At 39.5% G+C, this 121845-nt stretch overlaps 5 protein-coding genes across 8 annotated transcripts; 3 read left to right on the forward strand and 2 right to left on the reverse strand.

The window, feature by feature from the left end:
- The first annotated feature begins 13592 nt into the window (after window positions 1-13592).
- On the forward strand, window positions 13593-18769 carry LOC137284141 (ependymin-related protein 1-like). Its single transcript, XM_067815828.1, has 6 exons — window positions 13593-13763; window positions 15712-15822; window positions 16029-16110; window positions 17114-17281; window positions 18045-18145; window positions 18638-18769. Exons 1-6 carry the CDS (start codon window positions 13623-13625, stop codon window positions 18674-18676), a joined length of 642 nt encoding a protein of 213 aa, XP_067671929.1. The 5' UTR covers window positions 13593-13622; the 3' UTR covers window positions 18677-18769.
- Window positions 18770-27718: 8949 nt separating this feature from the next.
- LOC137284472 (ependymin-related protein 1-like) lies at window positions 27719-30468 on the forward strand. Its single transcript, XM_067816290.1, has 6 exons — window positions 27719-27887; window positions 28368-28478; window positions 28679-28760; window positions 29495-29662; window positions 29798-29898; window positions 30343-30468. Exons 1-6 carry the CDS (start codon window positions 27747-27749, stop codon window positions 30379-30381), a joined length of 642 nt encoding a protein of 213 aa, XP_067672391.1. The 5' UTR covers window positions 27719-27746; the 3' UTR covers window positions 30382-30468.
- Window positions 30469-34558: 4090 nt separating this feature from the next.
- LOC137285160 (peroxisomal membrane protein PMP34-like) lies at window positions 34559-50448 on the reverse strand. Of its 2 annotated transcripts, XM_067817399.1 has the most exons (10): window positions 50215-50448; window positions 49960-50096; window positions 47994-48054; window positions 47401-47467; window positions 43964-44118; window positions 42451-42576; window positions 41872-42020; window positions 40264-40362; window positions 39183-39244; window positions 34559-37412 (listed from the first exon to the last, which is right to left on the reverse strand). In XM_067817399.1, exons 2-10 carry the CDS (start codon window positions 50029-50031, stop codon window positions 37262-37264), a joined length of 942 nt encoding a protein of 313 aa, XP_067673500.1. In that variant the 5' UTR covers window positions 50032-50096; window positions 50215-50448; the 3' UTR covers window positions 34559-37261. The 2 variants fall into 2 exon arrangements, with proteins under 2 accessions (XP_067673500.1, XP_067673499.1); XM_067817398.1 differs by lacking the exon at window positions 50215-50448 and having other exon boundaries at window positions 49960-50212.
- On the forward strand, window positions 50296-55322 carry LOC137285163 (uncharacterized protein C16orf52 homolog A-like). Its single transcript, XM_067817402.1, has 3 exons — window positions 50296-50902; window positions 52059-52271; window positions 53032-55322. Exons 1-3 carry the CDS (start codon window positions 50800-50802, stop codon window positions 53217-53219), a joined length of 504 nt encoding a protein of 167 aa, XP_067673503.1. The 5' UTR covers window positions 50296-50799; the 3' UTR covers window positions 53220-55322.
- Window positions 55323-62981: 7659 nt separating this feature from the next.
- LOC137285155 (multidrug resistance-associated protein 1-like) lies at window positions 62982-118504 on the reverse strand. Of its 3 annotated transcripts, none has more exons than XM_067817380.1 (31): window positions 118447-118504; window positions 97870-98046; window positions 95452-95577; window positions 94749-94886; window positions 94292-94414; window positions 94081-94142; window positions 93754-93885; window positions 92858-93088; window positions 92072-92249; window positions 91392-91646; window positions 90478-90543; window positions 89386-89523; window positions 88648-88794; window positions 87737-87821; window positions 87010-87076; window positions 86295-86421; window positions 84930-85106; window positions 84383-84550; window positions 83756-83957; window positions 83506-83575; window positions 83004-83211; window positions 82553-82766; window positions 72955-73265; window positions 68439-68638; window positions 68108-68234; window positions 67506-67607; window positions 65989-66135; window positions 65359-65517; window positions 64857-65023; window positions 63682-63876; window positions 62982-63195 (listed from the first exon to the last, which is right to left on the reverse strand). In XM_067817380.1, the coding sequence occupies exons 1-31, from the start codon at window positions 118495-118497 to the stop codon at window positions 63084-63086; spliced, it is 4662 nt and encodes a 1553-aa protein (XP_067673481.1). In that variant the 5' UTR covers window positions 118498-118504; the 3' UTR covers window positions 62982-63083. The 3 variants fall into 3 exon arrangements, with proteins under 3 accessions (XP_067673481.1, XP_067673483.1, XP_067673482.1); XM_067817382.1 differs by lacking the exon at window positions 72955-73265 and adding an exon at window positions 76246-76556; XM_067817381.1 differs by lacking the exon at window positions 72955-73265 and adding an exon at window positions 81159-81469.
- Between the last annotated feature and the right edge of the window lie 3341 nt (window positions 118505-121845).

Raw genomic sequence — 121845 nt, forward strand, 5'->3', positions numbered from 1 at the left:
ATAACACAGGGGCCCAGGTGGAAGTGGTGTCCGGATAACACCAACACAGGGGTTCAGGTGGAAGTGGTGTCCAGATAACACAGGGGTCCAGGTGGAAGTGGTGTCCGGAAAACACAGGGGTCCAGGTGGAAGTGGTGTCCGGATAACACAGGGCCTGGGTGGAAGTGGTGTTCGGATAACACCGGGGTCCGAGTGGAAGTGGTGGCAGTGACACTGGGGCCCAGGTGGAAGTGGTGTCCGGATAACACAGGAGTCATGTGGAAGTGAGTGTCCGGATAACAGAGGGGTCCGAGTGGAAGTGACCTTAGGACTCCTCCTATTTAATCTACAACTCCGTTACCTCAAACATAATGAACCGACGTGAGAAGTCACAAAACAATTCATTTACATTCGAAGTTTCAGGGAAGATTAAGGACATTGTTCAGATGTTGACACACAGCAAACGGGCCATTTATTTCAAGAAGTATTATTGCAACGTTGTGCTGACTAAAAACGTTTCTTGAAAAGATCGGTACAGTTTGAGATTTGGTCATTCGCAATCAGTCATTGCTAAATTGAGTTGAAAATGTCCACAAATGGGTTAGGCATTATATTGACATGCCTTGTTAGTATATACCCTATATGATCCACATTCCCGTTACAACCCAAACATTTACAAACCTCAGCGGAAACAGAGCTCTGATACCTTCTAATCTGGAAAATGACTAGCTACAAACACACATCGAGACACTGTACAGGACGGGCGGCAGGCCAGAGAAGCCCTGACATCTCCACACTACAGAGCTATTCACAGAAATCTTTCCACATATCAGAAATTGTCAAGACAAGCAAGGAAATAGGCCCGTCTCTAAAAGGGCTAATAGGTCTGCATGGATTAGTTACATCCAGTAGACTATTACACATTTATGGAGTGATAAGCACTCCGTAAGATAGCACAGTCACACTGAAACCCCTGAGATATGGCACTGAATGAGAATGAAATTTAAAAGGGTGATATGGGTCTTGAACCAACGACGTTCGAATATGTATCAGTTTAAGGGTTACTTACATTAAGGAGCCTACTACTGTGCAACCGTAGGACCGACCTAGTAAAGAGCATTAGCCAAATCAGCAGGACTTAGAAAACAAAGGTTTTCAAAGAGACAGGAAACGAGGTGCTTGACTAGACTTGATTTTACGTCGCTTTTAACACTTTCCTAAACATACGATCGGTTGTTGAATTTGCGTTCCGAGTGAAGTTGGGGATGGTTTGCTGATTATTTTCAATATCATCCCCTTCGATGTGCGCACATTTATATGTATATATGAACAAAAAAAGTCATACATTTATATACTTACATAGCAATTCTGTCCTTCCTTGAAACTACAGGTGTAGCAGACGTTTTCTGGTGGTGTACTAAGTCTCTCGCAGTAGAAATGACGTATTTCCGTGCACAATGCTTGTTAGACGGCTGCAAAGAGGTCATATTCAAATTTGGTAAAAGACGTCCACCACACTCAAAACCAGTCAGGTATCGCAACTATGGCAACGACCGAAATGTCGAGTTGTCGAGTGGAACAGCATACCTTTTGCGAGTTTTTCACACTAATGCCTAGCAGATTACGATACTATACTCTTAAAAATTAAGGGAACTTCATTTTTAATTCATGATTGAAAACAGTGGAAGATATCGGAGTCAATCCATGCTGACATAGTAATAATGAAAGTTTGGAGAGTACATTACAACATGCACTTCCTTATGAGTACAGTAGTTTGTACAGTCATCAGATGATTGGTGTTTGACCTGAAATTTGCAAATATACGGTTTTCAGTATCAAACAGAACAAACGGATTTTCATAATTAATGGTCGACAGTGATTTATCGACCTTGAAACCGTCAAAATCAAAAATGACACCCCATGCATGTACATAGGGCTACTGAGTTGTGCTTAAGGATGATGATAAAGAACAATGATGGTGCGTCCATAAGATGTGTCTTTGAAAGGTTTGTCAACGCTTTTACTTCTTTCAAGATTGGAAGTTCACACCCACCACCCACCACCCACCACCCACCACCCACCACCCACCCCCACAGCGTCATCCTTCCCACAGCGTCATCCCTCCGACAGCGTCATCCCTCCCACTGCGTCATCCCTCCTACAGCGTCATCGATTCTACAGGTAGCACCACATCCGCTTGGACTGCCGTTCGAGTTTTAGCTGGTGATACTTGTTGGCAAAACAACAACCATGGTTGGTTATTTTCATCAACAGTGAGTAGTTGGCTTTAGCTATTGATACATGTCGGCAATAATAGCAATATGTGTTCGTTTTCATCAACAGAGAATACCTGGTCACTTTAATGCCTTCAGGAATATGATGATGGCTGGTCTTATTTGCTGGAAATGCAATGAGTTGAATAAGGCATATATACGCTAACCGTTATGGATTTCATCTAACGTTCTAGCCGTTCTCATTTCACGGAGTGTCAGCCGAAATTCCTGATCGAGCTGGTCGGGATCAGGATCGGGTGGAATAGGTCCTACTAACCTACCAACAACCCTATTCTGACACGGCCAAGGGAGGCAACTCGTCACAGTGGCTCACCACTGTCTCCCTCCCTGAAGATAAAAGCGTTACTTCAGCAGACAAGACGTCAAAAGGCTTTTAGAGAACACTAGTGGGAAATAGAATTAAGATAGCAAGACACTAAGGCAACGAATGATCCCGAGAAATAGACTGTGCCTAGTCAGCCGCTATATATCAGACGTCGAACAAGATCGCTTGTTGTTACTCAGGCAACGATAGGTCAAGGCGGGGTTTATTTTGATACAAAGTACACAGACCTCAGATTAAACAGATTACCATGACGTCAGACAAGTGATACATATAACCGAAATTACATAAGTAGACGCTTTAATTTCATGGCGGTAGGAAACTGAACAATTTGAACTGTTGTGTAAGCATCAGCTACGTCTTTGTTCTACAGTGTCACTTGATTGTCATCTGCACAATATGGATTACTCCCTGACCGATGTCCTGCTGAACTGAGGCAAGTTACAACTGGTCTTCAGTAACCCATTCTTGTCGTAAGAGGCGACCAACGCTGATGTGGTGGACACATGTAATCATATCGCCACTGCGAAGATCGATGCTCATGCTGCTGATCACTGGAATGTCTGCTCCAGACTCGATTATTTACAAACTGCCGCCATATATATGAAATATATAAACAACAAACCAACTAATGTAGAGTAAAGTGACAATTTGGAACTGTCCAGCCATCATATATATATATGAGGTTGACTGGGGAGGCGGAGCTCACGCAGGGTAAACTGGCCCAGAAAGAATAGGGTATGTTACCGATATGGCGACCACGACAGCAACTCAAGCTTCCTCTCAGTAATGTGTATGTTCACACGCTGACCCTGCTAATACACTTACCAAGCCGACGGGTGAGTGATCACTAGCTTGTTTATTGCATAATGTATTCGAAACAAATCAATATTGAAGTTATGCAAACATGTACTGGTGTTCGGTGTCAATATGCATTGCTGCATGTTAAATGCGAGACGGACAACAGAACTAAGTAGGTGTTTATGGGGAGTCGTATTTCTGCAGCTTCCGAGTGGTTCCCACAGTAGAAGATGCATCACATCCTGACAACATCCAACAAATGTTCATCCCAATTCATATCAGACTGCGGGTTAACACCCAGAGCCTAGACTGGACGCGAGGTTCACCTCTCACCGTCTAAATGTAGATGCTTAAGTTTGTTGGATCAGGGCCAATTGGGATCACATCACTGTCAATATAACATGTTTGACTTCGATATATGATTAATAAGTGAGTGAGTGAGTTTAGTCTCACCTTTAGCCATAGTTCACAATATACACCGCCAATTACGGTGCCTCAGCCCACCGTGAAGCCGTACCATCCACGTAGTTGTGTGACTAGCATGTATGTTCAATGTATTCACAGAAGACGGCCTATTGCATAATCATAATAATAATATTGATCTGACCTCAGTTATTCCTGATTACTTATTATCATATATTTCAAGATTTACAGCTGACCGTTTTGGACTTCAGAATCGAAAGATGTAACAAACGGACCATGTCCATTGTGTGTCGAGATTTCATTTGTTAATGGTTTCGGAACACCATCCCAACAAAAAATACCAAATTACCAAAAATGTTCAACAATTATCACTGCATTCTTTTAAAACATATATGTAATGTGCGCAAACTAAGAAATGATCAGTGTTCTTACAATACCTTTGTATGATGACTGTATTTTTGTCAGTGGTAACAGGGAAACGTCTGTCTGCTTGTTTATATATGATCTCTGTTGGAATCTAAGCTGCAAGACGTGTTATATTCAGAATATGGGACTCGTACATCATTAAAGCTTCGGATCGCTAGAAGGATGTATAGAATACTGTTATATTTGCACGCATTAAGTACGGTGAATGTCAGCCAGGCAGTATCATTCTGCATCAAGTATTCTCTGTTGATGAAGACTGACCAAACTGACCAGCGCGCTGGTATCACTATTATGCGACTGCCAACTCGAACAGCCACTCTTTGCTCTGGAGGTCATGGACAAAATTATGCTATTTAGGTAAATGAGCCGGAAAAGTCATTACAGGTGTACTGTTCCACTAAGACAATTAGTTCCCTCAGATTTCGGCATCTTCCAAAACATGAAGAGTGATTAAGTAAGTGAGCGAGTTTAGTTTTACGCGGCACTTGGTAATATTCCAACTATATGGCAGCGGTCTGTAAATAATCGAGTCTGGATCAGACAATCCAGTGATCAACAGCATGATCATCGATCTGCGCAGTTGGGAACCGATGACATGCGTTAACCAAGTCAGCGAGCCTGACCACCCGATTTCGTTAGTCGCCTCTTACGACAAGCATAGTTGTCTTTTATTGCAAGTATGGGTTGCTGAAGGCATCTTCTACCCCGGACCTTCACGGGTCCCAAAACATGAAGAAGGTACAAGAAGTACACTGATGATGATGATGATGATGATGATGATGATGATAACCGGATGAACATGTGCTACTCACTCAGGTCTAGAGATCGTTGTCCCCGAAACCCAAAGGGAGGGTCGGTCTTGACAGTTTCATGGTATTTACATGTCATTAACTATACTAAACAGCAAAAGAAACGCAACTCTGTTTTTTTTGTTAACTTTTTAAAAAGGACATAGACATGAACGCTTACTTTATGAACTTTTGATCATGATCAGTTCGTTTTATTTTTTCATACAAATTTTTCATTTATCGTAACTTGCGTTTCTTTTGCTGTTCAGTATGTGTCTAGCCGTGTATTGAATACAATATATCTTCTCACATCGATATTCTGAGTACTGACAACCATTCCGTTATGGCAAGGTTTACATGCAAATATACTTTGATGATATTACCATAGCGCCTTGTGACATTTCTTTCATGAGTCTAAAATATTACCATGCATACATAGCATGTTTACGTGCATGCAACGCGCCTGGAAAACACAACAAATTATGACTACAATGGTAATCCCGAGATGAGCGTGCTTCTTGGTAATCGTTGTCTCATTTGTACCGTGCGTCAACTCTCAGTGATCCTACAAGAACTAATTATTGCTACATGTATTGTACACGTAAGCATGAAATGTAGCCCAATTCACGTGTCGTGTGGTTGAACAACTCATGATCCGGAGACGGCAGGAGGAACGCGCCCAGATAACGAGTGGCTAGATAATGTGTGGTTAGATAACGAGTGACTAGATAATGTGTGGTTAGATAACGCGTGGCTAAAGTGTGGTTAGATAAGGTGTGGCTAGATAATGTGTGTTTAGATAACGCGTGGCTAGATATGTGTGGTTAGATAACGTGTGGCTAGATAATGTGTGCCTAGATAACGCGTGGCTAGATAAGGTGTAGCTAGAGTGCGACAGGTGCTTCAAAGCAACTCTCTGTTATCGCTGCTATTGTGACAAGATGTCATCCACAACCAGTTCTCAGAACAAAGATGGTCGCAAGAACATAGCGCCAAGATCGCTTCGTATAACGTCTACAGGTCGTTGCATATAATAGGCACACCCATAAACGATGCATACGCAAACATATAAACATGGCCTTCTTCATTCATTAACCCGACTTTTTAAATAATTAAAGAGTTTATGCATCGACGGTTTGCTCAATACAACCATTGCATCTACATTGTTGTCAAATACCTCTCGGAACGGCATTGTAAGTTGAATCTAATTGCCTAGGCTTGGGTGAACACGACAGAATAGACTGTTTCACTTACTGAAAACAATAGGATTTCTATAGTACGTAGCCACATCCAGCAGGGGGGATATCAATATTTAAAATGTTGTTACCACTCCATGGCATTGGAGCAGAGTTTACGAGTGATCAATCAAACCTAACGTTCACACGTCGTTGTGGTATTATCCTTTCGTAATCACGTAAAACGAATGAGGATCTTCTTTGTTATTGAAAGGACCTCTTAAAAGGAAACATTGTACCCACGGGGTATGAGGCACGGAGCATTATTAACACGTTACGTGATTTGTTTCTGGCGGTAATGTGCTTGTGTGGAGTTGTTGCCTTTCAAATGCACAGAATTGTATACACTGGACTAATTGAAACCTTTAACATTTGAGAAGGTGTTTGGTGACACAGCATAATGATGTATCAAGATACACGATCAGCGTTCATTTCGCTGTACTGTGGGCGTTACACCCCACACTGTAACGCATTTGCATATCAATCTGAAATGAAATTAAACTCCGATACCGACACCATATCATGGTTAGTTGGTGTGGAAGCGCTGATACCAGTGGGTACTACAGCACTGAGAGAAAGAGAGAGAGAGGGACAGACAGAGAGAGAGCAAGAGCGGGACAGAGGCGAAAAGGAGGAGAGAGCGACTCTCATAGATCGAGAGCAATGAGAGAGAGGGAAGGAGAAGAGGAACTATCATGAATGCTTGTGAAATCGACTGTTGTGTGCGAATGTTTATGAGTCGAATGCTTTTTTCTGCCGTGTGTAATTACACCCTTTGTGGAGAACAAATCATGTTTGACATTTGAATCATGTATCCGACATCACAATGGTTTCAGTTCATAATGTGATCCTTCATTATGATAAATATTGTATTCTAAATATCACCCCTCGGTGCTCGTGAATAAGTAAAATTATTTTCAGATTTACACACTGACCAATCTTAGAGCTATTGCCTTCATCTTTTGCTGACCCCAACGAACTATCGGTGTATGAATCCATTCTACCGAATAATTGAAGATGATCTCATCCATTGTCCATGAAGTTGTGACGATTTACGTGACGTCATTCTAACAATGGAGCACCGGGCTGATGACGATCCTCAGATAATCAATCCTACTTTTTTCATACACTTTTAAATACTGAATTTGGTAATGCAAAAAAACATATCATACTCTCAAATTACGGGTTACCGCCATCGGGAATTTACGTATTTAATTCACTTTGGACATAATCCATATTTCACATTTGCGATCACAAATATCAAGTGATAGTCACAGTTTAGAGGGTCGGTTGACATTCGCGTTTGTGCGGCAAACACCTGGTGTTCATAACAATGTATGGTCTGTCGTGTCTGTTTTCGATGCTGTTCTCGTGTGACGGCGATGTATGTGTACCCGGAAGACTCGGGTGTTTTAATCAAGCCTTGACTGGAAGCGCCATACATCAAGATAGTTTATGAGACTACACCGCCATCATGGCTGCGATGTTGCTGATTGATCTCCATTGTTCCCTATGTTGTCAGCTTTGCATCAAACCATATTGATTTCCAGGACACTAGTGTATAATGGTGATCACTGTTCTATGACGAAATACGAGGCATAACTGCTCCCCACTGTAACCCTGCGCGGACAAGCCATGAATAAGCCATGCGACGTCACTGCGGTATGTTTTGAGCGATCGGCGGCCTGCATGCTGAGGTTCCCAGTACAGTGTGAGACACGGTACAGGAGTGAGAGACACGGTACAGGAGTGTGAGACACGCTTATCATTGATGTCCTCGACTTCTCGCACATGGATAATTGCTCTCACCACCGTCTAACTAGGGCTGAAACGGGTATCTGGGTACTCGAGTATGAGGCGGGTGCACTACTCGAGTTGTAACATTCCACTCGAGTACTCGCCCAAGGAGAGTTATCTCCCATCTCACTCGACCAGTAGTTGTATCCTAACATGGCATAACAATCACGCTCCAACGTTTTGATCTTATTTTGAAGACAGACTGAAAACAGAATGTGTGTTTGAGCCATACAACTCTCATTCAAGGGTGGCACGACCTCAACTATGATGAACCATCTTAAGATGAAGCACAAATCTACATTTGCTAAGCACGCCTCGACATCAACTCAAAAGCAGACTACCTTCGGTAGTTTCGCTAAAAAGGTACAGCATAATATTTCCGAATTTTATATACATTCATATCGACAGCATAAAGCTCTCAGAATTTGCAAACATTATGAAATAAACGAAGGTCGAAAACGTACGACAAAATTATGGTTTATATTCAAGCTACTTGCTTGCCATCCATACATTAAAGTTTGGAATTGTATTGACACTTTTCTCATTAATTCATACCAGTAGATCATGCAATCACTAATCAGTTTGTAAATATATCACAACATATACGATGGTGCTGATTTCGTAAGGACAGGCCCATTGTCTGTTTATAGGTTTCAAACAAAATATTACGGTTAATAATTTGCCGTGACAAAAGGTATCAGAAATCTCCCATGAACCAGCAAGATATTACACAGACAAGTCTAAAATATATTGAGCAAACAATTAGCAAGTTACAATGATTCACAATAGAGGTTTCTAGTACAATGCAACTGAGTCAAATCCTAAGTAATGGGTCATAAATATATAAAGTCATGGTTTTCCGTGAACCAGTTATACTGCTAAATGTTATGCAGCAAGCGGTCATGAATGTAGGTTGAACGTTGACGAAGAGGCAGTCAGATGTAGGCAGGTCGATTGATGAACTCCTGTGTAATTCCGAATGTACGTCAACACAACAACCAGCCTTTACTCACGAGTACTGCAATGTGAGGACTCGAATATTTTCAATCATTTCCCGTTTCCACTCTGCGCCTAACGCGTTGCCACATGTCGCACGTCACTTTCACCTCACCCTACATCTTGTGTGTTTACTTCACCTCACCCTACATCTTGTGTGTTTACTTCACCTCACCCTACATCTTGTGTGTTTACTTCACCTCACCCTACATCTTGTGTGTTTACTTCACCTCACCCTACATCTTGTGTGTTTACTTCACCTCACCCTACATCTTGTGTGTTTACTTCATCTCACCCGATATCTTGTCATGCATTACTCTTCCCTCACCCCACTTCTTGTCATGTATTTTTATCACTATACATCTTGTCATGCATCACTCTCACCTCACCCGATATCTGGTCATGCATTACTTTTCCTTATCCCGATGTCTTGTCATGCATTGTACTCTCCCCTCACCCGATATCTTGTCAAACGTTACTCTCAACTCACCCTACATGTGGTCATGCATTACTCTCACCTCACCCTATATTCCGACATGCATTACTCTCGACTCACCACGCATCTTGTCTTGTATTACTCTACCCCAACTCTACATACTGCCATGCGTCAACCTAACCTCGCCCTACGTCTTGTCTTGTATTAATATCACCTCATCCGGTATCCTGTCATGCATTACTCTCACCGCACAATGCATCTTGTAGTGTATTACTCTAACCTCATCCCAATCTTGTCATATAGTAGTCAAACCTCACCTTACATCTCGTCAAGTATTGGTCTAACTTTACCCTACTTTTTGTCGTGTTTCTGTTTGCTAGGAGTATAATAATAAAAAAATTATTGTGATGGGTTTAAGTCAGTTTGGGTTTAAGATATACAAGCCTATTTAGAGTATCAGTCTTACGGCCGTTAATGGAAAGTTCCTCGCATTCTTAGGTGAGAACGTGGTGTGCTTATGCCGTCACGAGTTGCCTCCCTTGGAATAGTTCATCACAAACATACTGCATATCTGTTGTATAAAGTTTGATGGAATGACAATCACTCAATTATTATGTAGATGAAGACACTGCAAACAAAAGGAAATGGCAGACGGTCAGCCATTGTGACGTCGACGTCACTAAGCCTGCCGAGGCTCGGATTACAGTATACATACGCGCAGGGATAAGAGCAGTTGTTTGACGCTTTTAAGATAACAAGATAAGATAATCAATCATGACCTTTTCGTAAGTATACTCTCTTTTCATTTTAAGATCTAAGAAGTTCAGATTCAATATATCTCCTTTAAGTTAAGAGTTAGTACTAGCAGTATAAAAGCATCGTTGGGGTAATCGGCTATAAAGGTCTTATAATGGATCAGTACAGTAGAAGCACTTACACAAGACGTTCTGTTCATTCAGCATAGTTGTAATAAGTTCAACAGTAATAAAAACTAAATAGTAAACAATAGCTATGGTACTATGATGATCATACCCGTTGCATTTCCACAAAATGTCCCTAAAATATAACTTTTGTATCTTTAAATCAGCATTTATCGAGAATATAAAATGTAGGATTACACGGTACTACTGGTATAGCGGTATCTCGCAATACGCTTTTTTGAGCGATACGTATTGCAATATCGTTTCTGTGAGAACAGGTATATTGGGTTAAGAACATATAAAATTTTGTGATTATCTTTATGGTTTAAATCAAAATCTACACAGACTTCAACTCACAACAAATGTTTCCTTCATTATCAATGACAAAACGGCATACTGTACTCGTTATGCTATAAATTGTTTAAAAATGGAATATAATCCTTAATTATGCAAAATCATTTTGAGATTGCTGTTATCAGAATCCTGACATATATGTTCAGGGACTTATACTGTAGTAAAAAGAATTGCCACGCACAATTAGTGTCACTCACTGTCAAACACCCAAGTTCCCAATATATCGCAATGCGTATCGAAATACGGGTATCTGAATCGCAATATATTGCAATATAATTCATTTGCTGATACACAGCCCTAATAACATGTAATAGTCATTACCATCATCACTGATCCTGTACATTCTTGGTACATTAAGCACTACATTTATCTGTAGGCCTGCTTAGCTCTGATAATTACGATGAACCGGGAGATGTTGAATGTTGGTGCTGCCTTGAGTCACATTGGTTCTCCATAGGACAAGAGGCAATCGTGCATCGAGGACGATCCAGGGGCTTACCATGTAGTCCTTGAAGCCCTCGAGTCAGGAGAAGAGTTCATCACATCCAGTCACATATGCTGGGTATCCGCCTTAGGTGGTCTGGTGTAGGTGGTGTCTTTTCGACTGGGCGGAGAGCGTTCTCCAAGGAGTGGGCAGTACAACCGGATCTGGCGTGGATGACTCCAGAGGCAAGGACAGGTAGTGAAGGTACCATCCATGTAGATGATCTCAGCAGTCTGTAGGGCTTCCAGCTCATCTGGAAAGTACCACAATCCGGAGAAGGTGTAATCCAAAATACAGGATATAGTTTCCTTCTGATATTGGTACTGAGAGCTTGGATTCTTGTCACATGGAATGCCGTCATTGGTGTTTTTAGCGGATATCATCTGACAAAGCCTCTTTTCCAGACTCTGGTCTTCATAGATAAGGAAGTTGGCGGGTCGCCAACAGAGTTTTCCAAAATATTCCATAGACTTCCATAGTTAAAATATCTAAGCCGTCAAAATTTCATATCTGTTCTTGTCTAGCTTCACAGCAGTAATCCCAACAACTTGAATGACAAGCTTAACCATTTCTTCTTTCGGGGACAGGAAGCCACACTCAACTCGCACCAAATGTCACCCACTGGAAACTCTCATACTGCCTTATTGTTAAAATGGCAGCACATATGTAGTCTTAATTACAAAATTATATTTAATGTTCATTTAAAAAGTAATAAGATTTTATCTCTACTGTCTCCTGGATTCTGACTCCACTCGACATTGTACGATTGTAGCAACCATATTGAAGACTATCTGCCAAGGTGGGAACCTAGTTCATAATACTGAAGTCGCTGCGTGTGGACGTGAAGCTTGACTGTGACAGATGAGTCAGTGCCATGTTCACTGGGTTTAACAGAGCGGTCAACAAGTGCAGACTGGGAACTGGAACTGAACTGCTTTCCGTTTACTCAATGTATCCTCAAAGAACCAGTACACAGAGAGTGAGTGACTGAGTGATTTGGGTCTTAGCACTATTCCAGCAATATCATGGTGGCAAACACCAGAAAGGGTTTCACATATTCAACCTATGTAGGGAGTCAAACCTGGGTATATAATGGGCGTTACTGTGCCCAGAAAGAGGACAGAAATAAGTGCTGTCTCTTAAGCTTTAGTGTTTTAATTTAAACCATATGTGTTGTATATATTTATTCCAGGAGCATTTAAAACAGTTCCTGTCACATTTGGCAACTCTTGCAGATACGCGGCTTATCTGTACAAGTGGTGAAACTCAGTATATGTTTTAATGATGCATGTTTTTTGTCCTGTAACTACTACCTGTACTTTTTATTAAAATTTCTCACGCGAAATTCATGCTGTACAGAGAGCAATCTACAATAGTCAAATCTGATAATAATGATAAAAGTGTATCTATAATGCGCTAAATTCCATTCAGTAGGCCAATGGTCATAGCAATGAAGACGGTGGGTGATGACCCCGGATAACACAAGCTGCGTATGATGGGCTTGAAGGACCTATCCCACCGGGTATCCAAATTGTGCTGACTCAAGTGAGTCAAGCCATCAAGGTCACCCATCCAATGACTCTCAGTGCCCAGTGTGGCGCAAATGGTTTGTGTCTTTGAGTTCTGTGCACAGGACCACACGCCACACCACCAGCCTTGTGGTAACTGTTCTCTAAAACCCGACCTCAACATTGACGATGATTGAGTACTATGGCTTTTTCACCATCCATTACATATCATGTCTCTCATTTACTCGCAAACTCCCAGTAAAGAATGACCCGTACAGCTCTGTGCACATGACTACCCGTGCCCAACGTTGCTTAACTTCTACTGGTTTGTATTCTGAGCTCTGTGCTAAGGACCACACGCTACACCATCACCTTTTGCGTACCTGTTCCCTTAAGGACCACACGCCACTCCACCACCTTTGAGTAACCGTTCCCTGTCCTTTGTTGACCTCAACACTGATGATGACAGTAATAAGATTTCGTCACCATTCATGACATATCATATCTCTCATTTACTCTAAACATCACAGTATAGAATGACCTGATGAGCAACGCACCCGTGTCCCTGAGTTCATGGATTTCGCAATGTTTATGATATCCCAGGTTCTTGAACTGAGAGCCAGTTAAAACAAATGACCAGGGCCCAGATTTTCGAAGGTCTCTTATCGCTAAGATTGTCGTAAGTGCCATACATTAACAATAACTATCTAAGCGCTAAGAAAGCTTCGAAAATCTAGGCCCTGGCCAACAAGACTACGAGTTCAAATATTTCGCAATTCTTATCGCTGACTGTGAGCGTCAGGTAGGGTATATATAAACCAAGCCAAAGACACTTGCTTCAAAGTAAGTTATCGCCAACATGTTGTTTCTCAGTCTTGCCGTACTGCTCGTTCCTGCTGTCCTGGGGGGTAATATCTGCTGCACACCCCGCCAGTGGGAGGGTGTGGAGGCTCAGGTGATTGGCACTTTGAAAAATGGAGGAACTCCACTATTGTCAGAGGTATGTACGTTTTTCATTTTTTCATTTATCCATGTAATGTGCCCAACGGACAGTCATTCACTTCACCGAGTCCTAAAGCCTGCACTAGTCATTTGCAGAGGATAACAAATGGCGTTTTTGTTTTCATTATATATATACTGAACATCATTGAAAACGCACCACCCCTAAAATTGTGGATTTCTAAGAGCAGAAGTGAGCAATCTATGTAAATTTTACATATTTGTGTAGACCAATGTTTGATAAAGAAAAGAAGCAAAAAACAATCAAGCAAAACAGTGAAGATTTAATGCAGCTGACAATGAAATAAAGATGGGGTCAAAATGGAAAGTCAGTAGCGTGTATGACCCCCGTTAGCAGCAACACAAGCTGTGCAACGTCTCCTCATTGAACGGATAAGTCTCTGAATAAAGTCCTGAGGCACTGCATTCCACTCTTGCTGCAAGGCATTGTCGAGTTCCCCAAGGTTGTTGATCTGCGGACGACGTGCGAGGCGTTGGCCGATGTAATCCCACAAGTGTTCGATGGGTGACAAATCTGGTGACAATGCAGGCCAATGAAGTAGAGGAATGTTGTTGTTAGCCAGATACTGTATCGAAACACGTGCAGTGTGGGCTCGTGCATTGTCATGTTGAAATGTGTGCAGATCTTGATGCTGGTGAAAGAAGGGAACGACGTTGTTCTGAAGAATGTTGTCACGGTAGTAAACGGCATTCACTCTGCCACGACAAACAATCAGAGCGGTTCTGTGGTGATAACTTATCCCTCCCCACACCATAATGCTGCCTCCACCCCACCGATCGGTTTGCACAACACAATCCTGATGATAACGTTCACCCCGTCGACGCCATACCCGTAGACGCCCGTCAGCATTTCGCAAGTGAAAACGCGACTCGTCGGAGAACACCACACCATGCCAACGTCGTAACAACCACACACGATGCTGTTCAGCCCATTGTCGGCATTCACGGCGATGCCTGTCAGTCAGGATGGGTCCAACGTAAGGGCGTCGACAACGTAACCCTGCCGCACGGAGACGGCGTCGGACGGTGGAAGCGCTGATCAAACCACGTCGACCCTGGACAGCGTTGGCGGTTCTGGCAGCGGGCAAGGTTCGATCCCGAATATGGCGCCGTACAATGTCTCGATCTTGACGAGGGGTGGTAACTCGTGCCTGACCTGGGCGTTGCCGGTCCCTGCTGGTTCCTGTTTGTTGGTATCTGTTAGCAAGCCTCAGAATGGTCGAATGATGACACCCAAATCGTCGTGCAATGTTTCTGCTTGAAGCGCCGACCTGCAACATACCCAAGGCCTGTTCTCGTTCCTCTGGTGACAATCTTGGCATGGCGAAAAAACTTTACTTACGAAAGTACTGCGAAAATGAGAACGGTTTTGTGACGAAGGTCATTTATACCCCTGAACAGCATGCTTTCTGCATGCAATTTGTGCCCTTCGTGTGTGATGTGCATGATCCGTTTTTTACTGTAGAGCGTTATTTACGATCTAGTGTGTTATTATCAAAATTCCCACCATTAATTTTCCATTTCCAAAAGATTCTATTGCCTTATTTCAAAATTTACAGGTGGTGCGTTTTCAATGATGTTCAGTATATATGTATAATGAAATATATATAATTTTCATCTCTAAAGGTGGTCAAAAATATTCGAGTTTTACCACCTAACATTGTTTTAACTGAAGTATTCTGCATGCAGAATTATTTTAATGTATTAGATTCTACTTGTAACTGAAATCACAATCACTTGATATCGGTACATCTACACAATTTTGATATCAATTCATGATCAATTTCCATCAGGCCATGGTGTTAAGAGGCATTCAGTGAGAAATAAAAACAGTAAACTTGATTATGAAAGAGAATTAGTGACTCGGGAATGACTCAGAAGCAACAATTAATTCCCTCTTCATATCTGTGATAAATGTTTTCTTTCAGACTGAAATAAAAGTTTCCGTTGATGCCACGAACAACAGGATGGCCTTTGACGAAAAGGTCACGGCAAACGGATACACTGTCAATGTCAAGGTCATCCAGCTCTGGGATAAAGTAGGCTGTTTTTCCACATTTTCACATAATAGTTAAATATATCTTTACAGGAAATGTCACTATGTAATGAAGCAACAACGTTTCTGACACATATAAGTAAGTGATGCCGTAACGTGTAAATGTGTCGATGGATATCTTCTGTTGCATCCACAGCCTGCGTTGCACTGAACTTTAGTTGTGATGTCATACATGTTTATACTTTGAAGAAGACGGAGTACACCATCCAGCAGACCGGCACGTGCACTCGCAAACAGCTGATCGGTGACTTCCCAAGTGGATGTATACCAGGTGAGTATAGACAATGACCTTCTGTTGGTCCTCATATTACACATTGATATATCTAAAAGACCAACCGGTGCCTTTCTCAGTGGATGTATACCAGGTCCGTATTTACAGAGACCTCCTGTTTATCATCGTATTACATAGTGACATATCTACACGTAGCCTAATAGTTAAATCACTTCATGCTAAGAACCAATGTTCGATTCCTTATATGGGAACATTGTGTGAGGCCCATTTCTGGTGTTTCTGGTGGCCGTGACATTGCTGAAATATTGCTAAAAACGGCGTAAAACCATACTCACACATTCTTTCTCAGACTATTGGTCGGCAGAAAAGATCAGATTAATAGTGGATATTAAACGACCTTCCGTGTAATACCATTTTTATTAAACGAGTGAATGATTTGGTATCAAACGAGCGAGAACGAGTTTGATACCAAATCTTTTACGAGTTTAATGAAAATGGTATTTCACGGAAGCGAGTTTATTATTCTGTTTATTACTCGCAAACATAAATTGACAGAAACTGCGGCGAAATTGCCTACAGTGTGAGGACACTCAGCTTTCAAGTGAAACAAGTAAAATCCCGACATCAACATTAGCATTGTGACGTCACAACTTTGAACCATTTTGACGTCATACGTCAAGCGGTATTACACTAGTGTAATATTGAAGTGAAAATATTACACTGCAGTATCTTCAACGGGCGAGTAATAATATATGATATGTCTACAAGGCAGACTTTTAGTCGTCAGTAAACATCAGATATTACACAGTCAAACGTGAACAGCCTCAATTGTGACGTCACAATTAAAGAGAGAACGGACGTCAAAAGCCAACTTGTGGTGACGGTGACGGGATGACGTCACATGTTTGGAACATTACTATAAGCGGCGTAAAACCATATCCACTCACATAGTAATAGCACATCATTATGTCCAACGCCATAGTCTAACTTAGCACAAAGTGTTATGGTAGATCGTCAACAATAAGGTTACTTGTATTCACAGACACTGCTACGTTGACCGGGAAACATTTCGAGGGTTCTCCCCAAAACAAGGTCACCTACAACTCCTACCGCATCGCCGACGCTGCCAAAGGCGTTACCATCATTGCGGACATGACAACAGACACATGCGAACCCATCAGACAGGAGACATTCGGATACTCTGGAACTGGTAACAAATGATTATACATCAAGCTAATCCTCAAATTAATATCTCTACAACAAACTGGTTGAACTTCTCATTTAAAGGTTGGTCAGTAGGTGGAATTGTGGTCGGAACTGGTTGTAGAAGTATTATGTTTTGACTTATATATCATTTGTCGGCTACATTTGATTTCTGTTGTAGTATTGGAATGTACTGTACAGTGTCAAATAATTATCAAATTTACCTGTAACCCAAGAATGAAAAACGGGTGGATGTGGGAAATGGCTGAAGCGGTAGGGTACCCTGATAGGCTGGTGCTGTGGCGGTACTCAAACAGTGACCTGTTGTGGCGGAGCGGAGGGGTATCCCAGTTGTTAAAGCTTTGACTCGGAGACCATGGTTCGATTCGCTACATGGGTATAATGTGTGACACTGACTAAAATGTTGGAATTGAAGTTGCTGGAATGTTGCAAAAAGCTGCGTTAAACCACCCTCGCTCAGTCCTCCTGTAGGCTGGTAGCCTGGTAAGATAGCGGAGGAATGATCGATACCTTAAGAGTTTCGTATCGAATAAAATCTAGCAAAGCAGCTCAACAAACATACAGCTCTCCGTATCTTTCACTACCTGCTGCAGGACAGAACACGAAGGGATAAGCAAGGTAGATAAGAAGGTAGCTAAGAAGGTAGCTTCCCACATTAACCAAACTTAGCATGAATTGTACTGTGGAATGGATGTAGAGAATGTTACGAATAACAGATACACCTCGTAACAATTCCTCCTCTTTTCCAGAATACTACCTTATTTCAAACCGTTACTACGACATCAGCGGAGGTATCAAAAACGCCACAGTCTTCGACGTTCCCCCCGCCTGCAACAACGCACCCTTCGTGGTAAGAAAACGTAAAGATGTTTTTCGGTAAACATCGGTTCCAATCCCTCCGTGTGCCCTGATGCTGATGTTCAGCGTATTCTATAGAATGAGTGTGATATGAATTGAGTGTACTTTGAATAGCCTTCAGGTATGTAGCGTTGTTAAAACATGCCCTGCGACATAAATAATAATGCCGATTTGGGGATTCGAACCTATGACCGCACGTAGGGGCTGAGAGCTAATTCCATGTCACGTATAAGTGTCCATCCACGTGGAAAGTCTGTGGCTTCTACAAGTTGTCAGTTATCCAATACGTAGATCGAAATAACTTCATCGTAATTAAATTGTATGCAATCTGTATCTAGCCGTATTAAATATTATATTTGTAAATGTTGGGGAATCGTAATAGTGTATCACTTAATATCGACGTTTATCTGACATGACCCTTCAAGTGTAGTTTTCTTATTTCATTCGATTGGGCATCAAGTACATGTACTTTAATTCATTTCAGGGATCCTTTGGGAAACAAAGAGGAATCTTGGTCGGATGAGGAATGACTTCAGGTTTTACATGTTCACCTGGAAACCAAGGCGCATTTTCAAACGTAAATGTTCTGCAGACCAAATAAAGTGCATCGTATTGATTTGGGTGAGGGGTTGATTCATTTGAGCTCACCTGCACTGGACGTCGTCGAAAAGATAGTATTTATTGTTCTCAATAAATAAGCACTTACGCAGATGTAAATATGGAAAGGACACCCAAACACTTTAATGGGCAAAAACATGATTGGGTCATTAACCCTTCTAAATATGCAAATATATATGCTTCTCAACAGACGTAAAATTTTCGTAATTCTTATCTTGTATTTCCCAATAGTTAGCAGCCATTTTGTAACAGGCAACATGGGAGTCACCTGACTACTACAGTCAACTCCTGACAGAGGCTACGGCTATAATATTATATGTATATACAGTATGGTTCAAAATTATTGAGAATAGCTAAAGCATTTCATATTATTAAACGAGAACAAATCAGATAAAATTGAATGTATTGTGAAAGTGAACTGACCTTTTCATGTTGTGTAGGTAACAATTTAATATTTTATCAAGTCTCCTTGAGCTTCACGACACAGTCTAAGACGGGTAGGCATACTTCCTATCAGAGAGGTTAGTGTCTCGTGAGTTATGCTGTCCCAGTATCGGACCACTTCTCTCTTCATGTCTTCAATTTTTGTCAACCCCTTTTGATTCACACATTCCTTCATCATCCCCCAAATGTTCTCAATGGGATTTAAGTCAGGACTATATGCAGGAAATGGTAATGCAGTCACATTTTTCTCCTGAAACCACTGCTTGGCATGTTTTGCGGTGTGTTTAGGATCATTATCTTGCTGCAAAATCCAGTCATTTCCATAAAACACATGTGCACTTGGAAGGAGAAAATTATATAATATGTTAGTGTAGCGTTGACTTGTCAGATTTCCCTCAAACACACACAGCGGGGACGTTCCTAATGAGGATATCCCTCCCCATACATGAAACTTTGGGCTGTATTTAGGTCGTCGATACAACGGTGCTGACGCAGACTTTGTCCATATTTTCACATTTTTGGGATATACCCATATTGAGCTTTCATCAGTAAAAATCACATTTTCCCAGTCAAAGTTTTCATGTGCCAAACACCACTCAACACGCCTGTCTTTATGTTCTTGTTTCATGAGAGGAGAAGGAATTCCAGTCTTTTTCTCCCATCCAAGATCAATCAAATTTCTTCTAACTGTAGATTTTGATACAACTGTTGATCCCCTTTCTATCATTTCATACCTGATGTTGGAGATGCTTGCCCTTTGCTTTTTAGACGCTAAAATTCCCAGCCGGACGCGATCTGAAAAGTCCAATTTTCTGGGTCTCCCTGCTCCTTTCTGGTGCCCCAAATCCTTTCCCTCTTTAAAATTCTTCCTAATCCTATACACAGTAGAAAGAGGAGTTCCTGTTCTCTCTGCCAATGTATTTACATCATCAATTCCTTGATTACACAACTCAAAAATCAACCTTCTTTTATTTTCAGCAGACATTGTTGACAGTGCTGAGGAAAATGACGTCTGGTACAAATTCAGGGGAGGTAACTCTAATTGTACTATACTCAGTAGGCCAAGATGAGTTACCTCCCTTATACCATTACTTAGTTTTAAGTCTCAGTGAATCAGTTGAGGTGTTAGGATAGCTCAAAGTAAGAAGAAACATTCTCAATAATTATGAACCAGACTATATAGGCATGACTTAACATTTGCTAACGCTGTTGTAGAGTTCGGGCTCCACGTCACAAGCCAATTTAGTTCTTTGAGTAATGTGCGCAAGGTATTATAGACCTACTGGGTTTTATTCGACCATACCACAGGACCACATAACATCAACTCCCTGCATGTTCTAATATGAAATATGTTATAATACCATTTATGTAAGATAATATCCAAATCTGTTTCACTATAAATGGTTCGAACAAGTCCTTCGGATTGCTCTGGGATATGAACCCTACTATCAAGCAAACTGGACTGTCTTGATTTCAACTGGATCCTCTTGAAGAACTAACTCATATACTAAGTCAAATATTTATTGAGAAGCCTCGTCCATGAAAACTAGAGAAAAAAAGTCGCCTACAGTTTGTGATTTAAATATATGGCTACGTTACAGAATGAGGACAGTAGGTCAAAATAAGGTCACACTTGATGACCTGAATGGCAATAAGCTTATCATGTTGCTATCACTGAGAAACATGAACAGGGAAACAACCAAAGAGAAATTAACATACATGAAGAATTTCTTTGACCGACTGCGAGGTTTGAGTACAAGGTACTAAGTAAACAATACAGGTGAACAACTTCTTTAATACGATTTGGAACGACGTTTCAATGAAGGTTTCAAAACTAATTTCAAGCAAAGCAGAGTAAGGTATGAGAAACGACTTCTTAAAATATTTCGTCGTCACAAAAATGATGTTCACTTAAGTAATTATATTAAAGCCCGGAATGCCTACACATCTCTTCTTAGAAATGGAAAGAAAACATATTATGACAAAGCAAGTGATAAAATCTCAGCAAGCCTCCATCACAGTAAATCATTCTGGTCTACATTAAAAGGACTGTCCCATACTGTTTACACTCGTGTTCCTAATATAACCATTGCTGAATGGCCTGATCATTTCAAAAACCTGTTTTTATCCGAGGATGTGACTGACGAAGAAGTCAGCGTTAACGATGAAACTGACTCTGATAACTGTGATGATATGTCACGCTTCATTTAAGATTCATCTACAACACAGGAGGAGGTTTTAACCGCCATTGAAGGACTGAAGTATGGCAAATCCTCAGGTGCTGGTGTAGTAATTCCATTTTTCAATTATACACCAGACATTCTGGTACCATATCTTTCAGTGCTTTTCGGTGTCATGTTTGAACATGCTTACTTTCCAGAATCATGGTCGGAGGCTATCATTGTTCCTTTATATAAGAAAGGTGATACACATTCCCCATCTTCCTATCCAGGTATTTCTCTTCTTAGTGCATTGAGCAAAGCTTATGTGTCTATGCTAAACAGGAGGTTAACATACTGGTGTGAAGCATATGGTACAATTGCAGAGTCACAGGCGGGTTTCAGTCACAATTACTCCACCACTGATAACATTTATCCTCCAGTCTGGTATCCAGAGGTACCTGAGTAAGCACAGGCTTAAACTTTATTGCGTTTTCGTCGATTTTGTTAAAGCATTCGACGGTGTAAGTCGTTTGGTCAGTTTTGAAATCTAGAGGTTTCCCCGAAAATGGTTAAGTATGTACAGTCCATTTATTCTTCCGTTAAGGCTACATTTGATCATGTGCTGTCAAGATTCTTCACTTCTTCACGTGGTGTTCGTCAGGGCTGTGTCTTAAGCCCTCTGTGTCTTAAGCCCTCTGTGTCTTAAGCCCTCTGTGTCTTGAGCCCTCTGTGTCTTAAGCCCTCTGTGTCTTAAGTCCGAGTTGGCTGTTGAGATTGAACGGAATTCAGGATCAGGAAACCAATTACATCCTGATGTTATTCAGGTATTTATTCTTCTTTCCGCGGATGACATCGCACTTATATCTGATAATATTGGAGGACTACAGAAGTGCTTCTAAACAGTTGTTCTTACATATTTCGAAAGGGGTTTGTTGAAGTGTTTGGGTGTTTGTAAAGAGTCTCTCGCATGTAGAAAGTGATGCGATCATATTGCGTACAATTTGTGATAAGGTATAGAGCAACAGTTGAATCTTGTCGGAATCATTTCAAAGCCAGGGTCCTTGGCAGTCAACTGTGTCAGTATCATTGTACAAACTTGTACAAATCATTGATAACATTCTCTACGTCCCCTGTTTTAACGACCTCAGTACATCCCTGTGTCCGACCTCACTACATCTATTCAATGACCTGCCTCATCAGATCCCCTCCATGACCGACCTCATTACATCTCTTCCAGTAGAGGGTGAGGGGTGGGGGTGGATAAGCCTCGTCCATGAAAAGTAGAGAAAAAAGGTCGCCTACAGTTTCTGATTTAAATATATGGCTACGTTACAGAAACGTAGAAACCAGTTGCATCCTGAATGTTATTCAGATATTTATTCTTCTTTTCGCGGATGACATCGCAGTTATATCTGATAATATTCGAGGAGACAAGTTTTGTATAGAATATGGTCTTGAGGTCAATTTGGATAAGACAAAAGTTGAGTTTCGGAAAGGTGGTATTTTATCAAAAAGAGAAGGTTGTTTTTACAACAGTAGAAAGATGGAAGCTGAACTTCACATAGGTTTAACATTAGGTATAACATTAATTCACATGGGGCTTGTTTTGGTCTATTCATTGTTCCATTGCAGCTTTGCAAGGTAAAAATGCCTTATTTGGTATTCTTAAAACAATAGGTAAGCTAGACAATATATCTCATGAATTGTACTTTAAGATATTTGATATGAAAATTGCTCCCATTCTGCTCTATGGCGCCGAGGTCTGAGGATTCTGTCAGAATGATTATACTGATTCTGTACACACATTGGCTTGCAAACGGGTTTTCGGCGTTAAATTCTCTACAACTAATAACATAGTTCGTGGTGAATGTGGGCGGTTTCCCGTATATATCCTAGCACGTAAAGGGTAATAAAATATTGGTTAAAACTATTAACTGAGTCTGAATCTCGTCATCCCCCAAAATGTTATCATATGTTGTCAATGGCTTTAGATCCTAGCAGAGTTGATTAGGCGTCGAAAAGTCGAGATCTGTTGTACAGTTTGGGTTTTCTTTTGTTTGGGAATAGCAAAATGTTTATTCTCCTACCTCGTTTTTAACTGAATTTGGCTTAAATGTATTCATGAACAAATCTGTAACAGTTCACTTCAAAATGGCAGCAAATCTATGTTTTATTCTTATTTAAAAATATCTCTGTCCAGTTTAGACGTTTTTCACATCATTTAGGTACTGAAACTGGAAGATAGTATAATATAGGTAGAAATGATAGGTTATGTTTACAGTGCGATGAAGGTTATATTGAAGATAAGTACCACTTTCTCCTCGTGTGTTCCAAATTAAAACAGTTCCGCTTGAAACATTTACCAAATGCCTTTTGTATCAACCCAAGCCAAGCCAAATTCAAAATCATCATCAGATTGTAACCTTATAAATAACTTAGCTAGCTTTATTTATCATTCAATATATCTAAGATGTTAATATGATCAATCTATCTGTGTACGATACACACCATGTTTAGCCATACACAATGCAACTTTTGTAGCTGTGGGCCGATGGCCTACACTTCTTTAATAAAAGAATTGAACATACAAATGCATGAGAAACGTCTTCAGGGATATGTGCTTACCGCGGGGTTGTCTGTTTTGTTCACAAAGTGGGTGAAATGTGGTTTTTAAAAGTTCTAAGAAACCTTTCTACATCCGTACAGACATGTCAACAGTTTTGTCTCTTCATACCAACAGCTTCTTGGGTTGCTTCTAAACTACCAATTTTCCATGTTTCAAAGTACTACAATCCGCACTAAACTGAGAAGGTGTAATCCCAAATATAACACATGGTTTATTTCTGATGTTAGTGATGAGACCTTTGGATTCTTGTCACACTGGATGCCGGCCACACTGGATGCCGGCACTGGTGTTTTGTACGGACAAAGTTTTCCGAGCCTCTAATGTTCATAAATTAGGAAGATGGTGTTTCTCCATTCGAGGTCGCCCAAAGCCATTTTTCTATAGACGTCCCTTGTTAAAATATCTAAGCCTCAAAACATATTATTTTGTGGGATCAATCTAGCTTCACAGCAGTAATCACAACAACTTAAATGACAAGCCTAACCAGTTCCTCTTCCTATGACAGAAAGTCACACTCAACCCAATCCGGCACAAAATGTAACCCGCTGGAAAACGTGTCAGACTGCCATACTGTTACAATGACAGCGCTATCCAGTTTTAATTACAAGATGCGTGTCCATGCATGTTTCAGAAAAGCTTTCAATCACAGATGCCAGATCTTGATTTCACCTGTACTGTCTCCTAGTACTTACTCCATTTGTAATATTGTACTATTGTCGCTACCTTATTGAAGACTATCTGCCAAGGTGGGAACCTAGTTCATAATACTGAAGTCGCTGTGTGTGGACGTGAGGCTTGATTGTGACAGTTCAGTCAATGCCATGTTCACTGGGTTTAACAGAACGGTCAACAAGTGCAGTCTGGGACTTTTCCTTCTGTCTGCTCAGAGCAGAATGTCGAAACAACCAATACATACAGAGAGAATGAGTGAGTTGAGTTTTACGCTGCATTTAGCAATATTCCACCAATATCACGGCCGGGGACACCAGAAATGGGCTTCTCACATTGTTCCCATATGGGGAATCGAACCCGAGTCCTCAGCGTGACGAACGAACGAACGAACGAACGAACGAACGAACGAACGAACGAACCACCAGGCTACCCCACCTCCCTACACGCAGAGACATTGACGGGAAGGACAACAGTAAGTCGAAGAGTGTCCAGAACTGACGTCAGTGTTGGCAGAGAGAGGACTAAAATAAGTACTGTTTCTTATGCCTTAGTGGTGTAATTTAGTGGTGTAATTTAGTGGTGTAATTTAGTGGTGTAATTTAGTGGTGTAATTTAGTGGTGTAACAACAATCAATATACTTCGGTCATTTCATGAAATATCATGTCAAACAAAAAGGTGTAAATACTTCAAAGTCAAGCCGAAGTGCTACAGTAGCTACCACAATACTTTTAATTGTTGGTGACAACAAGTGATGTTGAAATTGTGATCCACTTTTGCAGATTAAGTTATTAAGTGAAATTTCATAAAATGTCTGAAGTGTTTTCATTGTTGTTACACGAAATGACCCGAAATGGCTGACCCATATTCCACGTATCTTTGGCAAATTTTGCAAATACGTTGCTTATCTTCCAAGTGATGTGATACAGCATATGCTTTTTCTATACACGTTGATTGCCCATTAACCACTGTATATATTTTCAATTAAATCTAACATTTAAAAGTTCAGGCTGTACACAGAACAATCTACAGTCCTCAAATCTGACTCATTATAATGCGCTCAACTCCATTCATACGGTAAATGCTCATAGCTCTAGCAACCCAAGGATAACTGGATAACCAAAGCGTTTGTGGAGCTTTTTTACGACCTATCGCACCGGATACCCATTTTCTGTTGGGTCTGAGATAATTTTGAACAAATCTCCTGATGGGACTGCAGTTTGGGTTAAATAGTTTGAGATAAATAGCCCCGTCCATGTAACACATGTGCTTAGTATTTGGGCAGGACTGTAGTCCAAGAAACTCTCAGGAATCAAACCATAAAGGTCACCCGTGCCCAACGTCGTTTAACTTCTACTGTTTTTACCTCAGCTGTGAGCACCGAACCACACACCACCTATGGGGTAATTGTTCCCAAAAGCCTGACTTCATCTGATCTGATTCAGTAATAAGGTTTTTTCACCCTTCGCTGATATTAGTATCACCACTGCTGATCACTGAGTAATACGTTTTTTCACTATTCATTATATACTCTTCAAAAAAGGTAGGAGAATCTGAACTTTGAGTCTTGCTTCTCACTAAACAAACAGCCTTTCGCAACCGAAAAATATGGAATATTACCAGATCAAAAGAATGTTTTTAGAATATCCTGCCCGTACTATTATGTCTCAAAATGTATCGCTTTTACAACTGATTCATATGATAAGTTTACAAAATTTTGGTCATCATTACATATTTTATTTGCTTAACACTACCTGCTTTTGATATAGTCTATATCTAACACTGAACATAAGCAAAGACTGCAGAGCAATATACATATATGTGTATTACATTAACACCATCAGTTACCGGTGAATACATATCAGGGCTTGATTTAATTCTTTGTTACTTGCACTGGGGCAGCCTAATTTTACCAAATGAACCTACTTATGAGTCTAACCTGCTCAAGGTGCAAGTCGATCTTTGAGAAAGACTTCAACAATAAGTCTAACATTATAAGCATACATATGTCAGGGCTTCTTTCTAGTGCACTTTGAATAGCTATGGCACCGAAACAGTGCTGTACATAGACGCTTCTCGGCCATGACAATTCATGTAAACAGGGATCGGCTTTGTCTTAGTATTGTTATAGTTTCATGGTAACTACATCAAGTTTATATACACGGAAACCACCGATGTTGTACACACTACTCTACAAGTGCAGGTTTGGAATTTGGCTGGTGCAGCTGGGTCCTTGTCATAGGCTGCACCTGTTGCAAATTGGACAGCAGTCTTTGAATTCAGCCCTGCATACTCTCTTGGAAATATTTAGACCATGCAATTGTTACCTACCGTTTTGTCGATTACAACATGTAACATGTGACTTGTACCTTTGAAAAAAAATGTGCAAATAAAAACTTTGAAGTCTGGCAGAAAGAAAACCCATTGAGGAACGTTACAATGACATTCATCTTGTGTATGCAGCATCATCACCACACGCAAACACAATGCATGGGAGGCACGTACACAAGGTGGGGTGTCATTATGAAACTTGTTGTTTTTCAGGCAGGTTGACAAATCACTGTAGACTATTTTTTACGATAATTTTCTTGCATCTGTGCATGGTCAGGGTTTTCAGGGTCAATTCACACACTACTTACTAAAAATTGTAAACTTGAAATTTTCATGTCATACTCCAGTCACCAAACAAGGGTGCTAATGCATTCTCAAAACATCCATTATTATTGTATCAACATTGATTCAATCCCATATATCTCTCAAATTGGACAATCGTGCATTGAAAGTACCGCTCCTCTACTTTTTCTGAAGAGTATATATCATATCTCTCATTTTCTCTAAAAATCACAGTATAGAATGACCTGATGAGCAATGCAACCGTGTCGCTGGGTTCATGGATTTCGCAATGTTTATGATGTCACATGTTCTTGAACTAAGAGCCAGTTAAAGCAAATGGCCTGGTCAGTAAGACCCCGAGTTCAAACATTTCGCAATTCTTATCGCTGACTGTGAGCGTCAGGTAGGGTATATATAAACCAAGCCAAAGACACTTGCTTCAAAGTAAGTTATCGCCAACATGTTGTTTCTCAGTCTTGCCGTTGTGCTCGTTCCTGCTGTCCTGGGGGGTAATATTTGCTGCACACCCCGCCAGTGGGAGGGTGTGGAGGCTCAGGTGATTGGCACTTTGAAAAATGGAGGAACTCCACTATTGTCAGAGGTATGTACGTTTTTCATTTTTTCATTTATCCATGATCCATGAAATGTGCCCAACGGACAGTCATTCACTTTACCTAGTCCTAAAGCCTGCACCAGTCATTTGCAGAGGATAACAAATAGCGGGTTTTTTTTCATTATATAGATATATATGTATATATATATAATTTTCATCTCTAAAGGTGGTCAAAAATATTCGAGTTTTACCACCTAACATTGTTTTAACTGAAGTATTCTGTATGCAGAATTATTTTAATGTATTAGATTCTACTTGTAACTGAAATTACAATCACTTGATATCGGTACATCTATACAATTTTGATATCAATTCATGATCAATTTCCATCATGCCATAGTGTTAAGAAGCATTCAATGAGAAATAAAAACAGTAAACTTGATTATGAAAGAGAATTAATTACTCGGGAATGACTCAGAAGCAACAATTAATTCCCTCTTCATATCTGTGATAAATGTTTTCTTTCAGACTGAAATAAAGGTTTCCGTTGATGCCACAAACAACAGGATGGCCTTTGACGAAAAGGTCACGGCAAACGGATACACTGTCAATGTCAAGGTCATCCAGCTCTGGGATAGAGTAGGCTGTTTTTCCACATTTTCACATAATAGTTACATATATCTTTACAGGAAATGTCACTGTGTAATGAAGCAACAACGTTTCTGACACATATAAGTAAGTGATACGTGTAAATGTGTCGATGGATATCTTCTGTTGCATCCACAGCCTGCGTTGCACTGAACTTTAGTTGTGATGTCATACATGTTTATACTTTGAAGAAGACGGAGTACATCATCCAGCAGACCGGCACGTGCACTCGCAAACAGCTGACCGGTGACTTCCCAAGTGGATGTATACCAGGTGAGTATATACAAGGACATGATGTTGGTCCTCATATTACATAGTGACATGTCTACAAGGCTGACCGGTGACTTCATCAATGGTTGTATACCAGGTGAATATATACAAGGATCTTATGTTGGTCCTCATATTACGTATTGATACATCCATAAGGCTGACCGGTGACCTCCCCAGTGGTTGTATACCAGGTTAGTATACACAAAGACCTTATACTGATATATCTACAGACAAACCTATCGGTGGAGCGATGGGTAGAGTAATGATTAAAACTTCTCGTTGAAAACCAAGGTTTGATCCCTTACATGAGCACACTGAGTGAAGCCCATTTCTGGAGTTTCTGGTACCCCTGATATTGCTGGAATATTCCTAAAAGCGGCGTAAAACCATACTCACCCATCCTTCAAAGTATTGGTCGATACAAAAGATCAGTTATTTGTGGCATGTCTAGAAGGCAGACCATTAGTCGTCAGTAAACATCAGATGTTACACGGTCAAAAGTAAACAGCATCAATTGTGACGTCACAAATAAAGACAGAACTTCAGAGAGACGGACGCCAAGAGCTCACTCGAGGCAAGGGATGACGTCACATGTTTGGAACATTGCTAAAAGTAGCGTAAAACCATATTCACTCACACAGTAATAACACGTTTCAACGCATCATTATGTCCAAGGCCATAGTCTAACTTAGCACAATGTGTTGTGGTAGATCTTCAGATCTTACTTGTATTCACAGACACTGCTACGTTGACCGGGAAACATTTCGAGGGCTCTCCCCAAAACAAGGTCACCTACAACTCCTACCGCATCGCCGACGCTGCCAAAGGCGTTACCATCATTGCGGACATGACAACAGACACATGCGAACCTATCAGACAGGAGACATTCGGATACTCTGGAACTGGTAACAAATGATTATATATTGCAAATCTCAAGTTAAAATTCCCCGACAACAAATTGGTCAAACTGCACTGGGAAATGATGTAGGAAATGTTACGAATAACAGATACACCTCTTAACAATTCCTCCTCTTTTCCAGAATACTACTTCATTTCAAACCGTTACTACGACATCAGCGGAGGCATCAAAAACGCCACAGTCTTCGACGTTCCCCCCGCCTGCAACAACGCACCCTTCGTGGTAAGAATATGCAAACATTTATTTCTTTAGCCGTCGGTTCCAATCCCTCCGTGTGCCCTTTTAGTGAGGTTCAGTGTATTCAAAAGAATGAATGTGATATGGATTGGGCATAGTAGTCTTCAGGTTTGTAGCGTTTTTAAAAATAACCTGCGACATAAATAATAGTGCCGATTTAGGGATTCGAACCTATTACCGGAGCTATGGAGTGTTGGAGATTTGGTAGCAAATTCCACGTCACGTATAACGTTGTCTACAATCAAAGACTTAAGTAGAAAGAACGACATGGTGATTAAATTGTATTCGGCCTGTATTTGATATTATATTTATAAATTTGGGGGCACCATAATAGCGTATCACTCTTCGTCGCTTATACATGACCATTCAAGTATAGTTTTCCTATTTCATTCGACTGAGCATCAAGCACAAATGACTAATTCATTTCAGGGAACTTCTGGGATCAAAGGAGGAGTCTTGTTCGTATGAGGAGTCCCTTTTCACATGTTCACCTGGAAAGCAAGACACATGCTCAAACGGACCAAATAAAGTGCATTGTATATGCTTTCACGGATATATTATTCTCTTGAGATTTGGTTGACATTCTGTACGATCTACCGATAAAGAAATCATCACTTTGGTGAGATCTCCATTTGAGCTGATATCAGTGGACGCTTCTGTATAGTGTGTTTTTCATTTTATTTTGTGGGCGTTGTTGCTTTAAGGGATGGGCGTGGGGGATTTAGTGTGATGGTTTGTCGTGTTTTACGGTTTTTATGCGGGGTTGGGTGAGGGGGATGGGGGGTCATTTCGGGGGAGGGCAGGTTCATATTAGAACTCACCTGACCTGGACGTCAGGGTATATACTTTACTGTTCTTAGGTCCGGAACATTCGCGCAGATGTAAGGGAATATGATTTCGTTCATCGCGTCAAAAATACTACTAGAAATGAAATTGTCGACTCCGATCTTTGCTCTCTGAGGGTATGAAGGCGTAAATATTAACCATGTGCATATACAATGTCCATGCGTCAAATCCTTCTGGTAGCCATTTAAAAAATATACTTATTTGATATTTGGCGAACATGTTAAAATAACAAACATTGACATTCTTTTACCTGTTTGTGCTGACAGTTTATTAACTCATGTGATCATACTAGGCAAACAACACATATTTGCAATGAATATCAAAGAACATAAAGCATGTATTAGTTCATTTAAACTACCTGTATGTCTTCTCAGTAAAAGATAGAATGCATTTCAAAACATTCTTTAACTATTTTGCCCATGTCTTAGATCAGCTGTTACTGCCATTGTCAATGTTTATCTTGGTACAAGTGTCAGTTCATCAGCTATATCTCAAGGACAGTGCTTTGTTTTTCATGGTCCTTCTATGGATTTCGTCGCGCAAAGCGCATTGAAAATCTCCAAATCAGCATCCTCATCGTGGTGTGACTGTTGCCTTTACAGTTTTATCTTGGTATCTCTGTACAGTTTCGTTATTGTGTGTCTGTTGCTGGTACATTTTCATCGTGCTATGTAACCTCTCTATACAGCTTCATCATGGTATGTTATTGTCTCTACTGTTTCATCCAGGTGTGCCTTCTGTCTGCACAGTTTCATCATGGTATGCTTGTTTTCTGTACAGTTTCATCATGGTACGCTTGTTTTCTGTACAGTTTCATCATGGTATGCCTGCTACCTTCATTTGTTAGGATAAACAAACATTTGTTAGGACTACCTGTCAAGCTCAAGCAAATTGTTTTTGCCCTGTTCCAGCCTAACGACCTCCGTTTTGTTTGACATTTATCTTGTTACCTACCAAAAACGCAAAATCGGCAATAAATGCATCACTAACGTCTATAAAACAAAATATGAATGACACGTTTTGTGTGTTTGAGATAAGCAGAGGTCCTAGAATCAAACGTAGATATTACAGTGCATAAAAACGCAGTTTGAAACTAGAATTGCTTGTTTAAGTGACTCCCCGATGATGTTTATTGGCAAACCTTGTTTTGAAGACACTACCCATCCCCACTTTCAGAGGACAAAATCAAAAGAACATAACTTATTCTAATGTTTTCACTTATTCATGCACGATACCAAGGGTTCAAACGAAATACTGAATGGTCGCACAAGTGTCAGCTCTAAAAATATTATAAACAGTGCCAACGGAAACACAGTCTCCTCTAAATATAAATCAAGCAATGCATATCTTGGAATGGTGATAATGGCGTGAAGCCGTTAACACTATACTGAACACATTTTATATCATGTTATCTGAGCGCAAGCCATCATCCAAGAGGTACCAAATGACAGATTGTTTCTGTAATGTTGATAGAAATATTACACCCCAATGCGTTGTGATGACAATTTTCTCATTAACCACATATGTGAAATTCTGGATATGCCTGATGATTCCTCAAAAAAAAATGGACATCGAGAATATAGTGAGGCCGACCACTTTTGGGACACCCCCCGTAGATATAAAATAAAAACATGATATGAGGACATCGTGTGTTGTCCAGCCCATTCCAACAACAGCATACGATCTTACGTACACCTCCAGAATCTCAACCATAAAGCACACACCTATGATTGTGCCCCTTCCACGGAGTTTGATTAGTCCAGCTCTTCTAATCCAACCCCAGATCACTATTGTCCATATAGCTGGGGTGTTGATCCATGCACGAATCCCTGCTCTGCTAATACCACGTTAACGAACCCCAAATACATTTACAAGCAATGGTCTTGACCCAGCTACAAACATGCCCATTTATCTTCCAAACACTGCATTTACGTGTTATCCTCAAAAGCAAATGTGTTTTCTTTATGTTTTAACGCTACATTCCACTGTATACAAACAGTACTATGGTGATCTGCAAACAATCGAATCTGGACTGGACAATCCAGAGATCAACAGCATGAACACTGATCCGGATACTATGACGTGTGAACCTGATCAGTGAACCTGCCCACCCGATCCTGATAGTCGCCTTTCACCAGTCTGGGTTGTGTTGTGCCCTTCAGTATTGCTGAGCAATGATATGATATATCCAAACACTGGTTCTCAGGAACATTGTGTCCAAGGCTCCGTCCGTTCCATGAAACTGAGATCCTGTATGAGTTACGCAATAACCGAGAGATATTTTAATCAGTTTTAGCTGGGTGTTTTTCTCATACCCATGCTTTATCCTCCACAATACGTGAATGGCATATTGTCGTCGCACATCCCACTGAACACTGAGTCCATTAAATCTATGCATTGCACCACGGTGTCGATATTCACAAAGGAACCCACTTCCGATAACGAATGGCATTACCATCATCACTTCAACCTATAAACCTAAATAAATATTCAAATGTTCTTTAGAATACCGCACTTATATCCGCATGTTTTGTGTTTTGTGTTTTGTGAAATGGTGGTAAACGTTGAGCTTCTCTCTATGAACGGAATTTTCGAAATACGATAATTAATTGAAGTTTCAACAATGACCAAAACATATAACTCATTTCAGCTCACCTTTGGTCGTAGCAATTTCTTGTCGTCTGCCATGGTCCGATGAACACAGCTCAGATTTTGCGTGGATGCTTCTTGCCATAGAAGTGAATTAAATACCATTCAAGATGTGATAACTATTTATCAGTATGACCCCCAGATATTTCATAAACTTGACACTTGAGGAGGGTTTCAAAGGCCTGACAGAAAAGATTGTGACCTCATGTAGGACCAGGTTTGTTGGAGGCATCCTCATCAGAACAAGATGTCTGCCTGTGACCATATTGAGAATAGAAGAACTAAAGTCAGTCTTCAGGAGGTGTGTGAGACCAACTGATAACTAACCTAAAAAGCAGGACTGGAATGTGGTATGTGTAGAACTAAAATTTTATTGATGAAGGTTATAAATATATATAGTACACTGGTCACAGACTGGTCAGATCCAGATAACATGTAGTAGGTATTCATCAGAATGGTACTGGTTCCACTATTTCTCTGGTTATCACATTTTCTAAATATAGCTACCCTGGAACCATTCCACCCAATGGCCGGGGTTACTGGTAGGACTGGATAGGATTACACATTTCACAAACATATAACTTTCAGTTATTTTGCCTTTTACCCCAAACTGAATATTGTTCAATGGACAAGAATTGGTATTCTTCAGCCAACATTATATACAATAGTATTCTAACCATATATATCAAAAGAAATGACTCCATAAATACTCCTAAATTCATGTCTAAGACTGGTACTCTAGAGAAAGCTGGTTTGAAAAAAACACTGGCCATATATCATAAACATGTCTTAAGAACAACATATGTCATATTTGGGATTTCACTTTAGTAAAGAACAAATTCTAGTTCTTTTTTGGCTGAGTCCCATCCGGGATTGGACCTGCAGCCTAAGGTCAGGCTCCTTATCGCCAGCACATAAAGTCAGCCGCCTAGCCCACTCAGCCATCACGACTTCCGGTCTTAAGAATCCATGATGGTGAATAGGTCATAGGCAGCTGTTAACATTAAGTGAGGACACAATTACACAAAAGATAATTTGTGAAGTCAACAATGATGAACCCCAAAGTAGTTTTAGCACACAAGACCATAAAACAATCTTCTAAAGGATACAGGAGTTGATGAAATGTGGACAATGTGAATGTGATGGTGTGTTATTTTGCAGGAGAATCATTAGAGGTACAGCATTCCTCTACAAGACTGCTGGACATCTATGAACCTTGTGCAAGAAGTTGAATTGGTGTCTATTTAGTATAATGTTGACCCAGTAGCAAGTGAATACCTAACAAAATGTGGATTGTACATTTGTACATCAGCAGAAAGCACTATCATTCAAACTGCATCTAACTGAGGTCAGGCTCTAAAATGCATTTTCACAGCGTATTTCCTGGCATCAGTAACAGGCTGCCCTTTATTTGATACCAAATGTCTAACAGAGAAACTACATTACCCACATACAGCAGTGACACTGACCAAGATGAATACTTCTCAGCACAAAAGTTTCTGATTCACACAGTCAAAGCAGTACCAGCTCCATGATATAATTCTGAAAAATGTTTTGCTGTAATCTGATTTAGCACAAAGTATGTTTACATCAATCACTGATATTCAAGCTATGTGAATCCTACATGGAGACAGCACGCCTGTTACACGACACCGCAAATATTATCCAGGGATGAGAATGGGTATGAGTGGAAAAAAAAAAGAAAAATGAGCCAGAGGTATGGTGTCAAGACAGGTGATTCACAAGAATGACACCCTGCCTGGCCAAATCCTCAGAAAATTCTCATCCATGAATACCTTTTCTGTTGCAGAAACTAGTTTCCTTGGTACATTAGAACTATTACATATTCTTCACTATGTTGTTCTGTACAGATAATAATCCCATGTTTTCAGCTTGGTCTGCACATGGAACTAAAGACATTAATATTAAATTTTTGTAAAATAAACATTTCATTTCACATTTCATGGCAATACTGTCAGCAAAACATTTACAGGATTTGGAGGGTTCTTTACAGCCTACACGCATCACTCAAGGAGTTATTCTTCTCCTCAGATCAATAACATGTTGTGTACATACAATGGCAAGAAACAGTAACTAGGGCACTGTAAATAATGGGACAATGTTAACACAAGTCTGTTTACATGATATGTTCAACACTTCAAAATCTGAGCAAGTTATCTTAGAAAAAAGTCTCTAAATAATTAACAATCTCAAATCAATGACCTTTCCCCATACACTAGAACCCATAGGGTATCTATCTATTCTTGTATCACAAACCATATCAAGTGCTCTATATGTCCATATCAGGACTGTATGTCCATAAATGGGCATGATTAGAAACAGCACGTTCTTCATACATATGGCACTCTCATGCAGGCATAGATTACAATGTGACATCCTGATTTTGCAGTACATGTTAGCATGTTTGGTTGAGTATGGGAAATTGTTTCAGAGTAACAAAGAAGGTAAATGTACAGTACAGTACAGTAAAAGAATGTGAAATAATGGCCAGGTACTGTAAAGAGAATGATCAAGAATACTTGTGGACATCATTGCAGAAGACACATATGTACCACAGAATGATTAATAGTCCCAGTGGCACAAGCATGCATGTTTGGTTCAGGAACAATGATCAGTCACATGCAGGAACAATGGAACAATGGAACAATGATCAGAGCTTGTCAATACCATGGCTCAGCCTTCCTCTCCCTCCACAGGAACAGTTCATATACAGGACAAAATAAGTTAGGGATATTGGTAATTTTATGATTGATATTTCATCAGTGTGTAAGTGAATAAATAAATCATTATTCACAATTTCAAAATTTACTCATATTCCTAATTATTTTTGTCCAGTATATATAACAAGTACATGTGATAATCACATATGTAATTAGTTCTCAGGGAAGCTTGACGATGAATCATCTCCACACTGACAGATGACCTTAGCACTACATCTACTGTCAATGTTACAGTACAGGAGCAGTTACAATGCTAAAGTCTCTTAAGATGTTGGTTCTTCTCCAGTGCCCAGTCCATCCATCTGACCTCCACAAATGACGGATCTTTAGAGTCAGTGGTCCTCAAATATTAAAGTGTAAGGTGTCCTGCTCCACTGGTATCACTGGTCTCACTCACATCAAGTACTGGCAAACAAGGATTTGTTGGACTGGGGCAAACATGTTTACGAGAAGCAGATAATGCACAGCAATGAGCAAACCCATATGGTGTGTGAAAGGGAGGGTTGATACAGGCTAGTGCACCTGCAGAACATGATGATGAAATTGATTCAGTGTGTTGCTAAACACTGTTGCTCCGAAGACTCTCATATGGTTGGTGGAGCAGGTCGGTAATATCATGCCCTGCGGCCCTTTGCTCACAATGGCAAACGCCAGTGGGCACCACTCATACATGTTAATATGGGTCAACTGACAGGTCGCACACGTGCACACATACACTCATAATGATGTGTTTGTCTGAAATGTGCCATCCTTTTTGTTCGTATCTATATTAAAACCTTGGAAATTTTTCAAAGAAAATTTACCATAAAACGATGAATAAAACTGGTTAGGTCTTCATTGCCAGTATATCTGTATCCAAGCAATGGCCCAGAACAAGTAAACGGTCATTCCTTTGGAGGTAGAAGTGGAAATAGACAAACATGAACTGAACTTTCTCCTTACAACACTTGACAAGTCCATAGATATCAGGTAAAAGCTTACTAAATGTTAGTTTATCTAAATGTACAGATTTTGTAAAATGGAAGAAATATATAATTAAAACTGTATAATGAGAAGAGCAAAATGCCAGATATAACAACGCAACGATTGTTGTTGACTAAGATTCTGTGTCATCATCTCTTGGGCATGGTTGGAGTCACACCCATCAAGCGGAATATAAATGCTGCTATTTTCTCATATGTGAGGAACATGAGAGCTGCAGTGAGCACCGTCTGTAACAGCTTTGTCTCCATCCCCTTGTACAACGCTTGTACACCCTGAGTTCTGGAACACAAGAAGCATGTCAAAGTTATATCAGCTTTCCTAAATGAGTGAGTCAGTTGAATGAGAGTAAATTTAGTTTTACGCCATAATATTCCGGCTGTATGGCCACGGTCCGTTAATACTTGAGTTTCAGAAATGAGAATGGGTAGGTGTGAAAAAAAATGAAAATGATCTAGGCCTCTTTGGAGTCGTGTTAATTGAAACAACATAACATATATCATGAACAACACCAGTACCATCAAGTACACGGAATTCAGCGGATTTGTAGAAAATTCTCATCCCTGGAGTTTGGATGAGAAAATCAAGTGATCAACAGCATCAGCATTGATCAGCGCAATTGGGAACTGATGACATGTGTCAACCAAGTCAGCGGGTATGACCACCCGATCCCGTTAGCCGCCTCTTAGGAAAAGCATAGTCACCTTTTGTGGCAAGCATGAGTTGCAGTAGACATATTCTACACCGGATCTTCACAGGTCAGATACAGCATGACATGTCAACCTGACTGGAAAGTACGTCTACTTACTGCCACTAAACACAATCAGGGCAAATGGAGATTCCAGTCAGTGAGCATACATTTATGCCAACCCAATGCTTGTAACTCCGAACCCAAAATTACAGCAACATAGATAAGTGGAGCAAACATTTGCTGATAGTTTTTTTACAATATGTCAACATCGTGGATCAATGTTCATAACATCAATCATAGGATCATCAGATTGATGTTCTATTACCTACATTCTTCGGTAACACTGTAAGGGTATGTGACACGCATGTTGTCAGATTGTACCGATCTCACAAATAGAGTTGTGACGATACGCCCATGCCACGATACGATACGTATCACGATACTGGTAGTCCAATACATACGATACAATACATATCGCGATATTTTGTCCTTGCATACAGAAAAATAAAAGTACTGGAAATAATGTGCTGTTATATCATTTCAGGGAAGGTATTCTTCTCCCAAAAAAAATAAAACATGTCATCATGAAAGACATTTTATTAAAAATGTTTAGCATGTGTCAGTAAAGTAGTGTTTTCCCAAAAAATGGAATAGCAGGGATCAACATTGGCACAACTGGCTTTTTTTGCACAGATAACAAAATAAATTTGTGAAAATTATATCAGTCGGAGCATGTCCATGGCAATATTTTCCACGAAAATCTAAATAGAAAGGGAGACGGTGTTTTTGTAGACTGCTAAGTATGTAAGTATCGTGTTGAATCGATACACGACAATCGTATCGATGTATCGTATCGTGCAGCTCTTGAATCGCGACAACTTGCGTATCGATTAATCGTCACAACTCTACTCACAAACCACAGTTTTGCCTACTAAACACAAAACAAGCAGGCGTGTTGCTCTTATTAGCAGTGTCAAGGACATGTGAAGAGAGGTTGATATATATCTAAGTCTAAATAAAAAAAGTGAAATGTTTCTTGGGCATTGGCACATCACCTTTATTTGTGCGAGTAACAATTTTTTACTACCACTTCAAAAAAATAACTCTGACTTGGCCGCATCACAATCATCCATTTGTCGACTATTAGAATAAGTGTCTGTAAGAACAAGGGTGACTAAATCTATGACTCATTAGTACGTGCTAAAATTCCCAAGATGTATTTGAGAGAAAAAAAATAAAAATGCGTTACTCGTCACTTTTTTTCTCTAAATTTTTTTTTAAAAAAGTACTACCACCCTCATCACTCTTGAAAAAAATGTGCCCAAGAAACATTTCATTTTTTTTATGCAGCCTAAACATACCTGACAAGATGATGAAGATTCTGTAGAATAGATTGCGTGGATTCCAGTTTGGAAAATCCAGCCTGAAAGTAAAAACAGCTTTTATGACACTGGAACATTTACACCTTCTATGCGACAAAGCACTTCCACATGTACTATTGACATCCCCAATATTCCAGCAATATTTATGCAGGTGACACCATGGGCATGAGATGGGCTTCATGCATTGTACCTATGAAGAGAAACAAACCTGGACCTCCGACATGGCAAGCAAAAACTTTGACAACCAGGCTACCCCATCACCTATCTACTTACCCCCCCACCGATAGATTAACAGGCAATAAATTCATCCAAGAGATTGACAATTTGAGACTGAGAACTTGCCTTGACACTGAGACACTACCTTGTGACTGAGATCTTACCCTGAGATTGAGATCTTACCCAGAGACCAAGATCTTACCCTGAGAGCAAAATCATACCCTGAGACAGAGATATTACCCAGAGACGGAGATCTTACATTGAGACCAAGATATTCCCCAGGGACCGGCATCTTACCTGAGACCAAAATATTACCCTTAAACCAAGATCTTACCCTGAGACCTAGATCTTATTCTGAGACCATGATATTACCATGAGACCCACGATCTTACCTTAAGACCTACAACTAACCCAGAGACTGAGATCTTACACTGAGACCAAGATATTACCTAGAGACTCAGATCTTACCCAGACACTGAGATCTTATCCTAAGACAGAGATCTTACACTGAGACCAAAATCTCACCTAGAAACTGAGATCTTACACTGAGACCAAGATATTACCCAGAGACTGAGATCTTACCCAGATACTGAGATCATAGCAAGAGACCGAGATCTTACCCTGTGAGCATGATATCATGACACCCAAGATTTTACCTTAAGACCTAAAACTTACCCAGAGACCGAGATCTCACCCTGTGACCATATCACCCCAAGACCCAAGATCTTATCCTAAGACCGAGATCTTACCATGTGACCAAAATCTTACCCTGACACCAAGATATTACCCAGAGACCGAGATCTTAGCCAGAGAACAAGACCTTACCTAGCGACTGAGATCTTACCCTGAGGCGTGACTGTATGACTTGAAGAGGGTAGGTTAAAACTGTGGCTGCTGCCTTTGCTATTGCACCAATCACAAAGTAGAGGAAACCACTCAACTCCTGTAACCAAAGAAACACAATGTAAATACATAGTAAGCTATACATTGTCACATTATGAACAATGTGACTAAAGCATAACTTTAACAAGTAGTCAAGTAAGTGAGTTGTGATGCACAAAGATATAATAGTATCAGATTCTTCATCATATCAAATACTGGTTTCACTTGGTTGACTGCAGATGGTGGTATCCTGATGTTCCTCATATCCAACACTGGTTTCACTTGGTTGACTGCAGATGGTGGTATCCTGATGTTCCTCATATCCAACACTAGTTTCACTTGGTTGACTACAGATGTGGCATCGTGATGTTCATCATATATCAAACACTGGTTTCTCAAAGTTGACTGCAGATGATGGCACCCTTACGTTCATCATATCCAACACTGGTTTCACCTGGTTGACTGCAGATGATGGCACCCTTACGTTCAACATATCCAACACTGGTTTCACCTGGTTGACTGCAGATGATGGCACCCTTACGTTCATCATATCCAACACTGGTTTCTCAAAGTTGACTGCAGATGATGGCACCCTTACGTTCATCATATCCAACACTGGTTTCACCTGGTTGACTGCAGATGATGGCACCCTTACATTCATCATATCCAACACTGGTTTCACTTGGTTGACTGCAGATGATGGCACCCTTACATTCATCATATCCAACACTGGTTTCACCTGGTTGACTGCAGATGATGGCACCCTTACGTTCATCATATCCAACACCGGTTTCACTTGGTTGACTGCAGATGATGGCACCCTTACGTTCATCATATCCAACACTAGTTTCACCTGTTTGACTGCAGATGATGGCACCCTTACGTTCATCATATCCAACACTAGTTTCACTTGGTTGACTGCAGATGATGGCACCCTTACGTTCATCATATCCAACACTGGTTTCTCAAAGTTGACTGCAGATGATGGCACCCTTACGTTCATCATATCCAACACTGGTTTCACCTGGTTGACTGCAGATGATGGCACCCTTACGTTCATCATATCCAACACTGGTTTCACCTGGTTGACTGCAGATGATGGCACCCTTACGTTCATCATATCCAACACTGGTTTCACCTGGTTGACTGCAGATGATGGCACCCTTACGTTCATCATATCCAAAACTGGTTTCACCTGGTTGACTGCAGATGATGGCACCCTTACGTTCATCATATCCAACACTGGTTTCACCTGGTTGACTGCAGATGATGGCACCCTTACGTTCATCATATCCAACACTGGTTTCACCTGGTTGACTGCAGATGATGGCACCCTTACGTTCATCATATCCAACACTGGTTTCACCTGGTTGACTGCAGATGATGACACCCTTACGTTCATCATATCCAACACTGGTGTCACTACCCCAACTCATACACCTCTCACATGTAGGATAAACATTTCTAACTCTACAATCTACTTCATTATCTCATACAGTGGTATATTCAAAAGTAATCAAGGAAAAAGTATATACCTGCTTTGACAATACAAGTTTCAGTGATGACTTACAGGAGTCCTGAGAAGCTTCTGGAAGTATCGCTTGATGAACTCGTACACCATGAACTGTATAGCCGGGTTGGAAGCCAGCAGCAGGGAAGGCATGGTGCCATTCCACAGACCGAACACACCCTCAGCCTTCACGATCTTCGTCAGGCAGTCTACAAACATAACACTGAACTGAACAGAATTTCAGCCATATCGTGGCATGTCGGTAGACGTTCCACAGCGAGTGAAATATTTCCTGGTGGTTTCTTCTTTCATAAACCCTAGACTGCTGACTGATGTGGGATAACTGTGAGGAGTTCAAACCAGGAACAATGGCTGGCACCAGTGCAATACTCCCTTACGTAGCAGCTAGGCCTGAGTACATGGAGACCACAAAAACAACTGTAAGCACAACGTCAGGGACCAGGGCACTTTCCTTTAACTTGCATGCGGACACGCAATAAATGAGTGAAACAAATGACATTTTATCCTTTCTCATTTACTGGGAAAGCAGTCTTTAAGTCACTTTAAGTCATGGCTACTATTTGTCCATACCTGCACTTTCAGCAGGGTCTGCTAGAGAGAGACTGTGTTGTCACTTACCCAGGATACCCTTGTATTGCTGTGTCGTGTGCTCCTCATACTTCTTGGTGTGGAGTTTCGCCCCTTGCAGCTTTATACGCGTGTTGACAACCCAAAGCGGAGTTGTCACTAACACATTGACAATTCCTGAAACATACAATAATCCTTAGTAAATCTACACATATATAGTAGTAATAATATCATCACTGCAGATATACCTTTCGCCTCCAGTCGTGCATATTATCAATAAAGCACAAAATGGCATGAAGGGGAAATTACTCTGTATTTTACCCAATTATTTATTATGTTCAGACAACATAGCCATGTCTGAGTAAGACAGTGAATGTAAACTGGTCAAGACTGAGGATTGCTTTTTCTTAGGTAAGTGAGGGAGTGAGGTGTTTCTGTGTTGCTTGAAAATATACAGAATTTATAACTGCACAATCAGTGTTAAGGTGCACTCTCACGGCATGATGCTTAGTAACAACCTGTAGCATGCTACTTGTAGGAACATTAAATATTGTAACAATTTTGGTTCTAGTGTAGTTTTAAAGTCATAAACAACCCATCAGTCACAAAATTCAAATGAAATTCAAAATTAATGTGTGCAACTGGATTCTCGAGCAAAATGCCATTCAGTTTCCACTGTGGTAAGATCCAGTTTCTTCAATCATGTCTCTGACATGTTGTCAGTAAGACAATGGAACGATCCTATGGTCTGGACACATATCTGTGTTATGTAACTGGTACAAAGCCTGCAACTTGTAGTATGAATTAGGTCACATCCCTAACCAAAACGTCTGCAACTTGTTATTTTTCAGCAGGGCTGCAAGTTGTTACTACAAGACACAGCATGAGAAAGCACCTGCTGTTTCATATGGGTAGACGGTCAACAGTCTAACATTTTGTGCACCTTAGTAAAATCCATAAGCACTGGTACACAGCTGACAAATCTTCAACCATGTTTCAGTAATCTGCAACGATCAGCAATCCGAATTCATGCTGACATGTCTGTGTGTACTGAACATGTAGAGGAAGTAGCACATGCAGTAGTTCAGCCATAATATTGTTACTATGTAAAACTAACCATACAAGCACATGAACTCTGGTCAACAAAGGCCAGTACAGTAAAAAGCCAAACATCAATAAGAAATATGATGGAGAAAACTGAGCAGGCTTAACTATCAAACAATGCCACAATAGTAGCTGTCATGTTTCACCAGGATGGATCTATACAGACCATTTCTGACAAACATAAAAAAGGCCCAGAAATTTTAAACATCCAAAAACTTAAATGAGACAAAACAGGAGTTGACATGAGAAAACTCAGGCAGCCTTCTCCACATAGAAGCCCATACATTACTAATCTCATCTGACATGATGGGTAGTGGTCAAGCCTTCGGGTAAAAGCATTCACTCATCAAACTGAGTGTCTAAGTTTTGATCCACTCAATACATGAACCCATATCTGGTGTCTTTTGACTTGATATTTTTGAAATACTGCTACAAATAGCATAAAACCATCCTTAGTCACCTGAGACAAATCCGAGGAACAGATCCTTGCTTGGTGCTGCTTTCTCTCCTGGCCCAATGAAGACACTCTTCAGGCCATTATACGTGTAGAAATATACAAAGTTGGACAGGCAAAGGGATGACACAACTGAGAACCATCCCCGGTATATGCCATGGCTGAAATATAACACAAACAGCAGAGCTGAGGATCTCCTGAAATGTTACAATTTCATACATATTGCAATAATTAAATCACTGAAATAAGTGATAAGTATAAACAATGATAAACAATATTCTTTTTATCTTTTAGTTTTATTACATTTCAAACTTACAATTTAACCAACCTAAAGGCCAAAATGCACATTGCACAGCCAATAACCATGTTTTGTGATGCACACAATGCTTCTTATGTTGATACTGTGATAGGGGAGATAACTCGATCTGCTCTGGTTCTGTTGCGCACGTCAAGATTTCACAAACTAATAACTCAAGTATTGTCTGTCCCCAGTATCTGCATGTATCTGCGAATCATTACAACTTTCCAAGGGAAGGAACTCTGCACAACAATATGAGGTACCTTAAATGACAAATGTAATGCTGGAAATGCACGGAAAATGGTGTTTGGCTTCAATATCATTATTATGAATTTGACACAAGATAAAAGCACACACATGATACATGTACATCTCTACCTAGTTGGATATTGAAGCTCATATGCAAAAAATGCACTTGAAGGGTGACTTCATAGGAGGAATTCTGACGTTTTAACAACAATCAAACATATATTTTAAGTACAAACTGTAGTTTCGGAATACAGACCTTAATTATTCATACTGACTATTATATAGCCTCAGCTAATTAAACAACATAAATGATTGTAAAGAGTTGGGATTTTTAATATCAACATGTGAAAAATATAGAACTCATGTGGAAGTTATATTCAAAATAAGTACGCAAAAAAGCTCAAGTCAAATCACATAGATAATCTTGTTCACCCACGAGATGTTTTACTTTATGTATGAGCACTGAACTGGCAACATGTGACTTGACACATCTGCAGAACAATTAATTTCATATTCATACCAGTATTTAAGACTGGAGAAACAAAGTGGGGAAGCTCTCATCAGGGTCTACTATACAGAGGTCTACTATATAGGGTCTACCATACAACGTATAAACATGGTAAAACCCTTCATTTGACATATAGTCAGGCTTACAAAGATGTAAACAGATCAGTTACCTCAGGGGGGCGTATCAAAATCAAAAACAGTTAGGAAACACACACTGGATAGCATTCATAAGGGTCTCATATGCCGTGTTGTTTATAAACTGTATGAATGCAAAATCTTACTAAATACAAGATGAAATCAAAGATACAATAAATGTCTCGAAAACAACACTTATTGTAACTGTGGTAGAAATGGGGTTCAGGTACACCAAAACGGGAGATGACAGAGCTATGGTTTCAAAAAAATAATCCATCCTGTCCATGCAATCAGCTTATCTCAGAACAGTTGAAGAACAATTGAAAAACACTACAACTTGGGATTTCAAATTATATACCTTGGTGAAACCTGGTGTAATACAAATCACTCAAATAATTGGATGTGGCTTCTGTTACGAGTGTGTATTTTCCGTATATTTTGTTATTAATTCAGTAATAATTATTATTGGGTCACAATGTTTAGTGTTTTGAATATTAATTATGATGGGTCACATTTCGTTTTAATATCTGGTCAACACTTTTAGGATTCTGGTTTTCGGAATTTATCTGCTCCTAGTTTTCGATGTCTACTTCTGGGAGACTGATTCGAGGGCATTTTCAGTGTTGATGATGTTCGTTTGTACCCGAACTTTCGGGGAAATCACTTAGAATATATATAAGGGCTGGTTGCCATGCAGAGGGTGACACTCACACTCATTCACATCACTGCCAAAGCTTGAAAGCCCGTCAATGCCTGACCTACATTATCTGCTGTCACACCGATCGCTGTGTTGACATTCAGCCATAGTTGATTCTCTCTCACACCAAGACTTTGGTGAGTTTGCTTTATTGTATTTTGTGACCCACTGACTTAGATTTCGTCTCTCTTGAATTGTATTTGTAATCAGCATTGTTATATGGACTTGTGACTTTGCACCCGTTGCATAATACAGAATTTGAATGTAAACAACTTGTCTTTGTTCTGTTTTGCTGGTTTACAAGGGGATTTCTTACATTGTTGTCACGGTAAATTCTTAACCGTAACACTTCCTTCAGATTGTTATGATGCACCAGTGCTTCTATCAGGCAAACATATATGCCTGGTCATCTTGGATGCTGGTACCCAGAGTAAGGGACTGATTGAGGGGTTGCAACTTGGTTTTTTGAGGCGAAAATATCTTATGGTAGTTACCATAGCAAATTGAATAATGATGTACAGTCAAACCCCGTTGTGTCGAACTCGTCGGGTCCAAGGGGAAAGTTCGTTTTGGGTTTGGTTCGAACATCTGCTTTTACCATACCATAGCAAATTGAATAATGAGGTATTTGGGGTTTCATTCGAACATCTGCTTTTATCGCAGCATTATCATTTTGGATGAGGCCAGTTACCATAACCTGCATGTCCCTTGTACCATCACACCCACTATGAGCAATCTCAAGGCTCAGTTTCAGGATTTTCTCACTTCAAGTAACGTGACATACATTCTGTCAGAAACAAAGCCCCTGTTCATGGAAACAATCCAGCAGCACAAAGGCAAATCCAGTACACATCACTGATAAACTAGCGGCAAAACAAGGCAACATAGTTCTGCGTACACCAGCACGGCACTGTGAGCTCAATCCTATTGAGCTGATCTGGACTAACAACAAGGCTCTTATTGCTCACAATAATACCACATTTAAGCTTTCAGGCAATAAAAGGCCTTGTGTATTCTACTTTCGTGAGAATAAACCCAGAAGTATGGCAAAAGGCTGAGTTCTCAAAAGGAACTAGGATACCGTCTGCGAGAGGACATTAACGTCAGCCGAGTAGCAGCTGTTGTAATTCTGCTTGAGTCCTCCACCAGCAGTGATACTGACACCTGATATTTTGAGACAGTCCCATGACATGTACTGCCCACGCGTTACATAACACTGTCACCCTGTCTGACTGCCAGGTGGGTCACAGTATAGTTTGTCGAAGTTTTTCGATATTTTATAGGCAAACATGATGATTAGGGAATTGGACATTGTGATTACCGATATGCAATATTGGGTCGAGGTGGTACAAATGAACATATATGAGTTTTGAATCTGAAATATCAACCAAAATCAGATAATTGCCAAAGAGCATTTTATAAGCATTCCTGGCATTACTTGCCTTTTTTGTTGGCACATTCAGCCATGGTGTTCGTGTTGATGGATTACATACACAGGTAACACAGTATGTCCTGATATGTGTGTGGAATAGATTACATGTGTTATTACAAACTCACATTCCTTCTTCTTTAATGATATCACCTATTACTTGAGGTGTGTGCTTAGACTCTCGCTGATCATCAACTACAAATACAAGAGTTAACACATATTCAAGTTCAAAAGTCTAAACTAATTTCATACAATGGGTAAAGGCTGCAAAAACTGAGTTTCTGATGACAAATTCTTGGGCAGTGAGTGAGTGAGTATAGTTTAATGCTGCACTCAACAATAATCCAGCTATATGGCAGCGGACAGTAAATAATCGAGTCTGGACCAGACAATCCAGTGATCTTCCTAATGAGCATCGATCTGCGCAACAGCAAACCGGTGACATGTGTCAACCAAGATGCCTCTTTAGATGCCTCTTACAACAAGCACAGTCACCTTTTGTATGGCAAGCACTGATTGCTGAAGACCTATTCTACCCCAGATCTTCACAGGGCCTGTAAGTTATGGGAGGTACAATCACTTCAGTGCTAAGATTGTTACTACAGTATAATTAGGCATCAACATTATTGTACCAGTATGTTACTGTAATTGAAAAACATACTTAAATGAAGATCGAGTTGCAACACAAACATAATTAGGTGATATATTACAAACAACTTACTTTGAAGTCGGGTCCGAGCTGTGTCCAAGGGGAAAAAGACAGTAATGGCCACCACACTTCCCTGATGATCAGAGATGAAGATGATGAATGGTGTTATGGTTATATACTGTTTGAAATATGCACAGACAGTGCAGAGTTCATCACAAATCAACATGTGGGAAGATGTCAGACCTCTCCAAAGAAACAAGGAAATATTCTCCAGATACAAACGGAATATGGTGTAGACTTTTGGAAAAGAATGTTTCAGATGACATGGGCTAATGAATTTCATTTGTGACTGTGGTTTTGGCTGTAAATGTAAGTTTTGTTAAGGAATTTCATTTGTAATCTTTCATTCAAATTTGACAAAAATATTGAGGTTAGAAGAGTTCAGTGTTTTGTTACAAACATTGGTGGAGTTGATTTCACACCTTTGTTGTGAGCAAGGTGATTTAAGGGTTAACTTCTGTGTGTTCAACCAGAAATCATTCATAGGGGTGAAAATTTTGCTTCCTGTATTTGAATCACGCATGGCATTTGTCAGCTTGATCCTTGTTAATTGGACAAACATTGATCACCATCAGTCTTTAATGATCAGTCAAAGGCAGATCTTATGCTTTTTAAACAGAATAAAACGATAGATAACAAGATTGTAGATTCCACTTTGATAAAATATAGTGTGATTTGTATACAGAAGCACTATATTTACAGTTTTATTTTAATTCTGTTTATTTAATTTTTTGTGCGTATTTCTTTTCTTTGAGTGAGTATTATATATGGTGGTTTGTGACATAATGATGGATACTTTAGGTGAAGATTAACAGACGCCCACATCAGAAAGCTAGGAAAAAGACAACACCCAGGACAAGTTAGTTTTCATTTTGGGCAATCAAATACTGGTATCTCACTTGTCCGTGGACTGCTAGATAATTTCCACTTATGGTTTCAAACTGCAAATAAACTTGGATTTCATTTCATATCTGCTTATAATGTCGCTATTACATTTCGCAACAACAGTAATTTAGAGCTATCAGTCTTTGAAATTTATCACTCTTTGATAAATAGTCCAGTAAACATTAACATCAAACACTATGTCATAAAATCAGGGCAAGTAGAAAATTCGTCAGGACAAGTTACTCTCATGAAGTCACTTGCCCTGTGGGAAGTCACTTTTCAAAAATATTTTGAACCCCTCTACCTGTAGAGTGAGTGAGTGAGTTTGGATTTACACCGCTTTTAGCAATGTTCCAGCGATATCACAGTGGGGGACACCAGAAAATGGGCCTCACACATTGTACCCATGTGGGGAATCGAACCCGGGTCTTAGGCGTGACGAGCAAACGCTTTAACCACTAGGCTACCCCACCGCCCCTGTACCTGAAGACCAGATTCTAGTAATCTTGTTGTTCCCATGTATTTATAACTAGACCACCAGTTGTCTGACTTTGTGGAAGCCGCTGTGGCTGGATGGGTTAAACGACTGACTTTGTATGATGGGGCATTGGGTGCCTGACTCTGACAGTGACGGAAGGAACTCAGCTCAACAGGCTATCTGGGGCAGGTGTCTTTTGATCCAATAAAGAAAGTTTATTCAATACAATATCAAAGAACATGACATAAAAATATGTTTCAAAAATGATTAATGAATGGCGTCCAAACAAAGTATCACACAAACTTGTGACAAAAGACTCAACAAATACCAGTCAGTCTCGTATGATATGACTAGTCCAGCATATAACTAGACGACTTCGCATTATACCAAGGTGTGCTCGGCGTCTAGCCGGCGAGTGAATTTTCTTTTCGATGCAGGCCTTGGCTGGAATACGATTCATACGAACTAATGATATGACATGGAGATACGTGATTGTCCGATGAAGAGATACATAAGTACATACACTCAAAGCTTCATGGTGTCAGCGTGTGCATTCTGTTTTATAAAAAAATGTAGGATTCGTGAGACATACCAGATAAAATTGTTTCAACTTACCACGGCACCTGATACAGCATGTACAAGGTTTGAGTATGAGAACAGCTTTGACAAAGCTCCCGCGTGGATCATTTTCGTCACTCCATTTTTCAGCTCAACTTGAACTTTAGGAGCTACAGCAGACGAACATAACCTAACTGAAACAGGAACCGGATATCCCCGTATGGTCATTGTAGGGCAGGTCACACTATTTCAATGTTGACAGACCGGTGTCAACTGTACCGCTTATCAAACCCCGCCTGCTCCCGAACTCACCGGTAATTTTCGTGTATGCATAGACCACGCACGCGGGTAGTCAATTTTAGTAAAGTATCTCTTTGGGAACGAGCAGAATATTACAGAGATATCCCTTAGTGATTAGGAAATATGTATTCATCATTTTACTGTCTCCTATCCCTGCCCACAACTAACGAAAACACTGCGAACATCACCAAAACGAAGCCAAGGTTTAACTATGTCCTCAATTGAAAATGTCCCTTCTTTTTCTCCGAAACTTCCGGGACATGTGACATGCAAGGTGAAGGTCGTATATCCTGAACTGGCGTTTGCTTTGGTTCCGTGACTGACGATTTGTTTTGTTCATATCAGGAGACGCGGAAACCAGTGCACGCCAGATGATATTGGTTATTTGTGTGAAATGTATCAAGCGCGGGGAAGGAATTAGCTCAAATCGACAGATTTATTCACTTACTTACTAAAGTGCAGAGCGGAGCTTTCAGGGGCGTGATATAAGTCGAAAAGCAAAACAATTCACTAGATCTAGTTTGATTACTACAGTGTAGTGTTCCAAGGACTGTCAGTTTGACGTTAGCTGCTAAGTGCCGGGACCTCGAACGAATAATGGACAAACTGACAGCATTGTCTGGGATACTTTTCTTTACGGCTGATGTCTTTGCTATTGGAAGTCTGGCCAATCCTGACTGGATTGTAACAAGTGTTGCTGGTAAGTTAGACAATGGCACAGGTCATGACTTCAGACACAACGTGCAGGGTTTGTCAGAATCAGTCTTGCAAGCAAGTCTTTCTTCTAAAGTTGTAGGTAAGAGTTCCGAATGTAATCCCTGCCTGAAATATGCTCCATTTTTTAGGATTTTTTCTGGGATTTAGGGTTAGGCGTAATGTTGGGTTTTAGGTTTAGGTTCAGGCCCTGTATCAAAAACACAGGCCAATATTCTTCAGCATAGAAGGATCAAAAACAACTACGGGGAGGGTGGGTGGTAAGAGTTGCACGCATACTCCTACCCCAATCAAAAGCCAATGTTACAAACTGACGTACCTCACCCAAAATATACAATTAATAAACTAGAACAGGTGTAAAAAAACAATCAATGAACTTATTTCATTGTTGGAATATTATTACACCAGGGAAGATGGACATATTCTATGTTAAAAGAGAGGGGTACAGGTGGAACTGTTTCCTGTCCACTGTACATTTTGTCTAGAGACGTTATTCCACCAATAATTCATCACAAATGTCACAATTCGAAGACAATCGTTGATTTCGACCACTCGACCTGAGACAGTAAATAAATGCTTAACTTACAAATAATTGGAGGCGCTTGAGTTTACCCCAGGTCAATTAACATTAATTTAAGTAATGTATTCATTGCATGTATAGTTAATATATCAACAAGAAAGGTGTAAGTAAGATCCTTGTTTAAATTAATCAGACGTAACAAGGGGATTCTACAGGAACATCGTTTGTGGCGAAGTGACATTCCCATGTACTTGGCGACACAGCTTGACAATGATGACAGGCCCGATGATATGAAGGATGACAGACCCAATGCTACAGACACCATATGTCAATAACAGATCATAGCTTTACTAACTATTATACAGTCTATGCATCAGTTCAACCGATAATAATCACAAATGTTCGGGGGAAGAATTGACTGCACATGGTGGAAGAATCATACATGAACGAAATGTACGGTTGAAGAATGGTCTTTGGACGAAATGTGCAGTGGACAAACCAGCCTGAACCCGTGAGATCATGCAGTGAATTGCAGAGTATTTTTCATTTTCTTTGTGTGTGTAAGTGCTACATTCATGAAATCTTTCTAAAGAAAATATGTTCTTTTTTTTGCCATTTTCAGGCAATATGAGACTTGGTCTCACTCGACAGTGTCAAATGATTCATGGACGGCCTGAGATCTGCACCTCACCCCGACTGTCAACAGAGTGGATGTTTTCATTTATCTGTATTGTGGGTGGAATTCTGTGCCTGACTGCCACATGTGCTCTTCTCTTTGCCTCCCACTGGCGGAGGGCCACAGTTCGCTACTCAAGATGGCTAGCATTCATTGGGAGTAAGTTTATTCTTTATGAACATTTTCTCTTTTGTCTGAATTAATACCCATTATAACATGAAGTATTTATTTAAGCAGAATTTACTCCAAGTCCACTACACCATATACACAGTGTGAATACCCTCTACATTAGACCCGTGAAGGTCCCGGGGTAGAATAGGCCTTCAGCAACCCATGCTTGCCATAAAAGGCGACTCAGCTTGTCGTAAGAGGCGACTAATGGGATCGGGTGGTCAGGTTCGCTGACTTGGTTGACGCGTGTCATCGGTTCCCAATTGCGCAGATCGATGCTCATGTTGTTGATCACTGGATTGTCTGGTCCAGACTCGATTATTTACAGACCGCCGCCATATAGCTGTAATATTGCTGAGTGCGGCGTAAAACTAAACTCACTCACTCACTCACTCTACATTATGTTGTGATACTGAACAGATTAAATACTCAGTACACTTTGTAGTATTGAAAAGATTAAATCTCCAGTACAACCTATACATCTGAACAGGTTAAATCTGCAGTAAATCTTGGAATATTGTAGCAGATTATAGTGCAATTTTCACAAAGCAAGATTAACACAAAATAAACTCCAGGACGTCATGGTATGGTACAAATTAATAATAGTACAATATTTAGTATGTGTAACAAGTGGCCAATATTCTTTGAAGGTTCATTAGGTTGGTCTGAACTCCTCACAGCTCAGTGCCTCTACCTTAGCCTAGCTACAGTTCTGAAAATAATGTTCAATTTCTATAATTACTTTCAGTGACTTTGTTCTGCCTGGCCGCCATTGTATTCCCAGTGGGTTTCCATATCGACGAGATCGGAGGCCAACCCTACAAGCTTCCCAATCATACGCAAGTCGGATCATCATATGTTCTCTTCATCATGGCCATTTTCTTTACCATTATCTCCGAACTCTTCACAGGGAAGGTGTGCCTCCCTGTTCTGTGACCATCTCCCAGAGCAGGGCTGTGTGGAGTTAGGTTATGATAAACAGTGAATGAAAGACAGTGATCTGAAACATAACATTGTAATAATGAGGTAATGGAGACAGTGATACAGAGTCTTAGTTTTAATGTCTTGCCACAATGATAATTAGATTACTTTGACATGCAACATATATTACAGTTGAATCTCATCTCTCAGTTTTTTTAATGTATTGTTAATCTTATAATTGTCCATACACTCAATGTTAAAAAACAACATCAGTCTCTCTGTGTTAATACTCTTGTTTGCAAAGTTTCCCCTGATGACGAAAGTCTGACTGTAACAAATTGCATTTTTTATGGCTGCTGAAAAGAATCATTAAAATATGGCAGACATGGAGACATCACTTGAGCAGACATGACTGGTCTGCTCAACCCTGTTAGGGTTCAACATGTTCATCATTCACCTTGTTCCGTGACCTGGGATCTGCCGATGGCTTAACACCAAGCCAATAGTAATCAGGCAGGACCAAATTATGGTGCTTTTCTGAAACATAGGGGCCATGAATTGTTTTCAAAGGGATCGCTATAATCAAAAACTATTCAGGATAATAAGTGTAAATGCCATAGATGATTTAGAATGTGGCACAATGTCCTATGTAGTCTGAACAGGTCCTATGTAGGATCTGTCACTGTCTAATGCCGGATCTCTTTCTGTGTTCAAAGGTCTAATGCTGGATCTCTTTGTGTGTTCATGGGTGTAATGTATGATCTCTTTAAGGCATGAATGCAGGATCTCTTACTGTGTTCGGGGATCTTTTGTTGGATTTCTCCTACCTGTACATGGTTTGGTGGCCTGTGACTGGGTTGCTTACATTGTTTCAGAAAGTCATACATCTCAAGTCTGATGCTCTTCCCAGAGGCACATCTTGAACAGTGACTTGTTTACCATGAGGTATTATTGGTATTATAAAACTAAATAAATGAGACTAGTTCACTACAGGTGTGACATTGTATTTTTGTAACATTTATTCAACAAGGTGAGTTATCAGTGCTCATTGACATAATCTGATAATTTCGGAAAATATTCAACTATTTTTTTCATTCCCCATCCTTGTATGTAGGAGGTAGACTGTCTCGTCTTAGGGTGCCTTCCAACCTGCTCAACTGCCTCCGTGGTCTAGGACAGCAGTTCCACTCTATTTGTGTCAGACCAAAAGACATTAAAAGATGGCTTATGTTGTTGCCATATGTGATGAGCAGCAGTAAATGAATAAAACCAAGGATTGGTCAGCATATTTGTATCTTGCATGTGAGTATGGTACCCATGTTAGTCTGTGACATGGTAGCCCCAAGTGCTAGCAATATATACTCATGGAAATAAATAAGGGAACACATGAAAGTACAAGTGTTCCTTTACTTTTTTTTTCCAGGTTTCTTCACAAGATGTATATCTTTGTGGGTGAAATTCTGAAATACTTACATGTACTTCTGTGGGTTTCCTTTTTCGTTTCCATGAGTGAAAATTGGTTATTGAATTGATCCTGTCTAGTGCCTTAGCCATTCACACACTCATGAAAATACATATGTGTGCACATCATTTTTAAATATGCAGCAATCTTGAACTTCGACATTCAGTTTCACCAAACTTTTACACTCATATAACCCGCTTCTGAAGCACCAGTATCCTGGAAATGGTCGGAACAAATTTATTTACCATAAAATGCTCATCTTATCAGTCATGAGTTTGTCTGGTCCAGAATTGAATATTACAGACTGAACACAGCTGAGTGTGGCATTGAAGAACTTATAACTGCATGAGAACATGATCAGATAGTCTTTTTAATTATGGTATGCTTGAGAATGTGATCACATAGTCTTGTGTGATTGTATGCTTCAGAATGTGATCAGATAGTCGTGTGTGTGATGGTATGCTTGCGAATGTGATCAAATAGTCCTCTTGTTGATGGGAGGCTAGGTGTTGGAAGTATGTGATCAACCCATTCAGTGAAATTATTTCAGTGTGTCATCTACAGATGGCTCAAAGGTCACACCTATGTACAGACTGATAGTATGCTGGAGCATTTCCATTGCTTTTGCTGAATAAAGTTTAGAATGACACAGAAAATTGGTTGTCTTTAATCAATATATGGTTGTATCAGATATACATGTCATTTCTTACAACTAGTTTGTGTGGATTTCTAATAGGTTCTCCATTCTCTGTACCTATGTTCAGTACGATATGTTGGAAGTGGACAAGCCAAACATAGGTCTGCACTACTTGTACTTAGACATTAGTGTAAGGTCGATTGAAAGATCTGGTTCGAGCTGTGATGCATTGGCTGTGTTTGGGGTTCAAATGCAGCTTATCAGTATGGAAAATATTGTATTTGATACATGAAACTATATTGTGCACTGCACTTCCTTCGTGGTTAATTTTCATCCACTCTATTTATGAGGTTAGTGAGTGAGTTTGGTTTTACGCCATTTCTAGCAAATATTCCAGCAATATCTCAGCAGGTAAGAATGCTAATTATACAAATAATTCCAGCCCAAACAACAGGCTTCCATAACACGACTGAGGTAAATATCCACTTGGCCTTTGTTCGGTCTCCATCTTCCAGCAGAAACATTGAGATTTTTTGTGTGTCTTTGAAATTTGGCTGAACATATTAACAACAATCGTTCTAATTTTTTTTCAAAATGTTTTATTTGAATAAAATATGATGTGTACAGCATTACTATAATCATTATTTTGTATTGTATATATGTCATGAACAGGGAATTAATGACAAGACCCACTGAACACCTTCAATGTTAAAAAAAATGAAAATGCAGAAAAAAGCTGCTGCCCTCATAACTAGAGATTTTTGTTCAAATCCTACCTATCACCTTGAACAAATCACAATGTGATACTCTCTTTACTGGAAGATCATAAACACCACCAGCTTTTAGTGTTCAGAAGGTTTCATTAGGCCAGAGTGATAATTGTTTAATAATTTGTGCAAACTGAGATGAATTCAAAGTTATGATTTTCTCAAATTCAGAGGTCTTATCAGGATTGTTTATTAAGTTTACATTCAATCATGTAAAACTAAGCATCAATGCTTCATCTCTGTTCTATGCCTGATATCCATCCTCGTTTCTGAAGCCAGACATTTTTAAATTTGGACTGTAAATCTGCCAACGCCAAAATGTTGAAATGTGAGATAGGAGATGCAAAGCTGTGGGTTAATAATTTCACTGATTGTTGAAGAACACTAAGCTTATTTACTGCTGTTGTCAAACTGCTGTTATGAATTGAATATTCAAAATAAAACAATAATTGAAACCTAAAACTTAAGGTTTTCTCTGCCCTAAATTCTTTTTAAAACATTTTGGAAACGAAAAAGTAAATAATGAACCTTGGAATGTTTCTTACTTCCTTTGTTTACCTGAAAATGTCAGTGACCAAACAGAAAACAGCTACAACCTTAAAATCAATTTCTGTCAAATATGAATTAGTTTTCAACATCCCACTTTAGATCTAGCAATACTGTGGGAAATAAATAATCAAAATACCTTTCATATATGACTAGACTAAAACCAAATGGCATTGTAAAACCATGTAAAGATGGGAATACATAAATATCAGCTACACGTGGCATGAAAAACTCTGCGAAAACATCCCCACATCAACACAACAACAAAACATACAATATGGTAGACTAAGTGACTAGTATCTGAGTTGAACCAGAGTATTACGCCTACCATAAATCCAGGAACAGATGTCTGACGCTTCAGCTTTTCAAACCAGGTAAACATTTTCAATTTCCATGAATGTGATACGTATGATTTGAATAAAATGTGTGGTCTGCATTTTGTATTAGATTGGCTTTTGTTTCAAATGCCACATTATTCGGTAGCTCTCTGTTAATACCCCATCTGCATCTGTTGATTGGAGGTGTTAATAAACATCACAAGTTCGCCCCAGTTTGTATTCAAGGCAGGCATGCAGTAATTGATTAATGGTTTGAGCTTTCCTGAACAGTGTGACATGCATGAAGCACCTAATTGTATACTGCAGAAATGGTTACAGATCTAGTCCCAGCTGTTGCTCTTAGCAACTATGTGTTTTGGGAGATCTTCAATTTAATATGAAAACAGATGGAAGGAAATTTACCTTTTTTATTTTGCTTAAATTTTTAATGAACACAGTGTGCAAAATTTATGCTGCTCCTGTGGTATCTGGCTAACAAAAGTTCACCAGAACCACTGAATGATAAATTTGCAGTGGTTCTGGTGGCCAGTGAATTTTGTACTGACAGTGAAGTAAATCTCCAAATATTATTTTGGACCAGTGAAGTACAGATATGGTCTCTAATTATTGTTCACTCACTGGCCCTGAATTAAACTGGGAAATTTGTATAGGTTTCTTTCCCTGTGAATAACCCTTATAGAGAACTTACCTTTAAATCAGAGCCAATATATTGAATGAAGTATTGTATAAAGTGCTGACTTTGAGGCCTTTGAAACTATACAAAAATCTCCACACAAATGCAATATGCGAGTATATTCCCATAGGAGGATCGCACACTGATTCGCTCACCTGGCTAAAAATGTAACTTTTAAAGCATCCATTAGGGTTCACATTTGTCACATTCATATAACCATAATAAAGCTTTATGGGTTTTTTAAATATTATCATTAAATGCTGAAGGCAATTCAGATGTTTATCATCTTTATAAAAATCGTTAGTATACATGTTGAAGTCACGGACTATGGATCAGTTCCACACAGAAATATTAATCCGTGGCAAGTGGACCCTGCAAAAGATGAGGGCAACAAGTCCTCACAGAGACTTTAAGTACAACATACCCCTTGATACGTACGTGATCTGAAGAGCAATTCATTTTAGTTCCTTAGTTTCAGTAAAGCTCCAAATACAAACTGCACCATATTATGTCAATATGAGCAAAACCGAAATACTCCATTGCCTTGAGCACATTACATGACAAGCACAGCCAACGAAAATACTTAGACAGTAAAACAAAAGTACACATCATTATTTCCCAAACCATCAAAATAAATAAGCTTAAAAACTGCAAAATAAAATTTCTATTCATAACGTACACAAGCTTTCAATGCTAAAAGCAACTTGATGCACACAATGTGAGTCAATCTGTCAGTCATTACAACATTATGGTCAAACACAGGGAGCTTCACTTTTACATTTACACTTACTTTTGAAGCTGAAGATATTGAAACTTGTAACTGAAACTTGAAAATTGCTCTCAACTCTTCAGCATGACAAGAAAGCTTTAAAGAGGCACTGATACAGAGCGAATAATGTTTCTCACCCACGGTCTAATTATGAAACCAAGCTGCAAATTGGTCAGCACCCGCTACCTCGACCGTGATGGACAAAGGGACTGGGCTCCTGTCCACATGAGCAGAATTTCTTCACCCTAGACATTCATGAGGCCTGATGCCCATCATATGCCATTATTTAAAAATATCCATGGTATGCTGTGAGACACACGACATAAAGCAGGATTATTTACCAGCTGCAGATGAATAGAATATCGTTCTTTAGACATGGATATTGATGGACACATTCCTGAACAAGGTAGTAGCCAGACATTGTTGCTATAACATTAGTCTGTTTTAAATTCATTATATGCATTTTGTTTTAATTTATTTGTTGTAGCATTCAGCAGAATCTATATGACAGAAAACAGACACTAGATCGTGCATAGGGCATGTGTGAAATAGGATCCATATCGGCAGTCTATACAATGTTTAAATGTTAGTCATGATAGAAATTTACTATAAGTATAAGCAAACCATGTGTTCTTATAATTAATTTTCAAAATCATACAACTCTGACAATAAACTAATTAGGGTTATGAGACAAAATATAAAGACGTACTTTGGCTTCGTCATTTTTCCGTCCTAATAGTTTTTTACCATTTCTACCACTGGCAGATGATTAACCTTCAAAGTGTTTCATTTGTTTTCATAATACATTTGTAATGAAGTAAAAATGACTTCACCTTAGTTGATTTGTTAATCAAACTCTCAGTTGCACATGCAGGCTGCGCAGCAGAGGTCATGAACCGGTCACAAATTCTGGGATGTCACCCGGGTACTCACAGGAGAAAAACAATAACAAAAGGAACAACCAGTCCATGGAAATTGCTCCACATCACTCCCCCTGTAACACTAGGCTTCTCCTACCCCCCTGGATGCATATTCAGAAGTGACATCAGCACAGGGAAATCCTGTTTATCCTGAGAATCCCAGGACAAATTAATGTGTGCGTGAGGTGGTGTTTCACACTACTGGAACTAATGTACTACCATGTCGTGGCTTCAAACATTCTATCCAGCTGGGTATCAACCCATGGGCTTCCGCATGTAAAACAAACACATTAAAAGTGTTTGCCTGATGCAGAAAACCTGCATATTTAACACACAAATTATATCAAATACACAGTGAATTTAGAAGCTTGCATCAAAGTTGACGCAGTGCTACCTAGCCCTTAGTTCAGGTAATCTAATCTAAAAGCAAATGTTTCCCAGTTAATTGCTTAGTGCTGATTAAATACCTGCCTACATTGTTTGTCATTATAAAAAAATCAAAGTTTATGTCTTGATGAAAGTTTCAAACTGAAGCTGACTCCCCAAAACATGTCCATGACAGAATCTCGTGACACCATGATGACTATTCTGCCTAGGGCAAACACTGTATAACCACTAACTTATCCTTGGTCACCCAGGTAACTAAATCACTGTAAAGGGAGAGGATCCACCTGTTCAGATGTACATCTTGCAACAGTAGTTCTCTCAAAGACTTATAGACTAACAGGATTCGCTGTAACCATGGTAACAGCAACAAGAAGTACAGTGGAAGCTGTCTAATCCGGCACTCATTGGGACTGGGGAAATAATCTGTTTTCAACAAGGTGTCGGATTGCAGAGCTGATGATAGATGTACAAGACACGAAAGGGACTTGGATTTTATGCCAGTGTTGACAACTTGCTGGATTAGACAGATGCTGGTTTGGACAGTTTCCACTGTACATGTATAATACATGTATATACACATTCAGTCAAAGACTTGCAGACTCACAGGATTCATTGTACCATGGCAGCAGCAACAAGAAGTACATGTATAATACATGTATACACATGTTCACTAAACGACATGAAGACTAACAGGATTCACAGTAACCATGGTAACAGCAACTTGAAGTACATGTATAACAAAGAAGACACACTGTGTCTGACAGTAAGTGCTATCCTACATTTACTTGATGAGGCAACAAGCCACATCTGTACATAAACTCAAGGCACACGGTGTATGGCACCATCTTCAGCGATCAGACCTGACATGCACATATATTTTGGAAGATAAGATTACAGATCTGAATTGTGCAAAGAAATGGTTATCAAAATCAAATGTTACAAAACTTCACTCCATCTCTCATGGACTGCTGTTTTTGGAAATTGGTAACACAGATTTTAACTGTCCTAAGGAAAAGGTTATCAAAAACAGTCATAATTTATCTAAAAAATAACTGACATAAGTCAAACATGAAGCATAACAGTCTCATAGTTCTAAACACATTACACTGGTAATGAAAGGTGAACATCAGATTGTAGAAAATACAAAATGTCTCCCTGGAAATATGATGTTCTGTTTGTGTTTCATGTATTATGAGATTCCAATATACCAATATTTTAAAGATGAGCAGTGCCATGATAACTATGGCAATAAAGATGTCCTTGACTTACTGTTGAAGCAAAACTCTGTCAAAGACATGAGAAATAAAAAGAAAATACACCTTTCTACAAGGAAGTATACAATTTCTGATATTTTCTCAAACACCTCAATTAATCCATAATCGTATATCTGATCATCAGCAGGTGTGTAAATTTTGTCAACCTTGAGGCACACCCCAAGAAGGAGGTCAAGCTTTTTTACTTCATCCAAGTCATGGCTGTTGTTCAAGTCGAAATGGATACAAATACAAATACCAGCATGATAGAATAGATTAGCACTTCCAAGATGTGATTCACCACTTAAGGATTATTGCTAAAACATTGGTAAAATTTGACGTCAAACTGTGTGTTTCTAAATCGATAAAAACACACAACTAAAACATTTATCATTTCTTGCAATGGTATAATGTCCAATGTTACATACAGTTTTCATGCTTGAGGCTAATCAAAGTTTAGGACTCTCCCTTGTTCAACACAAATAAAACAAAAGATCTAAATATAATAATTAGTGTTCATGAAATGAAGAACATAGCTATTGCACAACACGTCTATGAAGTACTTGATTTTGATTATTTTCATTCAAGATGGCCAGTCACTGTATTATTGAAACTTCAATTCTGACAAGTGAATTGCAGGCCACCAGACTTAATACACCAATTAGTACATGATGGTACTGTTATTATTGCTGTTCCATAGCAATACAGCATCTACAACAGTGATGTCAACTACACCGTCTACAGCACTTACAACAGCAACGTTAACTTCACTGTCAACAGCATCAACAGCAATGTCTAAAGCATCTATACAAGTTACAACAGTGCTGTCAACAATACCGTCAACATCATCGTTAATGATGACATAACAGTAAATGGCATTTTGCCATTTCCATTTCAAAACAACTCTTCATGACTTGAACTACATACAAATGTACCTTATGTTCCTGCTACGTACACTACAATTTCAAACAGGAACATTCCGCAAGTAAACACAGTGTCAAATTATAAACATAGACAAGAATCATGATTGCTGTGAGTGTTTCATAATACATGTAAATACAGTTTGTCACATATATCATGTTCTTGACTTACACAGAATTCTGAATTGTCATGACACTGCAATATCAATACAATATTTCAGTACAGTATTTAAAAAATTGTATCATTTAAATGGTGACAAAACATTTGAACACAACATTCATATTAACAGATTAAGTACACTTCTCACATATACTGTAAAACCCACACAAGTTTGTTCTCCCCCTGAAAATTTCTGCTTGATACAAGCAAATACCAAATGGTCACACACTAACAATACAGCACAGGTCACGTGGACTTACAGAATTAAGCTTATTTCCTCCAAGATGCATACTTCTTTGAGAGGCATTTAGAATTTGAGGCAGTAGAGAAGTTGTTTGTCCACATATTGTTATCCTTCTTTAACATACATACTTGTTTTTGACATAATGATATTGGAGAAAACATTATAAAATATTTTTCCCTTCACAGATTTGGACAACTCAGCAGTTTAATAACCAGCACTAGGATTCTTCTGCCCTTGGCACTGATCATCATTCTCGATCGTACACATCTATTAACATAACAGGGATATTCAACAGAGCAAATCAAGTACTGTATTGTGAAGTCACGTAATTGGGAATTTTTCCTTATCTCCATAAAAACTGTCCAAGGACCTGCAGATTTACTTTTTCCTACTGACAGAGCAGGATCTAATGGAGGCAACATCTTGCCTTGTTGATGAATTTGCAAAATCAGAAAAATCTTCCACTCCATTTTGAAGTTGGTAATGAGCGTTCTGTGAATGTTTGCACCACAAGGAACAAAGCAGGCAGCCAAATAACTCAATGTACAAGTTACAATACTTGTAGTTCAGGTCATGCATGACACCATTTAGGAAATGTAAGTCATCCTGACCAGTGAAAACCATGGCAGAAAACAACAACTGGTGGCATCAGACTTCCTTTTCAGTTTTTACTGAATCAAATACATGGATACACAACCAGCCTGGCCACTTGGAAGCCGTCTGCTGCATCTTCACCTTCCATACAGGTCAGGGCCTCTTCACTGGCACATCTATGAACTAGTCTGACAGATTACAGCTTCTCATCAAACCAGACCAGCATCTTTAGCCATTCCGTAAAAGATAGAATCTGTGTCTTGCAGTAGGGCCTGAGGGTTGTCGAACTCTCGGATCTTTCCAGCATCCAGAACCATGATTCTGAGGAAATATGATGATAACTTGTCAAGACTAAAAGAATGTAAAATCACTGGTTATCAGTTAAAGTCTTCTTACATACACTTTTATCTGGGATTCAAAACTAAGAGCCTTTAGGTGGCAAGATTTGAGAATAATTGCAATGTTGCCTGAAAGCGAGGAACAGATCGTATTTGTCAAGAACAGATCCTATTTGGTAGCAGCAGACCGTAGCTGCTAACTATATATCCAAAACTACTGATACAACACCACAAATACAGATGCAACAAATGGGCACATACACCACATAAATATATTTCATGTGTCACTAAATAACATGCAGTGATAGCTGATGGTGTAAAGCCAAACAATGACCCTGTCTTTACCACAGACGGAAACCTAGGCATTGTAATCTGTTTACTTGCAGCTTGTATTATATACACAGAAATCACAGTTTTGGATTATAGTAGCAAATTGGTATCGAACTGGTCTTCCATTCCATGTACTCACTTAGAATAATCCATGATGGTGTTCAGTCTGTGGGCGATCGTAAGGACAGTGCACTCGGCAAACTCTGTGCGAATTGTAGCTTGGATCAGATCATCTGTCTCCAGATCCACAGCAGCTGTTGCCTCGTCTAAGATGAGGATCTTGGTCTTCCTCAACAGTGCTCTCGCCAGACACACCAACTGACGCTGTCCAACACTGCCATATAAAACAACTGTTGTTCTCATAGGTATCTCTGTTGTTTTCACACTAGATTCTACACCTACAATGATCTGTGGAGGTACGATAACTTTTTAGGTTGGAGGATAACATACAGGATGAATAGAAAGATGGCTGGAGAGTGGGTGAGTGACTTTAGTTTTACGCCAGCCATATGGTGGCGATTTGTCAATACCAGACTGGACTGGACCAGACAATCCAGTGATCAACAGTAGGAACATCAATCTGCGCAACTGGGAACCAATGACGTCTCAACAAAGTCAGCAAGCATGATCACCTGGTCCCATTAGACACCACTTACAACAGTGAGTGAGTGAGTCAATATTTAAAGTCACATCTGCAATGTTTCAGCCATATCATGACCGGAACATAACAATGAAATGGCACACATGTGTATTATACAAACCCGTTGAGAAACAACAGTAAAACAACTAGAATATTACAGAAAAGAATGTAAAACTAGTAATTATACGTAAAACAGTTTATCTATAGAGAACAATACAATATAAAAATGGGTTATAGATTGCTAACAATTGAAGGTAGATCACCATACTAAGGACCATGGGGACTTACAGTACTTTTTCTACATGCATCAGCAATTTGGGAAATTCAGCCATACAGTAAAAGGACAGCTATTCTATGACTAAAAGCGTGGAAAGTTTGAACCTCTTACAACAAGCATAGTCACCTTACGTGGCAAGCATTGATTGCTGAAGACCTATTTCATCTATCTTCACAGGCAAAAGATACTGGCAAACAAACCAAAACCCATAGTCTTAGCTCACAATATTCACCTAAGCTCCATACATAGATGAATATCAATAAATAGACATTCATAATTGGAAAAAACAACCAAAAAACCATCAGGCATTGAAATATTTGTTGGGTCCAAACTACTATGACAATGAGTCTCTATATATATTATCAGGACATAATTGGGTGTGTTTTTCCTGACCTACCTGAGGTTTTCCCCTCCCTCAGTACACTCGTACTGAAGCTGCTTTGGAAGTGAGACCACATAGTTCTTTAGATGTGCATGTTCCAGGGCCCGCCACACATCCTCGTCATTGAACTGGTCAAAGGGGTCCAGGTTCATGCGCAGTGACCCGGAAAACAAGACAGGATCCTGTGAAGGAAAACAGTTATATCCAGTGAAGGAAACTTTTACAGCCAGTGAAGGAGATAATTACATTCAGTGAAGGAAACAATTACAACACAATTACATCCAGTGAAGGAAACAATTACGAAACAATTACATCCAGTGAAGGAAACAATTACGAAACAATTACATCCAGTGATCATAATGAGTAGCAATAATACGAAACTGAAGTAGTTTAACTGGTGATGGACTCATTGCATAGATATCACACTCAGGTGTATAATTGTCACAATAACAGGCAAACATATTCAAAGATGGATGTCAGTTGGTCATGTCTCAGCAGTGACTGAGAGCACACATACCTGTGGAATAATGGTTAGTTTTGATCGGAGATCGTGTAGGCCAATCTTGGAAATGTCAACACCATCGATGGATATACTGCCACCAGCTGACTCAATTATACGGAACAGCGCAAGTGTCAAGGAAGACTTCCCTGCCCCTGTTCTGCCTACAATGCCAACCTGAGGAAGAAAAGTTGATCATTCAGTGCTTATGTTTGGGTGAGTGAGTGAGTTTAGTTTTACACCGCACTCAGCAATATTCCAGCCATATGGCGGCGGTCTGTAAATAATCGAGTCTGGACAAGACAATTCACTGATCAACAACATGAGCATCGGTTTGCGCAATTGGGAACCGATGACGTGTCAACAAAGTCAGCGAGCCTGACCACCCGATCCCGTTAGTTGCCTCTTAAGAGAAGCATGGGTTGCTGAAGGCTTATTCTACCCCGGGACATTTACGGGTGCTTATGTTTGGAATGGAGGTAGCAGTATTAGGTATCAGAGTCTCTGCATCTGAAAACGAATGTTCAATTTATAAAACTCTGATCATAACCAACTTTTTCTGCATCAAATACGTAAATATCCAGATGTGAAATATATTGTTCGTAACACATCAAGGTAACAAAGGAAACTAGCATCTTATTATCTCACCTTCTCCCCACTGTTAACACTGCAGTCAATTCCCTTCAAGACAAGGTCAAGGCCGTCTCTGTAGCGTGTCTGGTAGTTGTCAAAGGTTACCTTACCAGTCATAGGCCAATCACTGTCCGGCTTCTTGCCCTCTATCTCCCATGGAGCCTGATGAAAACACACAAGACCTAGTTCAGTTAACAATGAAAGCATATACACAATCACAATGACATTAAACACACAATACCTAGTTCAGTTGAAAATGAAAGCATATACACTATCACAATGATGTTAAACACACACTATCTAGTTCAGTTGACAATGGAAGCATATACACTATCACAATGATGCTAAACAAACAAGACCCAGTTCAGTTAACAATGAAAGCATATACACTATCACAATGATGTTAAACACACAAGACCTAGTTCAGTTGACGATGAAAGCATATACACTATCACAATGACATTAAACAGACGGGACCTACTTCAGTTGACAATGAAAGCATATATACAATCACAAAGACGTTAAACACAAAATAAAGCATATACACTATCACAATGACGTTAAACAAAAAATACCTACTTCAGTTGACAATGAAAGCATATACACAATCACAATGACGTTAAACACAAAATACCTAGTTCAGTTGACAATGAAAGCATATACACTATCACAATGACGTTAAACACACAAGACCTAGTTCAGTTGGCAAAGAAAGCATATACACAATCACAATGACGTTAAACAGACAGGACCTTGTTCAGTTGACAATGAAAGCATATACACTATCACAGTGACTTTAAACAGACAGGACCTAGTTCAGTTGACAATGAAAGCATATACACTATCACAATGACGTTAAACAGACAGAACCTAGTTCAGTTGACAATGAAAGCATATACACTATCACAATGATGTTAAACACACAAGACCTAGTTCAGCTGACAATGAGTGACTGAGTGAGTGAGGATAGATTATCGTCACTGTCCCTTTTCCTGCACTCCTCCCTCGTAACTGTGTCAAAATTTTAATGATAGCTTGGTATCATACTTTTTACATAGATAACATATGAAGGTGTAACAGTGAAGAACTATTTGAGACACACATGTTCAGAACCTAAAGAATCAGTCTCAGTGCATATATGATTCACAAGCAAACGTTCACACAGTAAACCACAACGAACTTGCAGACTACCTACAACATGGTTATATTACCCTTTATGTCAGAAGAGCTGATCACACAATGTGATTTCATCTCAATAGGATCACCATTGTACTATCATTTGAATTATTACAATTAATATATGACTATTAAATAAATAATAAATACTTTCCCTCTTCATGAATATTATCTTATAATACACATAATTAACTCTTCATGTAATGTGATTACTATTCACAAATCATGATTAATGTTTATCATCTGATGAACATAATATTATAATTACTGTTACCATAATATGATGATGTGCTATAACCACACAACTGTTTTTGTGTCTGTGTTTGTGTTTGTGTTGAATTAGATTGTTATCTCACCTCAGTGGGAGTCTCTGTGTACTCTTTGATTCTTTCAACAGCAACAATGTTGGTCTCCAGCTCGCAGGTCATCCTCACCATCCAGTTGAGGGTCTGTGTCACCTGTGTACATCACGTCAATAGATCATACAACATGCTGGCGTCTACTCATTTACAATACTTGCAACAGCTATGTCCTTTTCTGTGATACCTGGAAGTGCTATACCACCAACAGCTATCCCCAATTCATCAATACCTGGAACCTCTGGACCACCCTATTCTGCAATATATAGAAGTGCTTTACCACCAACAGCTATGCCCTATTCTGCAATATACAAAAGTGCTTTTCCACCAATTGCTTATTCCCTATTCTGCAATGAATAGATGTGCTATACCACCAACGGCTATTCCCCATTCTGCAAAATATAGGAGTGCTTTACCACCAACTGCTATTCCCTATTCTGTAATACATAGAAGTGCTATCCCACCAACTGCTATGACTTATTCTGCAATACCTGGGCTTGGTACCGCACCAACAGCTATGCAATTTTCTGCGAAACCCTGAGCTTGCACTTTAACAGTATTATTAGTTTTGCTATGATGGGTTGTTCAGCTATACTTACATTCATGGCATATGAGATGGACAGTCCAACAATGCCTGGGTTCAGACTGTCACGGCCCAGAACAGCAAAAAGCGATGCAAAAAAGATAATGCAGTTTCCCACAAACTCCAGACGAATCGCAAGCCACCTGTCAGAGAACAGTCATCTTACATTATTTCACACATCAAAAAGCATCTGCAGGCTAACTTAAAGAAAAATCACTTGTTCTCAAATGAACATTGAAATATGGGCTTGACTAGTTGAAACACCAACCATTTGCCCCCAAACAGTGTCTTGTGCAAGGACAGGACAAATGTAGATATACCAGCAAGGACAAAGCGTCACATCTCACCTGTTGGAGACAATACTTGGGTAGTAGGAAATCTGGTTCTCATCCACCTTATTCTGAGATTCGTTGATGAAGCGACTTTGTTGTCCAAAGGCTCGGATAGTCACAGCTCCAGTGATGGTTTCACCGAAGTGAGAGTATATGGGGGAACGGCTCACTGACTCTAAACGTTTCAGTTGCCGGGACGATGCCACATAAAATCTCTGTGACCAAAACATGTGTATATTGACTTACAGTAATATGCAAGTTTCAATTATATTTTTTACTCAAAATCAGAAATACATTTTTTAATAAGAACATATACTTCAACTCTTTGAAATTAAAATGATAAGAATTAACCTTTGATATGGGTTAGAACTGAACAGTCAATGTAACTGATTACACTGTAAGAAATCAGGAAATATACACACTTTGAAAATACAATGAAAAGATGATTGCAGTCCATGGTTTTAAAACTCTTACAGTTGTTAAACAATACATTTTAATCCCTTATGACAAAGGCAAATGTTGAGTCTTTATTCAGACTAACAGGAGGTGTTAGTAAAATGTGAGGTAGTCCAAGAAACAAGGCAGTGTTTACAAGGGTTGTGATATACAGAAAACAAGCAAAAGCAAATTGCTCAAACATTATTTAAAGGCAGCCCAAGTCTACACAAGCACAATGAAAAATCTAGTGGTGCGTGAAAACTCAATAAAGGAAAAGCAAATACTAAGGTTGTGAAGTGTCTAGGACACACTGACAACAGGAATCTGATTTTAGTTTCCGAAGCTGACAACACAATGACAAGGAGCACTTGCCACAAGTGAGATGTCACTATACAACACCACAACAACACTGATGTCAGTAAAGACCATATAATGAGGATATCACCTATATGATCTCAAGTTGTACGATTGAGAATTTACTCTAGAACTTCTGTCTCTTTTTTGAAGCTTTTTTGTTTTGAACCAAAGAGACAACAAATAACAAATTTGTCAACAAAGTGCAATCACATCTATCATGCTCCTTGTGAGTCGGCAGCATTTCAGCAAAACATATCTGAATTTTTTCTGGAAGATCAACATAGTTGTGAAGCTGCAAATAAATTATACTCAAGCCGTAAATGACACACTGTATCAAAGACCACAAAGACCCGAAAGAGATGAAAAAGTAAAATCAGTGTCAATACATGTACTTCACATGAGAAATCTTGTTAGGACCTTTCCCATCATTGTATATCATGTATACAATTCTATGTCTACTACGTCTATCACATCATTACCATAAGTCATGTATTTGTGGCTGAAGTCCAACACTTCAGATTTTCAACAGTCAACCATGCATAACAACATCTTAAGTCTTAAGACTCTCACATGATCATAGTACATAATGGACAACCTTGGGCCCCTTTGCTCACAATGGCAAGCACCAGTGGGCGGAACTTATGTATGGTAATACAAGTCAATTGTAAGGTAAGTGTTCAACTTCTCCTTGTTTGCCAGTCCTCATATCAGGCTCATCAGTACTTAATGGTGGCATGGCATTGTCTGTACACCTATGTCTAATACAATCAATATATGCTGCTAAGAAGGTCAAAGAACAATCTGCAGAACTTCTGTCGCAAAGGCAAGACAGGAGGAAGCTGCCCCTGAGTAAGCTAGATAGCCAGAGTAAGCTAATCCAGCTGCTTCATAGGCAGATCATTCCAGAGTCTTGGTCCCTTGTTACTGCAGTTTATCAAGTGAACCATACACACAATCCAGACTAGCCAAGCTCATTTTCTGCTCGGAATCCTTGATGGACATGAAAAACTTGCCAGCTTTCAACCAAGATAATGGTGACTGCAGGAATCTGGCCAGGTTTCAGTTTTGTTTGGTTTTACTGTGACCACAAATACATGATTTATGTCAATTTATGACCAATTTATGAGCGTTTCATTGACCTACATATTCCTGCTGTGAAATGCACAGTGGGTGGAGTAGATTGTCAATCAGACATACTTCGTGCAGACAGCAACTTCACATAAGATACCGGCTAAGTAGGAGAGTAGAAAAAGTATGCGAATTGAAAATGATTGTTGCAATGAGTAAGTGAATCTGTTCTGCCATTTTTAGCATTATTTCAGTTATCTTATGGCTGGGATTTTTGTAAACAAACAACACACCATGTGCATATATGAGGCGCCATGATGTTTGGTGTGGAGTGTGGCTAAGTTAACAGAGGGTTGATCCAGGTACCCTGGTGCTTGGGGAGAATACAGGACACTTCAACCAAACACTGTGTCTTTGTAGGGTACCCTGGGGTTTAACCATCCATTGTTTCTACGTAGGGTAAACTGAGGTTTAATCACCATTGAGTCTAGGTAGGGTAGGGTAGGGTAGGGTAGGTTTAACCATCATTGTGTCTAGGTAGGGTACCCTTGTGTTAAACCACCATTGTGTCTAGGTAGGGTACCCTGAGGTTTAGTGAATGAGTGAGAAAGTTTTGTTTTACGCTGCACTCAGCAATATTCCAGCTATATGGCGACATAATCGAGTCTGGATCAGACAATCCAGTGATCAACAACATGAGCATAAATCTGCTCAACTGGGAACCAATGATGTATCAACTAAGTCTGTGAGCCTGACCACCCAATCCCGTTGCTCGCCCCTTATGACAAGCATAGTCCCCTTTTGTGGCAAGCATGGGTTGCTGAAGGCCTATTCTAAACCGAGACCTTCACGGGTCCCCTATGGTTTAACCAACATTGTGTCTAGGTAGGGTACCCTTTGGTTTAACCATCATATGGTCTAGCTGGGGTACCCTGGGGTTTAACCACCATTGTGTGTAGGTAGGCTATCCTGGGGTTTAACCATTATATGGTCTAGGTAGGATACCCTGGGTTTTAACCATCATATGGCCCAAGTAGGGTACCCAGGGTTTAACCACCACATGGCCCAAGTAGGGTACCCAGGGTTTAACCACCATATGGTCTAAGTAGAGTATCCGGGGGTTAACCATCATTGTGTCGAAGTATAGTACCATGACATTTCACCAGGATTGTGTCTGCATACAGTACCCTGGGCTTTAACCATCATTGTGTCTAAGTAGGGTACCATGAGATTAAGTTTGGTTGCGGTCATGAGTAGTCACCTGAACCAAAACACTATGTAGCCAATACACATCAACATGTTCAAGGAGATCATTTCTGTGTATGAAGTGAGTGTTGAGGGATGTATCATCATTTCTGTGTATGAAGTGAGTGTTGAGGGGTGTATCGTCATTTCTGTGTATGAAGTGAGTGTTGAGGGATGTATCGTCATTTCTGTGTATGAAGTGAGTGTTGAGGGATGTATCGTCATTTCTGTGTATGAAGTGAGTGTTGAGGGATGTATCGTCATTTCTGTGTATGAAGTGAGTGTTGAGGGATGTATCGTCATTTCTGTGTATGAAGTGAGTGTTGAGGGATGTATCGTCATTTCTGTGTATGAAGTGAGTGTTGAGGGATGTATCGTCATTTCTGTGTATGAAGTGAGTGTTGAGGGATGTATCGTCATTTCTGTGTATGAAGTGAGTGTTGAGGGATGTATCGTCATTTCTGTGTATGAAGTGAGTGTTGAGGGATGTATCGTCATTTCTGTGTATGAAGTGAGTGTTGAGGGATGTATTGTCATTTCTGTGTATGAAGTGAGTGTTGAGGGATGTATCGTCATTTCTGTGTATGAAGTGAGTGTTGAGGGATGTATTGTCATTTCTGTGTATGAAGTGAGTGTTGAGGGATGTATCGTCATTTCTGTGTATGAAGTGAGTGTTGAGGGATGTATCGTCATTTCTGTGTATGAAGTGAGTGTTGAGGGATGTATCGTCATTTCTGTGTATGAAGTGAGTGTTGAGGGATGTATTGTCATTTCTGTGTATGAAGTGAGTGTTGAGGGATGTATCGTCATTTCTGTGTATGAAGTGAGTGTTGAGGGATGTATCGTCATTTCTGTGTATGAAGTGAGTGTTGAGGGATGTATTGTCATTTCTGTGTATAAAGTGACTGTTGAGGGGTGTATCGTCATTTCTGTGTATGAAGTGAGTGTAGAGGGATGTATCGTCATTTCTGTGTATGAAGTGAGTGTTGAGGGATGTATTGTTATTTCTGTGTATGAAGTGAGTGTTGGGGGATGTATCTTCATTTCTGTGTATGAAGTGAGTGTTGGGGGATGTATCATCATTTCTGTGTATGCACTGCATGCTGAGGAATGTCAGCACGTAATTTATCAAAACTAACCATATCTCTTGGAAAACTACATTCTAACATTTTGCATACAATTTAACTAAGAACTAAGGTGTATATTAGAAACTGTGCTAGACAATATGCAAAATATGCAAACATAAAACAAAATGAAAAGCAAAGAAAATGTGAAAATAATCACAAAGCCATGCACCCTTGAAAAACACAACAACCATGCAGCATGGCACGAGAACAAAAGCACAAAATCAATCCAAAATGCAACCATAATGGTTAGAGAAGCAACTTTAACATTCCCAACTACTTCCCATACAACTAATTACCTGTAAAAAGTAATACAGAAACATCAGGGGGATGATGACAACGAGAAACAGCTGCGTGCTGATGGATATTACAATCAGGGTGCTTATCACATGTAGGAGGCAGTACAGCCACATGTGAATCACTGAGGGGATGGTCACGTCAACGCCATCAACGTCCTTGCTGAATCGGTTCACAATCCGACCCAGAGGGGTCGTATCAAAGAAGCTCATGGGTGATTTCAAGATGTTCTTTAGGAAACTCAAATGCAGAATTTTGGATGCATCTCTTGCCCCAATTGTACGAATCAGTGTTCCAAAAAATATGAAGACACCTGCAGAAATTAAATGTGGAAGTAATGTTATTAGTGTTAGGCATTATACTCATAAGTGTAACAATTCACTGAGTGTTGTACTGTACTTAACAATATTCCTGGTATATAACACCTGACCGTAAAGAAATCTCAAGGACTTCATCAGCATGCATCTACACGACTGGGGTATGATGATGTTACCAACAAATACACCAGGCCTGACAATCAAATCAGTTAAGACACCTGTTACAAGCAGCATAGGTTACCAGGATGTATTCCAACCTGGAATTCCAACAACCTGTATCGGTCAAACCAGTATCACCAGGGATGTGTTAAGTCAACTCCTATGACTAACATAGGTAGCTAAGGTTTACTTCTTACTGGATTCATGAAGGATCCTGTATGTCTACGAACAATAAAGTCTTCTACCCAAGAATTCCCTCCATGTTCAGTAACCTCCTACACCTAGTACAGAATGCTGGTGACTCAATTCTAACCCAGAATCCTCATGGGCTCCTGCAATACCTAATGAGTGAGTGAGGATAGTTTCATGCCACACTCAATATTTCAACTATATGGTAGTGGTCTGTAAATAACTGAGTCTGGACCAGACAATCAAGTGATCAACAGTTCGAGCATTGACCTGCACAACTGGAAACCGATGATGTGTCAACCAAGTCAGCTGATCCAGTTAATCACCTGATCCAGTTAATCGCCTCTTAAGACAAGCATAGCCGCCTTTTGTTGCACGCATGGTTGCTGAAGACCTATTCTGCCCAGGACCTTCACAGATTCCTGCCATAACTAAGGTCTCACTGACATAAGCATGACAATTCCTGAGTCTTGAGATGTCTTGTTTTACTTCAGCATATGCTGAAGATGTTTCCTCATACAGAATTCATAGCCACTAGGAAAGCCTAAGGAAAACCTAGCACCCTAACAAAACCATCACATAGTTTGTAATTTTGAAAAGTATCAGTACTTTTGCACTAAAACCCAAAGCACATGTTTCCTGTCTGATGTCACTTCCTGGTTTGAACAAAACACTTGGTTTGTGCTGTAGAACTTCAAATGAGAAAGTATCATGCTTCTATTGCTCATACCACAGTTACAAGCACCAACAACCTGATGATATTTTATTTTTAGGGCAACAAGTAGTGGTATGTCAAGCTACAATGTCACAAGCTCTTAGTACTGAAATATATCCACTGCTGAGGGCAACAATACAAAAGGAATAGGCAACTTATATAAGTTACACTATTAGCAATTTCTTATAGACCTTGGGTGCCTTTGACCTTTGAAAGACACGTCACTAACACCTTTTGAAGCTGGATCAAATTTCATGGCAGTTGAAGTCATGATACATTAAAATCTGACATTTTCCAAACATGATAATGCTACCCTGCCCTTACCAAGACAGTAAATAAAACCTTTTCAAAAGCAAGACCTTTCAGAGACGACGAATAGTCAGTGTTAGTGATACTGTTTCAGTGTATGACAACATGTCACAACAAACATTTTACAACTTTGTCTTATATGTCTTTGTCCTATCCCATGACCTTGACCTTGCCATGACATGCTAACAACATCATCTTTTATAAGATACTGAAGCTGCGTGAACAGTGTTCAAATCATATCACATCACATCAGTGGAAGCCTGAAGTGATGCCATTCATGGAAAACCACACCATGGCTATACCACCAGCAGTCCAGAACCATCTAGAAAATCATGGAAATAGGAACTCAGTTAAAGGATTCTGACATGCCCCAGGGCAATTACTATTTTATGTTGGACTTGCACAAAAAGTCTTCAAGAAAGAATCAGCTGGTGTATGTGTCTCTGGTAGATCTTCCAAATGTTATAAAGAAGGGTATCAGTACCCTGAAGGGATTCATGTAGTCATGCTGTCAAAGATTACTATTGTGAAAACTGAACTGCCCACAAGAAATGTTAGTTTCACTACTACTAGCCATATTTCAGCAATGTCACAGCATAGAACAAGGAGACACTTGAACTACTAGGCTACCCCAGCACACCATGTAAAGGGGAGGAGCAGACATGTGACTGCATTGTAACCTGCGTAAAACAGTAGTTCTGGTATCATGACTCACACATTCACCATTCAACATGATTTTGATGATTTGGAAACCATTCTGCACACACATATACATAACATTGGTTGGTTGATGAATGTTTGATAAAATGTGGTGAAGGTCCTAATTTTTTATAAGCTCAAGAAAGTCATGAATGAAAAGTGTTAACTTGTCATTAAATGTAGCAAGCATGTTTCACAAAATGATATGCATAATGAAAACTGTCATTTTTCATATCGAACAATATTTTGTTTCTAATCCGTCTCTGATGAAGTACAACAGTCATCTGTATCTAGAGCAGCTGTTCTGGAAACTGCTACCTCTGATTAACCTATATGAGTTCACAGACTTCAAAACTCAGATAAAACAATATTTAACATGTCAAACCATGTAATTTTCAAAAGAGGCAACATCTTAACTAATCTTTCTGATCTAATCCAATTATTCATGGTTTCCTGTCAACATCCTAAACCACAGTGCTTTTCATATTAACTTTCGTGTCAAGCATTATTTTACTGTTTCTCAAGCATTAAATAAGCTCATGGTTGCAAAGGCATAGGATAGGGACAGTATAAATGCCAAGCATAAGTATGGAACATTTCAAAGATTACTGTTTGAAACGTCCTGCACATTTTCCTTTGTCACATGATGTACCCTGCACCCCAGGTCCGTTACTAACAATAAAGAACAAAATCCCAAACAATATCCACTGTCAAAATCTCATACTTAGGCTCCAGTTTAGTCAAAACCCAAATTCAAACATTGCAGATAAAACACCAAACCAAAAGTGACCAGTGAATTACTGGAGAGATCAATGTGAGGCAACTCAGTGTAAAAGCTGAATTAGCTCGGATCTGCAATCATCTTGACAAAACATGCATGACCTTCACACTCAACTCAGTCCTACCTGGATAGGAACATAGACAATGACAACAACAGGGATGGCAACAGCCACTAAGGGAGTCGTGTACAAGATGATGACAGATGATCCAACAGCACCCAAAATTACATTGAACATTGACCTTATTGTGAAGGGCATTACAAGGTCGAGTTCAGCAATATCATCAGAACATCTGTTCATGATTCGGCCAATTGGCGTCTGGTCAAAGTATGAGAGTGGGGTGTTGAGCAGAGACACAATGACTTCATGATGTAGATTCCGAGAGGCAGCAATTCCCGAAATCTGAGTTGCCAGCGCACATGCCATTATCAGCAGCCCTGGGGACACAGGAACAAGGGGATAGTATTTACCTCATACGCCATCTTTTAACAGTCTCTGAAAATTATTAGTTGCCAGTGAAGAACCCGTCAAACCCCACAAAACAGTGATGAAATCAATGCCACATAAAACATGAAAGTACCACACATGGTCAAACTCCTTATGAAAATCAGTCCATGTTCATGAGATTACTATGAGAGCCACAGTACATGATCAAACATGAACATAAAACCTGATTCTCGATTGTCCCAAGCAGACTGCTATCAGCATTATAAATGTGTTTGATATGGTCACATTTTGAACTTCTTCAAGGACGGAGTTGGCAACCCAAAAGTGTTGCAAATAGTTGTTTCAAGTTTGACCATAAAATTAGTATTCAAAATATATGTTTTTTCTGCATATGCAATTTTTCATGAATTTTCCTCAAATTTCGTAAAATTTCTAATGCAATTGTATTGGCATAGTTTGAGGCCCAAATTAGTAGCAACAATATAATAAAATCGTAGAGGTTGGCATCTCTGCCCTTCCTGTTAGAGACAACATTCTATGAAACACTGCCACAGGACCTGATGCTTCCACAAGGTAAGTTCTACAACTTGGTGCTCCAGTTAAAACGGATGAGTGAGTGAGTGAGTGAGTGAGTGAGTGAGTGAGTGAGTGAGTGAATCAATCAGTCAGTCGGTCTGTGAACGGGCTAGTGAATGAGTGGGCATGAGATGTAACTGTCTCTATCTACACTGAAGCCATATTGCCATATGACATGATGAATTACTTATGTCACACTCACTGGTTTCAAAAAATAACATCAGTATCCGTAAACTCTATCATACTGTTGCATGAGAAGTCTTAGCATATCAGACACAGAAACAGGTTTTCATAACATATGCATTCAACAAGACAGGTGCCGAAATGTAGTTTTCAACACACCTATCATGGAAAACCCATTTTTCAGATAACTGGTGTAAAACCTGTGTGAGAGACAGAGTTCCACGTCTATGAGAGACAGAGTTCCACGTCTATGAGAGACAGAGTTCCATGTCTATGAGAGACTGAGTTCCACGTCTATGAATGTATATTTCATGTCTCCATGGTGTGATGACAGACTGAATATGTTGTTGGTAAACAGTAAGCTGGATGACCATAGTATAACGCATTACTGCAACACTTAAATCAACCTTACATGGTTACTCCCGTCTCATGCAAGTCATGTCTGTAATAGTCCCGAGTATAGTAATCTCTACTTATGCAATACATTCCATGATTGTAGATCACAGCCACAGACAGGGAGGACAACCTCTCCTGTATATTGTGTGATATCAAACACAAGCACAAGCCATTAAATGTCTCCAATACTGGATCTGGCATTATCTGTTCGACAAAAAACACACGGATAAGATTTCATTTATCAAAAATAAACTTTTTCAGATCTGTAACTACCAGTAAAAAGAGTTTTAAGTGTAAAAGAGTTCAACGAACTAATTTCCCTTGAAGAGAATAGAGGATATGATTAGAAACTGTGTATGTGAGTGGAGATAAAAGCGTAAGTAATGGTTGGATACATCAAGCAGATGCAGTTGGCTTAGCAGAGGATGATGCTAATGTTCCTGTAACTATGCAAGACAGGCAGCCATTGAGAGAGGTGTACACTGATGCCTGCATATAACACTGTAAAATAGGAAGTGTCATGCAGTGTCATGCCAGTAGAGAAGTCTGGGAGTCAAAATCCCACAACATTGTGTTGCAATGTAAGATCTGGGGAGAAGAGTTTTCTGGGAAACAAACCCAGCCATTGAAATAGAACACCTCACCGCAGTTATCAATCAGTTTTCTTCCATTAATAAGTTCAATCACACTACAGAAACAGCATATGAATATTTCACAATTCACACATATGAACTTGTAAAATGCCACCAGCTTACTGAGGGAATTCATAGTACAACCACATTTGCCACATATAAATTTACAGACAGGCAATATCAAAGTCATCTGCTATAATTAAATTAATTAATCTAATATTAATATTTAATTTAATTTAATTTAATTTAAAATTAATATAATTAAATTAATTAATTTAAATAAATAATTTAATTAAAACTGTCCCAATTCTGCTTTTTTTGTGGATATTGTATGGGTATTACACTATATGATGCCAGAGTCACATATAATTCTGGTCAGTCAATTAGAATGAGTAAAAAAACTTGATGCTCTGAGTCACGTTGATTCTGCTGGAGTTTGATACGCTGGATTTATCATAATACAACTGAAGGATACGAACACAAAATCAAATTAGCTCAAAGGGTTCAAAACATGGTAGTCTATCAATGTACACCTCTCAGCCAATCACTGAAAGCCCTTGTCACCTGACCTGCACTATCATGTAGAGGAAAATCAGAGGCAGCATAACACTGAGGAACAATGGCGTTGTCCAGCTGATGATGAAAACCACAGCCAAAACGGCAACGAATCTGGTGACCAGGTCATTTATCGTTGGTGCTAGCAAAACATCTACAACGTCAATATCCTTCGCGAATCGATTGAGAACCCGCCCAAGAGGAGTAGTATCAAAGAAAGACATGGGAGAGGCGAATACATTGTCCAACATATCACCGTGCAGTGTCCGCCCCGCCCATATATGGCCCAGGTAGAGCCCTATGCTTGCAATAAACACGGCGAAACCTGAAACAAAGCATGGTCAGAAATGTGGACGACCTCAAGTGTCACCTGGGATGTATGGCAGTGCTGCCAACTTTCCCCAATACCATCGTGCCAACTTTCCCCAATACCAACGTGCCAACTTTCCAAACTAGTATTTTGTTATGATGTTAAGACCAGACCACCAAAGTTACAATTAGTATCTGTTAACATCCAGCAGAGTGAGCCCTAAACTCTGACGATTTTGTACAATACAGCCATGTGACTCCTACCATCAGATGACAGATGTATTGTGCAGTTTGTATTATGACAACTTAAACTGCCAGTATTAAGAGTAGAGGATCTGAACAGGACAGATTCAACCCTCTATACAGCCTTCATAAACTTCAGCTGATATGCAAAATGCACTGTACATAGCAGAAATTGCAAGTCAACACAAAGACCCTCTACCAGTGATCATGAAAATTGTATCCATGTGATCTTTATTTCCTACTGTAACGCGCAAAATGTTTGAAACTTGAAATCTATGTTAAAAATTGTGAAAACTGTGAATGACTTAAACTCACAAAATTGTCATGATGCAATTTGCTGGCCAAACAAAATACACAATTAACAAGTAACGTCTCACTATCTCTTTATAATCATTCTTTGTCATTAGAGATCGTTTGGTAGGCCGACACCATTCACGTGCATGGATAGGTTGTATCACATTTATACGGAGATCAACAGCTTTGGTGACGTCATTGTCTGTCAAAGTCGCCGACACTTTCTGAGTATGCCAGTGCATTAACTGATCATTCATCACAGTTTTCATCACATCACAGTTTTCATCACAGTTTAAAGCTTACCTGACCTATGCAGTGTGTATTGTTTTTATGATAACATCACCGATTCCACTGCTGAGCTCAGTTCAAGGTTAGCAAAAACATTTATTATGTGATTGGATTTACTTTAGGTGGAACTTTCAGTTGCAATCTATTTTTGAAAATTAGGCAAAGTCGCGCAAATATGATGGAAATATGTCTTGATCGCCACTTGCAAATATATGACACAAAATTTTCGTGACATACAGTAACTTGTTATTCATATGAATGAAGGAAGAGCTTGTATTTCATGTTTTCATCTAACTAAAACAAAAGACTTGGGAAGCCCATGGGTATCACTTCTAGGGGAAATTGATAACCAATACCTTTAATTTGTGATGTCATGGTTACCAATGACTCTATAATGTATTAAGTGTGGTGCTGAAATTTCATTGCAGTGATATCATCTAGGAAATATTAATAGATCTGAATAAAGCAATATTTCATTAAGTTTTGGAATACATTACAAGACACCATGCATCATTTGAGTTTGAAAGGTTTTTCAATCATAAGTTGGCATATCTGTCTCTTACTGGAGGGAAGCCCCAATCAATGCAGCAATCTCACAAGACTGTAATACTTCATGCTCTGATATGATATATCTTGAGTTAACTGTACATATCACCAGTAACAAATCTGAAGCAGAGTGGAGCCAAATGCAGTACAGCTGGTTTAAAGCAGTTATCAACTGTCCCGCCGAGCAGCGTGCTACACGTTCTATAACTGTATATGCATGACAGCAATTGAGAGAGGTGTACACTGACGCCTTCACATAGTCCTGTCCACACTGCAAGTACATCCATAGTGAACTGTTGCTGAGAGTCTCTGAGTAGTAAAGTCCATGACATTTATTGCAGTTTTAGACACATCAGGGAGAACTGCAATTCCCAATCAGCTCATTGTTGGCCATCATAGTCAAACCAAATTCATGTCACTATTCAAATAAGACCCAAGAGTTTCAAAGTGAACTCCAAAATTATGACATACATCCTAATTTTGGTCATTCTGAACAAAAGCTATAATGAACAGACTACCGAGTTCAATGTACACCTCTCAGCCAATCACTGTCCTTGGATGTCAGCTGACCTGCACTACCATGTAGAGGATACTGAGAGGCACCATCATACTGAGGAACAATGGAGTCGTCCAGCTGATGATTATAATGACTGATATGACAGCAAAGATGCTGACGATGAGATGAAATGACGTTTGTGACAGTAAAACATCTACAACGTCAATGTCCTTTGCGAATCGATTGAGAACCCGCCCAAGAGGAGTAGTATCAAAGAAAGACATGGGAGAGGCGAATACATTGTCCAACATATCACTGTGCAGTGTCCGCCCCGCCCGTATATGGCCCAGGTAGAGCCCTACACTTGCAATAAACACGGTGAGACCTGAAACAAAGCATTCTCATTTATGTAGATAACATGGGTGAAACAGCATGCTCTTACCACAGTACTGTATGTACGCCATGAAGGCTACTTGTGACATGCATCAACATTGTTATCCGGTAGATTACAAGAAAATCATTCTCAGTTGACAGGAAATCAGTTAGAGACAACAGACCAGGAGCATCCTTGTCTCCCAGTGACTTCAAGTCTTCCAGTAATGTCAATGTGTTGAGATATCATACTGATCTGTGACATGACCAACATGGTGTTGATAAAAGTGGCTACAACTCTTTTCCAAAAGTATGAAATGTCTCAAGATTCTTTCCACAACAGATACACTGTTTACAGCAAGTCGACAAATCAATAAACAGCGATATGTGGTGGAACACATTTGACGCTGACCTAAACAATTCCGTGGTGTATGTGATTTGCATTCATTGCTTGTTTTTAACCTTCAATTACTCAACACTTCAATAAATTCTAATATACATCCTTGATTTCTATGCACTGCATATTTCCAACCCTTAAGTATCAATGTCAAATGCTCAACCTGTGACCTTTGACCTGACCACTATACCACCTCTAAAAGGAAACCTGGGACTGACTCAGCAGCCACGTGTATATAAGCCACTTTTATCACCACGAGTTAGTTAATCTTTTGTCAAAGAGAGCCCCCAAGTAATGCAGTTGGGCATTAAAAGAGCTGACAAACCTAGAACTTTAATCAGGGTGAAGTGGGCATTAAACCCACAAAATCACAGGTTCTTGACATGCTAAGGGGACACAACTGTACCCAACACAACTGTATCCAGGGAATTGTTCAAAGATATTCTCCATGTTACTTCTATTTGTTGTTTAAAACTGCTATCAGTAATATCAAGTTGTATGAAGGTAGACTGTAATCAAATCTGTAAAATATGAAGCAGTGATAAAACTGACTGCGTAACATCCAGTGCCTTAATAAGATGGTGACAAGCATGAGCCATGTTGCGGAGTTTGACCACGGGTTGCCTCTTGTGGCAGATATTGGTACTAGGGGAGCAGTTCTAACCTAGAATCCCCAGATAGAGCATTATGGTTTATTACCTTGGGAAAATCCTAGAGCTCCATACACGCCAAGCCTCATGTCACGCTGGGCGGGGTCAGTGTGGTTGTACCTCTGGGCGTCATTGCTCCAGTCACTGAGCCAGACGTTGGAGCCAATGTTGGCAGCATTGTACAGGAGGTAGAAGAGAAGGATGACAGCTGACAGGACGGGCCCAACAGCCTTGATGTAGGCTATAAACACACGGAACTTCACCTGCACACAGAAACAGAGGTCACTGACATGACAACTTAAGTGCCGACTGAAGGTGGGCAGGTTCTTTGTTTAAGGCAGCACTTGGGAATATGGAGCATGACATCAATCTGGATCTTTGGGATTAGAAAAGAAACGTTGTGTGCATACAATAAAGAAGCTGCGCATCCATAACAAGTGTCTTGCATTACCCTAACATGAGAAATGTACAAAACTACTGGCAAAAGTCTAACAGCTTACCCTGCCTGTCTCCACTCCCTCTGCCTGTATGAGTTTATCTTCTGGTTTCTTGTCATCTGCTTCTGTTTCATTGACCTTGACCTTGCTGTTAGCAGCAAGTGGGTGGTCTGACTTCTGTCTGGTATCATGAGTGGAGTTGAGGGTGTGGCTACTGCCATGCATGTGATCAGAGTCTGTACGAATACGCTCAGATATCTTTGAAACTTGTCTGTAAACAAAGTCATGCATTGAGTGACTGATTTATTGACCTTAGTCAAGCAATTGTGTAACATAAGTAAACTGTAATGAATGCAGGTCTGCAACTTCAATTATGCAAAAAAGGTGAGTGAGTGAGATGAGTTTTACCCAACACTCAGCAATATTCCAGCTATGTATTATCTGTATATAAACATGAGCATCGACCTACGGAATTGAAATATGACAATGAAAGTATAGTTAACCGTGGTCATTATAAGCTCAAATCAAAGTGAGCTACACCTAAGAACACATGCTCTAACCTCACCTCTGAAGATCTTTCGTGTCTTCCAGTACTGAACCAAGCTGAGATAAGATGTCTTCTCGAAAACTCACATCTGAAAATGAAAGAATGCAACATAAATCTGTTGATTTTCAAATGTGCTAAAGGAGTAAAGAGGAAGCCAAAAAATATATTAAAAGCATAGGCTGACATAGGCTGACCTTAACTACAAAAGATTCTCAAGAGTTCCATGTTGCCATACCTGCATGGGTGTATAAGCTGTAAAAGTTCCTACCTTCAATCTCCCCAAGTTCCTCAGTCTTGTCATCACCCTCCAGCTCGTCAAGCAGGTAGTTCTTTAGGAACTCAGCAAAGGCACCTGCATGGTCCATGAGCTCCCCGAATGAGCCAACCTCAGAAACCTTCCCATCAACCAGAACCACAATCTTGTCCATCTTCGGCAGGTAGCTTATGCCATGGGTTACCAGAATTCTTGTCTGGAAAAGACAAGTCTTGGCTATAACAAGCTGGACAATAACACACACAAGTTGGCCAAATATGTGCCAAAACTAAGCATATATTTATGGCTTTTTTCCATAGGTGTTCATTATCAACTTTCATTCAAAAAGTGAAATGTTTCAAAGAGTCTTGCAGGCAACAACCACATCTAAGACCTGTTTAGGGCCTTTAGAAGACCCTACAGAAGCACAAATGAAACACAAGCAGCCGAATGCACATGATACATTGCTGTACCAGCAAAGTTTTGCTTCCTGATGAAGATCAGTTAACACACAGTGTCATTGCAATGTATTATCTATTTACAAGTTTCCCACCAAGTTATGTGAAATTTAGTGTCATCTCCCCTGTCTTTGCAGGGAAAAAAAATGAAACATTATTATGATTGCAGGACACAAATATCAACCTTTCCAGACAGCATTCCATCGGGGCCTATCACATGGTCAAAGATGTGTTTGCCAACATGGGAGTCCACGGCGCTAAGGGGGTCATCCAGAAGATACACATCAGTGTCCTGGTAAACAGCCCGAGCTATAGCCACCCGCTGCTTCTGTCCACCACTCAGGTTGATGCCCTGTCAACAGGACATCAAGTATAGGGTGGGTTGCAAGTATAGGGTGGGTTGCAAGTATAGGGTGAGGTGTGGTCAGAGGGCCATTTTCTTCAGTAAAGTCGAAAATACATTGTGTAGTGTTTTCCATAACATTACTTTGAACTCTTCCACTCACCTAGCTGACAACCATGAAGCTAATCAAAAGAGAAAAAAGCCAAAACTGATTGCATAAAGACAATGAAATGAAACTAAATTAGCTTGCGAAACTGGACAACAGTTGGAACACATAGTGAAATTTAAGCACTGCAATGATGAACAGTCACAACTGGTATGGATCTGTGACATCTCAACCATACATAAACAACTATCCTCCTGGACAATATGTCTTCTCCTCACTCACCTTCTCCCCGATCTCTGTCTGGTCTCCAGCAGGCAGCATCTCTATGTCCGGTTCCAGGGCACACGCTCTAACCACTTTTCTATACGCTGCCTCATCAACGGACTCCCCAAACACGACATTGTCCTTCAGAGTAGCATTCTGGATCCAGGGTTGCTGGGATACATAGGCGACACTGCCCTGAAACATGTACACCCACAGTAAATGTTACTCATATACCAACGTAACTAGCAGCGTTTGGGACCTTAACACTATGGTATATAACCACACCTGTAATGACGCTGTACTATGATGTCTACGCAAGGTTCTGTTATGTATCGTAAGTTGAGTTAATTGTACACAAACACTAAATTATTCTTCTCAGAGAGTATCAATACCAAAACATGTATGAGTAATGACATCAGTTTTGACTAAATTTTTCCAAGTTCCAACCAAAAGCTACTGGCGGAGCTGTTAACAGAAATCCACAATGTCCAAGCCGGTGACTGTAAATAATCAAACAACTCATACTGAACATGAATTTAACACAATGAAACAAAATAAATGGATAACAATAACCACTTATTGACAAGCTCACACCTCCAACGCTCCGTCTGCAAGCTGTAGTCTGTATGTATGCATGTGTCTGTTTGTCTACTACATTCAGCAATAGTCCTACAATGTATTAGCAGGCTGTACATACAGTGAGACCCCGGATATCCAGACACAATCGCTTACCCACACATGACATGGATAACTGAATATAAGGATATCTGGATTTCTATCAGCCAGGCTTTGTTCTTGCAAATGGTGTAGCGAGCTTACACTTCTGGACTAAAATCACTTCCAACACAGCATGGTAGCTTTGATTTGCCAACTGCAATTCACTCAGTGTTATATAAGCTTTTTCATCACCAGCAATACCCCACCGACTGGTCATTACATTTGTAATCATGATTAGCAGACCTCACCTCGTGTCAAAACACATGGGACACTTCATTTTCACACAATCTGCAGAAGATCAATGATTCCGGAGGATAAGAAAGTCAATTTTGTGTTGATTTAGTCAGTTCATTAGAGAAATTTATCATCTGGAAATGAAACCAAAAATCTGTTATAGACAGTCACTTTTATAACAGATTGGGTTTTTTATGAGAATTGAGTGGCAGAGGAGGTTTTTGGGGTCCTGGTATCCAGGGTCTCACAGTAATTAAGACTCGGATGGACAATCAAATGATTCATGTGAGCAGCCTTCAGCATTATCAGTGTACTTGAACTCCGAATTGACCAAGTCACCAAGTTCTCTCCTCTCCATCCACAATGTCCAATTCCTACTTCAATCACTGAAGGTCTACAAAAAATAGTCAACCATTGCTGCAAGTCACTGACCTTGACATTGACTGTGCCAGAAATCTTGTCCATTTCCCCAAGGAGAGCAGACAACAGGGAAGACTTGCCTGTCCCGACAGCCCCGACTATAGCCACCAAGGACCCCTCCTCCACAGACAGGTTGATTCTGAAACCAGACGACTATCTGTTACTTTCTTTCATGGATCAGGAAACCATACATTTGATTACTGCTGAGGTGAGGGCAAATAGGGTCTAATGTCGCATTTGCGTACATAGCTAAATGCATTTGAGTATGTGAGTGTGGCTACTTGTACTAGTCTGAAATAATTTGGTTTTAATACCAGTTTGAAATCACTTGTCCATGAAACACCTTGAAGCAGTTAAATGGAGATCCTATCCAGACACAGTATACTAATTCCAACTCCTTGTTTTATACCCTTAATATAGAACGTTAGGCAGGGAAACAACAAGCAACATTGTTTAACATCTCTTACTGATAACCAAGGTAAAAATATTTTATTCTAAAATATGCGTTCTGAGAAAAATAAACAAAAGGGGGCCTAACTGAACTCCAAGACACTCTCAGCATTTATGTGGAGGTGTTCTAACTTTTCAAAGACTGCATCAAGAATTTGTTGAAACACAAGCACCTATAGTATTAGGTGTAATCTCTACATGCATTAAAGACAACAACAACATGAACCCAACCAAATTACCCTGTCTCTCCAGGGAGACAACTCTCATTACTACTTACTCTTTGAGGGTAGTGGCAGCATCTGGGTCCCAGGTGAACATGCCTTGGTCAATACTCACAGCCAGCTCTGGAATAGAAGTATTATCAATATATCAACATGCGAGGAAACATCTTCAAAAAAGTTAGGAACTGACATAATTTCACCGTGGGGATTTACATTAGGGCAGGCACATATGTAACCCTACAATATATCAAAGTATATTGTGAATGCATAAACATCAGAAACAGATAGCTTTTTCAGTAAAACAAATCAACTACAAACAACAGTGTAAAATCAGTTACAATTACGTCAAACAATCATCATCCTTTTTCTTGTCAGCCAATAAGGAAACAGCGGATGGCATGAATTACTTTATCAAAGCCAGCCATGATTTCATCCTGTCCCAGTGCAAGCCTTCTGAGACACTACACACACAGTATAGCATGAATAGTCCCATCAGACACCAGTATACCCCGTGTCACACAGGGAAACAAGATCTTTTAACACCCTTAAATATCATTGAGATGGATTTTATGCTGCTTTCACAAACATTCCACCAATATCACAGCCAGGAACACCAGATATGGGCTTCAAACAATGTACCCACATGGGGAATCAAACTTGGTCTTTCAGCAGAACAACCAAACGCTTTGACCACAAGGCCACTACACCACCCAACATTCTGTATAGAGGCGGTTCATGTGTGGCAACTGTAATACCCTGATGACATGAGACTGTAAGACTTACTGTCTGGGGGGTTGCGCTGCACCGCTGATGGGTCCAGCTCCTCAAGCTGCAGAAAGTTCTGCAACCTCTTCAGTGACACACTGGCCTGTTGGGATTAGAAGACAACCACAAAATCACAACCTGCATCTTAATAGTCGCTGGTGTCTGGTGGCACCATTAAACAATACAACACTTACAAGGTGAGCTTATATACATACATATTCACACTATTGGGAAGGACATCGATCGTCAGCACCTACATCTAAAGGTATGGTCAGATAAGTGTTGGTTTTGCTGAGTCAAGTTCACCTCAAAGATTCAAATCAAGTTTAATCAACGTTCAAGTCTGCTAGCTCAGATCAATGCCAAACACCCATGACTACAAATGTGCACAGATCACAATGGTTGTCTTAGGGGAGATAACTCTAATGACCTTTATCTGTAAGGTTCTGTCAACACTTTACTGCTTTGACACTAGGTTCCCAGAGACTGAGGTTACAGATGATGCCCACATTTAACCAAGAAAATATCAGCTTCTAATACATCTGATACTAAATGTCATTCCTCACTTATAACGCCTAATCCTACTGTTGATACAGATTCCACAAGATTGCATAAAATAGTTTCTGAGATTAAATAAAAAATAGTGAATTGAAATGTAAATAACTTCAAACATAGTGAAAAATGATTGCTTTAACAAATGAATAATGTCAGGTGGGTGTCAAAAGTTATACATTATTTCAATGCGACTCAGGTCTGCCATTGATTTGCTTAACTTGAGCGTACAAAACTGCCCCTGGTGAGTCATGACTCAGTGGTAGGGGATTATCATATACAAAACAGATCATCATTAATGATTACTAGCCACGAGGTGGCATGACGTGAAATGGTGACTAACGCAGTGTTAAAGGGTGTTTGTACCCTCAACTGACCTGAACAAAGTTTGTGATGACCTGTGGCAACATGGACAGAGGAAAGCGGAGGATGTTGAAGAGTGACAGAGCCACAAAGGCCTTCTCTGCATCCAGGACATTGTTGGAGTCTGACATCACGTACACAGCGAACGTTGTCAAGGAAACCTAGGGAAAGTTCACAAGCAGCATTTAAAGGAAATCAGTCAATAAATGTTGATACAGATTACTACACTGAGATACCTGCCACAAGTAACACACTCAGACCAGTCTGTATTATAGACCAGCCATTATGTAAAATCAGCTCATGCTTCACTGGCTGGTATTCTTCAAGAACAAAATCTCAATGTCACAAGCAAAAGCCTAACTTCTCAACAAAATAAACTTATCTATAATAAACCTGATAAATTATCATTATGAGATAATCATGTGATGTTTTCTCTGCAAACAAAGACTACATTTGATTGAAAGCCTCTCTAAAGTTACTAATTACATGTGTAATATCGACCGAAAAATTGGCAACCCAACACTGAAGAGTGACTGAGAGAGCTTAGTTTTACACTGCTTTTAGCAAGATCTCCATTAATATCACGAGAATACCACAAATAGGCTTTACACATAGTACCCAAGTCAGTAATCAAACCCAGGTCTTTGGTGTGATAAGCGAACACTTTAACCACTAGGCTCCCACACCATCCCCTAACACTGAAGACCTGGTTCCATGATTTTCTGTCATGTGCACCCTGGCATGTAACTGACCATGAAGGGTGCTGTGGTCCATGTAAAAGAAGACACTGCCTGCAGGTAGGAAGACTTCTTCAGCACCTCCAGCTCCTTGCTCCGGATTTCCAGGATCTTCTTCTGGAAAGATGGCTCCCAAGCATACAGCTTCAGTACCTGCAGGAGATGGATATAGAGAAATGTTATTATATACATTATCTTACCTCACACATAAATGTTGCTTTCTGATGTTATGTCTGATGTTATTTTCAATGTATGTAAGTTACATGAGAAAAAAATTTCAATAATGCCATTGGGAATGCCAAACTCTAAATCTATTTTTCTTATCATCTGCAAAATCTAGTAATGGTTACAGAAAACTTTTGTGCCTGCTTCAAACAATTGAAAATTAGCATGAGGTGCTCGGTAAGATAAAAACATTGTTCACTGGTCCCTCAGGGCCCCTGGGATGATGTACCTTCAATGTTTGTTTATGTTCCGCATGCTTTTCAAGCTTAGGGAACACAAACAAACATCGAGGGTACATCAACCCATGTTCCCCATTGACCAGTGAATAATTTTTAATACACAAAAAACAAGCAAGCAAAGTTTGGAAAAAGAAACTTAGAGTAATCTTCTAAAAATTGCTGAAAGTGGATTGTGATGGCAGCAACAAAACTTTTAAGACAAAGCCTCAAACATAGTGTTTATCAATCATTTTAATGAGTGACCTATTTGGATGAGATATCATAAAACACAGAGCAGTGAGAGAGTCAAGTTTTGCATCAGATTTTTGCAATATTCAAGCAACATCAGACTGCAGCCATTGGGGAAATCATGTCTTGGCCATTAGTGGAAGTGGCAAACAATTTAACCACTAAACCCAGCACCCTTTAAACTGTGATAACCATGCAGACTCATGCCAACTCTCAGTTTTCAGAATAAAGCTTTCTACCTGCCATCAGTGATATACATACAGGTATATTGCCTGTTTGGTGACATATAAAGAGGGGTTAATTGTTAAAATAAGCAGGCTGCTATCATGACCCTTCCTAACAACAACGACATAAAGTGAGATGGTTCTAGGAATATTCCAGCGACTCTACATGATACACCGCCTGCCAGACTTACCTTGATTCCATTCAGGACTTCATTCATCAGTTTGATCCGCCGGTCTTTCAATGCCATCTGCTGAACCTAAAATACACACACTCAAATATTAACAAAGACATCCAAGTTACCAATACATTTCAATAAAATCCAAAAATAATAATGCACTTAATACTAAACACCAAAATAGACAAGGAATTCTGGCATTGAAACTCATGGCTAGCAGATACTTGGGTAACTAACGGGTAGGAGGCCAAGACACAATCAAAAGCTTTCACATGACATTATTACTTAATAATAGCTGCAGAAGTAGCCCAGTATAGAATTTGCTCGTTTAGTCTTTGGGGATCTTGAGTGTGAATCCTGGATTTGTGAATTAGATTTCTATGTCTGCCTGTTCATATCAGTTTTCGAAAGTGGAGCGTAACACTGTTTAACCTGCATCCCTTAGAGTCTTTTTCTCCCACATTAAACGTCTGTGCTATGACTGAAACACTCTTCAAGTAGCATGAAACCAAACTCAAACATTCACTGACCGATCGTTCACAGAAGTGAGTGAGTGAGTTTAGTTTTACGCCACACTCGGCAATATTACAGCTATATGGCGGCGGTCTGTAAATAATCGAGTCTGGACAAGACAATCCACTGATCAACAACATGAGCATCGATCTGCGCAATTGGGAACCAATGACATGTGTCAACCAAGTCAGCGAGCCTGACCACCCGATCCCGTTAGTCGCCTCTTACGACAAGCTGAGTCGCCTTTTATGGCAAGCATGGGTTGCTGAAGGCCTATTCTACCCCGGGACCTTCATGGGTCTTGTTCACAGAAAACCACCAAATTTGTAAAGAAACTAATAAAGTTTACATTTCAATAAGGTGACACTGCTGCTGACAGCAGGCAATGGTCGTATAGATCCCTGTGAGGTTCCTACCTGAAGGTTTTTGGTCTTGTTGGCAATGAAAGCGTTGATGGGGATGAGGAGGATCATGACGCCAACACCAGCCATGATGGATGGCCCCAGGGTCTGCCACAGGAAGTAGAGGGACACTGAGATCTGGAAGGGGCCGGACCAGATCATGTGGAAGTAGGTTGTTAAGTCCATGAACCTTTGAGCATCCACTGACATTAGGTTTGTGATTTCACCAACCGTTGATGTCTTCCTTGCAGAATTGGACAACTTCAGCGTCTTAAAGAACAAAAATCTCATGCACTATCCAGCAGCACAGTTCACCACATCTTATTTCCTTGTGAAACTAACCAGTAAGGTTGTTAACTCAAATGGAAATGCATAATATTAATGAACAGTTTCTTTAGAAGTTTGTTCCAAATGATCTGTGTAATAACAGCATCAGTGAATTGATTTGGATTCTAGCAACATTCCTGCAATAGTGTGGTTAGCATGATTAGGACACCATGAGGGTATCAAACCACTGTCCTCAGCATGATGAGCAAACACTTGACTTTAACAATTGTAAACATAACAAAAGCCAACAGATCAATCTAAATGTTCACAAGTTGTATCAAGACATCACTGTTTAACTAGTGAATTCAAACAGTCTATTCATGTTCAAAGAAAAGCATGTCTCATCTGTCCCCGCAATAAGGCCTAACCTTCCTGTACACTGAGGCGATGATGACGGTCCTGAGCCTCATGCCCATGACGAGGCATCCATGGAAATACTGATGCAGGATGAGGGACTGGACTATAGCCACCAACACCAGCATCACTGAATACAGGTAGCCTCTCCATAGCATCTCATCCTTGTTCTTGGTGAAGTTGATCAGGAGTCTGCAAGAGTGAGTGAGTGAGTGGTTGAGTGAGTGAGTGCGTGCGTGCGTGCGTGCGTGCGTGCGTGCGTGCGTGCGTGCGTGCGTGCTTGCGTGAGTCTCACTAGTATCAAAGTGAAATCTAAATATTTCTAACATCTGCATGCATATTCTGAATTACTTAGTTCATACACTTCTTGCTTATAACTCGAAACAGAAATGCAATCAGATCTTGGTCTTTCGATCAACCAGTGGGTCTTTGGATAGCAATAATCTGAGGTTGACGATTGTCCAAGGACAAGAATGTGATCACAGTTCTTTGTTTCAACATAGTCTGGCATCCACATTTCGAAGCATCAGGAATAAAAGCAGGAAGTAAGTGGTGCAGGAGTAGATAAAAATGATTATAATCAAGTAGTTGAAGGTAAGTCAGAAGGTAAGATGACTAAAACACAAGTATAGAAGTTCTCATACTTGGTGTTGTGGGTGTTGAATAATTTGTTTATAATCATATCAAGCGCTACTCACATTAAGTTCTACCAGTTCTTGGAGCATCAATGGCATGTAGTGTTAATTTCAAGATTTACAAATACACAATCCATCTGTACACAGACAGCATGGTTAACTTACTTGAGTAGCTGCGGGCTGACAAACAGCAGGATGTCATGGATAAGTTTGTACCCAGCTGCCATCAGGAAGAACCCCAAAAAGTTTTTCACTAAACATCGAAGTAATCTTGGTTTCTTGACTTTACTGCTTCCATCTGCGACCTTGACATCAGGGTTGACCTCTGTGTATACCTCACCATCTTGGTATCGCGTTTTCAAACCATTCACAGGTTTAATAAGTCTTGCATTATGTCTGTGAATAATGGGAAACAGTTACGTATTACAAGGGTTGAATGATTAGATGGATAGATGGATCAATGGATGGATGGATGACTGATGGATGGATGGATGGAGGGAGGGAATCTTGATGCATGGGTGGGGGATGGATGGCAGGAATCAAAGGATGGATGGATGGATGGATGGTGGGAATCAATGGATGGATGGTGGGAATCAAAGGATGGATGGATGGATGGTGGGAATCAATGGGAGATGGATGGGTGGGTGGATGGATGACTGATGGATGGATGGAGGGAGGGAGGGAATCTTGATGCATGGATGGGGGGATGGATGGCAGGAATCAAAGGATGGATGGATGGATGGATGGTGGGAATCAATGGATGGATGGTGGGAATCAAAGGATGGATGGATGGATGGTGGGAATCAATGGGAGATGGATGGGTGGGTGGATGGATGACTGATGGATGGATGGATGGATGGATGGATGGATGGATGGTAGGAATCAATGGATGGGTAAGAAAGGGAGGGAGGGATGGTGGGAATCAATGGATGGATGTGGGATGGTTGGTGGGATATATGGTGGGATGGATGAAAAAAAGAAAGGGTTAAAGAAGATAAATATTCCACTAGAAATTATTGTATGGAAAGACAGGAGGGGTGGTTTGATACATGAACACTTACTCCTTTGCCTTGGCCACCTCCTTCTCCCAATACTGCTGGAACTTGGGGAAGACAGTGGCAGACGTGTCCACATCATTGAGATCCCACAGGTCCTTCCTCTCCAGCGCCCGCTTGTACCCTTTGATAACCAGTCTGCAGGACAACATCAGTAGACACACATTATTCACAACTCTACGGTCAGACTCAGGTTTAAGTAGCACACACCAGCAGGACACCTGAACAGTTCAAATTATAAAGTCTTTCCCATTGACAAATTCTACAATCTTCAATTAATCTGTAATTAAGTGATAAAATTCTTTGACTGACCAGCTTCAGTCTACTACTCACCCTGTGAACCACCAAAAGGTGATCTGGGACAGGAACGACACGTTCATCTCAGGGCATGGATTCTGTTAAAAGAAAAACATCATTCCTGGATCAACAGAGAAAACACACCCTAATCGACGTAACATATTCAATAATCAAGATGATAATCTATTTTTTGTTTTTTAACATTAAATTACCAAGGTATGCATGATCCGATATCATCCTGACTTACTGTCTGCTTTGTGGCCTCAGTACCAGCTGGCAGTCTGTCTACACAAGCTGCAAGTATGAGCTGAGCTATAACCAGAGGGAAGTAGATCTTATACGTCACAAACCGGAACATATCATCTATACCCTGAAACACACGCACAACGTTGCTTTAGCCACATTATGCTGGACCATAAATAACTGCAGCTACACAACTGAGAGAGTTCATGTTGGAAGACAGTACCAAAAGAAAATTAAAGATAAATTTAGTATTATAAAGAGTCAATTTACATTTGAAAGAGGTAGCTAGTTCAACAGGTTTTCAGGCAAAGCTATTGTGATTATTGCCATTTCCGTAACTCTTTGTAAACTGATACAGAAATGAAAGGAGTATCACAGTTATGTATCATATTGTTGTTAGGTGTAAATTATTGGCAATACATTGATAATGAGAATAAACAGCAATCCTGGAGTTCACATACCTGACTAACTGCACGTCTGATATTCGACTGATACGTCAAGATGGCTGCCAGAAGCAGCAGCAGCCAGAAGTTGAACAGAAACCCTGACGTTCGTATTCCTTTCTTTCGTTCATAGTGGACTAGAAAGCAAAACAATACCTGGAAAAAGATAACAAAATACCATTAAAACAACCACAACACAGTTAAATGTCACAATAATATACACCATCAGATGGCAAGAATATTTTGATATATCACTACGAACAGGTGAGCTACAGTTCTTGGCCATAAGTATTTGCGATTTTGGTTATGGCTATCATTTCGTCTCCATGAAATGTATCAATAATTATGCCGAAACCCAAATAAGAAGCAAAGTGGAAAAAAACAGGGTTTTACTCTGAATGCGCAGAGCACTGCTACAAGCTTCCACCCCAAGAAACACTAGCAGAGAAAATTCTGACAGTATGAAGCAACTCTGGAGAGTCACATTCAACTGTGACACTCTGTCCCCAAGTGTCAGCACCCTAAAGGAGTCATTACCTGGCTGGCCATTGTGTGACCAAGTTATTGGTAGGTGTTGTAAAATCTCACTCTTTTCAGATGCTCATATGAGTGCCACAAGTCATACAGTACCATGGAGTTTAACACTGAGTTCTAGACCAATGCATTTACATGACAAAATGCATGCATATGTTGGGGTTCGCATGTACTAATCCTGACTTACCATTGTTAGAAATAATATAAGAGGAGATAGGAAGAATACTGGGGCAACTGATTTGCCCTCTGCCATCTCGTGAACACTGCGGAAAATGTCCGCCAAAGCCACAACTCCAATCAAGACAGCCAGAACCTGTAATCAAAGTAATATTAACTGTATGGTGACGACAATACATTTTCACAATGACATCAAATCTACTGCGGTGTCTATCAGAGAATATCACAATCTCAAGTAAAGTCCTTATCATGATTGCCGATTGAGAGATGCAGAAGAGTATTTGACACTCGTTTGAATAATATTGACTCCTATGGACACAAAACTTGGCAGAGTGAGTGAGTGAGTTTAGTTTTATGCTACACTAAGCAATATTCCCACTATATAGCAACAGCCTGTAAATAATCAAGCCTGAACCAGGCAATCCAGTGAGTAACAGCATAAGCAATGATCTGGCAAATTGGGAACCCATGACACATGCCAAGTCAGCGAGCCTGACCATCTGATCAGGTTAGTCACCCCTTATGACAAGCATAGTCACCGTTTGTGGCAAGCATGGGTTGATGAAGATTTATTCTCAAATCTTGGCAGAAAAGAGGAATTTTTTTATCCTCCAAAATACATTGAAATTAGAACGAATCAAAGGCTTTCATCCCTAAAACGTCTACCCCTTGGAACCTTGCATTTGGATGCATCACAGACTCAAGCCCCTTCCACAAATGGTGAGGTCTTGATTGGGGTGTGGGGGTATTTTGAAATTTCCATGCACTTCAGAGCATTTCATCATCATTCACAAGCCAAATTAGCTGAGAGATCTTTACTTGATTTTGTTGCATTCCTTGGGACAAATTCCGTTTTTCAGTTGCCTGTTGTATTTCATGAACCATCAGTTCACATGTCCACAAGTCATCGTTATTATTTTGAAGAAGGATCAACTTACTTAACATGTTGCAAAAAAGGAATTCGTTAAATTTCAGTATCATGAGAATTATTGAAGTAATGAAACTAAACAAAACACAAAATGCTCTGCATGCAGAACACGCAGCTATTAAATATTGTAAGTGAAATGTAGATTTATTTTGTGAAAATGTTGGCTTTTTTTCGCTTAATGCTAACACTGTACACTTACCGATATAACATGTATAATTTGAATAACACATGATTGTGTGATATATATCATGAACCAGTGATACATGTATCACTTTAATCTACAAAAAAAGCATGTGCTACCATACACATTTAAAGATGCATACTATGTTCCAGTATAACATGCACATGTGTACAGGTATGACCTGATTTTGTGTTTTGTTTCGTTCCACACTCAGTTCAATAATCCAGTTATATGGCAGCAGTCAGCAAATAATCGAGTGTGGATCAGGCAAGTCAGTGATCAACAGCATGATCATCAATCTATGCAATCTAGATATGGCGGCGTGTCAACCAAGCCAGCAAGTATGACCACCCAATTACAGTAGTCAACTCTTACAACAAGTATTGAGTTACAGAAGACGTAACCTTCACACTTAGGTGTAACATGAATAGAGTCTATCATATATGACATGTATGTGTACATGTATGATGAAATATGTTTCCTTTCACCCCAGTGGCAGGCTGTTTACGTCTACCAAGCTTCATGCAAACCATGTGATGTCTGACAGCTGATTTCAACACCAAGTAGACGATCTGTCACTTAGGATTTTGACAGCACTAAAACTTTTTATTCTCTTTTTAATAGCAGTGAGTTAGCGACAACTGCTATAATTAAACTCAAATATTTCTCAGTTTGATCAACAACTTTTACAATGTTTTCCAGCTTGATTCTGAGCTCTTTGTCACTGGAGAGGTAGGGGAACAATGCCTGTTGATATACAAGCTGCCACTGAAGTGCATCTCTCTTATGGCCAAACCAATCTAATTTCTTACTTAAAGGCTCTGTCAGTCATAATTTTTCAAGAATACAAAAAAAAGTAACAACTAATTTTCCTCACTCAAAAAAAATAATCCTAACATTTTTATTTGCAAAAAATGTCACCTATCAAAAAAGATTTTTTAATATTCTTTTTCCTTATATACACTTTATACAATGCCAAAATTAAAACACTTATAGCACTGAAATGTTACTTAGATTGGTGGTCTCTTTCCCCTCCTGCCTGTAGGTTTTCTCAGGACAAAAATCAGTAAACCAAGAAATATATATGTCTGGCCGAAGACATAAAAAAATCAACATGACTGAAAACGTTTAAGCAGAAATCTATGTTGAGTAATAACATGACACTATAATACCAAAATAACATGTAACACATACCAGTAGATCATACATCTGTAACATATCACCTGATCGACTGATGGCCCACTGATCCGAGTGATTTGAATGTTTCATTCAGGGTGCAATGACATACGACAAAAGAAATTAATTAACAATAAACTTACAATTTTGGCAATGTTGTAGGCCCACCATGATATGGCGCCTTTGCTGCTGTTCCTGAGAGACAAGATCCTGTAAGGGGCAATAAGCACCAAGAAGCCACATGGCACCCACAGAAGGACGGTCCTCTGAAAACATTGTGTTAGGTCGGGGTCCGTTGTGTTCACAGAGACAGCAGGATCCTGAAACACAAAAGCCATGTGGGAGTGACTGAGTGAGTTTAGCTTTACGCCACACACAGCAATATTCCAGTAACATGGCGGCAGTCTCTAGGTAACTGAGTCTGCACCAGACAATTCAGTGATCAACATCATCAGTCTGAGCATTTGGGAACCAAAGACTTGTGTCAATCAAGTCAGCAATCCTGACCACCCAATCACATTATTCACCTCTTCGAACAAGCATGGGTTACTAAAGGCCAATATTCTAACCAGGATCTACATGGGTCACAGCAGCCATGACCATTTGTCCACAATTCCATCACACAGGGTCGCAGTAAAATTGTTATCATGGCTGCCAGGAATATTTATTTATTTACAGAGGTCTGAATCTTAGCTACTAGATGACGGCATTATAAGCCAGCAGTGACATACTGAAGACATTCAGAGATGTAACAAATGTATTGCTGAGAACAAAACAAAAGACATGAAACATGCCCAGCAATTCAGTTATGAAAGTAAGAATTCAGTCACAAATAGTAAGTAACTCATCATCAATAATACTACAGTCCGTTTGATTCCATTTGAGACCGATGAAATGCTCACTAACACAAAATCTAATAATTGCAACAAAACCAAATTGTGCACAGCCACATGAAAAATCGACAGACCAACTCTGATGATGTGCCTCATAATTTGGGACACCCGAATAAAAAAGTTGTTTAACAAACGATCATCATTTTCTTGTCACCTTTCGCTATTTTGTACGAGGGGGGCCACTTGCTGGTAGAACAGCCAGGTAATCAACAAGCGTGTGTTGTGAAGATGGGGTCATCTCAAAGGCCGTTATCTGGTTACCACTTGAGATGTTCAATGGGAGTCAGTGTTGCCACTTTCATAGGAAGCTGTTGTCCAAATTGCTGTCGCTGTCATCAGAGTCTACAATGAATGAAGACTCGCTTGATGGTGGCATGGTCCAGTCCACTTTGTTCCCAATAATGTCTTTCTGTTTCATTCTCAACTGTCTCAACATACTTTTACCATGTCTCTTGCGTGATGGTGTCTATTGACTTTTGAAAAATGGCCTGTACATCCCGAAGTTTGAATGTTACATTTTGCCTGCCAACATCCGATTTCATGATACCCCAAATGAGTTCTATTGGGTTTAAATCGCAATGATAGGGTGGTAATCGCAAAACTGAATGACCATGTTCTGTAAGGTACTCATCAACCTTAAAGACAGGTGTGGTTTTATTTGACTTTATGATGTCATACAGAACAGGTTTGGTTGCTTTTTCTGGATATGATATTGCTTTGTTTTGCAACCATTCTATCATGTCCCCCTTCTTACAGTTAGAGACCCGTGAAGGTCCCGGGGTAGAATAGGCCTTCAGCAACCCATGCTTGCCATAAAAGGCGACTCAGCTTGTCGTAAGAGGCGACTAACGGGATCGGGTGGTCAGGCTCGCTGACTTGGTTGACGCATGTCATCAGTTCCCAATTGCACAGATCGATGCTCATGTTGTTGATCACTGGATTGTCTGGTCCAGACTTGATTATTTACAGACCGCCGCCATATAGCTGTAATATTGCAGAGTGCGGCGTAAAACTAAACTCACTCACTCACTCTTACTGTTAGATGTTGGGGCCTTTGTATTAGGTACTTGAACGCCATGATATGGAGCATTATCCAGACTTTTGGGGCAGTGCTGGTACCCATTGATTTTGTACCCATTCTAAGAAAACCATCCCGTTCATTTCGGTATGATAGTCTCTGTTGTCTTTAGATTTTGCCTTGAAGACTGGGGAGCAGCCAGGTAGGAATCCTAGACTCTTGCAAACAGCATGGAGCACAATCAGTTGCTCTCCCTTGACAAGTGGTAATTTTCTGACACAGGACTCTGAACAGGAACTAACGAACCATCATGTCCCTGTGGTATGGGAAGCATTTGCATTTCGTCCAAATATACAGGCCTCTGTATGTTTCTTATTGGTTTCTTAGTCGAACAATATCAGATCTCTCGCACAGAGACTACTTTTTTTCAAACGGAAACCAAATTTGTGAAGCAACTTCCATAACTGATATTTTGAAATGACCAAAGAATGATTTGTCTCCATATGCTTTTTCAGAATACACAGAGAGACAAAAGTATTTTGTTAATATATAGAGACTTAATGGCGTTTCTAACCAGCTGTTGTTGAAATGAATCGACTTTCTCACATCCTGTCGGTTTTAAGATGGTCCCCTAGTTGTGTCCGTGCAGGTTGAATTGGTACAGATTTTCAAGATAGTTTTTAACTTCCCTTCCGTCATCCCAACTGCACGTGCAGTTCGTAAACGATACTTAGCCAAAGCATATTGAGGCCTACCCCTTTCACCTTCGTTTTTAAAAAGGTTAAATACTTTGTAAATAACTGACTTAGCGTCATGTGATAATCTCATTGTTTCAGGTACTGCAATCACGAATGTCTGGTTTGCCAAGCAAATCACACGTGTCAATTTCACACATGCACCTTGCCCACCTGGCTGTTCTACCAGCAAGAGCCCCCAGCAAGAGCCCCCAGCAAGAGCCCCCCCTCGTACAAAATAGCAAAAGGTGACAAGAAAATGATGATTGTTTGTTAAACAACTTTTTTTATTCGGGTGTCCCAAATTATGAGGCACATCATCAGAGTTGGTCTGTCGATTTCATGTTGCTGTGCAACCTTTTTTGAGTTCTGCTCCAGAAACGAAGCCCATCCCTCCATTTTGAGACGAGGTATGCAACATTTCCATGGAAACGGAGAAATTAATAAATCACAAAAGCCAGTAAAGAGCAAAAGGCACCACTTTGGGATCTGCCACACATATCTACCAAGTTTTGCAGCAAAATATTGAACGGTTTTTGAGTTCTGTTCCGGAAATGAAGCCCACCCAACCACCCACCCGACTAACACCAAAATGTTCCACTGAAAAACAAAAAAATAAAAATGCCAAAACTCTGCAAATAGCGAAAGACACAACTATAGGTTGAGATTTTTTATATCTATCAAGTTTGGTCTAAAAACATTGAACGGTTTCTGAGTTATGCTCCAGGAACAAAATGATTACTGACGGACGGACTAACAGACCAAAGGACAGACGAGGCGTCAACTATATCCCCCCCGCATAACATGCCAGGGGGATAGTGATGGCATTATAACATGCCAAAGAGGAAAGAGATGATAAAAAGAAAATGTGGCAATTTATTCCTTGGGAAATGTTTCATCTGTGTGGATATATGTTACTTGTTCTCACATGTATTGGCACCAGATAGTGGCATGTTCACAAAATGGTATATCCCCTACCTTTTTCAATGGTATACTATTCTTAAAGAATCTCCACTACACCATGTATATGGAGTAGCTGAAAGCAAGCTGACATTATCAAACATTTCTTCCTAGATACTCTGCTTGCATAGTAAATAATCATGTAATCTTTGCTAAAAAAAATAACACCAACATTATACTTTCCAAATTTTGTTTGGTAAAATTATATTACATCCATGCATTTCTTCTAACTGCTAAAAATTCAGCTGTCTATCATGTCCATTTCACGAACCCACAGCTCTTACAGGTTCAGTATGCTATGGTAAAGGCAAGAGTGACTGCATCAGTTCTTGGACACATACACATATCACACGTTTCATAAACATACATCAATCACCAGCACCCATTACATTGCATAGTAGGTGTAATATTCACAAAGTGAACAAATATGACTGTAAAATAGAAAAAACAGAAAACGTGATCTCAAATCACTGAAACAGCTTTCTCCCTAAGCCAGTTCTAGCAGCATGAAACTGGCACTATCCAGTCTGGACAGGTTTGTCTGCAACCAGCTGTTGTGAGTGCCACCTGACCCAAAGTTTTTCAGAATTGTCTGACATTTGCCTGGTATCCAGTAAAGTCATGTGGAATGCAAAGTGTGTAAGTCTGTTTGAATTGATAAATTAATCCCAAAACTAAATTGCATCCTACCATGGTTACACAGAAGTGACACTTCTAAACTGGTAAGAACTGTCAAAATTGACAGTGGATGGTGTCATTAACCTGACCAAGTAATCTCCATCTGTACCACTACCAGGCTAAAGGCTTCACTTGCCAGAACCCATTTATATCAAATAATCATAGAATTTCCATAGACTTAAAAATCTGCAGTGTACAGTGCAATAATTTCTTGGAATTTCACATGTAGGAACATTCTCATCACCCATTACATGACACACATTCTCAACTTCTATAGACTTTCTTGGATATATATGTTTTAGGGTCTGAATAACAGACTAGCTCAGAAACCAAGATCATGCAATGGACCCCAAAACATATTACTGAGAGTATCTTGATAACTACACATGCCAACAAGTCTAAACAACTCCAAATCTGACTTCGTAGTCACTGTGTAACTTGAGCATTCACGACAGTAAGCTGGTGCTATTGGCATTATAACCAAGAGATGAATCTTTATAGGCATAAATTCCATAGTCAACCAACAGTATCGTGACTATGGTCACATAATGTATATCTCGCTATTCTGCATCTATACTGAACCAACAATAATGGCTATGATAACATTATATATATAAAATAAAGATTTTTTCCTAAAAAAAACTCCTTTATCTGCTCAGGATGTCCCCTAACTTTGGGGAAACAACTGCAAACCTTATGCAGACTAATTGCACGAGGATCCTGCATCAAATTGCTGGAAAGCATGTGGAAATATTGTGCATGTGTGCAGCTGCATTATGGCGTAAAGTTTTGTGCTATGTTGCACCTAGTTTCATCAATGAATGAACGCATGAAAAATAATCTTTACATTGCAAACTTGTTTTTACTGTGTACCAGTTCATGTATAAACACTACTTTCAAAAAGCATGGATTATTCTGCAAAATCTAGTTTAGAACAGTTCACAAAAGTAAAAGGCTACATTTGCACTTGCCAGTCTACATTTTTGATAGGCAGTACATATGTTGTCTTCATGCGTGTGACGTTATAGTTATTGACAACAGCAGGAGACGTGGGTGACAGCAAGGTTACATTTGTGACATCCCTTCAAGTTTGGGTTAGAAACAATAGAGGTGAATGTGTCACCATTATGGTTTCTGTGCACAAAGATATACTGAACTGAATAGGGAAGGTTAAAACATTATACTTTTTAATTAAGCTTAGGTTTAATCAGTCTCGTGAACATTTGTTCTTTTTCCATCCATTACCGAACCAAAATGGAGAGAAATGAAGGCCTTGTACGTACAATACATAACATACCATGGCAAGAATGAACTGTTTCATACCTGGTCACTGGTGTTCCATAATACAGGATATTAGTTGTTGCTATGACTACCTGTTTGACCCCTTGTATTGTCTCTCTGTAAATCTTACATTGTGTGTCTGAATACAAAATATGTCAATTTTCATCTATCCTCAATTCAGCACACACCAATACATGAGTTTACCTTTACATTTCCATTGCAAATCAGTTCATAAACGTACATACATCACATATAAATATGTCTCTCTGTAAATCTTACATTGTGTGTCTGAATACAAAATATGTCAATTTTCATTTATCTTCAATTCAGCACACACCAATACATGAGTTCACCTTTACATTTCCATTGCAAATCAGTTCATAAATGTATATACATCACATATAAATATGCTAAACACACATTAGTCGGACTACCATGCATGTACATATCACTGCTGCATCCATTAAAACACAAAGCCAGCTCAGCTGCGTACATCCTACATAAAACAGGAGTCCGTGTTTGGTTTAACTAAAACAACTACATAAACAAAACCCTGTCATCCAGATGTTGATGGCAGTTGATGACAAAATATGTCACAGCCATTTGGGTCAACAGCAACTGTTTATCAATTTCATTACTGATCATTTGCCACTGGAGATAGTTTTGATAAAACATGCATAGCACTGAGCCAGGTATCTATGCTGAGTGACTAACGCGTCACCATACAACCAAACCTTTAACAAATAACAAAGAATTTACAGTAAGTCAATCCCACAGATGTAAGTCCAAACACACTGTGGGTATTAACATTCCTGTACACAGGATGACCAGAAACTGGTCTGACTCAGGTAAAAATATCTCCATCAGAACGGATAGTGGTATTCGTCTCTATTCCAAAAGCTGGACACATTGTGGTTGTATTGCCACTTTTGTTTATAACTGATTACTGGTAGGCAAAAAATACTACGGCTGACAGAATGTACGACTGAACAGATTTGAAAACTATTTTCGTGATTGCAGCATGATTGTTTAATGGTTTCATTGTTGCTTCATGATTGTTTAATGGTTTCATGATTGTTTAACACATGTTAATCCTTTATAGAGCTGACAAGACAGTTTACCACATCAAGGACAAATACTTTGACAAAATGTACTTGTTTCTTTACTTAAATAACTATCCTTTGGAACTTGAGTAATGAGACAAGAAGTGACATTAAAAAAATCAATGAACCATATTTAACAAACGCAAAAAACTTAACTTACTAGTAAAAGGACAAAACACAATGTTGCAAGTACTCTCTTTGTGAGGTATGCAACAAACAATACAATTTGAATGCCAAGTAGAAGCTGTCATGGGCAAGCCTCTTCTAAAATTACTTCTAAAGCAATATTAAAAGCAATATATGTATTTTGTGGTATTTTCAGATGTTTTCATGATCACCACTGGAATTATACAAATAGTGTAAATAAAATAAACACTAATTCATTAGATACTGCGGCAAATTTACAAAGGTCAGTCAAAGGACATGCACACACCACTTGCGTGGTACTTTGGCCTGAATACATTTTTGTACCCCTGATCGTACCTATGTATAGACTGTGAACATACCCTGGATAACATGAAGCTAACTTTTGTGATTTAAAACTGTTGGAAAGCCTGGACTCCTCCCTCAGTCACCATGAAAACCACAACCACTGCTTCAAATTAGAGAAGTTACCAGTAACAAATAATGTAGATAGTGTGATCCCTTCCAAGGATGAAAACAGGCTGGCCGCAACATTTTTTCAAAAGACATTGCCCAAGGAATATTTTTTTCTCATTTTATAAGCCTTATATTAAAACTTCCTTGGAAAGCAAGATTAAGAAACCAGGGATGGTTTCTGGTTCAAAAAGTACATAGTGTGCATGATGAAGATCAGTGTTTAAAATTCCCACCTACCCGACCGTCCGAAACGGTCTATTTTCATCTCGGACGGTCTAATTTCAAAAGTTGCCAATCCGGTGGTTTGGTAGATATTTTTACCCAAAAGTTGCCTCACTGGCTAAGAGTATACTCTTTCATAGTATCAGCAGACAGGTTGAGAAGGAATCAAAATCATCACAGAAGACCTGTCTTCTTACCCAGGTCCACAAAAGCTTTGAAGAGTGCTCTTGTGCTTCAACACCATTTAGCTGCAGATGATGAACAATGATGCAGATTGTCCGATTCTGATTGTGACTGTGAGGCAGAAAATTAAACAGATTTATAACCAGGCCATGTAGCTTACATTCAGTAAAGACAGTATTCAGAAACATGATTATGTTTGTTTTTTGTTGTTGAAAACCGGACAGGCAAGTTTCTCTCCGGACTGGTAATATTTTCAAGTTACCAGTCCGACTGTCTGGCTTGAAAGTTTGGGAGTTTTAAACACTGTGAAGACAAGGATGGATAAGCAACAGTCTTCCTGCAGATGCCTATAACTTCCTACATGGTCTCTGCTACAGGTGAACCTGACAAGAAAGTAGTCAGGACCCAAATTAAAGAAACCGAACTATCGTAGCGGAAGTAGACAATATCCGCCTCCGTCTAAGTAAGGTTAGCTACCTCACATCTATTGAGCTGGGTGCATGCATTTTAATCAAAAAGTGATTGGCAAAAATTAGTGTGGAAGTAGGCCATGCCCTTCCAGTTTGAATGTACCCCTGACGACTAAAATTGTTCAGCCTAGTAATTTCTATATGTCTTTATTAGAAATGTGAAACTGACACACTGTAGATAAATGTGCCCAGCACATCAGACTGCACAGAAAAAATAGTTATTCAACTGGATGATTCAAATTATGTATCCCATGGGTAAAAGCTATCTTGGGAAAAGTTCAGATCAATAGACATCTTCAATTTGCCCTGAACTGTTGCATTATCTTTTTGTGCAAAAGCCGGTTCAGTAAGTGTCATGACTTCAAATTCTTCCCATTTACGATCATCACTCACAGTAATGGGAACTCATCATCATCATACAACAGTTTCAGTTAAACTCTGGGGTTATTGGTGGCTATCATAAAAACAAGATTCAAGAGTCATCTGAAGATGACACCGCCCCCACCCCCCGGACCCCACATATTGAAAGGACAAATCATCTGACAGTTACTTGATGATTTTTTAGACTAAGTTTGAATTGTTTCCATGGAAATCATGAAAAATATAAATGCAATATATCTGTAAACAGTAAAAGGCACCACATCAAGATCTGTCTCATATATCTGTCAAGATCTTTTGAAAGATATGAAATGGTTTTTGAGTTTTGCTCGGAAACCAAGCATATCAACATGATCAATCTATTTGGAGACTAAGTCTGAATTATTTCCATTGAAACTGGGAAAAAAAAATTCCCAAAACTTTGTAAATAGCAAAAGGCACCACTTTAGGGTCTAGCTGCCACACATATCTACCAAGTTTTGCAGAATATTGAACAGTTTTTGAGTTCTGCTCCTGAAACGAAGTCCATATCTCCATTTTGAGACCAAGTTCAAAACGTTTCCACAGAAACCAAGAAAACAATGTAAATAGCAAAAGGCACCACTTAAGGTTCTGACTGATACATCTACAAGTTTGGCAGAAAAATATTGAACGGTTTTCATGTTACGCTCCAGAAACGAACCCCATCCTTCCATTTTGAGACAAAGTCCAAAATGTTTCCGTGGAAACCAAGAAAATAAGAAATCAAAAAAACCTGTAAATAGCAAAACTACTTCAGGTTCTGACTGATATATCTACCAAGTTTTGCAGAAAGTATTAAACGATTTTTTAGTTCTGATCCGACAAAGCTGACCCTCACCATTAGACTAAGACCAAAACATTACATGGAAAAACAAAAACAATATAAATGCCCAAAATCTAAAATCTGTAAATAGCAAAAGGCACGACCATAGGTTCAGATTATTACATCCATCAATTTTGGTCTAAAAATATTGAACATTTTTTTAGCTATGCTCTGGAAACGAAAAATGATTACAGACGAATTGACGGACAGACATTACATGCCAGGGGGATAAAAAACCATCTTCCCACGTGATCATGATCATGACATCTTCATGTCATCAGAAATAGCATGTCAACAAATTCACTGTTGTTCCTCAGTTCAATCAAGTTGTAAACTAGCAAAATTCATTGCCAATCACAATATACAGTCGTCACATATCCTCATATTACAGGTTTTCAGATGTTTCAGAAACATTCAAGGGTTCCTTTTTACTTTTTCTGTTCTTTTTTATTTGGGGTATACATGGTTAGTCGCACAAACAATGAAACATCAGGAAAGACAAGTTTATCGAAAGGACATTACACTATCTAAGCACTTACGATGTTTCCTGAGATGTACAATGCGTGTAAACACTGCCATCCAAAAACACATGATGTAAGAAAACACATAATAAACATGATAAAACAATCTCCCTACATTTCATTTTACTGGATTAAGTTTAGTCCCTTTCATATATTTTTCACTATTCTCAGCAATCGCAAACTGATTACTCCCATGTTTACCTTGAACCACTTGACCTGCGCTATTGACTCGTTTAAGTCATATTTGACAATTAAATGCTACAATTTGTATTTTGCGTGTACCACAGGAGGCTGGAAGAGAATAAATATTGACCTCACACTGGTTATGAACTGAGTACATTGATCCATCATCATCATCATCATCATCATCATCATCATCATCATCATCATCTTTCTAATTTGTTTAAAGCGGTAAATGATCTGATAAACATACATGTAAAATCTGTTCCATAAATCCAGCTGTGCTCTACTCATCAAAATGTGATATATCAAAGCTTAACACACCTCATATACATCTAAACACTTCATCACTTTAACACATTAACACACATCCGTCAAGTCACATACTGACGTACACATCCCTCCCATAACATTAGTCTGGCATGACATGGATATATATACAACAATATTCCAGAAAAACCTCTTCACTGTCCACTGGATTCTACATGGACAGTCAGTGTGCAATCTACTACGTCTTAATTTCCAAGTTGAAGCTTACAATGACCATGGTACCCAAATAGCCTATTTCCAGGGTGAGAATGATCCCTACACAACTGATAGTCTTCTTGTAACTTGAGATGTAATGTAAGACTTATCTCTGTGAACTTTGATGAGAGGCATTTACAATCTGGTATCGTAAAGAGGAACTCTTTTTGAGGATATTCAATTTCTTTATGGAGTGGATGCTACGTTTTCGTGTGGATCCTAACACTGCCATCAAGCAAATGACACTCATCAATTGCTAGATAACAGTGTTAGGATCTACACCAAAACATCGTAGCCACTGCAATAAGAAGTTGTCTATCCATTAGAAGTGTTCCTCTTAATCTCTCCTTATATGCAAAAGAAAAAGACTCAGAAGATTCTCCAAATCCCTGACCCAGAATATAGCTGAAAGGTCTCTACGGTTGTAGAACCCTCTTGTACCTTCCAGAACACCATCAGAATAGAGCACAAGTCTAAATGAAAAGCTCACCCCTGTCCCCTGTGTCACAGCAACAGAATACACATAGAACATTGTTAAACATTGAACAACACTCCCACAAATCAACTATCAGACATATTCTGTGCTGTTCATCGGTGATGGTATTGCTGTTGTTAGTGAGCAACTAGAGCAGCTCAATGAGCCTTCATCCCTCACCACAAGTGCAGGACTTGTTCATTATCAGGTTGAAAAGAGTTCTACTTAAACTTATAAACCTAATTCTGATCACTGCCTTTAATGGTCATTATCCTTTCTACTTGCACCAATACCCGGTAAGAGGTTTTACTCCCAATGTAAAACCTGGGAATAGGTTTAACTAGATTTAAGTAAAACCTATTCCCAGGTTTTACTAGGAGTAAACCCTCGTCCCGAAAGTACCGGTTTGGAGCGATCAGCCACCGAAATCTGCATTCACAGGAAAGGAAAAACAAAAACTCTGACAACAGTGTTTTAATTGAAATTGAACGTCATTGTAACACTTCCGTGAGCGACAGTTTGTGTTGTACCGGAATCTCCCTCTGAAGTAGGAACCGACACTGTCGCAGACGTCTGAGTTTTCTTTGGAGCTGAACATGAGAGAACATCTGACGCCATTGCTTGTTGTTGATCACTGGTTCTCTTGTAAACCCTCACTGCCTCGCTTTTGTGACCTACAATAAAAGAATTCATCTTGATAAGTCATTTCAAATTGTACATAACCGTTTGAAAAGCAATTTATATGATATTGTAATTGCTTTGCTTGGGGCCATCATTGGGATTCGAACCCGGATCTTGGCATGTTAACCATAACACATGTTGACATCACAAGTTCTAGCATTTAAAATCGCCAAATTGCAATTTGGCCCAGTCACTTCAAGTTTCATTCGTGTTTTGCAGATATTCATTGAGTTACATACCAGTTTGTTCACAAATCTGTTGCTCGCTTATGTTTGCCTCGTAGAGACGGGTAGCAGCAGTGCATCTGAGCGAGTGGTTCGTTTTCCTTCCTTCAATTCCGGCTTCAGCACATATTCTCTTCACCGTTGTCTGGATTGTGTTGTGGCCCATGGGCGACTCTAGGTACCATTTTCCATCCTTAGGTTTCTTCATCGGGGTGAAGTAAAACGCATTTGCTCGAGTTGAAGATGGTAGGCTGGAAAGTTAAATTGTGTTGACATAGAATCAATTAAGTATGAAATGTTTGCATTTGTCATTTATATGCCCCTAAACCAATGCGTGCAATCATCATCAGGGAGTAAAATTATAAGACAATTTACATGCAGTATGGGTCAAGTCACCCGCATGATGTGATTAAATGAGTGGTATATCTAAAGAATGTATAACATGTATCAGAAATGTATCAGAAAACATCTAATACATACCAAAGTGACTTGTACTTCATGAAAAGGCGCACATAACATCGTTCCGGGTTCTTGGTATTTTCATACGCTCGCACCTTTTTCTTCTGCAGTTTCCTGTCTTTCACTCCCCCGGCATTTGTCTTAGAGACGTCTTCCACATACTGCAGGTACCTGCGGCCGTTCTGGTCTGTATGTGGGCCTGTAATCTGAGGTTGTTGGTGTAGTCTTAAACTCCGATGTTCCTTTCCACCTCTCAAGGCGAAGTTAAGTCCTGGAAAATAAAATTCCGTACACAATTATATAATGTTTATCTATTTTGGTCTTAACACGGGATTCAAAATATCCATCCAAACTTTGTTTGGTTTGGTTTGCCTCAAAGTGAAGTCGGGCATTTTGTTCCAGTTAATCACATTTATTTTCGATGTGAAGGTTTGATTGTAAATGCCAAAATTGCTAATATCCGACTTTTCGACAGGGAAATCAAATGCAAAATGCAACTCACCAGTTAAGTAGAGGACTGTGTCCAGGAGTTTTTGCGGCGTGCCTTCTCCAAGAGCCCCCTTCTCCCACAGAGTGTTCTCCTCGTCTCGAGTTATCACCTCTGTAGGTTTTCTCACGTCTGCTCCAAGACCAGCTGTGGACCTCTCACGCATGCATGCGTCCAGTGCCTGTCTGCTGTCCTGGAACTCTTCGCCTTCCATCAGATTGTAAGGAGATTTGTTAGCTTTCAAGTGTGACGCTATTGCCGTGAATAGCCCATACACAGTAACAGCTGGGTAGCAAGTCCCGTCCACTTTCCTCGCCTCGAATAGGAAATACTTTAGGGCTGTATTTATATCTTTAGCAGTCATATCCAGCAAGTCTTCAGTCAAGACGGACGACGACAGCGCGATGTTTGCATCCATTGACCTCGTCCGACGCTCTTCTTGCCATCGCCTGAATACTCCTTTCGCCCAATCATTTTTGTACCTTGTCGTTCTTGGAACACATCGAGATAATTTCCTTTCAATATCTTCCTCAGTCAAAGGTGCCGCGAAACGGAACAGAAAATCATCATCATCATCATCATCATCAGCAGCAGCAGCAGCAGCAGCAGCATTGTCATCATCTTTCTTAAACTGCGACTGTGTTAAAAACATTTCGTCTTCGCTCTGGTTTGCCATGGTTAGCAATGAGCGGATTCAAGTAACCACGTGGTATATAACTGACTCACTCACAAAAAACACGTGCACTGCGTGAAAATCCCGTGCGTTTTCTAACTTGTGCATTAGAGTTGCGACATTGCTGTCATTCCGAATGTTCGCGGTATAGTGAGGTCCTAATTCCTTATAACGCAATATTTAAAATGACGGTTTATAAGCAAGAGAAAAAACTTCTCCTCAGTTTTGGTAGAGAATGTAAACCTTCGGGGGTCGGGAAATCCCTCGGGGCTACGCCCCTCGGGATTTCCCTACCCCTCAGGTTTACATTCTCTACCAAAACTTCGGAGCCGTTTTTTCTCCTATACATATCAACCATGGCATGAAAACTAGTCATAACTACAAGGATTCTGCTTAATCTAACATGTTTGTAGTGGTAAGTGTATTCCAGACTATTACTTGTGAAGGTCGGTCTGACCTTGGGGAATAAAAGCCCTCCCTCAATGCCACAGTTTGCAGAGCAGATATGTCTCCCTCGGGCTGTCTGGCACAGGAATCAACAATCAGTGATCTGAAGCCAGGTTAGCCCTCCTTCCTAGGATTAATGGGCACTAACTGGTGTAGGCCTGTGATGAAATCAGTAACCATTTAAGGCCTGTTATCACTTCAGGTTTAAACTGATAGCATTACACCGAATTTACAAACCCATTCAAAAACAACATCAAAAGTCATCAACAATATTGATGAGGATGCAGAATACTGTGGGCATGGTAACATCAAGCACCTTGAACGGCCCTGATTGTGGATGGGTGAACTTACTTCATGAATATACATGACCAACCTGAGATGGAATTTTTCCAAAGAGTGCCTAGGTGTGCCTTTGTGAAACTGTGCGTGCCAATTCCTTTTGATGAATCAATTAAACTTAAAACACCACAGCAACTAGATCACATCAATTTATTGTTTTAAAAATCAACAAACACCATGCAAATCTGTAAATGTGAGAGCTGGATTTCCTAACACTCTCATAACTGTAAGATTAGTTCTGCCTTATTTGTAATAGGCCCATAAACTAATTCAGAAAGAAAACTGGATTTCCTGTTCAAAATTCAAAATGGCCATGCCCATGCCTTAAGCTTTGAAACTGAGCATGCCACCAATAAATGTTTCATAGAGTGCAAAAACATTGTTGATATCATCTGAATTGGTTATGTTTACCATATTTACCATTAACTCATGCTGCCAGGGTACACAAAAGATATTTGATCCATGTCATTTCAATATTTACCATGCTATGGACACAAATCACGCAGGATTTCCACCCCTGCCTAAAGTGATCACTTGATGCAAGGTATTACCATCCATTAACATAATTCTGTCATCTGTTCACATAAATTATAAACCAAACAAAGTAAAATTTACATCTAATGTGTAGGAGAGTTTGTGCAGATTCATCTATAGACAACAGGACTCTGATTTGTCTGGGGTGTCAGTCCTATATATAACATGGTACATTTAGCACTTTGTAAACCCAGTTTCCGTGTACTTTCCCCTTTGTCAGGAACATATTCTCAACAAAACAACAAAGGTTAAGGACAACCCCAGTTTTCAATATTAAAGTATTCGATAGTTCATATTATGATCTACATGATACTTAAATACTGAATATTGGGGTGGGCCTTGACTTTTTTTTGTCGAGCATAGAATAGTTTCAGCAGGGATTAGAGGATGCAAATTCCTGTCACATACGCAAAAGAATTGACAACAGATACAGTGAAATAGATTAGCACGTCCACAGGGACACAGAAATACTGCTTTTTTAAATGTCGATCAAGTAACAACAAGTTATAACTGGTGGCTACTAGCTGGATTATGGTACCATTTGCAGTTTAACTGCAGTGACGATAGTGATACGCAATACAATACCAGAAACTCAAGAGACAACAAAATTATAAAATAGCACTAATTATAATATTTAAGGGTCTGGACCCCCATTTTGTAATCCAGGACCCCTGACAATTAAGAGTATGAGTCGCAGGTTCCCTGAAATACAGGACTCAGGGTAAATCCCTGTTTCAGTATGTGACAGGTCATCCTTTTCACAAAACCTAACCGTGATGACTGGGTGCAGGACCGTATGTTCAGCATAATCTGTTCATCTGAACATACACACTTGTCAGTTTGGCAACACTACCACATGACATCATGAATAAAATCACTCCACTATCACTGACAACATAGTTTCTGCTGTGTGAATACATCTCGTATCAGCACTGTGAAGCTATTGTCAGTAATGTCACCCTGTAGGCCATGAAATACATGACCGAGATGTATTTTCCTGATGCATTAGGCACTGCTCATAAAAAATAGCTTTTGTCCTGTCATCTGCTTCGAGAGCAATGTAAATGTCACAGATAACATCTCCAACACCGAAATGCCAGGTATGTTAATTCCGAAATCTGGTGTGCAGCTTTGGTTTTTTCAATGCAAAAATTTTTCAGTATATTCTGACAAGATGAGAAAATACAATAATTTACGGGACACGAATTCCTGCGTCCTATATGCAAAAGAATTTACAGTGCACACAACAATACTTATAAGGACACAGAAAAAGTCAAGTTACTTTCTACAAAAAAGTCTATGTAGAAACAAGTTATCACCGAGTCTGCTGCTCGCCAAGCTGTGGCATCATCTGCAATTTAACTGCTGTAACAATGTGATGATCGTGATACACAATTCAATAACAGTTACTGAATTAAAACAATATTACAACACAGTATTACTGGTAATAATATTTACGTGTCCGGGACCCCCCATTTTATAATTCAAGACCGCCGAAATTTAGGAGTATGAGTCCCAGGAACTCTCAAACGTAGGACTCAAGGTCAATTCCTGACAAATATCCCAGCTACCTATGTTTCATTCCAGTATGTTTCAAAGAGGCTTAACATGACTATCAACTGAAAGTAAGGTGTATTCCCAAGGGTACATAGTTCATTCTATGTATTTGGTGTGTTCTAAAGGAAATCGATACACTCACAATTTCATACAAAAACAACTTGGCAGGGAAGATAATTATTTTTACTTTCAAGGCTGGCTTGTGACAACAGAAGACCTAGGAAAAAGAAAGCAATTCTTGTGAAAAGTTATTTTTAACAGATACTGAGCTTATCACATTTTTTAAATAGCTCAAACAAATTGTTCCTCTGCCCAGTTTCAATGTTCAATGGAGTGGTGAATGTTCAATGACTCATAAGTGACTGCCCAACACTGTTCTCCAGCGTACTATAGGTGTCATGATACAGAAAATTCACGATACAATACGATACGATACATATCAAGACATCTTGGAACCATACGATTCGAGTCAATGCACAACACGATATGCTATCTTTATTACACGATGCCATTTAGAAAGTGGTCAAATGCAACATATGTCATATTTGGGATTTCACTTTCTTAGTAAAGTACAAATTCTAGTACTTTTTCGGTTGAGTCCCATCCGGGATTCGAACCCGCACCCTCAGAGTCAGGCACCTAATCGCCAGCACACAAAGTCAGCCGCCTAGCCCGCTCAGCCACCGCGACTTCCACAAAAATGAAAGTCGGACAACTGGTAGTTGACTTCGTGTGCTGGCAATTAGGTGCCTGACTCTGAGGGTACGGGTTCGAATCCCGGATGGGACTCAACCGAAAAAGTACTAGAATTTATACTTTACTAAGAAAGTGAAATCCCAAATATGACATATGTTGCATTTGACCACTTTCTAAATGGCATCATGTAATCATAGCTTTCGGCCGTGGGAGCCGTGCCAATTTACACTCATCAGAGGGGTACACAAAGTACGCAGTCTAGACTACCAGTTGTCCGACTTTCATTTTTGTGGAAGTCGCGGTGGCTGAGCGGGCTAGGCGGCTGACTTTGTGTGCTGGCGATTAGGTGCCTGACTCTGAGGGTGCGGGTTCGAATCCCGGATGGGACTCAACCGAAAAAGTACTAGAATTTGTACTTTACTAAGAAAGTGAAATCCCAAATATGACATATGTTGCATGCTATCTTTGGTTATTTTCTTCAAAAACATACATTTGGAAATCAAGTAACTGTGTAAATTTTGACAAATCTGTCAATTTCTAGTGAAAATTAACAATTTTAAGGGCAATGATACATATCATGATATGAAAAAAGTATTGATATTTTTTATCATTCGATAAAGTGTCATGATTATCGATACTACAATATGTCACCACAGCTCCTCATAGTATCGTTAACTCACTGGTACTCTGGCCTACAAACTTCTGGGATACAACTGGTTCTAGCCCTAATGGGGCCAGGTGGTAAATTTCAGTAGACTGATGCTCATGATATTAATCACTTGACACCTGACCCACACCGCACGAATTACAAACAGTCTTCACATAGCTGGAACACTGCTGAGTTTTGTTTTGCAACAAGTATGCAAAAAACTGTTGCAACTTCAAACAGCCCTTGCCATTAGTTATGTACCCTGACAAATGTTAGGCAAATTGTTCATTCTTTTCTTTTCACATTTCTCTGAAAAAAATGCTAATAATAAAACAAAAAAGCATTTCATCATAATTGTTTATCATTTCCTATGTGTGAAATCTATAAAAAAATACAATTGTAAAGTTTTCCACACATTTTGCCCGTTGCTAAGAAGAACTACTACATCCTGTCCTGTGCAGCGGCACTGTCATTATTGTTCTAAGTTACATCATTTCCCTGAAGTAAATGGTTTGATTCCACAAGCCTGCTGATGACAGAAACATTTACATGATCCCTGGTAAAAACACTGGCAGATAAATCAGACACATGACATTAATGACTGAATTATCATATTCTCAACACAAAAACACAAATTAAAGAAACATAAATGTTTTCTAATTTCCATTTCTGTAAAACATCTAATGATAGAAAATGTCTAAAGATCAAAGTGGAGCTGAGCATCACGTCATTGGTGAAATACTAAACACTCAGTACTTGCCAATTCACTTAAATTTAAAGTTAAAATGTGGATTTGTTAATCATCCATCAAGCTCATGATGACAAAAATTAAATCATTTAGACAAATACCAACAATTTAATTTCAAATTTCATGATTTACTATGTAGGAGTCTTTCTTAACCTTGTGTAGGTGCTAGTCAGATTGCCTGTGGAAAGTATTGCAATGTAATATTTTTATGGCAATATTACACTAGTGTAATGCCACTAGACGAATGACACCATAATGTTTACAGTTGTGAAAGCCAGTGCCCCTATCGTAAAGGTAGTGAACCTTGCTTGACTCATGGAAAATTGATGTGAGAGTCATCACACTGTAGGCGCTTCCAATAAACTTTAAGTTTCCAGAGTAATAAACAGAATACTAAACTCGTTTCTGTGAATTACCATTTTCATTACCTCCTAAAAGATCTGATATCAAACGCGTGGAAGTTTAATAAAACTGGTTTTAACTTTTACCCAGAAGGCTGTTCAGTTTCCTCTATGTATGCAAAGCTTGTATCATATCGCAGATCATCCTGTCTTTAAAAAAATCTGAAGGTCATTTAACTTTAAGGAGTTGCTTTCAGTGCAATTGCTGGAACACTGATATACAACATGTGCACATCTGTTCCTACACTGTGATGTGTACTGCATTCAAGACCTCCATGTGACATCCCTGCAAAACTACTACAAGCATAACAGGATATGATGCAAGGAAAATGTTCACCAGATCTGTATGCCTCCTTATCACAAACATATGGATAATGTCACGTTGTTGACATATATTATAATTATCAATGAATACTTCTAAAATTACTGACTCTAATTTCATCTTTAACAAACTGTGTGGAGCAACCTACTTGTCACAATATGTTCGAGCACAGCACAAAGCCCTTCTCAGCTTGTAGGTAGAACAATAACATTCGTGCTGCTTTTTAATCTAAAATGCTGTTTTCACAAGTGTTATTGTGGCCAACTACATCTTCTCCCGTGTCCACAGCGAGAATATTATTTCAATCACCAGCTGATGAGCAGTGCCTCCACAAAGTTCAGGGCAAGTATTTTGAATGGGGTATGTTTTGATTAACTAATTGATTTAACCTGTACTATCAAGGACACTTCAACCTGTATATTGTATCCTGGTGTGTCTTATATGTAACAGCTGCTTGTTTCCTTTTAGTAAATGCTGAAAATATTTATAAAACACACACACACACATATATATATATATTGTCTCATACAGATAATCCAGCATTGTTCTAGCATATGGCACTAAGGCGATGACTCAGCTCTATCAGTTACATACACCAGTAAAGCATGTACACTCTATACATAACAAACACGTCCAGCATAACACTTGTCAACGGACTTCATTTGTTAGTATATTTACATCAGAAAAGTTGTCATGCCAGAATGATTATGGAGTACAATACTGATGACAAATCAAGCGCCATTCTGTTACATAAAACCAGAGACCATGTCATTATATGGTCTCTGATGAAATCATTGAAGTCATTGATTAAAATGCAGTGATTAACTCAAAGTGGAGTTGTTTTGCAAAGCCCTGAAGTAGATGCAGGCGCTAGCATATCACCTGACAGGTTGTTTATATGACTGGTTCCTGCCAACAGTGGTATACGTTAAACAGTACAAGCACATGACATAACAAAGATTTTAGGCTATAATGACCCACATTTCCAGCTGTATGGCAGAATCTGAATGCCAACTTCCATTATTTATTCTGAATGTCTGTAAGCTAAAAGTAAACAAGTCAAAATGTGAGCCAATGACAACTCCGCTTCTTCTATGAGCTTGGTAACTCCAATATCACTATATGTAATGTGCACCAACTCTCCTAGACTCTGCTACTTGACACAGGGTGGGTGTTCACAACATCTCTTGAGAATTCTTTCTAAACTATTTGTTTAGATTACTTGACAAAGATCATAAAACATTTAAGGGACCGAAACCCTGAAAATAATACAAAAAAACTGCTCGACTCCCTTCAGTTTGAATACTGAAAAACAGTTCTGATCGGTTGCACAGCCAGTGAAGATTCACCCGTTAAGCGTCACTGGACAGCTTTAAACTGTAACGTATATACAACCCACAGCCAGTCTTAGTATGCTGTAAATCAAGGTAGAACTTACCCATAAGAGATCGTCACAGAGGGCGAAAGCGGCAGGCTGTGTAGCAGCCATGCTTGCTTGTGTTAAAATGGGAGGCAACTCTTCCGTGATTATACGCGCGCATAAGATAACCACTCCTCATTACGAGAATGTACGATTTCCGCATTCCGTGGTTGTGAAAGTGCTGAGTCACTGGAAGTCGCAAAGGTTAGGTGAACAATGAGGTTTCTGGGTTTATGGGAGTAATTTTACAATGTTTATCATAACACAATACAGCACACATGCCTTTTCCCTATTACTTTTCAGTGCAAAATGGTACATATATTCTTGTGCGATGAACATACTGGTATTTCCTCTCACGATGCAATTAACATAATTTATTGAATGGTATATGAGTTATCTGAAAGCTTGCACTTTTGACTCATCAACTCAACTGTAGGGTTTCACGTAGTTAAAAACATGTAAAAATGCCATTTTATAAATACAGAAGAGGAAACAACATTTTATTGGCTCAATTTCATATGTAGCTGTTGGTAGATGAATCTACATCATTGACGAACGGCAGATGGTGCGGCTATAGATTCCATTTCCACATCATGAACCTTGTGTGATTCACAACTATTATTAAAGGAACTTTTTCGATGCCATCATTACTAATGTGTGCACGACTCTAAAGGGGTTATTGCTATCATTTGGAAAGAAAACGTAAATATATATTCATCACGAGGCTGCTGTAGCAAGGCAGCTCTAACAATAATCTGTAGATTACCCCTGGTTTCAGCAAACGCGTATGTATCATGACTTAGCCCGCCCAAATCGGCGGCATTGTATATTCGTCACACCTAGGTGGTTTCTGTCCTGTGTTATGTTGATAAGCCTGGTCATACTGACATTTTATCGTAACCTAGCGTTACTGATTACGCTGAGCAATGGTGAGGCAATAGACCAACTGTTATCAAATCGTTCACCCTTCGATCTTAAATGCCACAAGTGTAGGGTATGATGCGTGAAGGTCGAGTTGAGTGAAGCCTGGCCTGGAATGGAATAGAACGCATTTCCCGCGGCGCTTAAAATACTGGAACCGGTTAGGAGAGTAGCTTATTGTCCCTTGAACAAAACGTTGAGCACGAGAAAGCACTGACTACGAGTATATTAAAAGGCACTGACCTCTAGTATATTAAACACCCATCAACTGCCTTAGCTGCAGTGATCTTACATGTACTTCCAAGGGCCTAACTTTTCGAAGGTCTCGTAGAGCAGGGCTAATCAACACGCTCTGTATAGGCTCCCTGCTTAGAGCTAAGATAATTGTAAGTTATGCAGTGAGACTATATACAGATTATCCCTGGTTAATGATAATTTCAGCCATCTAAACGATTGGAGAGCTTCGAAACTCTTGTTTTAATAGACCTTTGTTTGTTTGTCTGTCTGTCTGTTGTGATGATTTGAGCGAACACTAATCGTTTAAATCACGATCATAACGATCACTATTGTCATGATCATCCACTGCTTGGGGCTCTGTAAACAGTTTAATTTTGTTTATCACTGATCGGGTTGCAATAAATGTACAAAGAGAAAATAAAATTTGACACCTTTCTCATGTAAGTATTTCTGTATAAGTGCATGTAAAACAAATATGTTGTCAGCAGTAGTATATCCTTTTCTAAAATCAGCTTGGGATTGGGTTATCTTTTCAAAGGATTCTGCCCAGTATACTAAACGTTTATTTATGATGGCAGTCAATATTTTACTAAAGACATTTAGAAGAGCAATGCCTTTGTAATTTGCGTTTTGATTTTTATCACCATGCGTTGGTATAGGTACAATGATGCCTAACGACCATGAATATATATTTTGAATGACATCAAACAATAATTCAAGATATGGCAGTAACATGTCTGACGAGTGTAAGAAAAATTCGGAAATAGTATCATCTATTCTTGATGATTTGTTGAGCTTCAGTTGTCAAATACTATTTAAGATTTCTTCTCGAGTTATTGGAGCGTCGAGTATGTCATTTGGCATTGAGTTATGTTTATCACATCTTTAATAATTATTTTTATCGCACTGGCTATCTGTATGGTTGTTCATGGCATCATGAATTACATATGTAGAAAACAAGTCTATTAAATAAGAATACCATTTGTTGATCTCAGTATCATTTGTTTGCATGGCTTTCCCGTTCATTCAGAGAAGACCAAAACTGTTTAGAATTATAAATACTATTTTTCTAATTGTTGTTTATTCAATTTCAAATATTCACTTCGTTTTTTGTTTACAAAATGCACTATGCGTATTTCAAATGCAGTGGCAATCCTCTAAAGCTCGAGCATCCTTAAATCTACGAAACTTATTATTCAAATATTTGCATCTTTCTTTTTTCAGTTTATCATACCCTGCATCATGCCAAGTTTGAGCTCTGCTTCCTCTCTTACCAATTTGTTTTGTTTTGTTTTGTTTTTTCATATCCGAGGCAGCTGTACAAAGTGCCTATATATTTTTCAATATATAGACGGTTATGTTTATGCTTCTATGGATGTTTGTAAATACGAAATCTGCTGACTGGCTTAGTAACTCTTGATTACTTCCTAAAAACACATATTGTGTAACAAGCTTACAGTTATTCCAAAGAAGAAATGCAATGTTCGCTTAAATACAAATTTAGAATACTGAATTAACAATAGTTGTATTAAGGGTGATAATATGCATTTAGATAATTTCTTTATCCCCTTTTCTTACATAAAAACAAAAGCATTTCAGTGCGACATTAATTTTATCATGATTATTATTATTATAAACGACGGTAACTTATCTACGCATGAGCAGTGAGTAGTCAAGTCACAGTAACAAAGGGAATGAAAAGTTCTGTGTTTTCACAAATGTTCCGTGTTTAAGTAGCAACCGGCATAAATAATGGTGTTGCTCTTTGAAATAGTTATAAACGGATGTAAATCAGATAGTCTAAGATAAATGTTTTAATGTCTTATTACCATGCGTTCATGTTTCCCATAGTGATCTTTGTCAAATCGTGAATGATACTGAATAATCAAAAAGTTGACAGAAGCTACGTATTCCTAACATTTCCGGGTACTCGATTCCGACTTGTGTAAATGCATACGGGTACTCGATTTCGATTTGTGTAAGTACATACTGGTACTCGATTCCGATTCGTTTAAGTACGTAGGGTTACGCGATTCCATTTTTTCCTCAACCGTCTCATGTAATGTGTGATGCGCACGTAAATTCATAGTAAGGGGAAGATGGTCGGATTCTGTGCTCTGTGCGAGAAGCAATTGTAAAGTCAAGCACACTATCAAAATTGTTGAATAATATCCTCCTCAATGAAATCGTGCCTTGTACCTATGCGAGCATTGAAATCCCCCTCCGCTTACATGTTTGATCAAATTTCTTACGTATTTC

The sequence above is a fragment of the Haliotis asinina genome, chromosome 5 (genome assembly GCF_037392515.1).
Source record: "Haliotis asinina isolate JCU_RB_2024 chromosome 5, JCU_Hal_asi_v2, whole genome shotgun sequence".
NCBI lineage: Eukaryota > Metazoa > Mollusca > Gastropoda > Lepetellida > Haliotidae > Haliotis > Haliotis asinina.

What these genes read in the sequence shown, in the direction of transcription:
- LOC137284472 (XM_067816290.1), top strand. Translation starts at nt 27,747, where the DNA reads ATGTTGTTTCTCAGTCTTGCCGTTGTGCTCGTTCCTGCTGTCCTGGGG. An exon ending in GAACTCCACTATTGTCAGAG is followed by an intron (nt 27,888 to 28,367) that starts GTATGTACGTTT and finishes GTTTTCTTTCAG; the next exon opens with ACTGAAATAAAGGTTTCCGT. An exon ending in TCATCCAGCTCTGGGATAGA is followed by an intron (nt 28,479 to 28,678) that starts GTAGGCTGTTTT and finishes TATACTTTGAAG; the next exon opens with AAGACGGAGTACATCATCCA.
- LOC137285155 (XM_067817380.1), bottom strand. Translation starts at nt 118,497, where the DNA reads ATGGCTGCTACACAGCCTGCCGCTTTCGCCCTCTGTGACGATCTCTTA. An exon ending in GTCAGCCCGCAGCTACTCAA is followed by an intron (nt 92,250 to 92,857) that starts GTAAGTTAACCA and finishes TCACTCTTGCAG; the next exon opens with ACTCCTGATCAACTTCACCA. An exon ending in ATGGAATGCTGTCTGGAAAG is followed by an intron (nt 83,958 to 84,382) that starts GTTGATATTTGT and finishes TGTCTTTTCCAG; the next exon opens with ACAAGAATTCTGGTAACCCA.
- LOC137285160 (XM_067817398.1), bottom strand. Translation starts at nt 50,130, where the DNA reads ATGACCATACGGGGATATCCGGTTCCTGTTTCAGTTAGGTTATGTTCG. An exon ending in AGCTCGGACCCGACTTCAAA is followed by an intron (nt 47,468 to 47,993) that starts GTAAGTTGTTTG and finishes TTGTATTTGTAG; the next exon opens with TTGATGATCAGCGAGAGTCT. An exon ending in TCATACAGTCACGCCTCAGG is followed by an intron (nt 39,245 to 40,263) that starts GTAAGATCTCAG and finishes TTTTACTTTCAG; the next exon opens with GCTGGATTTTCCAAACTGGA.
- LOC137285163 (XM_067817402.1), top strand. Translation starts at nt 50,800, where the DNA reads ATGGACAAACTGACAGCATTGTCTGGGATACTTTTCTTTACGGCTGAT. An exon ending in GATTGTAACAAGTGTTGCTG is followed by an intron (nt 50,903 to 52,058) that starts GTAAGTTAGACA and finishes TGCCATTTTCAG; the next exon opens with GCAATATGAGACTTGGTCTC. An exon ending in ATGGCTAGCATTCATTGGGA is followed by an intron (nt 52,272 to 53,031) that starts GTAAGTTTATTC and finishes AATTACTTTCAG; the next exon opens with TGACTTTGTTCTGCCTGGCC.
- LOC137284141 (XM_067815828.1), top strand. Translation starts at nt 13,623, where the DNA reads ATGTTGTTTCTCAGTCTTGCCGTACTGCTCGTTCCTGCTGTCCTGGGG. An exon ending in GAACTCCACTATTGTCAGAG is followed by an intron (nt 13,764 to 15,711) that starts GTATGTACGTTT and finishes GTTTTCTTTCAG; the next exon opens with ACTGAAATAAAAGTTTCCGT. An exon ending in ATTCGGATACTCTGGAACTG is followed by an intron (nt 17,282 to 18,044) that starts GTAACAAATGAT and finishes CCTCTTTTCCAG; the next exon opens with AATACTACCTTATTTCAAAC.